At 35.5% G+C, this 138,710-nt stretch overlaps 1 protein-coding gene and 1 pseudogene across 1 annotated transcript; both read left to right on the top strand.

Annotated features, from left to right (window-relative positions):
• The first annotated feature begins 41,788 nt into the window (after positions 1–41,788).
• Positions 41,789–64,342, top strand: LOC109446440 (epidermal growth factor receptor substrate 15-like; annotated as a pseudogene).
• Positions 64,343–76,948: 12,606 nt separating this feature from the next.
• CASD1 (CAS1 domain sialic acid O acetyltransferase 1) lies at positions 76,949–125,207 on the top strand. The gene is made up of 18 exons (XM_019729718.3): positions 76,949–77,623; positions 84,607–84,703; positions 85,249–85,369; positions 93,132–93,176; positions 94,004–94,066; positions 98,384–98,428; positions 98,860–98,983; positions 100,178–100,392; positions 102,013–102,435; positions 103,474–103,563; positions 108,782–108,901; positions 109,912–110,068; positions 111,487–111,566; positions 113,841–113,942; positions 115,454–115,594; positions 118,225–118,302; positions 122,092–122,184; positions 123,748–125,207. Exons 1-18 carry the CDS (start codon positions 77,053–77,055, stop codon positions 124,012–124,014), a joined length of 2,832 nt encoding a protein of 943 aa, XP_019585277.3. The 5' UTR covers positions 76,949–77,052; the 3' UTR covers positions 124,015–125,207.
• The last annotated feature ends 13,503 nt before the right edge of the window (positions 125,208–138,710 follow it).

The following is a 138,710-nucleotide window of genomic DNA, read 5'->3' as shown; positions in this document are numbered from 1 at the left end:
GCTTGTCCATTGTATGGCCCGCCCTCTCTTTAGAGGCTAGTCACCAGGCCCCAGGGACCCTCCTCACAACACCTCCTGACCCTTGCGCATGTGAAGGTCAGCCACCTCTAACTCGTGCCCATGTGAGAGGCAAAAAGACCACACATAAGAGAGGGAAGGAGCGAGGTAGCCAAGATGAAGGGGGGGAGATATTAATCAAGTCTCAAAAAAGAGTCATTTAAAATTCGAGAATCAATACAGCCAACGCACTGGCAAACAGCACCAACACCTGGACAACGCTGAACACATTTATTGTCTTTAATGCCAGAAGTCTTTTTTATGCTGTTCCACTTAATAGCACCGAAAAGGAAGTTCCGAAATTGGATTATATATAAGCAAAGTTGGAAATGTCGTTTGGGGTCCGAGCAACAATCCATCTAGATGAGTACTTTACCTTTGACAGTGGCACCAGGGGAAATTTGGGAGAAAGAGAGTGGTTGGCACTTCCCATGAAGCCAGCCTCAAAACTCTCACTTAATAACCCATTATAAATCTTTTTTTTGTACATAGATATATCTAAAGCCTTCCAGAGCCCTCTATATGTTTTGAAATATGTTGGTATTACAGTACCAACAGGAGAGAGCTAATGCTAGATTGTTAGCTTAGCTTCCTGGCCCTCTGATCAGGTAGATAAGATACGTTTTCTATCCTTGTGCCTGGATCAGCCGAAGATTTGGCAACTCAGTGTCCTCACAGAGCACCAGGAACTGCAGCAAAGTGGCCCATCATGATTGACTTATCTCTGTGGTTCAGTGAAGCGAGCACATTAATTTGTGGTCAGCAGCCAAGGTTCTGAGCAGCAGCTCCACCCCTGACCAGGGGCCTTGGGAAAGTCTCTGAAGTTATCTGAGAACTCGACATACCTGCTCTCAGGGATTGCCATTGGCTACCTACTCTGTCTGTCTCACAGTGGGAGGATTACATGTTAGATGGGGCCGGTGGGAAACCGCTTAGTGAGGCGTGAACACATGTTACTTGTCATCATTAGGTCAGAAACGTCCAGTCACTGGTAGTCACCTCTTGATTTACTCTCCTATCCCTGACCCTCCAATTTAGGAAGAGGAGAGACTGTGATTTAAATTGAATTAGCATCACTCTCTAAATTGGTAGTCTATCAATTTTGAGTCATGCCTCCCTATCAGGAAAAATGTGAACTCTTACAACTCATTCTGTTAATTGATTTATATATAAGTATTATAGGTGGACTGTGGTACTAATATAGAGTGTGCAATATAAAACCTACATGGAAAAACACTTTAAAAGACAGAAAGGAAATTCCATACTCCAGTGGATCGGTTGGCGCACACGCTGGGGTGCCCGTACCTCTTCCCACCCCCCATTTTAGAGACTACTGCTCGAAACAAGGCTTCATGAGGGGACTCGGGGAAGAGCACATCAGTGAAGTCCTGAAACAGTGACAAATTTTGTGTACATGTGCATTTTTCTTGGACAAGGGTCCACAACTTTCTTCAGCTACTCCAAGGGGTCCATGACCAAAATATATGTTATTAACTACTAATTGAGGGAAGTAGTACTCACTTCATTAGACCTTGGACTTTTCTGAACTATGACTGTCATATCTCATCTTGAGTCTTGTACTCAGAACATGCTGTCTCTCCTAAGACCTGAGAGAACCAACCAGCACTGGCCCAAAATAAAATAAAGGTTTGTGTTTCGTTCTTCCATTTCCCTGCTGTGAGCCCTCTGTCCTGCGCTTTAACAAGGCTTGGCAAATGTTTTGTGAGGCAGCCTTGTACTTTGCAAAATCAAAATGCGCTTGTCCACAGAATCTTTCCAAGTAAGAACAAATTCGATAACGGAGATCGATTAATGAGTTGTTCCTTTTAGGTAAAATATGCATATGTTCGTTACATGTTTTTTAGAAAGAAGCTTTAACCGAAAATGATTGTAATTCTTGCCACCATAAACGGTTGTAAGGACAAAAATTGGAACATGTTTTTCAGGGACCCACAAATCACCCCGTAGAACAAAATGTCTCCTCCTCATCTGACTGCTCCCAAGCAGAGCTGTTATTCTGAGCCCAAGGTATAAGAGTAATTTTGGCCAGAATTAACAATCCTAGTGGATTCTAGAAAGGTGTTCCTTAAAACTGCAATTCATCACATGTTTAAAAAAAAAATTCAAACCGGAGTGGTGGGGGGAGGCAGAAGAAGTGGGGAAAAAAAATTCATAAACACAAAAAGTGCTTCACCACTAAAATGAATATTTTTTCCTAGTGCAGCATTGCTCTTCGTGTCCCATGACTTAATTAACCATAAACAGCAAGGCGGGGAGGGGAACCAGAAACTTTTTTTTTAATGAAATCTATCACTGCCAGGCAGGATAAGAACACCTACTCATAAACCACTGTGCTGAGTGGAGGCATTTCTCTTCCTACAGGATGCCACTTCAAATTCACTGCTCCCCCTGCTGCCTGGATAATAGAACACCCCGGTCTTTTAACATACTACTTCATGCACACCATCAGAGAATGAAAACTCAGTTATAGGAGGAGAAAATACAACTTCCTCTGCTTATTTCCTGTTTGTTCCAGACACACAGCCTTCTCTTCAGCTTCTGTCATGGTCTGCTGTCAGGTCCTCAATGTTCCCTTTTTCTTTTCTTACCTTCTCTAATCTTTCCTTAATATCTCCCCCATGGAGCTAATAAGCAGACGTCACAAGGAGGCAAACATGAGCTCAAAAGGAGAATGGGATTTTGGGTGAGTAGAGCTGTCCAATGCGATAAATGTTGCCCCAAAGTGCAGTGAGTAAACCTTGAGGATTTAAGCAAGGAGTTTTAGGGATTATATGAAACAGAGACAAGAGGATGTGACAGAAAGAGCAAAGACTTAGGAAGCACAGCTATCTGGATTTGAATCCAGTCTCCATCATTTGCTCATTACAAAATGGGATAATGACGACACCACCCACAGGACTGTCAGTGTTGGGAAAAGGAACGCATAGCAGCTTATAAGGTTGGTAGAAAGTAGGTACTCAGCACGGCTGCTGTCATTATCTCCACAAGGCCGGATCTTCCCTAAAAGCCATTAGCTCCATAGCTAAGAAAAGTTATCACCTTTCCATAACTATCTTCTCCGACAGCAGTGACCTAAAATGATAGCACATCTACAATTCAATTACACTTCAATTTCTCCTACTACAAATAGTTTCCAGTGAACTTCCAAACCCTCATAATTTTGGTAAGTCCTTCTTCGCAATCCAAGAAAACAGTACTGAGCTTTTATTAAAAGTTTGAAAAACTTTTCAATGTTTCACAAAGAAAACCAACAATTCCACCTTAACCGTTGAAAAAAATAAGTCAAGTTTCTGACAAAAAGAACAAATTTGCATTCAACTGGTCTCTGCCCTATGCCATTAGGTGCTTCGGATTTTGGAGCAAAAGCTTTCTGAGCTTAGACAGGCTCTTCTGCTTACTTGGAAGCCAGTTCCACACAAATGGACTGTAACTCATACATGTCGAAGGAGCAAAACTTCTGACACTTAATTTTCACAATTTGATTTTCTAAAACTTTGTCTCTGACAGGGAAAATCCTAACTGAAGAGTTATCAGCACAAGAAATTGATCATAATTATTAAATTGATGTCCTCAGGGAAATTTCTCGGCCTATATAAATTTACTCAAGGGCTTTAAACATCATTAAATCACCTATTATTGCAAGTGCTCTGAATGTCTATATAAGTAATATTATAAGTGGATCCACTTCAAAGAAACATAGAAGAAGCTTTGATTATAGTTATTTCCAACATGGTTTTTCTGTCACTGATTATAGGTCTTCTTTTCCTTATAACATGGAAATCTAAAATAATTTCCAAAACTTTCATCAATGTAACAAACTTCAAGTTTCCATCTACTGTTTTGCTCATCATGCTATGTTCCTAGTCAAAAAAATTAAAAAAGACCTTCCTCAAATAACATCTACAAAATGGCCCATTTAACCATTTCTCTGGGTTACTCATAATGAATATCTACTTTTAGTTATTGCTGGGCATGCTGTTAAAATATAGCGAACTTATGGTCAGTTTGAAGCTCCACGTGTTTTCTTAGATTTTTTTTCAACTAAAATGCCACAATAAACAATCACTTTGCCACCATAAATTATTAAAAGAGCCTTGCTTTTCTTCTCTTAAGCTTGGGAGGACTATCTATCAAACAGAGTATAACGTCCACTAAATCCTTTGAACCTTTGAAGAGAAAAAGACAAATCAATGCCAAAAATGATGTGCCTTCTCACCAATAAACACACACACACACACACACACAAACACACACAAACAACTGTGTATTTTGTAAGATTTATAGGGTAACTGGGCTTCTTTTTATTATCACTTTTGTGAGGTATTTGTCAAGTGAGTCTAATTCAGGAAAATTGATTGCTACATTGGGAAATATCTCTAGTCACCATTCTGGGTTGGGTGGAATAAACCATGCAGACAGTTTAGTCACACTGAACCACTCATATTATGATTTAATTGGTCTGAAATATTGTTTTAAGTCTGTTGGTGATTGTAATATGCAGTCAGTTGAGAAAAATTGTACTAGACTAAAGCCATAGGGTTCTGAAACCCTCCCTTAAAGTCACTGGTAAAGTTGCAAGTATGTGCATATGTGCCTTTTTCAAGGAAGACAGTGCGCAATACTTCTCAAAGATTTTCAAGACCCTACACAATATCTACCTAACCAGAATTGCTGGGGCTGGAGCTGAGGTATCTGTATTTTTAATGCGTACACTGGGGTGATTCTCGTGTACTCCCAAAGATTGGGAGCCACTAGTTTATTGCTGTGATCATCTTATTGACATATTCTTGGATGATTCTGTGCTCCTCTCTCCAAAAGGGTTAGGACCACAACTCTAAAATCATGGGCTCTCTAAGCTGCTTAAATGAGAACATGTAATGGCTCATTGAACATGTGAGCAATTAATTTGGGAACAGTTGCAGTATTATAAATGTGATTACTTATTGCAAACCCAATTAATCCAGTCAGGAGGAATGTTAATTATAAACGAGTATGAAAATTAGCATGAGTGCATGACTAAATGCCTAAATTCTGACCTATTATATTACTTTTCTGGTGATTTACTTTAGAAATACTTCCATAGGAAATCTCGTGTATATATGTGCATGTGGGTAATAAGGTAACACTAGTCCACACTCCAGGGCTGATTAAGTAACCTTGGAAATACCCTAATCAGGAAAATCTACAGCTCTAGAGGTGGCTACTCTGGTATTTCGAATAGCATTATTGAAATCTACACCAGAGGTTATACTAATTAGCATAAAAAATGTTAAAAATAAATCTTCATTGTTGAAATCATGGTATTAACGATATATGACTACTAGTTAATAAAGATTTACTATTAACAAAACTTGGGCTAAGCCTTGCTCTATTTATACCATACCACTTAACAGCCAGATTGGCAAGAAAAAACATATAGTCCAATCTATTTTCAGCCACCAGAGGCTAGCTATATTTACCCAAAACTCTTGAATCACTGAATTGGCATAGGTCAGTTCACAAAATGACTCAAAAAAAACCCCCAAAGAAACAAAAAACTGAGAAATGGCAGAAGATGGCCAGGTAAATGACCTACAAAGCAAAACTATATTTAATTGATTTTTTAAAAAAAAAAGAAATGCAATAATGCTCAAAATAATAACTGCATTTGTTTTATGAGCAATGAGATTTCAATCAAAACAAATCCAGATATAGGAGAAAGCAATTGGGAAGGTTTCCAATGCTCCCAAGAAACTCTCCTAATTTGGAAACAGCCAAGATTTACTAGATCCTTCTAGGTACATTTCTGGCCCTTCTTCCTGGGGCATAACTGATAACATAGAGGTAGAGCCTTAGCCACACGGGGCCATTCGTCTCCTCTCTTCAGAAAATTTAAAAACTTGGAGTGGAGAATGACAGAGATTGAGAGCCAGGGGAGTTGAGGCCTGCTAATGACGACACTCTAGAGACAACTCTCAAATTCTGCTGATAAGTTTCCAGAATAGTACTAGGTTTCTGAATGTTCTTTGTATTATGAAATAATCCAGTATCCTTCCACTAATGTTCTTTTTTTGCTACCGTTAGAGAAAGTTGGTTTCTTACCTTGAAAAAAAAGTTTTAACTAATACACCTATAAACAGAAGAGGGCAAAAACAGGAATATAGGACAATCTTACAGGAAGTAGATACTTAGGGTTAGTAGAAATAAGAATCAAAAGTCTGAGTGGTTTTAAAAAGTATCCAGAGAAAGGAAATGCTGGGAGACAATTCTCCATGGGTCTTTGGCGTTTCCGCAAAATGTCTTACAAGCAAAGGCACTGATGATTTTTGTTGGACTATCTTTTCAAGAATGTTGGTACAGTGCTAGTGAACAGCCTCGGAAGAGAGAAATAGTGTCTCCCTGCAGAGTGGATGGCAGGTTACTGTCCAGTATAATAAAGGGAATATTTCTGTACAGGGCAAATATCAGGCAGGTTTGCCTGCAGCGTATTGTAAAGGACTTGGGCTCCCTTTGCTTGGTTTTCCTCAGTTGTGACACATCCACCTGGGTCGCTCTGCATTGCCCCCATGGGCAAGGACGCCAGAAGCAAATGTAAAACTTACATTGCCTGCCTTGCTGTGAGAAATAAAGTCCTTTGTCTCCAACTCAAAAATCACGTCTTCTGCCAGCATCTATTAAATTGTGGCAGTCTAACATCTTAGCTTTAAAGCAGAGAAAATTTCAGACCCTTCACAGTTCTTGACAAACATTTCAAAGAATTCACATCAGAATGAAGCTACATCCGTTCTGTATTCCTGTCTTTCAAGTTGCCTAGCAACTAGTTGGTCACCATTGATCTGACAATCTGCAGTAATGAAAGACCATGTTATGTAGGAAAGTGTGATTGAAGTATATTCTTCTAAATAACAGAGATTGTCTGATTCATCACTGTATTTCCTTTACCATCTAGCACAATTCCTAATATAGACTGTATACTCAATGATTTTATGTTGAAGAAATTGTGAAATGAAATAATTAACTATAAAAATAACTGCTGGAATGCGCATAGAGTTGTAGTAACTAAGATGGTTTTAAATCGGTATCATAGGTACCTTTCCTCAGAATCATTCTGTTTCTTCAAGTTCACTTAAATGTAAATAATAGCGATCCATTCAAGGAAGCTCAAGAAACTGGGACATACATTGAGGAACAGAGCAGGAAAGGTAAACAGCCTTGATGAAATGGGAGCTGGAATGTGGCTCTCTATTGAAGGTGGTTTGAGAATTCTCAGGAGCAGGAATTTGTGTCTTTTCTCTACCACTCTACCACTAATCTGGTTCATTCATATTCTGCATGTTTGTCTGTTCAGATCTGCTATTAATTGGCAATCTTTTTTTTTTCTACTTGCTATTCTAATTCCTTAGGGAGAGATTCCAGTGCAGTTCATAAATCCCTTGGCAGCCTATTAACTGGTGACCTTTGAGTAGACATCCCATCAACTATGATCATTAAAGTCATGTGGTGTAACGTGTAGCCACCTAGGCGGCAGAAGCCATGGGTGGGGTGAGTTTTAAAGGAGGAGAGGACGTGAAAGGCCATAAGGAACATCTCTAGTTGAATATCTACTGCCTATCTATCCTTTTTACACTCTTCCTATCACTACTTTCTTCTGAAAAATGTGTAGCTTGTTTCATGTGGTTTGGGTATTTTGTCTTTAGATAAGGTCACAAAATACAAAGAGTTTTCAGACTTGAATTTTAAAAAATGCTTGCACCAAAACTTGTGGGGGTGGGGAACAAAGAACACGAATAAAAGAAGTAAAAGGCAAAAGGTCATTAAATATGCAAAAAAAAATGTTTAGTTCCTCTAGTAATTAAAGAAACACAAAGTAAAATTTCACCTAGTCTATGGTTATGCTTCCTTTTAAAACAATAAGTATTTTAGCCAAAAGACCAGTCTCATATACAGTTGGCATGAGTATAAATTGGTATAAAATTTCTGGAGAGTAATTTATCAATATTATCAAAAGCCTTAAAAATGTTCACACTGTTGACCAGTTGTTATTCCACAGCTGGGAATGTACCCTAGGAAATGAATCCTTGATTTTTCTAAAGAGTTCGGAACAAAGAGAGTCCATATGAGGAGTTTCTCCTAAAGCTGTGAGACCCTGGTTTTCTTTCCACTGCCCAAGTCAGAACAACATATAGTTATCCTCCAGTGCAGCTGTTCAGAACACCCTAAGCGTGGAGGGAGAGAGATGCCGGTGTGAAGGACAAGCCCATGAATCACAGAAGTCTTCTAACGTCAAGAAATGCCATGGCTCTGCAGCATGAACCCGACAGAAGGACCCAGAACACTGTACCTCTCAAAACAGCCACAACAATTATACTCTGATCTGGATCACTTGACTAAGTGCCAATCCAACCCTCTGAACAGAAAATGTCATGTTAAGAAGTCTCCACAAAACACCAAAAGGTTGTATTAAAGATGTATGTTTTAGGAGCAGCGGGATGGCTCGGTTGGTTAGAGCGCGAGCTCTCAACAACAAGGTTGTCGGTTTAATTCCCACATGGGATGGTGGGCTGCAACTGGACTTGGAGCTGAGCTGCGCCCTCCACAACTAGATTGAAGGACAACGACTTGACTTGGAGCTGATGGGCCCTGGACAAACACACTGTTCCCCAATATTCCCCAATTTAAATAAAAGGAATATTTTAATACATTGAGATAGTATTTATTAATATTTAGCTCCTGGGAACACAAATTGAGAAATAGTATGCTAGAGAATGTATATAAACTAAGATGGAAGAATCTAGCTCAAGATTCATGCACTTATTTCTGTTAGTAAGTTTTTCTTTATTTTGTGCAGAGTTCCTTTTATAATGTAAGTTTCTCAAGTATATTAAAATAGTGTTTTAAGTGATTTTTAAAACATTATTTTTGAAAAGATGATAAACGTGTTTTTTTAATGTATGTTTTATTGCCTCTTCTTCCATTGAAGGCAACCCTCAATTGATTACTGTGCAGTCACATTCCCCTCCCTCTTATATTTTATTAGCATGAAAGTAGTAAAAACACCTGAAGGAAAGACACAACAACAGCAGTAAGCACATGTGCACATGTGCAAAAATAATGGCTGACCATCATATCTCGGGCGCGGCAGTTGTTCCGAGCCTTATTTCTAGCAAAACATTCAAAATTAACTAAATGTCTAAAAATAGTGGGATGGTTCAAGTAGATACGACACATCCATCTGATAGACTGCCGTACAGTTATTACAAATGTTCTCAAAGAATACTTAACATCGGAAAGATTCATGACTATATACTAAAACTAGTAAATTACAATGAAGTTGCATCTCCTGCAGGAAATACGTTTTAAAATCAGCACATGATAAAAAAAAAAAATCTCATACAATTAACATTACCCTTGAAAATCTCCAGGTTGGACGCCAAATACCATAACTTCAACACAATTTTTCTTTTTAGTATTAGAATAGATAACGGTTTCTGTGATTGAGCATTAAACTTGTTGACTTGAGTTTTAGAAAAAAATATGTGTTTTTGCCATTAGAATCAGTCATGGCAGCAAGATGCATGTACTATAAGACACAAACAGAAATTAAGGAAACAGCAAATTCCTATGCCCCATCTCATGTGTATTACAGGGCATACATACTCATGAACAAATTTAAGGGCAAATTTAAAAAATCTATTTAAATTGTTGTCTCTAACACATGCAGAGTAAAATTAACAAGTTAAATGTGTGTAGTGATTATTTGTATAAGTCATAATATACTATGTAAGTCTAAGTTTCCTTAAAATTTTCCATTTATGCAGAGATGCATAAAAAAATCCAGAAAGATTGTACGCAAAAATTTTCATAGCCATCATCTCTAATGAGGTTATGGGTGCTGTCGAATTTTTTCTTTTATCTTTCTGTACTTTACAAAAAATTTTAAATGAATATTTATTACTTTCAGTATCAGGAAAAAAGTGATTATTTTTAAATGGCATTCACGAAACAAAAGATATCTTTAAAACAAAGCCATATTTGATTACAAGTGCTTAATAATATGTAGTTTTTCGTGTGCACATTCTGTATCAAAAGAATAAGCATTTGGTTAAACTACTGCTAAACAACAGAAACATGAAAGTACATTGCAGGAAGTTACGATCAACAGAATTCTATTAGTCTACCTTGGTAAAGCACTACTGTTAGGGACTATTGAATAAGACCTGGAAACAGGCCCTTCTATTGAACTGAACATTAAAATGTACTTGTCAAAAAAAAAAAAAAGGTTCTATATAGATGTGTGTTCTATGTACATGCTGAGTCTATAGTAAATTACCTTAGGAGGTGCTTTCTGAGCTTCCATGAATTCCTACCCTGTATGCACTTCCCTAAGATATCATTAAAATACCTATTACAGCAATACTTTCTCTGCTTTATTCATAAAAGATGCATAGACGCATTTATGTAATTCAGGCAATTTCTCACCGAAACACATATATCACTCTAGTAAGTCTGTTTTAGTCTCATACGAGAAGGATTTAAAAGACAGGTCAGTTAAAATAGTTCTTTGATTATATAAAATTACTGCTGGTTGATCCATTGTGTCAGATGTGAAATGAGATCAAACTGTCATAGTAAGTTTTAAATTCTCAGCCTTACACTGAATTAATAAATTGAGCAAAGACGTGGTTCAAGTAGGATTGAAAGGTTCTGCTAAAACCAGACTGTTTAGATCCATTAGCAACACAGCTACAAAGAAAGACTATCTTATCAGAAAGCAGTGTAAGCTGTGGAAAATTAATAGAGAGTGCTAGACCCAATCTTGGTGTAGAATTACATGGAAGGGATTAGGAAGTGAGGGGAAGGTAATTAAGTAGAAAGAACAGCCGGAAAGAACTGAAAAGCAAAAGATCAGATGGTCTGAGGTTGAGCCCCTCACCATCTGTTGGCAATCATCAAAATTTATTTGATCTTATTGTGTATTTACTTTGTAAAAGGGAAAAAAAAACCCCACCTCATTCTAATGAATGAATAGGTGAGCTACAAGGCGAATGCCCATTATAACACAGCTCATTATTACCGCAAGTAAAATCATTCCCTTTGCAACATAACAAATACAATTAATGCAATCTAATTGTTACATCTTTGTAAAAAGGTTCTTCTGTTTTTCTGGCCTTTTGTGATTTAGTTGGAGGGCTTTGTCTGTAATTTTCCTGTCATTGTTTATGTATGTCTGTCCATACAATTTGCTCTTCTAAAATTTCTGAGTGACTGCATGTATCCATTAGGAAAGTAGGTCAGCCAGCCACTTATGTTTCCCCTTCTAATTGCCATCAGCACCTGTGATTTCAATATTAGTTAAGGATGCTACTATCTACCCAGTTATATAAAGAAAAAAAAGAAAAAAACCTCAGTTATTTCCTCTGTTTTACCTCTGGCACCCATATTCATTCAAATATCAAATCCTTCTAAATGGTTTACTTTTGAAATATTTAGGTGCTTCCTCTCTTCTTTTTAACCTGTGCTGCAAATTTTCACTTCAGGCTTTCATGGTCTTTCACTGTAACTACTACCTGCCTCTCTTCCCGCCTCCCTCAAATCCATCTTCCATCAAACAGAGAAAATACAAATCTGACCTTTCAATCTCCTGTTAAAAGATTTCTGTTTCCACAGCACTTACAGGATAAAGTCAAAGGCATCTGTGTGGTATGTGAAACCCTTAACCACAACGTCCCCTGACAATTTCACCACTCTAGTTCTTCTCTCCCATCTCACAGTATACATCCTTTAGCAAAACCAGAGTGAGTAATTTCGAAAGCAACTACAAATAAAACAATTAAGCAATATTTGTTATAATCAACTCAAGACATGCCTTGGGGGTATTTTCATTCATTCTTTAGGCCTGTGCCATGCATTACTATTTAAAATTAGCTGCTTGGGTTTTAGAGTTTGAGTCTTGCAAATAAGGCAGAATGGACTACACAGCCAGCTGTCACACAGGAGCATCTGTACAAAATGTCTCCCCACAGCTAACTCAGTGAGACTAGCAGATACATCATCTTATCTCGGGATACATATTAGCATTGCCTGCCAGTCAGGCAGTGTGCAGCTACACTGGAGAAGTGTATATTTTCCTTTATTAAAAAATGATTGAGACAGTGTCGTTCTTTGTCTAGTATCATCTTTCACATTGCTAGCAATACACTTTTAACATGCCGGATATTTGAAAGCTTTATCAGGAAAGGCTGGCTGCCTCAAATCAAGGGTTTTATTTAATTTAGTTCTAAAGTTGCTTGAGGAAAATAAAATTGATGTCAGGTTTTTCATTTTAAAGTTGCATTTGTGTTGCAGATGGACTATTTAACAGTTCACATAATCAATAAATTTATTGCTGAAGCCAAGGATGGGTTAATGAGAGACTCTAATATCTGAGTAAGTGGTTTCCTCCCAAAAAGTTGGATCATGTTTGCTTGCTTCAGTTTGTTATCATAAGAAACCTTTTTTTGATGAAAAAAGTAGCAGAATATTTCCACAAGATTTTTGGCTCTTTGCTCATGAAGTTAATTTCCTTTTAGGGACTAACATATCTTGATAAGTGGAAATATTCTATACCACACCCTCCACCCTCCCACCCTAAAAAAGAATGTGTAAATTCAAATTTGTGTGAACTGGTTTAAAGCACTGATTCATTACTGTGCTAAATGCCAATGAAGAAATATTTTTAAATGTCTTGTGTATTCTACATACCTACAAATAGGGTGAAATAACATTGAGCTAGTAAGAAGTTAACACTCTGCATTTTTAAATATTTATTTTTCTTTTTAGAAAGATGAGAGTTGTTTTTATTTTTTACTGGACAGCAAAGTTTTGTACTCTATATTTTAACAATTTTATTGAGGTATAATCAACACACAATAAGCTGCACATATTTAAAACATACAATTTAATGTATTAGGTTGATGCAAAAGTAATTGAGGTTTTGCAATTATTTTTAACCTTTTAAACCACAATTACTTTTGCACCAACCTAATATATATTTGATATATAAGGATTTTATTGTTTCTTGTTAAAAAGTTAGAAATAAATAAAGAAGAAAAATATCAACTATATCCATAGTACTATAGATAATCACAATTAAATCTTTAAAACATGCCCTTCCAAGTTTTTCAAAACCTATTCATATACATGTATGAATAAAATATACACATTCATTTCTATCAAATTGTGCACAAACTGCATATATTGCACGTACTTTCCCCCCTTTAACTAAACTTTTCATGAATATTTTTCCACATCATTATCTTCCTAAAGATGATTTTTAGTATAGAATGAACGTTTGCTTATCAATAATAAAATAATTACAAAAAGCATGATGAATAAACACCTATAATCATAGAAATATAACCACGGAAATAACCATACAAAATCACTATTTAAATTCTAAAATGATTTTAATCTAAACATGTAAATTATATAGATAACTGTATATACATATATGCTTTTATTTTTATTAAAATGGTAATCAAACTACATGTATTATTTTATACCCTAGTTTTAAAGGAATTTTAATGGGCATTTTCTATATTTGCAATTTTTTTTTTGCTTTCCAAAAGCTAAAAAAAATACAGAAATGAATGAAGAAGGAAATTATCATTAGTAACTCTAGTTATACAGATAATCACTATTAAAGTTTTGGAATAACAACCTGCTGGAGAGATGGGTATAGATAAAACTACATTATTATTTAAACTGCACTTGTGATCTAAATTTGATATGACCATTTTCCATGTCATTAAATATCTTTTTTAAGGAATAATTTTAAATAACAGAACAGGTCTATAATATTGAGTACTTTTGACAACATCAAGTATAAAATTTTATAAATCTTGGCCAATTTAATACCTAAATTTTTCAGTTTTTAAAAATGCATAATTCTTTGCTTAGCAATGAGGTTAAACTTTTTTTCCAAATGTTCATAGGCCCCTTTTTAAAAATGTCTATTTTGTCAGTGCCATATGCTATATTTTCCCCAGTTTATCATTTGCTTTTATGCTGATATTCATACACAGTTTTCAATATGTTACTTTATAATTTTTCCTTTGCATTTTTGCTTACCTTAAATATTCATTTATATATTTTCAATTTCTTTCATTTTATATTTTTAATTTTTCACATCTGGAATTTATTTGGTGAATGATGTGAGGTAACCAAGCATCCTTGCACATGACTTTGAAATGGCATCTTTATCACATAATAAATTCTTATGTATGCATTTGAATTTAAAATTTGTGCTCATGGAGTGATGAAAGCTGCAGTTCAATCTCTGGGCTTTTGTTCCTTTTGTATCAGTTTAGTTAAATATGGCATTGATTTAGGATGGTGCCTTTTATTTAACACTCCGCAAAATGCCGTTATTGAAGACTTACATTTCAATTTATACACACACATATAGTTATTTTTCCTCTTCAGATTTATACATATTTTTAAAGCAATGCAAGCTTTCTATAGAAAAAATAATGTAACTAAATAAAAGTATAATGAAGCAACAAAAATTATTTTAATCCCTCTTACTCTTAGTACTCAGCAGCAACCACTGATGACACTGTGGCATATTAAGTTCCTAAATTTGTTTTTTCACTTCTCCCCTTTGTAGAGTCAACAAGAGATGTAAATAAAGATTTTTCAATGCTTTCATAGTGATGACTTTTTAATCTTTTCAATAGAGCTTTGTTTCCTAATAATGAAATTCTTTATTCTGCTAATGAAGTTTAAAATATACATAACTATTTTTAAAATTAAATGTATAAATTCATACTCTGAAATAGAAAACAAGTATTTTTCTTCAAGTACTCATTAAAATGGAAATTCTCTATTTCACCAGCGGGTGGCAATCTCAACATATACACAGCTTGGTATTTTCAGCAGACCCGGTTCATGCAAAGAGGAGAAAACTACCTAAAATGTCTGACAACCGTAACTCCAGCAGCTGTTCGTTGCCCTTTAGTTGTTATGACTTAAAAAAAGAAAACAAGAAACCTGCAGGAATAATCACAAGTGAGAACATTGCACACCATGAAACAAAATTACCTTGACTTAAGGTGGGCACGGTGAAAATCAAAGCTATGTTGTAAAATATTATTCCCCATATGCTCCCAAAGAACACAGTGTTTTGAATATTTCCAGATAGGACGAAGAGTTTACCTTAAACAAATGTCCTACAATTGCATGAATTACAACTATTACAAAATAAAAGAAAAAAAAGTAATGCAGAATATAATTGTGATGGGAAAAGTGCAAATTTGAATTGTTAGCAAAACACAAGAGCTGAGCCACCACTCTGGAGAAAGGCAGTCAGGCTAGAAGTCTGCAAGGGGAGGAGAGTCATGTGGGGAAGTACTTGCAAATACCAGTCTGAACTTGCTCTTATCTCCAATTTTCGAAACAAAAATGAACATAAAATCAAAGCAACTGGTTTTTTAGTGTAAACTTCAGTCATTTGAAACAGGATCATGAAAGAAAGCAGCTCTTGGTGCTTTCACTAATCGTTTGATCTATGGATTTATATACTCAGTCTCCAAACCAAATACAGTATAACTATGATAATTTTTTTTTTTTTTTTACAGAAAAAACACACTTTTTTTTTTTTGCACTGGTAATTGAAAATAAACTAAATAGCAAAATCTCTTGAGAGAGAGAGAGTGAGTCCTCAAAGTACAGGGCAGTCTAAAATTAAGGGTAGGAGTTAGAAGCAAAGTTGTAAGATTTATCTTTGAACCAAGTGCATGCTCTGAGACAAAGAGAGCTTTGAATCCACTCTGTCCAACCCACTTCTCTCTTAGTGACCATGATTCCTGGCCCCTTGACTATCTACAATTTGTTAGTTCCAATTTCCCACCTATTTCTATTCCTCTTTTCTAGAACCTATTGAACCAGGGGGAGCAGAACACAGGATTCAGCAATGCTGTGGACCTCTGGCAAACCGGTAGGCACTCCCTCAAGAAGCTCATAAAGACTGAGGAGGCTCTAGGGAGAAATGCTTGGGCAAGAATGAATGAATGAATGAATGAATGAATGAATGAATGAATGAATGAATGAACAAATGAATGCAAGGACCATAAAGCTTATTTAGAAACAAAATCATTGTAGCTGCAAAAGTAAGGGTTTCCAAAGTATAGTGACTCTTGATGGTAGCTATTCCCAGTGTAGCTTCAGGGACTCCTATTAAAGCTTGACTACAAACAGAAACCTAAAAACTGCAAACCTTTCCAGCAGCACCTAACACCAAAGGAAGAGACATTCTCATCCACTGCATTATCCATCCAGTCCTTTCAGCCACTTGTCCTGCAACGTAAGGTTTCTAGACCCTCTTCTATTTGCTTCTTTTTATCAGTGTCACTCTCAGGATTTAGATTCTCATAATTAAACCCAGTATTGTAGGAATGAGAAATAAAGCAGCTCCTTTAAGCTGGACCCTTTTTGTCCATTAATAGAACACAATATCCTTTTGCTTTTTTAGTATTGAACCAGTGCTTTGAGTAAATATTGATCAGAGGTCAGTTTAATATGAACAGCACTAAAATAGGCAATTTGCTACCTTAAACACTATGTGAGCCGTATTCAGCAGTCTAAGAGGGATTAAAATCACCGCAATAGATGGTAATAGATGAATTAATGCATGATCAAGTGCCAAAATGAGCACTGCAGATTCCAAGAGCTTTAGTAGTTCAGAGTCAAGGAGAAGTTATGGCAGACGGTTCTTAACAGCTAACATTCATTGAATGTTTATTTGGTGCCAGGTTCTGTCCTGTGTTCCCTTAGTAGCATGATCTCATTTAATCCTCACATCAACTCTGCCAGTTAGATACTATTATCATCTCCATTTTATGAGGGAGGAAACTGAGGCTTAGTGATGTTAAATAATTTATCCAAAACACACGTTAGTAATTGCAAAGACCTGGTTCACGAACCCAGACAGCCTGACTCCGTTCTGCTCTGCATTCTCCCCACACAGCTGTGGCACCATCGGTTTCTCAGTCATGCCCGAAAAATCAGAGGTGTCTCATTTAGCTTAGTTCATGGTGGCTGCTTTCTAATCTTCAGGGACTGACACTTCTAGGTTCCCTTTTTCATGTGAAACCAGGCAAACTGGTCATAATGAAACAGTCTGAAGCTTTGTCACATGTGAATCCACTGCATTGATGAGGATCCAGCCCACGCTGGCAGGTTAGGACTCCGTGAAAATGAGCAGCATAAACATCAAAATAACCCACAACAGACGCCTTAAGCAAAGAGTTTGCATTATGATTACAAAACATACATATTGATTTGGGGGTAGTAACACAGATCATTCAAAAACTATTTACATCTTTTTCATTCAAATAACAAGCACGACAGAATGCAGATTGTGTGCAAGGTGCTGCAATAGATGCTGTGGATATTGTGTGCCAGGCTTTGTGGATCTTTAGAAGCAGATGCACTTCTTAAGATTTTTTATTGTTACTTATGTTTTTCATTCGAAGCATACCAAGTTATAGTGACAGAGGAAAGTGCTACATAACACCAAAGGGAAATACACCAAAAGAAAAAAAGCCTCTCCCTAAAATTAGTTGATAATACAAAGGGTGCCAAAAAAATGTATACACATTTTAAGAAAGGAAAAAAAACTATTAAAATTGTAATACTCAATATATACCGATAACAAAAGATGAGTACAAGTCACATTTGATTTCTGCAATGACAAGAGGGGTTCAAAGTTGTTACCATCAGCATCCAGACACTTCTGATTACGGCAAACAACTGCTTGAGCAACGTTGACCAAAGTGTCCACTTGTATACATTTTTTTGGCACCCCCAGCATTTATATTAATTGAATGACAATAACACTAGACCTACTACGATCATATGCACAGCCTCAAGAGAATAGTGTTATGAATAATGATAAAGTAGAAAGAATGCTTTCTACAGTAATAAAATATTTGATCTTTCTGTACTCTGTGCTGGGGGAAGCAAAACAAAAAAATTGTAACAAACATATGAAGAATCCTCATTAGACTAAGAAAAAAACTACCAAGAAAAAGTGATTTTATGTCCTTTGTTAAACAACTTAAACATTTATCTAAACAAGCATTATTATATTTAAGGAGCCAAATTCTGCCTCAAAGGGAACCAGCTGGCCATGAAATATAATCTCTTTAGCTGGATGGAGGATAAACAAAGTTTAGTCCTTCGTGCAGAACATGCAATGAAGATAGAAAGCACATTGCCCTGGGATTTGTCAGAGCAGGTGTCAGCAGCCTCTGTGATGGTTGCCAAGTCTTTATTTATTCACTTTCTCAGTAACTGGAAGACAGAAGCGTTCTAGTATCTTTAGATATTCACACACACATGCCCAGAATGGATGCACTTTGAGGCAGCTAGGTTAAATCTATAAGCAGAAACATTGCGAAAAATACCTGGTTCATGTTTGCTACTCTACTGAAAATGTGGGGGTAGGGCATCCCCCCAAAGAACCTCTCTTCCCACAATTCCAGTGACTGTTCCTAGGGCCTCTTTACAGTTCCCAAGAATTTCCTCTTATAATGCAAATATTCTTTAGACAGACCACACCTTACATTCATCATTGCAAAAGCTTTAGTGAAGCCGGAAGACAGATAACACCAGAGCATAGTTATGATCTTATGATCTGAGGGGAGGACAATCAGTTCTATGTGTTTATCTGGTCTCATGGGTGTGGGTATCTGGGCCAACGTGACAGAGACAGGCAAAGAGTGTTGTTGGTGAAGAAAGGGAGTAGCTGCTTCTTTTCTTGCTGTTCTCCTTTCATCTGTGTTGACCTCTCAGAGGACGGTACACCAGATCAGCTTTGAGGCAGAATACCATACCACAATCATATTGTATGCATATTTATGCTATTGGCTAGATCAGTAAACAACAATAATGGAGTTCTGACTAGAAGCGGCACACTGTATTTGGAATAACAAACAATATAGTTTGGTTTACCCCTAGTTTGCTAGCAAACAGAAGTTTTTACTGCTCTTTACCTAGTGACCAGAGCCAGGTGGAGCAATGTAATTAAAATTTTCCAGGTCACCACAAAAAAATTTAAAAAGGCTTAAGTGCACTTGGATCAATAAGGAAACATATTTTCTGTTTTCCTCCTATATTTTTCTTTTCTTTTCCTTTTCTTTTTAAGTTGATCCTAAATAAAGTTTCTTTAGTCTATACATAAGAACAGAAATATTATGTAAGATTGATGACAGAATACTAAGTGGAGATCTTTAAAAATCTTTATAATTTGATAAATTCTATAACCAAATAAAAACTCACAGCCACCTTTAGGCTTTCTACAATAGGGGGTTTTTAGCCTATTCGCTCTGTGTTTTCCATACACAACCATATCTGTAAGACATTTTGTTGTGTCTTCTTGACTACCCAATATCCATCTCCTGCTTCTTTAAGATGAATTGTAGTTTTCCTTGACAAACTATTTATCCACACATACACACCCCACCTCTCAATCTGTGCATTTTGGGTGGCATAGCATCCTGGTCTCTGGCCAGTCAGAGCAACAGACCCAGGAGCATGGCTTAGGGACCACATGACCCAAGTTGGTCCCATTACAATGGCTGCCAGGATTTGTGTGGAAACTACCAGAGAGACACTTTCTCCCTTTTCCTCTGGACTTGAAACTTGGAGAAGTCAGGCCGAGAGCTAGCCTGAGAACAAAGCTAACACAGGAGATGGCAGAATAAGGAGAAATGGCAAAACTAGGTCCTGATGATATTATTTGAGTCCTGTATCAAGCCCTTAGATATTCTTCTACATAAGCCAATATATTCTTTCTATTAAGCTATTTAGAGTTAACTTTCCTCTCCCATGCAATCGGAGGAGACCTATCTGATACAGAGACCAATTTGGTTGTTTCTTCTTAATCTATGACAATTATGTCCTTTCTGTTTTTATTCCCTAATTCATTATATTAGATATTTAACAAAATTACTATATGTCCTTAAAAAAGTATACTTTCTTTCACACTTCATGTCCAAAGAAACTTTGAGGAATAAGCTGTGACATAGCTGGCATTTCCTACAATAGACAAACTATTTAGGAGGAATCTTGTCATTGAGTTGTAATCCTGTTTCTTTGCATTGGTGTCATACGCTACACAGTTTCATGTTGACTTAAACTTAAAGTCCAAATTTTCACTTAAAATGCTTTCAGAATGATTACATTATGAAACGGCACTGACATGAAACATGACAACAGAAGTAAAGATTACCTGGTAGAAGTCAGGCAGTGCAATTAAAGACAATAGAAATTGCCAAATCTTTTTAATAGATCATCGAATTATAAAAGCTAGGAGCGATTAATACAAACAATACATGCTATAAAGAACCATAGTCAGACCCCCAAATAACTATCTGTCAAAAACCTTTGGCTGACTTTCAAGAGAAGCTATTTAACTTCCAGAAACACTTAATTCAATTAAAGATAAAGTATGAGTTTAATCAAATTGGAAATGCAGACAAAATCCCAGTGCTCACCCATGTTATGCTCGTATAATATCAATGTATTAATCCTAAATGTGTTAAAGAAGTTAGCCTCCTAGGAAATGTGTTTTCCACGTGGTGCTATACATGACTGCCCATGGATGAGAATGATATAGAACAGCCTATAGATTCCAGATATAAAGAAGAGTTAGAGTCAATCTTTATAAAGCTAAAGACATAAAATGTCATTATTTACATAAATTTATTAACACACAGGTACTAAATTTTATTTATAGATTCTGGTTCTAAGAGGCAGACTGGCATATGCTGATCTCTTCCACATAAAACCAAAAACTAAGAGAAGAGAGGGAGAAAAGGAAGGAGGAAGGAAAGAGGAAGGGAGGGAGGGGAAGAGAAAGAGAAGGAAAGGGAGGGGCAAGGAAAGGAAGGGAGAAGGGAAGGTGGTGGGAGGAAGTCTTAAGAAAGGCAACTCAGGGTGGGCATGATACTGTGAAGTGTCACTGAAAGAAAGACTGGCAGCCGTAATCACAGCCATAAGTTTAAGAGGCATCCATTGAATGGGAAGCCATCATAATTGGAAGTCATTATAGGCAGGAAACCTTTGGGGCCTTTACAACTGGAGCACGTCACAGCTGCTATGCTAAGAAAAGTCAAGACAGCCATCCTGAATGAAAACACCGCCTTTGCTATGGACGCGTGGTCTGGTATCAGAACTACATCATCCCCACTGGGAGTCAATTTGGATACTATGGAGGAGACTGCCATAGCCCAGCATATACGCAGGGTAATTCTATCATAGAAGGTAAATGTCTAAATAAGGTTTACTAATTACATGGCAACACCAAGAAAGACTGTCAACAAACTCAGCCCTTCAACTCACAAGAAAGAACTTAACACCTGATGAAATGAGTTAATAGAAAGGTCTTCAATTAATATTTAATACTATAGGAGAAATAAAGCAGGGAATTTAATCAAGAACAAGTGGTTATGACACAAGAATAAATAGTAATAAAAATAATCAGTTAAAGGTCTTAAAAATGAAAAAATATACTCATCAAAATATAATAAATAGACTGAACAACATATTGGATGTACTGCAAAGAAAATTGGTGAGCTGGAGTATATTGCTGAGGAATTCTTCCAGAACATAAACAGGTAAAGAGATATAAACTCTTGAGAAAATTCTAAGAGACACAGCAAACAGGTTCAGAAGTGCTAATATCTGACTTAAAGAATTCCTGTAAGAGGAGAAGAAAGACAAAAAGTAATAGCTATGGTTGGAGGAATAGAGGCGAAGAATTTCTAAACTAAGTGACAGGATTCCTTTGTCAAAAGAGCTCACCAAGTGCTACAGAAAAATAATTCTGTAAGAACAAAATCCAAGTCTAGAAACATCAGAATAAAACTACAGACCATAAAGGACGAGGAAAAAATGTTTCTATTTCTCCTCTTCCTTCTCTACCGAGGAAAGATTTCCTTCCTTCCACCTCTTTCTTCGGAGGTGGCAGCAAGGCCAAAGGCACAGGAGGCAGTCATGAGCCTGGCGCTGAAGGGGTGGTTGGGCCATGGGGCCTGCAACGGATTCAAAGCGGCGGCAGTGCATCCAGAAGAGGAACACCCCACAAAGCAAATGGCCTATATTCTTTAAAACCATCAAGATCATTAAAAAAAGGGGGGACAGGCTGAGGAACTCCTCCAGGAAGAAGGAGAATAAAGTCACATAACAACTAAATACATCTAATCCTGGACAAGAAAGGGAAAAATATGCACACACATTGTTGGCACATTTGAAAAAATTTGAATGGAGTCTGTGGAGAGGATTGTGATCTTGCCTCTGTGCCAATTCCTGCTTTGGATGATTGTATTGTCATTATGTAAAAGAGTATCTTCGTTTTGGATAAATATACATTTACATATTTAGGTGTGCTGGAGCATCATGTGTATCACTTGTTTTCAAATTATATAGAAAAATAATAATGACGGCTATATGATAAAAAGGTAAAGAGAAAACAAATGTTGACAATTGGGGAATCTCGGGAAAGAAGCTATGGCACTTCTTTGTACTGTTTTTACAATGCCTCTGTAACTTGAAAAGTAATACAAAGTAAATTTTTAAAAATAGAAAAAATATCTAAAAGCCACAAGTGCAAAAGAGAGGGAAAAAGGTAACTCACAAAGGAAGAATCACATTAATATTAGGCTTCTCATCAACAATGTAAGAAGATAAAGAATTAACATGATCAGAACGTTAAAGGAATATAATTTTGAGAATAGAAGTCTATAGGTAGCCAAATCTTCACCAAAAAGTAAAATAAGACACTTTTATACAAAGAATTCAGTTTATCTTCTATTGACCTTCCTTGAAATAATTGCTAATAGCAAAATACCAAACAAACAAATAGATGAGACAGAATTAGTGGTATTCAAGAAGCGCAAGAGGGCTAGTAAATCGTCATGGTTATAGCCACATTAGTAATGGTTATTTTTAAAACTGACTTCATTTACAAACGAGAACTGCAATTCCAAATGCGAAAAATTAGATTCATTGAGGTGGTAGTTAGGGACTACAGGTGAACAGGAGAAAATAGAGATACTTATTAACTATATATGTATATGATAAAAATGTGAAGGCAACAGAAAAATGAAAGCATCAAAGTATAATTTCCAAAAAGTTAAAAACATGATTTCAACTCATTGAAATAAAGAACACATGTCAAAGGTTTATAAACAGTTTACTTGTAAGCATTTAAAAATGCTAGAATAAAATTGCTAGGTTAGATACCATTTTTTTTTTAAGTCTCCGAAGCACATCCTTTCAATGTCATTAAAGAGCAAAGATCTACCCAAGGATTGTTTAAGGCAGGGTTCTGCATCCTTTTCTGTAAAGGACCAGAGAGTATATATTCTTGATGTTTCAGGCCACAGGGTCTCTATCACAACTATTAAACCCTGTTGTCACCCCAAAGTAGCCATAGACAATATGTATATAAACTAATGGGCATGGTTGAATTTAGCTCCTGTTGGGCCGGATTTGCCCTACGGGCTGTAGTTTATAAAACCCTGATCTAGAGATATATACTGTGTTTGACTAACTGTTTATTGTTGATTAAAGTTCCCAGATTTAGTGTATTTACATATTAACTTACACTTTTTTTTCCAGTGGGAATGTAAATTTTTTCCTTTGTTAGAAAACATAACCTCAAAGGTTATGGCTTGTTGCCTGGGAGAAAATCACCAGTTTTATATTTAACCCAGAAATTTTATTCTAATAACACTTTATTAAATAGATATAAATACATAGCTCCTTAAATGTTATTTGAATTTGCTGGAGTATCTTACCAGTTTCCTTATTAATCAAATAAATAAAATATTTGACATGAGAGTCATGCTGTTACCTTTTTAAAAATTATACGTTGGCAATACAAAGTGCCCAAAAGGGCAAGTGTGTGTGTGTGTGTGTGTGTGTGTGTGTGTGTATTTATCATTTCTAATATGGACAGAAAGCTACAAATTATCATGTATTTGGTGCAAAAGTACTTGCGGTTCTTGCAATTATTTTTAACTTTTTAAACCTCATTTACTTTTGTGCCAACCTCATAACTTCAAAGTTCAGCACTGGTAGAGTCCCTAGATTATTAAATAATCTATGGATGGTCCTTAGTATCTCCTAATATGATATGAAAGGATATACTTTATTCCCTTCTGCCTTATTTCCAAGTTCTCAGAAAAAAAATTAACAGGGAGAAAAAAAAGGGAAAATACTTTATTTAATGTAATATAACAGGAAATGAGAGAAAATAATAATCATTATAAGTTGAAAATTCAAGACAGGAGAGCAGAAATACTCTAAACATATCAGTAATTACAATATATATGAATGGATTCCATTCTCAAAATAGATTTAAACTAATCAAGCTCTATTAACAAAAAAATGAGTATTGTATACATAAGAAACACCTTTAGCAAAATGACACGGGGCAGGTTTTAAAAAGTAGGGAAAAACATAGCAGGCAAATTCTAGTTAAAAGAAAAAAGATAATGTCAGATAAACAAATAATTTAAAGCAAAAGTCATTCAGAAATGAAGGAATGACTTATTCATATAAAAGCCATAAAATGTTAAGCACCAAGCAATATAATATTTATCAAAAAAAAATTGGAACTCCAAAGAGAAACTAACAACTTCACAATTACAGTAGGAATCTTTAAGATGCCTGTCTCAAGATATTAACAGATCAAACAGATTCAAAATAAGTATGGGCAATGTCTGAACAACATACCTTAATATTTCCTAATATATACAAGTATATATATGCGTATCTATGTATATACTCACATATACACATACATATACATACAGAGGGTGCCAAAAATGTATATACAATTAAGAAAGGAAAAAACTGTATTAAAATTGTAATAATATAGACCAATAACAAAAGATGAATACAAGTCACGTTTGACTTCTGCAATTACAAGAGGTGCTCACAGTGGTTACCATCAGCGTCCAGACACTTCTGATTACGGCGAACTTGAGCAATGTTGACCAAAGTGTCCACTTGTATACATCTTTTTGGCCCCCCGATACATAAATTTATGTTACCATTCCACAATCTAAAAAATTTTGGACTCTGAAACACACATCATATCTCAAGTGGTTTCTATAGGAATTGTAGACTGGTGCAGTATTTCTTCTGCACTCTGAATCTCAGATAAAAAGGGCAATGAGGGTAGCTTTTCCACTCCGATATCTATTTTCCAATCCTAAAGCTTCCCAATCAAGTATGTTTCTGTGGCAAGTCTCCAGTTTTATGACTATTATAATATGTTAACTTAAACTGTTTAATTTTTTCTTCCTTTTCTTTCATGCAGAGAATAATGGAATGCAAATATTTTCCCTTGCCTAGAGGCAGGGTTTGAATATTAAGGAAAAAACTAATATTTTGATTGCTAATGATTCAGCCTGTGAGGGTAATGAACCATCAAAGGTTTATTGTGGAAAAAAAACACACAAAAAAACAGGAGAATTAAACTTGAGGGAAGAAAAAGTACCTGTGAGGAAAGTCTGAATAGAAAGGAATGGATTTCCCACTACCTTTCTCATCCCTGGCTGAAAGGAAGTTGGAAGGAGGTGAGTAAATGAAAGGGGGTACCAGAAGGAGCCCCAGGAGCTTTGGAGCCCAAGGAGAGAGCTTACTGTGTGGGAAGAAACAAGTAGGTAGACCTAACTGAGGACCACCGCCACGAGCACCCTTCCAGTGCCCAGACAGTGAATGCAGGTTAAGTAAGCAGGAGCTTTCACTTGAGTGAGAATGTCACTACTCCAGTTGATCCTCTCTATATCAACAAGAATGCATTTAATTAAAACCCAGTTTTTCACCTGTTCATTTTGAGCAGGGATGATGCCTTTTGAGTTACAGGATTTTACTAAGCCCTGTCTGAATAACCCACAGAAAAAATTTCCCTCCCGATTATACTTTGGGACCTCTCTAAACCCAAAATAGGGGAGATAGAATCCTGAACAACTAGTGTAGTAGTGATGATGGGGAAATCACTCCTTGCATTGCTGTGGCAGGGGGGAGTGGTGCAGAACTAAACAAGATTTTGTTTTGTAAGTGGCCTATGAGACTGTCCTATATGTAAATGACTTGTAAATATAGACTAGTTCAAGCCCCTAGCTATTCGAACAGCTCTTTATCAATAATGTGGGCAGTTTTAATTACTGAACAAATCTATAGACTTTGAAAAAGAGTACAAGGAATCATATTACAAATAATTGCAGCGAATGGAACAGATTTAACACAAAAATGGATTTTGTATGGGCACTACTAAAACAAACTACAATAACAGCAAAACCCTGAGCAACCTCTGTAATCTTACAGACCTATTTCTTATGTTGAGTAGGTCTATATGTTAAGCCTGGAGAAGGAAGCAAGCTCATGGCTTTCACATTTTCATAGACCATCATTCCGCCCATTCCAATATGCCTGAATTCCATTCATACCTGAATTCCACTCTTCCTTAAGAGTTTCTATAAATAACCAAACCAAAGGGAGCATTATGTTAATCATCTTCAAAAAAAGATAAAATCATGACTCTCACACAAATATATTAACACGTCAAAGATAGTTAGCCTATTAATTGAGGAACCCATTACAATGGGTTCCAAAGGAGACCTCAAATAAGACACATTTATGAATCTGCAATATTGAGATGAATTTGCAAAACTGGCTTTTCCACAGGAGGAAAACATGTTTTCCCTCCATTAGACAGAATTTCTTGGCGCATCTATAGACAAGAATTATTTGCATTGTTACTATTTTCTACAATTTAACTCTACTCTGCACAGAGTTGTAAAATAGCTTCCTTAGAGACAAAGTTGCATATCCCTGTAGGATCAGATAATCCCCAAAGGCTTTAGTATTGTATAGAATATACAGACAGTCATCTCCTTTGCTTCTTCCAATGCATTATATTTCCCCTTACAAATATTACTTGAATACAATTTTTAAATTGTCACAACTATTTCTGCAACTCTATACGTCAAGCTGAAGGTTCTGATTTAAAGGAAATGCTCATCATTAATGTGGATTATAATAAAATGTCAAGGTTTTTGATAATTGTCAAAGTATCAATGACAGTGAGTAGGCAGAAATGATTAGTTCTTGTTCTGAGACTTAGTAGATATACTTACCGTTTGCAAAAACTTAGGCAAGGGTAAAGAGAGAGAAAAATATTTTGTCAATCATTACTTTAAAAATAACACTGCGTAGAAGAAACATCTTGATAATCATCAACAGCATGTCAATAAATACTTTTATATGTGCTGCAATATTTCTAAGATCAGTAGAAGGGCTCTCTTAATTCTCAAGAAAGATTACTGAGGGGAGAAGTGGCAGTAGTTCAGACTTTCTTAGAGACATTTTAAAGAGACCGGGGCCACCCAAATTGTCATCCTTGAAATATTCTTTACATTCCAAGACAAATTAAAATATGGTGAATTAAGTGCTAATGGTAGTTGACATATTAACTATGGATCCAAATACTGGTACAATATAGTTTTTCTTTAATATATTGCATATCACATATGCACACACCAAATATGTACATTATATATAGCAAAAAGTCTGCTTTTACAATTTTGAATTATCATATCTTTGTATAAATGTTATAGCATTGACATATAATTTTTAGGGGCTCTCCTCCAAGTCTTTTGGTTACAAATAAAACCCTATATTGTAACACCAGAAAAGGATCTAAATTGTTTTTAATATTACTTGTTGATATGACAGAATTATATTGCAACAAAATGTAAGGACTCCCTCTTATATTTTTCCAAAGAAAGCTGGGGAAATTCTGCTATTACAGAAAAGCATACATAGAAAAGCTATTATAGAAAAGCATATACAGAATAACCTTCTTGCCAAAATCAACTAGAAAATGCATGAAACAACAGTTTGACATCAGGCTCCAGACAGCAGGCAGAACTGGAAAGCCGGAGTCCTGCAGTGAAGGTGAGCACACTGAGGTGAGCCTCTGCACTGTTTTTCCTCAAGGCACCTGCATATCTGCAGCAGAGAGAAACAGAGGCTAAACAGAAAGACAAACTTGGCCTGCAGCACTCTCACTGGGAGGAAGAGACAGAATTTGAGTTGAAGGCAGCCAGTGGGGTTAAGACGTGAAGAAGAGAAAACACGTAAAAGTGATCCTGAAAGGCTGCATGCAATTTCCCTGCAAAGAGTCTGTCACCTTCAAAACTGTACATACACAAAGCACGACTCCCAGAAACAAAGCCATAAGTAGCGCTATGCTAAAGAGCTAGGCAAAGATTTTAGCAGTGCAGTAGTACTGAGGATGTGTAGATTATAATTCAGGGCTCACAGAGGTAGAGAGGACATAGGAAACGTCCCCATGACAACACTTGAGACCACAGAAAGACAATAGCGTAGAAATAAGGGCTACATTAAAGGAATGAAGGCAAATTAGAACTGCCCCAGTCCGATGAGTGTTAAGAATCCACTCTCAGCTACATCAAGGTGATCTGCCATAACTCTATCTTCCTATCAAAATGAAATTAAATTATCTTTGGGAAAAGACATTATCATCAAGGACCTCTATAGTTCTTCATTCAGACGTCCAATAGTCTACCAAATTTTACTAGAGAACACTAGAAATTGGATATTATAAGAAATCAGGAAAAAATTGAGAATAGAAATAGAACTAAAGATGGCCCAGATACTGGAGTTATCATTAGAGACTTTAAAATAACAATGTTTTATATATTTATGAAAATAGAGAAAATAATGAAGAATTTATAAGAAAATAGGAATCCACTAAAAAGGATTAACTGGAAATTGTACAACTGAAAATATAATAATTGAAATTAAGAATCCAATAGCAGAATTTAATAGCAGATAAGGCAAAAGTGAAGATTAATAAACTGGAAGATAGTAACTAGAAAACATCCACATGGAAAGTCAGAAAGAAAATTCAATGGGGACAATTCAATGGGGGAAAGAATAGTCTTTTTAAAAGTGGCCCTGGGACCACTTCATATCTACATGCAAAATAATAAAGTTGAACCTGTAACTCAAAATTAACTCAAAATGGATTGTAGCCCTAAATGTAAAGCTAAAGCCATAAAACTTTTGGAAGAAAACAGGTATATTTACAAGACCTTACTCTTCAAGACCTTAGATTTGGCAGTAGTTTCTTCAATATTCCACCAAAAGCACAGCTACAAAAGGAAATAAATTGGATTTCATCAAATTAAAACGTTTGCACTTCAAAGGACATCATCAAGAAAAAAAATACAACTCACAAAATGTAAGAAAATATTAGCAAATCATATATATGATAAAGGACGCATCTAGTATAAAGAACTCTTACAACTCAACAATAAAAAGACAACCAAATTTAAACATGAGCAAAGGATTTCTATAGATATTTCTCATTATTTAAAGGCAAATCAAAACTACAATGAGAAATCATCTCCCAACCGTTAAGATCACTAAAATAAAAAGACAGACAATAAAAGGTATTGGTCAGTATGTGGAGAAATTGGAAATCTCATACATTTCTGGTGGGATTATAACATTTTGCAACCACTTTGGGGAAAAAGTTTGGCAGTTCCTCAAAAAGTTAGACATGGTGTTAATATGAGTATATTCAAGAGAACTAAAAGCATATGTCCACACCAAAATGTGTACATGAATGTTCGTAGCAGTATTCATAATAGTCAAAGAAGTAGAAACAATCCAAATGTCACTGATAAGTAATATAAAATGTGGTAGATCCATACAATAGAATAGTATTTGGTCATAAAAAGAAACGAAGTACTTATACATGTTATATACCTTGAAAATATTACGTTAAGTGAAAGAAGTCACACAAAAGCCATATTTTGTGATTCCATTATATGAAATGTCCATAATAGGCAAATTTATAATGACAGAAAGTGATTATCAGCTTCCAGGGGCTGGGAAGAAGATGGAATATGGACTGACTGATAATAGGTACAAAGTTTCCTGTACAAAGTTTCTGTTCAGGAGTGCTAAAAATATTCTAAAATTAGTATTTACAACTCTGTAAATATAATAAAATTAGATAATATATTTACAACTCTGTAAATATAATAAAAACCACCAGGTTTTTATTATATTTACATTTAAACCACCGAGGTTTTACTATATTTACATTTGTCATACTTTAAAGGGGTAAATTTTATGGCATGTGAATTATATCCCAATAAAGCTGTTATAAATTTAATCACATTAAGAAACAAAACTGAAAAAATCCATCGTAGATATATGTTAAAAGAAATACTACAAGAGTTCTTCAGTTAAAAGGAAAATGATCCAGCTGAAAGTTTTGTGATACAGGAATTAAGGAAAAGCACCAAAAATTCAGAATGTAAGTAATTCTTAATCAATGTTAGTTGATTTTTTTAAAAAGTATCTTTAAAAATGGATCACAAAACAAGGTCTTATTTAACTTAAAATATATGGAAACTAACATATCACAACAATAGCACAAAAGGTGAGAAAGTTAATGGAATCAGAATGTTTGAAAGATCCTTACATCATCCAGAAAACAATAAAAACACTTATTTCAGGTAGATTACAACTTAATGTAGACAGTAATAGTTCTAGGATGTATGTTGTAATCTCTACATTAACTAACTACAAAAGAATATTTTTAATGCATTACTACAAAGCTAATAGAAGTAGAAAAAGAACAAAATATACTTACTAATTCAAATAAAGTTAGGAAAGGAAGAAAAAGAGACAAAGGCAAGAAGAAGTAAATTTAAATCAAGCCTAATGTAGTAAATTTAAACATAAATCTATTTTAGCTTTTACTTCCCTTGACTTTGAAGTCAAATTCATAAAATCCTCTTTGAACCCGAGGCCCATAAGTTTAGTACCTATGTTTTCTTCTATGCAGTTTACTGTTTCAGGTCTTATGTTTAGGTCTTTGATCCATTTTGAATTAATTTTGATACACAGTGACAGATAGGAGTCTAATTTCATTCTTTTGCATGTGGCTTTCCAATTCTCCCAGCACCATTTATTGAAGAGGCTGTCTTTTCTCCACTGCATGTTTTTGGCTTCTTTGTCGAAAATTATCTGTCCATGTTTATGTGAATTTATTTCTGGGTTCTCAATTCTATTCCATTGACCTGTAACTATATCAAACTAAAAAGCTTCTGCACAGCAAAAGAAACCATTGGCAAAATAAAGAGGCAACCAACCAAGTGGGAGAAGATTTTTGCAAACAACACCTCCGATAAGGGGCTAATATCCAAAATATATAAGGAACTCATACAACTCAACAACAAAAACAAACAATCCAATTAAAAAATGGGCAGAGGACCTGAAGAGACATTTCTCCAAAGAGGACATACAAATGGCCAAGAGATATATGAAAAAATGCTCAACATCACCAATCATCAGAGAAATGCAAATAAAAACCACAAGGAGATACCACCTCACACCAATTAGAATGGTTAGCAATCAATAAGACAAATAATAATAAGTGCTGGAGAGGCTGCAGAGAAAAAGGAACTGTCTTATACACTGTTGGTGAGAATGCAGATTAGTGCAACCACTATGGAACGCAGTGTGAAGGTTCCTCAAAAAATTAAGCATAGAATTACCATATGATCCAGCAATCCTTCGCCTGGGTATCTACCCAAACAATCTGAAAACATTTATCCATAAACATATATGTGCTCCGATGTCCACTGCAGCTTTATTCACAGTGGCCAAGATGTGAAAACAACCAAAGTGTCCTTCGATAGATGATTGGATAAAGAAGTTGTGGTATATATACACAATAGAATACTATTCGGCCATAAGAAAGATGAAACAGTGCAATTTGCGACAACGTGGATGGATCTTGAGATTATAATGCTAAGCGAAGTAAGTCAGACAGAAAAAGTAGAGAACCATATGATTTCATTGATATGTGGTATATAAAACTGAAAACAACAAAAGAACAACAAAAAGAAATGAAGAAACAAAACTCATAAACATAGACAATAGTTTAGTGGTTACCAGAGTGTAAGGGGGTGGGAGAGTGGTAGAAGAGGGTAAAGGGGATCAAATATATGGTGATGAAAAGAGAAATGACTCTGGGTGGTGAACACACAATGTGGTATATAGATGACGTATTACAGAATTGTACACCTGAAATCTATGTAACTTTACTAACACTTGTCACCCCAATAAACTTTAATTAAAAAAATTTTAAACACAAATATAATGGTAATTAAATTAAATATAAATTGACTATATACTACAATTAAAATAAAATTATTCAAAATACATTTTTTTAAAATCTGCATCTGCTTACAAGGCACCCACGTTGAATGTAAGAAAACAAATTTGAAAGAAATATATGGAAAAAAAGGTGATATGCAAACACTAACTAAAAGAGAGGTGTTTACTAAGATCATATAAAATAAACTTTAAGGCAAACAATAGTAATAACTAGAAATAGAGACATAAAAATGTAATTTTTTAAAACAGTCAATTCAAAAGTATACCACTATATATATAAAAGTATACTACATATATATCATATACTATATATATATAATATCACACACACACACACACACACACACACACACACACACACAGGGTGCCAAAAAAGTGTATATACATTTTAAGAAAGGAAAAATATGTATTAAAATTATGCCGATGGCAACCACTTTGACCACCTCTTGCAATTGCAGAAATCAAACATGACTTGTATTCATCTTTTGTTATTGGTATATATTGAGTGTTACAATTTTAATACAGTTTTTGCCTTTCTTACAATATGAATACATTTTTGGGGCACCCTCTGTGTGTGTGTGTGTGTGTGTGTGTGTGTGTGTGTGTGTGTGTGTGTATATATATATATACCTATTAACAGAGTGTCAAAGTATGATAAGCAATAACTTGACAGAGCTCAAAGGAGAAATAGATAATCCACAATCCTGGTTGGAGAGGTTAACAAAATTTAGTAATAATCAAAGAAGACAAAGATATAAATCAGAATGTAGAAAAACACAGCTCATTGACCTATATAAAACTCTATCCAATACGACGGAATTCACATTCTTTTAAGGTGTGTATGAATCACTTATTAAAGTAGACCATCTAATCTCAAATAAACTTGAAAAAAATTGAGTCAAACAATAAATTCTTTCACCAGTAGTAATTAAGCTAGAAATTAATATATCAAGAGATATCTAGAAAACCCTCCACGAGTTTAGAAATTAAACAATACAATTCTAGGTAATTCATAAGTCAAAGAAACAGTGATTGAAAATAGGAAATATTTTTAATTGAATGATAATGAAAATACAAAATATATCAAAACTTATGTGAAAAGGTAAAGGCTTAATTGCAATTATTAGAAAATAAGAAAAGTTAAAAACCAGTTACCTATGTTTCTATCTCAAAAGTAGGAAGCAAAAGAAAGAAAATAATAAGGATAAGAACAGAATCAGTAAAACATAAACAAACATGCAAAAAACATTTTTAAAGCCAATATCTGAAAATAAATGATAAAATGGATTAACTTTTAGAGAGGCTAAACCAGAAAAAAACATAAAAGAAAATACAAATTACCATTATAAGAAATTTAAGAAGTGAACATTATTAAAGATTTTACAGTCATTCAAAGTATAATAAAAGGGTATTATGAACAATTTTATGTCACAGCATTCAAGAATTAGGATGAAATAAAAAATTATTGAAAACCACACCTTCTCATAACATATTAATATGATATAGAAAATTAAAATAGTCCCATACCTGTTAAAGAAATTGAATCTGTAATGAAAAATCTTCCCAAAAATAAAAATCCAGGTCCAGATAGATCCATGGTGAACTATTGAAAACATTAAAAAAAAAAAAAAAAAAATCACTTTTCTAATGAAGAGAGGGAACACTTCTATCTTGTTTTATGTGGCCAACATAATCTGATACTAAACTCTGTCAAGGATATTACAAGGAAGAAAAATTATAAGCCAGTATTCTTAGAAACATAGGTATAAAGACCTTACATGTAAAAATAAATTGAATTCAGGAAAGTATAAAATCGTAAAGATAAAAACATCAAAAAGATTTCCTAATCTTGACTTAAACAACCTGTATTAAATACTACTTCCAACACAACAGAATACATATTCTTTTAAAGGACATATGAAACATTTAGAAAAATAGATTATTATTATGGTCAACAGACCAAGTGGGATATAGTCAAAGTATGCAAACTTGGTTTAATATACAAAATTCAATCAATGAGAGATGTACTTTCAATCTGGTGGAGTAAACTCCTACCAGATAAATCCACTCAGAGATAACAACTATAATTACTGAACAAAATACAACTAACTAGAGGTACTGGAAAATGAACAAAAGTTAGCCAATTCTGGAGGCAATTAAACTTGGAAGAAGGATAGCATGGGGTGAATTTCTCTTTTTCATAACATGTAGAGTAAGGGGCTGTATTCATGCCATATTTAGATTAGTTAAAACTCCAGTACAAACCATTAAGATTTTTAGGCAATAGAACCAGAGGACAAGTTCAAAGTGGTCATAGCTGTTGAATCTCAGAAAGAAGAGAAACAGGAAGCCATAAATTTTCTATATAAACTCTGATCAAATCTCTAGTTGAATTTGATAAAATCCAACATCTGTTTATGATAAAAATTCTCAAAAATAGCAACAGAAAGACATTTATTCATTTTAATAAAGGGAATCTACCAAAAAATCTACAATTAACATTATACTTAATAGTGACAGTCTGAAATCTTTCCTCCTAATTGAAAAAAAAAATTCCAATCACAATAATATTAAAAATAATAGAATACTGATGAATAAGTGTAATAAAAGTAGTTCAAAAACTACATACCGAAAACTTTAAAATACTGCTGAAAGAAATGAAAAAAGACTTAAACAAAAGGAAAATAAGCCATATTCATGCACTGAAAGATTCAACATTTTTGAAAAAGCCATGCTCCATAAATTGAGCTACACATTCAAGTTTGAGCTATACTCAAGTTTGAGTCATAGACTCAACACAATAAACATCAAAACCCAGTAGTTTTATTTTGCAGAAATTAAAAAGTAGATCTTAAAATTTATATAGAGATGCAAATCACCTAGAATAGCCAAAATGATTTTGAAAAAGAGGAAAAAGTTAGGAGAGTTATACTGTCTGATTTCAAAACATACTGTAAAGTTATAGTAATCTGAACAATGTGGTTCAGGCATAAGGATAGTCACATAGACCAATAGAACAGAAAAGACAGTCCAGAAATAAACTCACATTTACATCCAATTGACCTTTGACAAAAGCAAAAGATAATTTGATGGGAAAAGAATCTAAAAAAAATAGAAAAAATGTCCAGACACTAAAAATAAATTTAGACATACCTCACATCATATGTAAACATTAACTGGAAATGGATCACAGTCCTACATATATAAAAATATAACTTTTATAGAAGAATATATAGGAGAAAATCTTTGTGACTTTGAATTAAGTAGCAAAATTAAAACCACCAAACCAATAAATAGTATTTAATAAGAGTTTATTGTGCATATAAAATAGTTCACAAACTGGGAGCTTTCAAATTTAAAATTGATATGAAGCTCCGGGGCATGACATTATAGGATGGCTTATAAAGTGAAAAGGTGAAAATTGTTTGACCTTTAAAATGACTGGTTAATACAATGGGGTTTCCAGATGGGAAGGGATTGGTTAAAAGTGATTATCTTGTGCCATTTTTAGGAATATGACTTACGTTTCTCGTATGATTATCAGAAGCATTTATGTAAGAAGCAGCCCAAATTATTTCACTTGTTTTACTAAATTAAGTTAAATTCAGTTTTACTTGTTTGAGTTGAATGATTTTGTCTGCTCAGGGAATTTTCAAGACTGGTCTCTATTTTGTATTTAATTTTAACACAGGCAAGAATTTTAGAGCAGCTATTATAATCATAGTCAGTGACATAAACAAAAATATTCTGGTAATAAATGAAATATTAAGAAATCTTAGTAAATATACAGGAACTATGTGGAAGAAACTAATGAATCCTAAAAGTGAAAAATGAAATCTCTGCAAAACAAAACGAAATGAAAAAAACAAACCTTGGAAAGGCTTAGCAAAAAAAAAAAAAAAAAACATAGAGAAAACAGAGGAAACAGTGAAATTGATGATACAAGAATAGAAATTATTTCACTGGAAAAAAAAAGCACCCTACCCCCAAGAAAAATTAGAAGAAAATGAGCCAAGACTCAGAGAAGCCTGGGACAATATCAAAAAAATCTAACACATGTAGAATTGGAGTCCCAGAATGAAAGAATGTGGCAGAAAAAAAAAACTACGAGGTGTGATCCAAAAACACGGTGAATGTTTAAATTTAAAAAAAAAAAAAAAAAAATTAGGGCAACCATTTGGCTCATTTGGTTAAAGCGCAGTGCTCATAACACCAAGGTCACTGGTTCAATTCCCACATGTGCCAGTGAGCTGCGCCCTCCACAACTAGATTGAAAACAAGGACTTGATTTGGAGGTGATGAGTCCTGGAAAAACACACTATTCCCCAATATTCCCCAATAAAAAAATTAAAACAAAAAAAATTTATCTGTTATCTCTACTTTTTTGCTAAGCCTATCCAAAGCTTTTTTTTTTTTTAATTGCAGATTTCATTTTTCAGTTTTAGAATTAATTTGTTTCTTTCACATAGTTCCTGTATCTTTACTATGATTTTCTAATATTTCATTACAGTAAAAGACACATTGCCATGAATCCCCCTCAAAATACTCCCCCTCACTTCGAACACACTTATCCCATCGTTCTTTCCACTTTCTGAAGCAGTTCTGGAAGTCCTCTTTTGTGAGTGTCTTTAATTGTGCTGTCATGGCTGCCTTGATGTCCTGAATCAATTCAAAATGTTTTCCTTTCATGGTCATTTTGACTTTGGGGAAGAGCCAGAAATAACAGGGTGCCAGATCAGGTGAACAAGGTGGATAAGGATACTTCGTAATGTTTTTATTTGACAGAAATTGCCGTACCAGAAACAATATGTAACACAGAGCATTGTCATGAGAGGATGAAGGCACTCATGAAAGAGGACTTCCAGAACTGCTTCAGAAAGTGGCAAAAATGATGGGAAAGTGTGGTTGAAGCAAGGGGGTGTATTTTGAGGGGGATAAATGGCAATGTGTCTTTTACTGTAATAAAATTTTTTTAGTTAAATATTCACCGTATTTTTTTATCACACCTTGTATTTTAAGAAACAACAGTCAAAAATTTCCAAAATTTGATTAAAGGCATAAACATAGATACTGAAGAAGCTTGGTGAACCATGAACATGATAAATGTGAAGTAGCTATGTGTAGGCATCTCACAGTCTATTTGCAAAAAACAAAGAAAAAGAGAAAATCTTGAAAGCAGTCAGAAAAAATGACATAATTACACAGGGAACAATAATTCAAATGCTCACAGACTTTTCATCTAAAACTATGGAGACCAGAATTTCATGAAACAATTATTTCCAAGATGGTGAAAGAAAAAAAAATGTCAACCCAGAATTCCATACACAGCAAGAATGAAGATGAAATAATAAAATTTTCAAATAAAACTAAGAAAATTTGTCACCCAGTATATCTGCTGAAATGCTAAATAAAATTCTTCTGAGTGAAGGGAAATGATAACCAATGAAACTTCAGATCTTCAGGAAGGAATAAAAATATTTGGCAATGTAAATATCTTCCCACTTAATATCTTTAAAATACTCCTAGGCGTTTAAGCCAAAAATTATAAAATGTTCTTGTGGTATTTATAATTTATGTAGATGCAACACATATGAAAATTATCACATAAAGTATTGGTTGGGAATAAAAGACATATATACTTAAATGGCTTCTATATTATGTGAACTATTAATAGTATATTATTAACTCTAAATTGAGGTAAAAAGTTAAGGATACATATATATATATATTAAGGATATATATATATATATGAAAGGCTATATATAGGATATATATTAAGGATTAAGGATATATATACCCCCAGAGCAACCACTTTACCTGGGATTATAGTCTTCTAAAAAGCAAAATCTGTGTTTTAGTCACCTTTCATCCTGAATCATTCGCCACAGAATAATGAATCTAATGAAACTGAATATAATGAAACAACGTTTGTTAAGATGTTTTGAATCAATTCCTTTTAACTAGCTCACACTTGCTCACAGCTGAGGTATGACTCTACTCTTAGTACAATGACATATAGTAAAGGCATCATAAATTCTTTGTTACTACTACTGTTATTATTATTATCATTATTATTATTTTCTTAATGTCTTTGGAAAATAATACCCTAGGTTACAATTTCTGAATTATCAAAGAATAATAAATTATCATTTAAGGGCACAGGTATAGAGTACCCAGACAGGTTTTTGAGTTTCACTGACTACGCGGCCTCTCAATTTATTTGTGTGTAAAGTGAGATCATGATAAAACTCACTTTACTGGGCTTTTGAGAAGACTAAATAAAAATTCATGTAAATTGTTTAGCATAGTATTTGGCACACACACAAAAAAATCAAACAAAAAAAACACACATTCAAAAAATATAGGGTGCACTTATTAAAGGGAGTTTTGGGGTTGATGGTACTCAGCACAACTCTTCAAAATTTTGTAATCCATGGATAATTACATATATCAACTCTGTACTAATCAGAACATCCATTCCCCAGCCTTGGTGGATCACAGTGGTGTCATATAACTCCACCGTGTTATGAGAGCTTCCATATTTTCAAACTACTTGTGTCCACAATTAAACAGCAAGATTGGCTCTACCACCCTATGAAATGATTAAAACACTGATCAACAATCTTTTTGCAAAATCCTTGGGACCTGATGTCTTTTGGAACTCAGAACTTCTTAGATTTAAGAAAGTTGCAGATATCTCATGTAACAACCCCAGGGGGATCTGGCAGTAGCTCTTAATCATTCACATCAATAATTCTTCAATCATACATATGACTATTCACACAAGGTGAGATAGATAAAGTCTATAACTTGCCATAGATCAGTTCATGTCAGATCTTACCACTTAATGAGTTTGCTACAAAATGTGCCATTTTTTCCAGCTTTTCAACTTTAGAATTACAAATAAGGGATTGTGAACCTATGATAGCAAACACTTAAATTGCATTTACCGTGAGCTAGGCATGTTCTAAATGCTTTACATATCAACATATTAATATGTGAGCCACAACAAGGCTAGCAGGTACACACTATGGTTAGCTTCATTTTACAAATGAGGAAACTGAGGTACAAAGAGGTTAAGTAATTTACCCAAAATTATACACCGAATAGAATGTGGGATTGGAGTTTTCTTCCAGAGTTTATTCCTTAATCACTTTGCAATGCTGGCTCTCTGAAATCTAATTTAAATCCTAATTATCTATAAACTAACACATTTAAAGGTCATCCTAAGAAAAACAATTTCTAAATTCAGCTGGGTATCAGTCAGTTTCTGGCCAATGTGACCAATAGAGCTATAGAAAAATTCCCCTGCTCTATGTGCATTCTTACACTGTGAACAGAAATAGAAAACTTTACTCATAAAGTACCAATACGTACAATATTCACCAATTTGTACCAATAACCACATTTATTTTTTCTCTGCTATGCTGGCAGGAAAAGAAATAGCAGGGAGTGAGAAATTGGTGGGGGAGGCAAGCAGAAGGGAAAATAACATGTGAAAATCAATAGAATCCCAGTGGGTAGTCTTTTGTCATCCCCATGTGCTCATCCTTTCCCTTGAGAGAAGAGGGTGGCAAGTTGTCTGGGCTTGACTAGAAGTCATACTGCTTCAGGTCTCCCAGATCTCCTTTGGGGAATTATATAACAGTCACATTAGAAGGCTGGTTATTGATTTAGAACATTTCTCATCTCTGATTCACTCAATGTATTAAATGCAACTTGAAAAGCTTTAGCAGAATTTTCTGTAACTTAAATTCAACTACAAACATACAATGGTTTCTTTGAGGCCCCTAGTAACTGTAGCAAATTATTATACCTTTTCTTTGAAAATCAAGTGATGAGCATTTTCCAAATTAGATTTCCTTATAGGAATATAGTAACCATAATCTGTCCAAGTATCTTCTGTTTAGGTGATTGGCTTTGCAATCTAGGACGCTAGCGTTGAAAATGCAGTGGTGTTTTTTTTAATGAGAGTTTTGATTGTTAACCAAAGAAACAGGTATTCATTTTGTCCTTTGCCATCCTGGATATAGTCAAATCTAGGCTGTGTCTGAAGGTTGAAGATTATCTTAATTATATGTATATATTCCTGTTGAAAAACAATCTGCCTTATTTTATATTCTTGCTTTCCTAGTCTCATTTCATGCCCTGGACCCCTAGGTAATCACAATGTTGGCTCTTACATTTGAAAAACAAGTTTAGTGAGATGAGATTTGATTCTCCTTGTAAAAATGTTGGTCCACTGTAATGTTGTATTTATGGCATTCAGAGCACATACAGAAAGTAAAGAAATCTAGGAATCAAAGGGTCCAAGAACTTACTTAGTTATAAAAAAAATGAAAAAGCTTAGTTAGCCGGACCCATCTCAAAAGATCTGAAAAACTAATGAGAATGTAACAATAAATGAATGACCATCAGACCCCAGCCTTGGACGCCACCAAGGAGTATTTAAAAACAAACAAAAACTTATGATAAAATGGGCAAAAGTGGAAAAGGACCAGACTATACAGATGAAACTTTCAAGTAACTCAGTAGCCCTATTATCTCTCTCCCGAAGGGCAGAAAGACCATCACCGCCGCTGTGGGACAGTGAAATATTCTCCTCATTGCCTAACGGAACCAATCTCCTCTCTTATGGGTGATCACAGCAAGGGTAAGTGCACTAAGTGAATCAGGGAAAGAGATTGCCAGCAGGGATGTCTGCACACAAGGCGTAAAAGAGCTCTTCTCGGGGTTTTACCAGGACAATCACATTAAGGGAAGAGAAATTTTCAATCAACTAGGAAGAAAAGGTTATTATCCCGGAAGTCCTCTTTTTTTTTCACCTGGATACAAGTAAACATCATGCGTTAAGAAGAAGGAAACGAGCATTTGCATATCCCAGTGGCCTAGGCAACTTGATGGGGACTTTGGTCATGTGATCTCATTTGACAGTGTAATCAATAGTGTGATTTTGATTTCTTCTTCCCTCATTTTACTGAGGAGCATAAAGGAGAGAAGCTTAGTGACTCGTTCACCGTCATTCTATTAGTAAATGATAAAATGGGATTCAAACACAGGTCTGTGTGACTTCAAAGCATATGCTCTTGCCACTGCATTTGGAAAACTTTGCCTCCCAACAAACAGATTCCCTTCTTGCCTCACCTCTCAGAAACGCAAGCTCATTCCTTTAGTTCTTAATTGAGGCAGGAATTCTCCTTCAAAGTGGACCGCCCTTGCTTCCCCTCAAGCAGAAACTCCCCTTTCGTCCATTGTTTTCCTTTGAACATCTCCAGGGAATCCCATCTGCAAAAACACTTGGGGTTGGAGACCAGCAAAGTCAGGACAAAAGGACAAAATCCTTCTAAAATGTGCTTTTTGAAATAGAGGGAATGGACATTGTTTTTGTAACACAAATGAGTCCTGGCAGTTTGGGTTTAGGTCTAGTCTACGAAGACGACTCCTCAAAATGACATCTGTGTCCCCAGGGACCAGGTTTGTCCTGGAATGCCTAGACTACAGGCCTCGTCAGTGGACACTGCTCCACAAGGATCTCTGCGTCCGGGGATGGAGAATGTGGAAATGGACACTGAGCCCCGTCCTCAGGTCCTCGACTGTCTTCATTTGCCTTCACACCAGCCTTGACAGCACAGGTGAGGGAAAATTAAAGTGAGTGTGGGGAAAGAAATGTGACACTACAGATTAAATACAAGTTTTCTAACAGTCCAGAGGCCAACCAGACACAACCTACAGCAGAGCTTAATTGTACCTACACAGTAGTTCCACCATTGTTTGCACAATTCAGGATACCTCCTTTGCTGCTACTAAGGTATGTGAGGGGCTAGATTTCAGGATCACATGGACCGTGTTTACAGGTAGCTTGCTCAGGTTATAAAGAGACATGATGAATTCTTCTCACCACAGAACACTTCTGCAGAGACCAGAATTGTACTGCTCTTCAGATGTGCTGTCTCTCTTCTTGTCCAACAATCCTTCCTAGCTTTCTTAGTAGTGGATAACAGCCACCTCATTTTTTCAGAAATTCGGTATTACTCAACTTTATTAAACTCTCAACCTTCTGAGAATACTTGACTTCTATGTGTTGCCTATATACACATTTTTAAAACTGCGCATGTCATCTTAATTTATACTTTATGATACTCTGTGAGAATGAGAGTCAAAAGTAAAAGTCTCCTGAAGTCAGTATATGAAAGATTAAAGTTCTTCCTAAGACTGGGAAATTCGGGAAGATGGACTTTAAATGAGTAAGCTTAGCACGCAATGACTAATAACAAGAGATAGAAAAGAGAGAAGAAAACCCCTCAGGCCAGTCCTCGATGCACTAACTGTTAAAGAATGTTTACTTAACCAATTCTCTTTGTGCTGATTTCATGTTCATCAAGTAAGCTTCGGGCTATAATCTGACATCTCATATTCAATTATCTACAGGAAGAGAATGGATTGGTCACAGAGTATAGTTCTCTGGTTAGTGTAACAACTGCATTTCCCAATAAAAATTAATAAACTGGTGCTCAGTTTTGGGTATGAACCTTGTGAGCTTGGTTTACATGAAACTGTCACTGAGAAATGCATCCATTCATATGAGTTGACTAAAACTTCAAGCTCAGACAAGCTCAGCCCGGATCATGTGCTGTGATAAATTCACCAAAATAAAGTCCCCTCACAGGGATCTGTGCGGCATCTAGAAAGCCAGCTGCTGGCGTGGCTCTGACAACACATCTCTCACAAACTGGGTCTCTCGACACATTTCTATTACTCTGTGCACCAGTGTTAACCGCTGCAGCCCATTAATTGTTGGCATCCTAGTCCTCCCTCTGCACAGGAATTTACCACAAACAGAACATACTCTTCACATCTAATTGGGGGAAAATGCACTTTTGTTGTTTCCTCATGCCACTTATGTCAATTATCAATTGTCACTTTTAGCAAGAAAAATGAAATTCAAGATGAGAAAGCCAATAATCACTGCCTTCCTCTTACCACCAAGAACAGCAAGCTAATACATAAAAGATAACACTATCAAAAAATATTCTAGACTTACAGGCTTTTTCCAATTTATTATACATGTTTACTTTCACCAGTTTCGATTAAAAAAAAAACACCAAGGTTATTTTCCTGTGCAATTTTTCTGTGTCTTGAACATCTAAAAGCAGACAGATTTGCAAATCCATCATCAAGGTAGGATATTGTAAATCTATTTTATTTATGTTTACCCATGTTATCTGGAGAGTTGTTTGCTTTTCCCACTGTTTCTGGGGGGAAATGAGAGCTCTCCTTTACAGGACCACCACAGACAATACTAATGTAATTTCATGACAGACAACATGAAGAAGCACTTTTCTATCAATTTCCAGGTGTATTTTGAATTAAATTAACCGGTATTTATTGAGTCCCTAATATGCGAGTCCAGCATGGAGGAATAGTTTATATTCATGAAAATGTTATATTTGAAGTAGGTTTTATGAGTTTGTTTGAAACTGTCTTGAGACAAAGACAGGTAGGGGGTGAGTAGTCATTTGTTCTCATGTTGCCACCATAGAAAGTTTCTTTTTTCTGGGAAAAATGAAATAAGATCGATAAGCGTCAGTACTAACTGTATTATGGGCAAAGGAGAAAGAAAGTTTACCTTGAACATCTCAGCCATGGAGTCTTAGGAGTAGTCCTGGTGATCGGTAATAGCCCTTGAGACTGACTCATCAAGGATGGCTACTGCCACCACAGTCCTGTGGAAAGAGAGTACGCCTCCGTGGCTACAAATTACAAGCAATATCACACTTTAAACCCACCTATTCCAATTCCTCAATAAAATTGTGGTGAAAAGGAAGAAGAAAAAAATGTTACATTGATGATAAATGATATCCATAACAAAAGTATACAATTTCTTACCTCTTGTATTAGGTCTTTTTAAATATATTCTGTGCTTATTGTTTTTATAATGTAGGGGATGATGTATCTTCTGACCGGGAGGAGAGGCTGAGGAACCATAAATTCCTCACAGTCCTGGGGAATGGGACTGCATTTTCAGGCTGCCTTTGAAAAAGGAATGAGTGATCTTTGATAAGGATACAACTTGCTAGGTTTAGAAAATCGACTATGCCAAGAGTTACACTGTTCTCTTTCCCATGAGGAACCACAAAGCCCCTCTGAGAACTAAAAGATGCAATGTAGCTTATTAGAAACAATATTGAAAGTCCCACAGACTGAAGTTTGGTAGCTTAGATATATTTTTCTTGGTTTATTTTGGTTTTCCTCTTTCTGTGGTGTTTCATTTTTAATCTCCCTTCATCCATGTCATCTCAACTTCTATTTATTCAGCCTTTTTCATTAAGTTTCAATAATTCCAGCTTCTCTAGTATCTGTGATTTAATATACAGTGGGCACTAGCCATTAGCCATTCTGCATCTTAATAGAGCTCTAATGTCTTTTTCTTTTTAAGTGTATTTTTCCAGGACCCATCAGCTCCAAGTGAAGTAGTTGTTTGAATCTAGTTGTGGAGGTCACAGCTCACAGTGGCCCATGCGGGGATCGAACCAGCAACCTTATTGTTAAGAGCACTGCACTCTAACCAACTGAGCTAACGGCTGCCCCTCTAATGTCTTTTTAGGAAATGATTTACCCTCTTTGGGTATGATCGTAGCTCAAGAGTAACTGTAGGTACCCACCTGATCAGGCTCCCATCTCTAAGTACAGCCAAAGGATGCACATGTGACCTAACATCAGCCTATTGAATGCTTTCATCCTCCACCATCAAAGTGAAGCAAGAACAAAAACATGATTGACAGTCAGATACCAGACTGCTCCAGCCATGCTATGGTATTTGTAATTCCTGCTTCTCTGTTCTTCTGAGCTACCTGGAATCCTCCCCATTCTCAAGTCTGGCCTCCTACCTAGCATCCAACTGATTTTGGATGCTCTCATCAGGAACTGAGAGCTCCTGACAACTTTTGAAACAACTTCAGTTTTTGCCTCATTGCACCAGTGTACTTCTGTTGCTTGAGACCAATATCCCTCACTAACATACTACATATATCAGTACAGATGCTTCTGCACTTATCATCGGGTGACATCCTGATAAACCTATCATCAATTGAAAATATCATAAGTTGAAAATATATGTAATACATCTAACTTATGGAACATCATGGCTTAGCTTAATTGACCCTAAACTTGCTCAGAACACTTACATTCGCTTACAGGTGGGTAAAATCATCTAACACAAAGTCTATTATACAAGAAAGTGCTGAATAGCTCATGTAACTTATTGAAAGCTATATTGAATGTGAAAAACAGAATGGTTGTGTGAATACTCACCATTAACGTACACAGCTAAAAGTACGTGGGGCCTGAAGAATATTTGAGGCATGGAACTAAAATTAATTGCTGGATTATGGGGATGTGACAGCAACAGGATCACCAATATCTCTTCTGATGAGGCTTGAGAATAGCTGGTAGAAAGCACTGGGGCATCAATGCATATTGATGGTTTAGCAGGCATAGTATTCATCAGCATATCGCTTTTACACTGTCATTAAGTAAAAAAAAATCATTAAGTCAAACCATCGTAAGTCAGGGACCATCTGTACCTGCTTACATACTTTACCATAATTTTTGTAGCTCTATTTTGTCTCCCCTATAGGACTTTACATTACAGAGTTAATATTTACTAAATGCTGAAAATCTTAGGATAATAGAAAACATAACCTGAAAGGGATTTTAAAAATAAGTTAGCGATGAAGAAACAGACACGACAGCTCACGTAACTTGCCACAGTTCACATACTTAGCAGTGGAATCAGGACCGGAACAAAGATTCCCTGCTTTGCTGTTTATTACTTTTTCCACTACAACAAGCTTCCTTCTTATTCATTAAGTGATTTTTTTTGAAAACACTAAGACTAAACTATGAATCATTTCTCAGATAATATTCAAAGAGAATATAATATGCATTCAAATAAGGAGACTAAGAGCAGTTACAGAGCACTCTAACAAAACAATAGACCTACATCTTCATTTTAGGATGTCATCCTGCAGAGCTAATGGGACACAGGAACTAATTCCCAAGAAAGTGCCAAAGAAAGTAATTTCCCATAAGAACCCAAGGAAATATACTGCTCCAATGATGACTGCAATAACTGATATACTATTCAAAAGCCCTCATTTATCATGAACTTTATAGAGTTATTTCCATACTGAATAGAATTTTTTTCTCTCAGTTTCTTCCACGAGTTAGCTGCAATACTTAATGTCCCAGGGTTAACTCCAAGGTATCACGTTGGATTCAGAATGACTATTTGCATAAGTGTAGCTGGAAGAAGTTTAAGAATTGTGCTGAGAGGTCTGTAATTCGTATTAGAGAAGAAGCCGGGAACATTGCTACAAGAGAGCTGAGCACACGTCCCTTGCAGTCCGTGCATTCTTTAACGTGGTTATGAAAGAACTACTCTAATGAGAGACATCCTGTATTGCTCCTGCCAGAGATTTCCATCTCTGGGGTTTAAATCTAAGTCCAAAAGGAAATGTTTCCTGTTCTGGGGTTTAAATCATCAATGTCAAAGAGCAGAACTTTTAGCTGCAATGTTTTCATTATCTTCCACACAGTTTCTATATTTTCCACACAACTTCTGTGGCAAATTAATAGTTTGTTCTTCTTTCTTTCGGCATGATAAATATGAACTATTTACAACAACATGTGAATCCATCATGTCAATCTCCTGGCAAACAGATATATCATCGAGAATCGAGATGTCAATTATAACTACTTAAGTATGTGCACCCCTATGATGGCCAAGGAGTTAATCCTCAGGTATGAAGAGTATGAAGTTCAGTGAAATGAAAAATGGAATAGCATAAGAGAATTTTTTATAATTATCCTGATATAGTAGGAGCATTGAGGTCCATAAAAGAACAGCTGTATGTTGTTTTAGTAGTTTACCTCTGAGGCCAGAATTATTTAGAATTATATGCTAAGTGTGAAATATGAAATATAATTAGATTAACAAATCAGAGTCTTTGACAAGGAGGCTAGGGCCAAGAAAATGCTTGAGAAATTTTTAAGGAAAACAAAGTTGCCGTCAATGTATTTTACCACGGTCTACAAGGCCTTCTGAAACTTGGGGTCTGCCCACTCTGCCAGAGTATCTTCCATCACCACCTGCCTGACTTTCTCGATCTTACCTTGGGGCATTTTACCATTTTGCCCCAGAGAATGGAATGAGTGGCTCTTTCTCATCATGGAAGTTCTCAACTCAACAAGGCTTCCTAGAGCACCATAGCTAAAGTAGCTCCCTACCCATTCCCATCTTCACAGTTACTTTCTACTCATTACTCTATTTGATTCATAGCATTAACATCAAACAAAATTATCCCACTTACCTGTAATTAATTTACTTATAACTTGAACTCTATGGAGGAACAAACATGAAACTTTCGTTTATTTCCAATCATTGCCTTCAACCTTACAATGTTGAATTTTCCTTTCCTGCTTCTTAACAATAACCCAGGTAGCTCTCAAATCTGTTGGGGTTGTTTTCAGATATTAAAAATCGAGTCTGGTTGACTTTTAAGCCTTAGTCTTATTCTCTTTCTCAGGATGTTTCTTTGCAGTAGCCTCCTTCACAACTTGTCTCCATTCCTTCCATTATTAGGGCTTCTGGAATAGGGGATAAAAAGGAAAACAATGCGAAAGATAGCCAAGAGCTTTATGTAACTGGCTGCCTGTCGGTGGTTCTCGCATGGTCACAGAGCCTTCTCTGGGTAACACTACATGTCCTTTGATGCTCTCCTTGCAGGAAGCCTCCAACAGCTGGTACTTCAGAAAACCCTGAGGGATCCCTGACATAGTCAATCCCACTCAATCTTGCTCCTTCCAGCCTTCCCATAGCAGCGGCCCAAGGGGTACACCACAAAGCTCTTGGCGTCAAGACCTTCTCATGAGGTGGGATACCAGGAGGTCAGCTCAAGTCCACCTACAGTTTATAGTGTCTATTGGAACTGGGGGATTCTCATTTCTGTTGCACGCAAAGGTTTGAGGACAGGCCCCTTCCTCTCTTTGTTCTGCCATTTGTTTCTGATTCTTTTCCTCTGTGTTAAAATGGCAGACGGACAAGTACACACATAAGCAAATGATCCAATAGAAAATGCGATGCAGTCTCACTTACTTGCAGATACCCCCAATCTCTATGGGTGGCATTCTTGCATCTCCTGTCATTTGGCTTTTGGGGTTAACAAACACTCACTTGACTTTCAGGGGACACCTCACCAATCCCACCAAGTAGAGGAGAAGAAAATGCCAAGAACTCTCACTTTAAGCAGTGGATTCTTTCTCTCTCTCTATCCCCTCTCTAATCACCTCTAAGAGAGACTACATGAGAATGCAGTAAGGGGAGACGGCCTGAAGTTTGGTAGAATCAGTTAAAAAAAAAAAAAAAACCCACAAGCCTCGAGGGTATATCTGTCTCCAATGCTTTACTGCTGTCTTTAGAATCTGGAGCACTCCACACATTTTTAACCTCAGATTTGGCTTTTAGCCATCAATTTAGGAGTAACAACAACAAAAAAATCTCTTTTACTCAGCATTTTGTATTAAATTTTATTTTACTTATGTGTGCTTGCTTTTTAGCGTCTACCGCCAAAATAAAAGTTTAAAGAGGGCAAGGATGCTTTAATTCACTACCATATCCCCAGCCTCCAGTGTAGGGCTTGGCACATATGAGGCGCTGGATAATATTGATTGATTGATGGTATCCATGAAAGAATATAGAGTTTAAGGAAAGTTATAGTTTGAGGGTTTTACCACTACCCAGTGTTCAGAATAAGAAAAGGGGATCTCAGGTCTATAGTAGTGACCAGACTAAGTTTTCAGTAAAAAGTTAGTGACCAAACTGTAATGAGAATCAGGGTTACCCCTCCCCCCTTCCCTTTTCTTTCCCTCTGTCTTCCCTTCTTCCTGTATTCAACACTGATGTCCCTGTGTCCTCTCTCCTTTCTTCTCTCCCCTCCCCCTTCCTTTCTTTCTTTCCTCCCTTCCTCCCTCCTTTTCTTTCTTAAACAAGGAACAACAACAAAAAATGTAGTACCTCATATCCATCTATGGGACAGAGGAGATTATACTAATTTAAGGTGAAATTGTGAAATTTTGGGAAACCATAACAAGGTGAGTAGTTTAGAGAAGATCTTTGATATAAAAGTGAGTTTCAAAGGACCTTAAGCAAACCAAACAGTAATACAGCCATAAACAAAGAACTTAGCATTCTTCATATCTTTAATATGAAAAAGATCCCTGTCATATAATTGCTTTTTCACCCAAACTTTTAGGAGAATAATATTTCTTTAGTTCCTCCTCCTCCTTTTCTTTTTTCTTTTTTCTTAACTCAGAATATTCTCTTATCAAATTCACACTGGGGAAAGAAAAGTACTGTTCAATGTCTCCCTTGGTTCACTGCTGAATTCCCTCCTGATTTTTTTCTGTAGGCCCACAAATGATTCCTGATCAAGTGCATCAAAGACAGAGATATATTCTGAGTCAATTCCAAAAAGGAAAGCCAAAGGACTACCCAGGAGCTGCCAAGAGCAAGCACACTATTTTCACTTAGAGTGCATAATTATTTGGGATGGCCTTAAAAAGGAGTGTCTAATGATAATGGAGTGGATGGCCATCCTCCCCCTACCCCACCCTAAAGGACCTCTTTTTACTGCCGTGGAGTTTGGGTTTCTAAAATGGTCCCTTCTGAAAATACTTCCTCCTTTTCCCTTCATTGCTTTCCCTTCATGTAGGTCATTCTCCTAGGCCACGTGAAGCAGCCACTCAACACTTTGGCAACTGCCACACTTGTAATGAATGATCTTTGAATCCTCCTTCCCACTTACTACATCTAAGCAATCGCCAAATTGTGAAGTTCTACCCCAGAAGCAATTCTCAGCTCTGTCCCACCACTTCTCCATCATCAAGTCAGTCAAGCACATTGTAGGAAAAAGAAAACACTACGCATCAATGTAAAAGAGTATGTATCATTTAGCGCATAACCTTCCAGGTATCTGATTCTAGTCTTTCATTGTCCTTGAGTTATTTTACAACTCTGTAAATTTTAGATAACTGATAACAAGGCACAATTATTGTCTATAATTATGTAAATTATGTCCAGTGGAAAATCAGTTAACTTTCCTCCCTTCCTATCCACTCCAATGAGGCCAATTTTACCTCTATTTGCAGATTTATTTCAATATTCCTTATTTACAAATGTGTCTTTTAAAATTCTCCCTTGAACTTGTAATACCTCACCAGTTTCCTTATTAATGAGTTAAAATCTTTAACCTCTACTCATTTTTATATCTGCATAAAAGTTATGATTTTACCTTTCTAAAAATAAGCATATTTAACATATTCAACGATGATACACTGTCACTTCTTAACATTCAAGGTCATCAGTATTTCCCCTTTGGCCATCCTACTCCCCATGTACACTTTTTGATATTAAAACAGTGTAAGTCTTTATTCTCTGAGTACACAAAGGGAGCTTTTGTTTCTTTTATCTGGTTCTTGGCCCAGACTATGTATCTGTTCATGTCTTGTTTAACTCCACAGCTGAACCCATGGACCAGTGGGTACACTGTACCACTGGGGCAGCCCAGATTTTATAGTCAAGAAAGCACCCTGTGTATATGGAAGTCTGGTTGTGTACTGCCAAAAAAGTTATTCCTCATTGGTGGCAGCAGTGTTTGGGAATCTGATTTTATGATCTAACTATTAGCTGGTCTCTGTCAGGATATAATAGGGATCTCTAAGGTGAGAGAAGATGAAGAATCAGGTTAGCTTTTTTTTATTTGTCTTTTTGACATATGTGAACTCAACTCAGTCGAGAAAACATTTTATGCTCATGGAAAGTAGAACATCCCTTTGAAATCTGCTCTACTGAGTTTTTATGGTTCTGCGTTTACTGTTAACCTATGATTAAGGTTATAGAACTAAAGCTGCAAGCTCTCAGCAAGTCTGTATATCTGTAACTGCAAAAAACCTTTACCTCTCAATGTGTTTGACATTTTCCTACGTCCAGAGTACATAAATTATGAAGTCTCTCAAATCCAAATAGCTCCCTTCTAATTGGTTCTTAAAGAAAAATGGTACTTACGTAACTCGAATATTCCCAAATTGCTCAAGAAATAAAGAAATTGGACATGTAAAAAAGTCTTACAAAAACCTCAAGATCAGAAGTAGGTTTGTATAAAAACACAAGTTCACGTTAATAAAGTTGAATCTTTTACAAATTAGGCTGGTTTGATCTTTTTTGGGTTAACAACATCTATATGATTCTTCCCTGTTTTTATCAATGTGGTTGTATGTTTGCTCATGCTGCGTAACAATATTACCACAAACTTCTCAGCTTAAAGCAATACACATTTATTAACTCATAGTTTCTGTTGATCAACCAATGCTAAGTTTATTAGGCCTACTGCAGTAAGGGAGAATACCACCTTACGAGATCTTACTAACGTCTCAAAATGGGGAGAGTAAGGGAGGTTAATTATAGGGCTTGAGGATCAGGGATTAAATGATTGAAAGCAGGTTTGTCAAGACAGAAAACGAATTGAGACAGGAGACAGTCCTTGACATAATAATTTAGGATTGAGGGACACAGCAAGGTCAGCTTCACATGAGTCTTTATAAGTAAATGTTTTTTGTTTGTTTGTTTTTTATAAGCTATGTATTTAGCCAAGTGAGCAATCTATTATTTTGATAGGAGATAGAGCTGTTTGGCCGGATGAATAAACTATATGGATAAATTGCTTTGTAGGAATTTCCTAAAGCAAACAGTGAAATTGTTTATTGGTTTATAGCTTTATATTCCTGGGCAAGAATTTCCTGGAACAAATATTAAGTCAAATTGATAGAGGGGAACTTAGCTCTCAGTCCCAATCATGAAGCTATGTGAATACAAATGGTCTAAATTCTTTTTCTTTCTTTTTTTTTTTTGTACAGCCAAACTACCTTCTCTTACTGGATTTTCAGTAAAAATACTAATCGTGTCAAAGTTTCCATGCAGACTCCTAAAGAGCACAGCAGATCTGGACCCAGACATGGTGGCTGTAGAGACCTCCTTCTGTAAGGTTTAGAGGCAGGTTGAGCGCTGGGGTGGTGGGGCCTGGGGGGTGGGGCTGTCACTTTGCTGGGTGTTTGTCTGTGTTCTAGATGCTGGGCTGGGTATACAGGTGGCCACTGGAAATGAACAGAGCAGTCAAGGCGTCCCAGATGGTGATCGCACACTGGTGGCTCATGGGCCTTGTGGTGGGGCTGGGTCCTCAGCCTTCATGTATTTCTGCAGGTTCTCAAATGGCCAAGGACTTGAAGTGGGAGCAAATGGTCTAAGTCCTTAAGTTAGAATTCTGATAAATGATTTTCTAAGTTAATTTAACCAAGATTCTTATTTAACTTTAAAACCTTAGACTATACTTAAAAGTTATTTAATTCTATTAAATAGACACCTAGATAATTAGACACCTAGATAATTCCTAAGCAAAATATAACACTGAAATGTGGTCACACAACATATTTTTAATCTATATTCTTTGTCTCGTATAGTGGATATATGTGTTGGTCATGTTAATGATTGTGTTCCTTTTGCTAATTTAAAAGATGAAAAATGGATTGTGTGACTCTAGAGGGTTTTATGTGTGTATTCATGAATTTTGCTAATTTGTTAAACTCTGCATGATAGATACTTCTACATCCCAGTTTTCTCTATGAAATAGAAATTAATTTGATTAGAAGTTATAATTCACATAGATAATAAAACTACACTAAAGCAATAGTAGCAGAAAAGTCTGACTGGGAATACAAGGTAATGGAATGTGTTTTTGTTTTCATGGAAAGGAGAGTAGTTTTGCCCTCAAATAAAAAGTCTGGTTCTTCCAGAATGTGAAAAAGGATTGCATCACTCAAATCTTGAATACATACAGAAACTCATCTATTGGCAGAAAAAAATAATTGTTTATTTCATTTGCATCAAACTGCAAGTAATGAGTTTGAAAAGAAGTAATAAAATGTATTCAAATTTTGACGAAGTTCACTCAGTTTTGATGGGTATATTGGTAAGATAATTTAAAAACGGAGGGAGCTCATGAATCCTTTATCGCTAAATAGAATATTAACGCAAAACTAGAATTTAGTTTTCTATATATTAAAATGACAATTTATCTTGAACCATTTGGCTTTCTCTTAACAAGAGGTATTGAATGGGAGCAAAATATGCCACCCAAAAATATACCACTTTGACATACTGGTTATTTTTAATTAAAGTTACTTGAGAAACAGCCAGTGCAAGAAAGACACGCTGACCCCCACTTTGTTGCCCTGCAGCAGGGATTAAATCTCCCATGTGAAAGGTACCTTCCCTGCACCAGGAGGGTAGAAGGCATCCTTATCATCAGAGACAGGGAATTCATGGCCAAGAAGTCTGTATAAACAAACCTTGTTACTAACTTACCACCCTCAACCCAAACTTTGTCTTGTCAAATCTTCACAAATTTATTGATTTTTTGGTCTACAAGGCGTAAAAGTTGCCTCCTTTGGTCACTTCTTTGAGACTCATATTTTTATGGGTTCCCATATGTATGAAATCAAACTTGTTTTTCTTCTGTTAATCTGTGTTATGTCAATTCTATCATTAGACTAGCCGAAAACCTAGAAGGTTTGAAGGGAAAAGGTTTTTTTTTCCCTATAGAAGTAAATGGTTATTCTTTTACATTCTGTGTGATCTGTTTGCATGGCAGAAATTCTATATCCCATCAAAATAGGTTTCTGTGTTTTATGTTGACTTTGTCAAGTCCTTGATTAAGTGTTAACATATGAAACCCCCAAACCTGTAGAGAATTTTTATAAGAGTTTATTTGAGCCCAAACTGATGACAATTGCCAGGTAGCAAGATCTCAAATGTTTGGGAGAATAGTTTTGCAGCTCCTTTTATGCATTCGAAATTAAGGAGGGGACATAATGTAGATTAGTTAACAAGATTATGTGCTCCCTTGAGGGTAGTTGTGCTTCTGAAAAGAGGCATTTCAAAGGTGTGTTAACCTAGATGCACAGAAGCAATGGATGGGGCTTAATTAAGGCAAAGATAAAACTTTCACTAAAAGAATGATATGCCTGGGGTGTGACTATCCACCATGACCTGTCCATTTAGGAATTTACAATCAGATCACCCTGAAAGGTTACTTTCCAAAGAACACCTTTTTCATCCACATAAGCAACAAAAATATAGAGTTCCTTATTTCTAAAATAGCGAAGATTCCTTTCAATTGTGTTACCTTCTTTTTGTTATTTATAATATTGTGTCATCACTTTGATTAGTAGGTAGCCAATTTATTGCTGCTCAGGCAGACCTGATCTGTTTTAATAGGTGATTTAAAATACTCTGATAACTCTTTTGATTTTGCTTTCCCACAATCATATCCTAAAGTTAGAAAAATTAAATTCTCAGGTTTGTTTTTTTACACATAAAACTTCTTTGAAATTTCCCTTAAGGCCCCTAAAACTTCATAAAAATTTGCTCTTTTGCTTTATAATAGAAGTGATGACCAAAATAATTGTTTCTTGACATAGTCTATAACTCCTGATTAGTTCAACACTACTGTAAGAACTGATCAAAGGAGTTGTCAAAGGGCACATTTTATAGATAAAGTACTACTTGTATATATGTTTCTGAGATTGTACACATTACAGAATGAATTAGAAGGCCTTAGAGATTTATCAGTGCTTTCACTGTCCATAAACAGTAGTCTCCCCCTATCCATGGGGGATACATTCTAACACCCCTGCCCCCGCCAGTGGATCCCTGAAACTGCAGATAGTACTTAACCCTATATATACTATGTTTTTTCTTATACATACATACATATGATAAAATTTAGTTTATAAATTAGGCACAATAAGAGATTAACAACAACAACAATAATAAAATAGAACAATTATAACAATATATTGCAATAAAAGATATGTGAATGGCTTTGGGCCACTTTTAAGTACAATAAGGGTTACGTGAACACAAGAATTGTGATAGCACAACAGTGAATTTGATAACAGAGATGGCTACTAAGTGATTAACAGGCAGGTGGAGTACATGGCATGGATATGCTGGACAAAGGGATGATTCATGCCCTGGGTGGGACAGCACAAGATTGCATCACTCAGAAAGGTGGGCAATTTAAAACTTATGAATTATTTCTAGAATTTTCCATTTAATATTTTCAGATTGCAGTTGACCGTGGGTAACAGAAACCATGGAAAGCAAAACCTCAAACAAGGGGGGACTACTCTATGTTCTTACTCCCAGGAAAAACATTGATTAAATTCTTACCAAAAAATTATGTACTGCAGTCAATAGAAAATTGTACTGGATTCAGCTTTGACATTATTGGTTACCACCATAAATTAATCATAATCATTAGTCTCACTGACAGATGATTTCTGTTATCTTTTGATACTGCCAAAAGGCTCACAAGTTAAAATTTTTATCTTCAAAAAACGACAATCTCACAATTTCATGGAAAGAACTACACCATGCACTGAACGCTGAATATCTGAGCCTTCTTCCCCAATCAGTCCCCACAACACTGGTTGTCAGACTTACACCCCACAGATGAGGAAATGAACAATTCTGCTTTGGAGAAAATAATAGGCCCAACAACCTGCAGACACTGACATTTAGATGTTCCTCTAAGAATGCTGCCAGGTCTCCACTCATCATCTACTAAAAGGCCCACCGATCAACAAGCTCCAGGCACTTGCACAGAACTTTCAATTTTTTCAGGTCTTCTTCTTGAATATACATAAACAGATACTCAAAAATCACAAGACATTTGACATGACAGTGATTAAAGCAAAAAGGGTAAAGTGGGACTGAAAATAAACAACGCAAGTTTAAATTAAAATTAAAGATATTAATATCCTTAGAAATAAAAATATGTTATACATCCATGACACAAGAATGCTATGAAGATGGACCATTCAAAGAAAAAGTCTTAAAAATTAAAAAAATAATAGTTGATACAAAAATTTCAACAGAAGAGTTAAAAGAGAAAATTAAGAGAAAAATAAAAAATATAGTATAAAATAAATGGGAAAAGGAGACAAGGAAATTAAAGAATCATTCAGAGAAATCAAACACCTCACTAACAAGAGTTTTGAAAAAGAAAACAGAGAATCTTACCAAAGAGACAATATAAAACTTGTGGACAAAAATAGCAGATTGAGCATACCCACTTACTTTTGATCTCTCCCTAACCCACACCAAAATAACTATAAAGGAATTTGTTTTTAAGTACATAAATATAGTGAATGAAAAGAGAAAAAGCAGTAAAATTTTGGAAGCTAGAAAGCAGACAAATAAGTGGTAAATGACTAAACAGAATGAGGGAACTCAGTCAGAAAGCCAAGATGCAATCTGATTTTATTGCAGAGCTCCCAAAAAGGATAAGGAACTGGTCAGATGCCACGTAATTCTCTACATTGGGTGAATATGTGTGTTGGCAGCGATGAGAGGTATTAGGAAAAAAGCACTACTAAAAATAAGTACTTTAAAAAAAAAAAAGTAAAAACTTTCCCCAACTGAAAGAAGTCTGGAGGTTTATGCTTTGCAGAGGGTAGAAAAGATGATCTCTGGCATATCCAGATGATTCAACAACTTGCCTCACCATGTGCTCAGATCTTCCATTCAGCCTTTTAGTGCCTCACACTTAAATATGAACAGGCAAATATCACCAGACCTCTCTAAGAAAAGTCTTTAGCATGAAAGACCAAAACAAACCAAACAAAATCAACTCAGTAAAAAGATATTTGTTACAAAGAAAACCTTCACAAAATCTATCAATATCTCAAATGGACACAAGATATGTAATCATAAAACAAATAGGATTCCATGAAGGTGAGGGAGAGGAGAAACAGAAAAAAAAAAAAGAGCTTTTGAAAGTTAAAAATTATAGCAGAAATTAAAAACAAAAACTCAACTAAAGAATTGGGAACATTGAGAAAATCTCCTAGAAAATTAAAAAATATAAAAATGTAAACATAAACATACATATGAGAGAAAGAAGAGTCTTAGAGAACCAGTCTAGGAGATCCAATAGCTGAACAATAAGCATTCCAGAAACAGAGAAAATGGAGAAAAGGAAATCACAAATGAAATAATTCCAGAACATTTTCTAGAAGTCAAGATCATGAGTTTCCAGATTGGCAAAGTCCCAGCACAATGGATGAAAACAGATCCTCAACGAGGCATCATAATAAATTTCAACACACTAGCTGGCTAAAGAAAAGGTGGTTAATATTCAACAGAGGGAAAATACAAGACACACAAAAAATTCAGAAATCAGAATGGCAACTGGAATTCTTAAAGAGCAAGAATGGAACTTCAAAGACAATAAAATAATGCCTTAAAAATTAACAAGAGAATGATTTTAAACCTGGAATTCCATTCTCAATCAAAGGATCAATTGATATTCAGGTAAAATTAAAATATATTCAGGTATTCAAAGTCACAAAAAATGTACTTCCCCTGTAACCTTTCTGAAGATAATAATGGAGGATATGCGCCACCAAAATGAAAAGTAAACCGAGCAAGAGGCAGACATGGAATGTAAGAAAAAGAACACCAATTCAAGAAATGCAAAATGAATACCTAAGAAGTAACTGGTGCTTCCAGGGGGATAGTTATAGATCAGTTAGGAAGGTTAACCAGTCCAGGTGAGGGCTCCAGAAGAACTCTCTCTCAAAGATGAAAGTGATCTACCACCTGATGCTTCGGAATATACTGAGAGATTTACACGCCCAAAAGACTTTGAGTCTGAATTAATATGTACAAAGAAAACAATGCAAATGAAAAATTAAGACAAGTATTTATTTGTGAATAGTATTAACATGATCATAATGTAAACACTGAATATTCTTCTTAAAAACATTACTATACTTGGAAGATGAGGTGAATAAGAAATGATTGGATTTTCTAGTCAAGATGGAGAAGTAGGTAAATGCTGTACTCACTTCCTCTTAGGACTACATCAATTACAACTAAACTACAGACCAACCATCATAGAGACTCACCGGAAGTCTAGCTGAACAGAAGTCCTACAATTAAGGACATATAGAAGAAGCCACCTTGAGACTGGTAGGTGGGGCAGAGACAAGGAACAGGCTGGTCCCACACCACCTGTGATCATTAAAAATTGGGAGGGAGGGCTGGCCTGGTGGCTCAGGTGGTTAGAGCTCCATGCTCTTAACTCCAAAGGCTGCTGGTTCGATTCCCACATGGGCCAGTGGGCTCTCAACCACAAGGTTGCCAGTTCAATTCCTCGCATCCCGCAAGGGATGGTGGGCAGCGCCCCCTGGAACTAAGATTGAACACGGCATCTTGAGCTGAGCTGCCGCTGAGCTCCTGGATGGCTCAGTTGGTTGGAGCACGTCCTCTCAACCACAAGGTTGCTGGTTTGACTCCTGCAAGGGATGGTGGGCTGAGCCCCCTGCAACTAGCAACGGCAACTGGACCTGGAGCTGAGCTGCGCCCTCCACAACTAAGACTGAAAGGACAACAAGTTGAAGCTGAACAGCACACTCCACAGCTAAGATTGAAAGGACAACTTGACTTGGAAAAAAATAAAAAGTCCTGGAAGTACACACTGTTCCCCAATAAAGTCCTGTTCTCCTTCCCCAATAAAATCTTTAAAAAAAAAATTTGGGAGGGATATCTTGGCTGCAGAGATCCTCCCTGAGGAGAGAGGGGTCCCAGCCTTACACCAGGTTCCCCTGCCCAGGGTTTCAGTGCCGGGAGAGAATTACCCATAACTTCTAGCTATAAAAACCAAGGAGATGGTGGCTGAGTGGGATGAAGGGCGGTTGCAGGACCAGGTGCTCCCTTTGGAGGGCCCACACCAGACTTACTTGCTGATGGGCTCACTTGCTCTGAGCTCCAACACTGAGGTAGCAGCTCAAAAGGCACCAGGGCATACGGGAAAGAACTGAATTGTCTAGCTTCAAGGTGAGGGCTGGAGAGACAGCTTTCTCCTGGATAGAGGAGCTGGCAAAAGCCTCTGTTTCTCTACTGAGCCCTCGCCCTCCCTGCATGCAGACACATGCAGATGCCATATCTGACTCTACATCAAACTAGCTATCCCCTCTCATCTTCCGTCCTAGTTATTCCCTCAGATCCCACCCTACCTAACTTTAGGGCACACCAAAGCTGCTTCCAGTCACTTTTCCACACAAACCATCTACCTTGGCTCATGTTGCAAACTTTCCTAAAATCTGTCAAAGGTTCACAAAACTCAAACAAGCAGATTCTGGCTTTGGCATGTCCTATACTTCTGGCTGAGCTGCCCTAAGTCTGGCACTACTGACAGCCAGCCTTAGTTCACGGCTTGGCCTCTCAAGGCACCTCCAAGCACAGTGCAGGCAGTGGCCATCTCTGGATTGCTTTGTGGCTCATTCCAGGTGGCCCCAGGCAGGGGACAGACTGTGGCTGACCTTGGCCTGCAGAGGGTCACCTCTCAGGAGGCCCCAGGGCTGGTAGGCCCAACGGCCAGCTTTGGACTGGGCCGGAGCATCACCTGACTACCCCCAAGGATAACACACCCCAAGGTCACACTGGGCAGGCACTAGAGCCCCATTAAAGTGAACCCTGCTCCATAGGGTCAGCCCCTGTATAACAGGTCCTCCACTGTAGTCACAGCCAGTCCTCACAACCAATCAGCTGATGGTCAATCCTTCCCAAACATCAATCAAAGCTCAATTACAACAGGAGAGCACAAAGAACCCACACAACGGACACCTATGGAGCACTCAGCTCTGGTGACCAGGGAGATTGTGCCACTGGGCCCCATAGGACACCTACTATTAATACATAAGTCACATTGCTAAGACCAGGAGGCATAGCAGCTCTACCTAATACATAGGAACAAACACAGGGAGGCAGCCAAAATGGAGAGACAAAGAAACATGTCCCAGCTAAAAGAACAAAACAAAGCTCCTGAAAAAGAACTAAACAAAATGGAGACTAGCAATCTACCAGATGCAGAATTCCGAACAGTGGTTATAAGGATGCTCAGTGATTTCATGGAGAACTTCAGCAAAGAGATAGGAAACATACAAATGGAGATAGAAAACACAAAAAAAGAACCAGTCAGAGCTACAATACAAAAATGACTACAATAACAAAAATGAAGAAAACATGAGAGGGAATCAACAGTAGATGAGATGAAGCAGAGGATTGAATCAGTGATTTGGAAGATAGGGTAGCAGAAAACACCCAATCAGAACAGCAAAAAGAAAAAAGAATCCAAAAAAAAAAAAAAAATGAGAAGAGTTTCAGGGTCCTCTGGGACAACATCAAGTGTACCAACGTTGTCATCATAGGGGTACCAGAAGAAGAGAGAGAGCAAGGAACTGAAAACCTATTTGAAGAAATAATGACTGAAAATTTCCCTAACCTGGTGAAGGAAATAGATATACAAGCCCAAGAAACACAGTCCCAACAAGATGAACCAAAACAGGCCGACACTAAGACACATCATAATTAAAATGCCAAAGGTTAAAGACAAAGAGAGAATCTTAAAAGCAGCAAGAGAAAAGCCATCAGTTATCTACAAGGAAGGTACCCTAAGACTACCAGCTGATTTCTCAACAGAACTTTGCAGGCCAGGGGGACTGGCAGGAAAAATTCAAAGTGATGAAAAGCAAGGAACTACAACCAAGATTATTTTACTCAGTAAGGCTATCTATCATGCAGGGAGTCATCAGGTGGGGTCTCTGGTCCAGCTCCCCACATAACAACGCAGGACATGGTGAGGCCAAAAAGGAACACCCACGGAGCCACAGATACGGGAGTCATGTCACTATATTCTCACTGGCGGCTGGGTTGGAGACACAGGAAGCAGGAGCCACACTCTCCGCAACCCGCCGTCCTAACTGCAATCTGCTCTTGCTAGCTCAGCCACCATCTTCTTGCTAGCCCCCATTTGCTGCTAGCATAGCCACAGCAGTTATATTAGTGCCCAATGGCTCACTGGTTACAGCTGACGGCCAACTAGCCACAGCTGATGGCCATCCAATCACAGTTGATGGCCATTTACTATCTGAGCCAGCACCTTTCTATGTGAGGCCGAGAGCCTGGAAACTGCTCTCTGGGGCTCTGTCCCCACACTATCATTTAGAGTCGAAGGACAGGTAAAGAGCTTCCCAGACAAGAAAAAGTTAAAGGAGTTCATCACCATCAAACCAGTATTATAAGGAATGATAGAGGGTCTTCTTTAAGACCAAATAATAATAATAATAATAAGGCAATAACTACATATTTATCAACAATTACTTTCAATGTAAATGGATTAAATGTCCCAATCAAAAGACAGCCTACTTGAATGGGTAAGCAAACAAGACCCTTACATATGCTGCCTACAAGGGACTTACTTCAGATCAAAAGACACACATAGACTGAAAGTAACACCGTGGCTGTGGTGGCCCACTCTCCCTGACACTGGGGACCTCATTCTTTTCTCTTGAGGCCTGATCAGATGAGGCCCAACCACATTATGGAGGTTATCAAGTGGGAATCCTGTATGAAAAATACTATAGACAGGTTGATACAGGCATTACTGGAAGGGTATTGGCTTCTGATGTTGCTGCTTTCCTGAAAATATCAGGGATTCCAGACTTGATAGTTGGGAAGATTTGAGATTTAGCTGACACAGATGGCAAAGGTATCCTGAACAAACAAGAATTCTTTGTTGCTTTTCTTCTTGTGGCATGTGCCCAGAATGGATTCGAGGTTTCACTGAGTAACTTGAACCTGGCTGTTCCTCCACGAAGATTTCATGATACCAGTAGTCCCTTGTTAATCAGTGGAACCCCTGAAACTGAGCTTCCACAGGCTATAAAATCTGAAGATAAGGCCAAATACGATGCAATTGTTGATAGTTTAAGCCCAGTGAATGGATTTCTGCCTGGTGATAAAGTGAAACCAGTGTTGTTCAACTCTAAATTACCTGTGGATATCCTTGGAAGAGTTTGGGAGTTGAGTGACATTGATCATGAGGGAATGCTCGACAGAGATGAGTTTGCAATTGCCATGTTTGTGGTATACAGCAAGGTGGAGAAAGAACCTGTACCAATGTCCTGGCCTCCAGCCTTGATGCCACCTTCTAAGAGGAAAACTTGGGTTGAATCGCCTGCAGAAAAAGCTAAATATGATGAAATCTTCCTGAAAACTGACAATGATATGGGTGGATTTGTGTCTTGATCGGAAGTCCATGAAATCTTCCTGAAGACAGGTTTACCTTCTAACTTACTAGCCCATATTTGGGCATTATGTGACACAAAGGACTGTGGGATCAGTGTGCCTTGGCTTTTCACTTAATCAATCAAAAGTTAATAAAGGACATTGACCCTCCTCACATTCTTACACCTGAGATGATTCCACCACCAGACAGGGCCAGTTTATAAAAGAATATCATAGGATCAAGTCTTGTTGCAGATTTCTCTGCTATTAAGGAGCTAGATACCCTTAACAATGAAATAGTTGACCTATAGAGGGAAAAGAATAATGTGGAACAGAATCTTAAGGAGAAAGAAGATACTGTTAAACAGGGGACATGCAAGGTTCAGGAGCTTCAAGATGAAGTTCAGAGGGAGAATACTAATCTGCAAAAACTGCAGGCTCAGAAACAGCAAGCACAAGAGCTCCCTGATGGACTGGATGAGCAGAAAGCCCAGCTGGAGGAGCAGCTCAAGAAAGTCAGGAAGAAATGTGCTGAGGAGGCCCAGCTAATCTCATCCTTGAAAGTTGAATTAACATGTCAAGAATCACAGATTCCACTTATGAAGAAGAGCTGGCCAAAGCTAGGGAAGAGCTGAGTTGCCTATAGCAAGAGACAGCAGAACTGGAGGAGAGTGTTAAGTCATGGAAGGCCCAGCTGGGACCTCTTCAGAAGCACCTGCAGGATTCTCAGCAGGAAGACAGTTCAGTGCAAATGAAACTGATGGAAATGAAAGAGCTGGAAAATCATAACAAGCAATTAAATTGGTGCAGTAGCCCACACTGCATTCTTGTAAATGGCGATACAGATTATTGTATCCTGAGCACCAGCAGCAGTGAAATAGCCAACCTGAAGGAGAACGCTGAAGGCCAGAGCAACCGTAAGTCCATACACCATGAGTCTCCAGCAAGAAGCAGTCCTGAGTACTGCTTTCTGGTGTGACTGATGAAAACAAAGTGGTGACCGCAGCTGTTAATGAAAATGTTTGTCCTGAATTTACCAGTGACAGACATTCAAAAGAGGAAGATCCATTCATTGTAGAATCAAGGTCACTGACAGACCAATTGCAGATACAGACTTGGATGTTTTTCCAGTCTGATCCTTTTGTTGGTCGTGATCTTTTCAAGGATGATCCTTTTGGGAAAACTTGGGAGGTGATCCTTTCAAAGGTTCAGATCCATTTGCATCTGATTGTTTCTTCAAGCCATCTTCTACTGATCCCTTTGTCACTTCAAGTACTGACCCTTTCAATGCACCCAGCAATAACAGGAATACATCGGTAGAAACATTGACGCACAATGATCCTTTTGCTCCTGGTGGAACAGTTGTTGTTGCAGCTACTGATGTGGCTACAGACCCCTTTGCTTCTGTTTTTGGACATGAATCATTGGAAGGTAGATTTGCTGACTTCAGCACATTGTCAAAGGCGAACAATGAAGATCCTTTTAGTTCAGCCACACTGAGCTCTGTCAGCAGTGTGGTCATTACAAAATATGTGCTTAAGGAAGCATCAGTCAAAAGTGTAGGTGAACCCCCAGCACTGCCACCAAAGAGCGGACCTCCAACAAAACCCTGCCTAGCACCACCTATATCCCTCTGAAGACGTGACTGAATGGGCCAGACAGGAAGAGCAGAGGCTTGCCTGACTCAGTCAGCAATAGCAGGAAGACTTAGAACTGGCTGTTGCACTCAGCAAATCTGAGATTTCAGAAGCATGAAGAGTTCTCCAGTCCTCTGTCAACCATACAACACTCTTCTGCCTGAATACTGAAGCTATTTACAGTGTGTATCAAAACTACCTATGAGCATGGGAATACAAAAGGTTTGAGACTGCTGTAAATATGGGGGGGGGGGAGATATTTCATGAAAACGGAAACAAACTAACAAAAAAAGTTGTGGTAGCAATGCTTATACCAGACAAAATAGACTTTAAAACAAAAGCTATAACAAGTGACAATTAAGGACCCAGTAATCCCACTTCTGGATATTTATCCGAAGAAACCCAAAATGCTACTTTGAGGGGATGTGTGTATCCATATGTTCATTACAGCATTGCTTACAATGGCCAAGGTGTGGAGGCAGCCTCGGTGCGTGTCAATGGATGAATGGATAAAAAGGAGGCGGTACATACAGACAAAGGAATATTGCTTGGCCAGGGAAAGGAATGGGTTCTCACCATCTGCGGTGCCATGGATGGACGTAGAGGGTGTTGTGCTGAGTGAAGTATGTCACACCGCAAAAGGCAGATGCAATGTGATTTCACTTACGTGTGCAATCTAAAGAACAAAATAAATGAACAAACAAAACAGAAACAAACTCATAGATAGAGGACATTTTGATGGCTGCCAGATGGGAGGGGGGTTCGGAATGGGTGAGAAAGGTGAAGGGATGAGAAAGTACAAATTGGTTGTTACAAAGTAATCACGGGGATGTAGGGTATAGCATAAGGAATATGGTCAATAATATTGAAACAACTATGTATGGATCAGATGGGTACTAGATTCATTGGGGTGATAGACGGGAGGGCAGTCAGGTGGGCAGGGTGAAAAAGGTAAAGGCATTAAGAAGTACAAATTGGTAGTTAAAAAATAGTCATGGTAATGTACAGTAAAGCAGAGGGAATATAGTCAATGATATGGTAATACCTATGTATAGTACCAGGCAGGTTCTACACTAGTCAGGTAGATCACTTCTTAAATTATATAAATGTCTAACCATTATGCTGTACACCTGAGATCAGTATAAAATAATATTGAATGTCAACTATAATTGAAAAATTTTAAAGGGGGGACAAGGCAAAGGGGAATAAGAGGTTCAAACCTCCAGGTACAAATAAGTCATGGGGATGTAATGTACAGCACGGGGAATATAGTCAATAATACTGTGATAGCGTGGGACGGTGTCAGATGGTTGCTGGACTTATGGTGATCACTTCTCTAGGTATATAAATGTTGAATACTATGGTGTACACTTGAAACTAATATAATACTGTATATTAGTTATATTTTAATAAAAATCTTAAGAAAATTAAAGAATAAAATAGGTAGGCTAAAAAAAGAGAAAGAAATGATCGGTGGTAGATGACAATCTAGGAAGATGTACAACGTCCTCATTTCCAGGGTGAAATGACAATAGTTAGAGCCTAACACTAAAATCCAGCAGTGGTCTTGAACATATGGAAATATGGATATAAACATCAAACAGAAAGGGGCTGGGAGAAGTTGCCTCTGAAGAGGTGAAAATGGAGGAATGTTTAATTTTAATACAAATAAGAAAAAAGAAAACAAAAAGATTAACCCCGTAGTGAAGGAAATGTGTTTCTAGATTTAAAAGCTAAACCTAGAACTAAGCACAATTAATGATGAAACTTCAGAACAACATATGTAAGACAGGGTGGGGAAAGGGACGCATATGTTAAGTGCAAGAGAGTACCCAATTTCTCAAGAGTTTTCAAAACTCTGAGGCAAAATTATTTCTTTCTCACAATTTGCGCTGAACGAAACTATCAATTGAGTATGGGGAGAAAAATAAAGATAATTTCAGGCACGCAAGATTTAAAAAAAAAAAAAAAAAAGTACCACTCTTTCTAAGGACACTACAGAAGAATGCACTTTCCAAAAGGAGACTAAACCAAGGAGGAAGAGGCATAGGGAATTCTTAGGAAGACAGTGAAGGAAATCCCAGGGTTAACAGCTATGTAGGAAGCTTGGAGAACTGAGGGCTCCAGGAGGATATTTCCATGGGAAAACAAAATAGAAATGATGGACCTGAACTACTGAGGTTTAGAAATCTACAGAAGAGCTTAGCTTTTACATAACAAGAATAAAAAAATTGTTCAAGGAAGGTAACAGGACACTATAATGCTTAGTTATAAATATTTTCAGAGTCGTAACTAAAATCGACTACTGATTTAATTTTTTTTTAAGTTGTCTCCTTACTTTTTTGAAAGAATAGAAGAAGGGGAAGAAAATGGAGAAAAGTGCACTAATATCTAAAATTAAAGGAATACCATTATCACATAATATTTAAGCAGATGGAAGAAAATCCTAAAAGACGTGAAAGTGGCTCCTCTGTGACATGAGACTCAGATAGAAAAGGAAAGGTAGGGAACTGGCATCTGTCCTTGTATTTCAGTTTTTAAACTATTTACTTCTACTTTGAAATTTTTTTCAATTATATAAAGAGGATTTCAACAAAGAAAAGTCCTCTAATGTTCTAAAATCTTTTTCAAATCAGAGATGAGATCTAATGGTGTTACCTGCAAGAGGCAAATAAATGTGTAAAATAATACGGATGTTTTGAAGACGTTGCAGAAGAAAGAACAAGCAGGCACCAGACTAAATGATATTCATTTTCTTTGTGGGCTTCATAAAATTGTGGTAGACTTCAGTTACTAGACACACAACTGCAGCAGCCACTGTGAAATCCACCGGCCACTGGTATTCTGGAAAGCAATGCAAGGCTCAAGTATCCACTTCTGTAACTGACTTTGTTTCTAGGTGGAGCTCCATATCCTTGGAATGGTTAGTGGCTTACTTTCAATGTGACCATTATATTTCCTATCTTTTTTGCTTTTCCCTTTTAGCTGCTTCCTTGAAAGAATTATCAATTCTTCTGTAGGATGTTGATACCATCTTAAATTACAGAGTGGCCATCAAGCAAGAGAGAAGTGATGTATAATCTTCTGCATGACACTAGTCATCGTCATCATAACGTCCAGCTGTATACTTATTACATCCAGCAAATTCACGTTCTTTGCTTTATAAATGACTAGCTGAACTGCTTGTTCCCATAGATCAACTGGAACAAAATGTTTGTTATCCAAATTCTCTCAAATTCTTATAAAATAATTATGTATTGCACCCCAACAGAGAATTTTACTGTATTCAATTTTGACATTGATATACAAGGCTATACACTGATGTAGGTGATGTTGGATCTGCCGGCAGTTTCTGAGTGTGGGCCAGGATCGTGTCTCGTGAAGCCGAAGAATGGAAACACGGACCAGGGAGAGGCAAAAAGTTTTAAAAAGAGGATAGTTTATTAGAAGCAGGGGAAGAGGTTGCAGCTACCGAACGGGAGGGGGTCCCGAATGGGGGGGTGCCTGTGACTGAGGCAAAAGCTCTTTTATACCTTCCCTTGCCTGCTTGGGGAAGGGGAGCTGTTTGGAGAAGGGAACTTGTTTGAAGACTGGAACTGGCACCTTCTAATGAAATTCGTCTACCAGGTTTGTTCTGCTTGTCCATCCTAAAGGAATTAGCAAAGTAACCCACTCTTTATCTATCAGATCTGCTCCATTTGTCAGGCCAAAAGGAATTTTATGATTAACCTCAAGGCCTTGTTACATTATGTCCTGGAGCGAAGCAGTGATTTCAAAACCTGAAGTTTTAGGATATGACTGTCTTTTGTTTATTCCACCAGGGCCCTCCCTGTCTATCTAGGGACATGCGAACTCTCCTGTATCAATACCTGAGTGTCATATTTGAAAATAAATGACAATTAATTAGATATGGAAATCCCATCATTAAAGAGCATATGTTGTATTTTGTGTGAAAGCAATGCCTACAAATCCCACCCAAGAAAACTGGCCGGATACCTGTTTTATGGTTGAAGCTTCACAGGTCACAAGCAACATCACTTACTGGTTAGCCAGGAATCTCAGCATATTTGGGACTTCAAGTAGAAATGAATTTACCAGAATCTATAAGCAATGAAGGTGAAATCTTGGCGGGTGGGTGTTCTTGGGCTTAGTTTACTAGTCTCAGGATAGAAAACAAATTATTGAATCTTTTAAATTGATGCTTTTAAATTATTTAATCCTATACTACTTAATGAAATTACTCAGCAGAATGTAATCAGTTGGCCTCTATAGTTGCTCCATACTGAATGCTCAAAGAGGCACATATGGTCAGTTAATAGCTCTTGCTAAACTAGGCCAAAACATAATGAAACCAGCCTTTTGCATGTATGTGATCAACAACAATCTCTAGAGGTGTTTTTTTTAATAATCAAAAGATTCGACTATTAAGCTAAATTATTTAAAACTTGAAATAAGGTAAAAAGGTGAGCAGCAGGACCTTTCAATATTACCATGAGATATTGTTTAACAGACTAAACCAAAGATTATTTAATTATCTAAAGGAATGTATCTGTGCTTAGCTTGGCTATTTTCTATTAAATACCAGTCTCTACAACATATATGTTAACTTGTAGATATTGACTGGTAGATAGCAAGTTTAAGAACTGCTGGTGAATTTAGCGACAATGAACTTTGAAGGAAGAAAGAATCTTTTATTGAGCATCACCCAAGTGTCAAAAACTATACATTACTCACATAGTCATAAAAACAACCTTGAGTGATAGGTGTTATATCTTCATTTTACAAGTTAGAAAGTTGAAGTTGAAAAGATAAAATGATTTGCCACATTATTTAGCTAGTAAATGGTGGAGACAGGTGTCAAACCCTGAATGTTCTTTTCAAAACCTACACTCTTTTATGGTACTACATCATTCTACCCCCGTAGTATAAACTTTTTTCTGATGGCCGCGAAGTTTTACCTGCCATTTCAGCAAACTGAGTATGATATCTAAATGGCACCCCGCCCCCCCCCAAAAAAAAATGCTGCTTAGAAAGGCAGAATTTCATGGTGAGAAATGTAAGTATATATTCCGTGTACATAGAAGAAAAGATCTATGAGTCATCTCCTGCAACCCACTAAGTGTTTAGTTGAAAATTGCTCTTTATCATCTAGCTAGATGGCAATTAGAAGGTGTGAGACAAAGTATCCCTTAGGAAAAACTGGCTAAAAAATAAATCATTTAAAGGGTTTTACAGACATTATCTAACACATTTTCACACATCCCTCTGAGCTACACAGCCCTACACAAAGAGCGATCCTAATTTGTTTATAGACTATTCAAAGGTGATACAGTATAAAATGGAAGGCCAAGATGCTGCTAACCAGATTAGACTTACCTAAAGCCTAGAGCAGTTTTGGCCATTTTAGCTGAAACACCACTAAGTTAATTAACCTCTATTGTTTTCCTTAACCTACTTAATGAAAATGTCAGTACCATTTGGACTAGAAGGCTGTGAAACCAAGCAGGTCATTTAGAATTTTTTTCTCCCCTTCAAGTTGCCCCACTCTTATCTGATCAATGGTTAACATCCTTCACTTTAGAAACAATGGGAGCTATTTATATTCGCCTTCCCTAAGGGAAATGGTACCTTTTAAAAAGCTGTGAACTGTGAATTTCCAGCTAATTTAAGACAACTATTCCACAGAAAGGAGAATTTGTCTTAGCCTGTGAGGAAGACTCAGGGCAAAATAATAGTTACACTACCATCCCTCTCCCTTTACTCATTTAATGGATAGGAAATGTTGATTTCACCTGAAAAAAAGTGTGCAATTTGGGAATGGAGTGGGAGATGCAATTTCTGTCCTAGAGAAAAGGTATTGAGGGTGGTGAGGTGAGGCCAAGTTTCACATGTGAAAATTTAACATGTATTGTGTTTTCTGGGTTTTCTTTTTTAAACATACTTCAATGTAAACAAGAAGAAACTGTAGTAATATTATGATAATCTTTCCCAAGCTTGTCCCCACTCGTCTTCCCTTGTCAGTAAATAGTCCTTGAGGACAGAACAGAAGTCATCCTTGATTCTCCCTCTCCCTTATCTCCCACATGCAATCCATCAACAAGTTCTATCGATTTGACTTCTGAAATCTGTCTCCAAACTGGCCACTTCTTTCTTATCTCCTCAGCTTTCACCTTTGTCCAAACCAGTAAAGTGAATGAGGCTACCAGGGTAGAGAATAAAGACCTTTCTCAAAAGCACAGGCGTTTGGGAAATGCTACAACTGGTAAAAGAGGAGCTGAAAATGGGGGGAGAAACAATATGAGATAAAAGGAGAATTTAGATAGAAAGGATCAGAGACCCAAGGTTGACCCTCAAGCATTTTCCAGTCTCAAGAAAGACATGTGTGAAATATAAGGTGAATTCAGAATGTGTTTCTTATATTTAAGACAAGTATAAAAGAAACATTTACTTTATACAAACTTCCAAATGATTACTAAGATTTCTGCATAATTTTTTTCCAAGTGAATTCCTCCGTATTAAAAAACAAAACAAAACAAAACAAACATGTAATAAAATAATTGAGTACTACTTTAGAATTTCTTATTCTTTTGATTCACTTTTTGGATAGTTGACAAAATACAAATCAGGCATTTGGTTTTTGTTTTATTTTGTGTACAATCAACTGGATCAAAAATCCAAAGGCCAATCAATGTTCAAATTCATTCTGATCAAAATGAGTTTTCAGTCTTCTACAGGAAATTGTTTACTTGTTCAGACAAGCCAAAATTTAATTTGGAAAATACTTCTCTACTCCATAATCTTAAAAATTCTAAGAAGAGAAGTGTCTCAATTTCTTCCAGTGTTCTTCATTAAAAGATATTTAATCTTAATTTAAGAAATATTAATATTTATTAAGTTCAAGGTATGTTCAGATATTAAAAGATAAGTTTTAGAAGACGATATAGTATGACTTTCATACAAATATAAAATGAACATGTGTCAAAGCTTTCATTTAATTCACTAATTAATGAGGGAACCAGTTAGATATCACAATTGGGTCAAAGGAGAATTCAAAGAACCACACATATATGGACATTCAGAATTGTGAAATAAATTTGCTAAACAAATATAAAACTTCAAAACTGCTCAATATCTGCAGAGTAATAATCAACTGAATCCCAATAAGATACAATTTGCATTTCTGTATACAAGAATCATTTGCATTAATATAAGTACTATATAACTTACAGGAATGTAAAATAATTTAAAGTCAATAAAAGATTCAGAGACCCTATAAAATCAGATAATCTGGACAATGCCCAGTTTTCCATTGAAGACAACCGTAATATCTTATTCTATTTCTGTCTTTCACAAACTTTCCCTACAAATAATACAAAAAGTACTAACTCCCTGTGCCCCAATGCACAAAACCTGGAGGGAGGAGAATGAAGAGGAAGATAAACATAATAACTGAATAAATTATAAGGAACAGTGGGTATATCCCAAAAGACAGAATTTGTGTGTATTGTGTGCATCCAATACACACAAGACGCACAAGTAAGGAAGACCTCTGTTCTGATTGGATGGTGCCTGTGCTGAATGCATACTTAAGCATAGACAGAAATAAAGAACTATGGGAAATCAGAAGAGGGAAAGAGTTATATTTCGATAAGGAGCCATAGGGCTTACTTCATGGAAGAGGAATGCAGCAAGTCTTTAAAGGAGAGAGTTTTTCTGATTGTAGTAACCATTTCACAAAGCATGCACATACCAAGTCATCACATTACACACTAGATATATAAACAAATTTTATTTGTCAGTTATACCTCAATAAAGCTGGAGGGGAAAAAGAAAGAAGAACGATTTTAAGTAAGTAGAATATGAGGTACAGGGAAAAAATATATTTCAAGTTAAGGGAATAGTAAGAGAAAAGCAACAGACATATAATGTTCCTAGCTTGTAGTTTAACAAGGTTGGGTGAAATGAGAGCTAAACAGAAGATATTGAGATTTAGGCCGAATCATAGAAAATCTTAAACATGTTAAGAGGCTGATATTTCATTTTGTTCCAATAGGGAGCCACCAAAGCTTTTAAGAAAGGAAATGACAAGATCAAATATAAGCCTGACAAAAATAATTCTAGCATCAGTTGAGATAAAAACTGAGATTGAAAAGTGAGAAATTAGAGGCATAGAGGCCAGAAGAAACTTGTTGCAATGGGCAGGTCAGAGCCTAAACCAGAGCATTGTGGGGAGAAGAAAAGAGCTTTGAGGAAGGCAGAATGAACAGGATATTGTGATTCACTAAATAAGTGAGTCTAGGTTTTTGTACACGCATATCAGTTAAAAATTCGAGCATGCACCCCTCTAACTCATGCATATATTTATTTGGCTATAAAGTATGTATTGATCTACTAATGAACTAATATATATAATTTGAAACATTCATACATGCTCACAAACTTTTTTTGCTCTCAAAGAGAGAGGTTTAATTCATGTTTGGATGCTTAATTTCTAAACGTCTTGCTAATTTTGATGGCTTCATATCAGTAGTAACTCTCATCTCAATGTACTTGGAGCAAGATCCAGGGTTTACAATGAGTGGATGTAAATTCTCATTTCAAACAATCTTGATAATTTCAATTTTTTTTCTGATTTCGTACAGATTTAGGTTGTCCATATATGTTCGTGATGTATATAATCTGTGTTTATATATAATAGATATGATATATACGTATGTGTATATATATACATATATATGTGTATATATATGCACACATACTTTTTTTTAACTATGTAATGTAGCTTATGAAGAGCTTGTATTAAGAGTAGGCGATCCCATTCTGAATATTCTTCTTTTTTGCTAGTGTTTGTATGATTAGAATTATCTTCAATTCACATTCCCCACTGGGATTTTTAGTCACTTTCCATTTTGTGAGTTCAAGTGAAAAGAGGTAATATAATCTGTGAATCCCTAGACTCACAGGCACAATGTGCTTTCTCCTCAGGATTCCTCTCCAAGCGTACTTGACACAACTCTACATGTAGACCAAATCAGAGTACCAGGGGAAGTCCTTATATTAAATATTAATGAAGCCCTTGTTTGATTGTAGTTAGGGCTGTTGGAATAACTTTCTAGGCCCAAGATGAAGCAACTCCTGCCCCAGGGTGCCACATCAGCAAACTGAAATTTAGATAATTTTCCTGTCCCTGTAAATGCTCCACTTTACCAAAAATGCAATATATCCAGTCAGTCAATCCCCAAACACCAAGCCAACTCTGGGCTCTATACTTGCACCCTTGTTTCTTTTTATCGCAAACAAGGTAGACTGTGTGGCCCCAGTCGATCAGATAGTTGCTATTTTTTTCTTCCTTGTTCTTGGTTCTTTATTCTTCCATCTATCTTGCAGTTCTCCAAAAGGAGACTATCCACTTCATACAGTATTAAATAAAGTTTGTTTGTATCACCTAAATTGTTTTCTTTAATCATTTTTTAATAGAGATTAACTATAAATAGAAGTTTCAGTACTTTGTTCTGACTATCCAACAGCTCATCTTGTACACACACTCCCCATTGAAAACCCATATTTTAGATAAGGCAGAAAGAAAATGAGTCAAAAATTAGCAGGAATGACTGGAAGGATAGTAGTATCAATGAAGTAAATGGTAAACATAACAGGATAATGTGTCTGGAAGGAAACTAAAACCGGTTCCCGACATATTGAGTCGGAGGTACCAAGAAATACATACTCAGTGGAGCTGTCCCTGAGCTACGTGAAAGAGGTCTGGAGCACGTGAGAGGAATCCAGGTTACATGCATGGATCCAGTGTATAGTTGAAGCCAACTCATAATGTAGTTTTCCCAAGAAGAAAAGCAGGCAAACAAGAGAATTCTAAAAGGCACTTTCATGTAGGGGGTTTTAAAGCAAGAGAACTCTCTTCTTAGAGATGCATGGGAAAGGAGAGAAGAGAGCCAGAAGAATGTAGTGGCATGGAAGCCATAAAAAGAAGATTTTAAGAAAGCAAATATTTCAACTATGCTGCACAGCCAAGAAGGATGAAGCTAAGACAAAGACATTGAACTTGGTCGACATTTGAAAGACTGGTTTCAGTAATTAAGTCAGTTTTCAAGTGTTTAAAGAACCAATGAGTAGTTGGGGAAAAAGTGGGAACAGTAACCATAGACTGTTCCTTCAGGAAGTTTGACGGTTAAGGGAGAAGAGAGATTATGTAGAGAATTAAGGAAGGTGCTTTGAAGAGGAGGTGTTTTGATTTTATATGTAGAGCAAATAGTGAAAAGGGATAAACCGAAGGTAAAGGTAAAGAAGAAACCTTATGAGACCAGGTTCTCAAATAAAATGAAGGTATTGCTATAATCAAGGAAGTAGATAAAAGAGATAGATTTGGGAAGGGAGAGGAAGAATTTTTCAAGTCAGAAGGGAACTATGGTTAATACTGTATTGCATATTTCAAAGTTACTAAGAGAGTAGGTCTTAAAAGTCCTAATCACAAGGGGAAAAAATTGTAACTATATATATGGTAATGGTTGTTAACTACACTTATGGTGGTGATCATTTTGCAATATATACCATTACATTATACACCTGAAATTAATATGTTATATGTTAATTATACTTCATTGAACAAAATCATATCAGTATAAGCAGTAATGAATGGACACAGTGGAGCAGAAACAGTTTGTATTAAAGATTCTCACCTCGAAACTGTGCTCCTCCTATTGCGCTGGCTGCTCCATTTTGGTCTCCTTTTCCTGTCCTTTTTATCCCTATGACCTCCTGTGGTACAATGGGAAATAATTATTTGTGTTTTTTTACAAAAAAAAAAAAAATGAAGGGAAAGGATAAAGTGTGATAGTTTTTTGTTTTGATTTTATGCACCTTGAACGTGGTCCTATCAGACGGTTTATCTTTTTATCAGCCCATTAGGAGGGTGAGGAAAATTTATGAGCATTAGTTAACATTCTGGACAGGTTAGGGGTGGGCAAATAAACTTGGAGCTCCTAACTAGTTGTTAGCATCATCCAGATTTGAGCTGAAGAAAGTTCAGTCTGATCAGAAGTATGTCTGATCAGAGGAAGTAAGACTAGATTTTTGGGCCAGCACTGAGGAAGATGAGTTAAAAGGATGAGAAATGCAGGCAAGAAAACATGACTTAACCAAGGCAACAGCAAGGGGATGGAAAGAAGGCAACATATTTGAGTTATTTAGAAGGGAGAATGGGAGTGGAGCAAGTGGATATGACAAAGTCAATACCACTCTTTCTAGAAACTTGTCAGAAAAGGAAAGAGAGACAGCGAGGTAAACACACAGGAACACAGAGTTCATGGATGTGTTTCACTAAAAAGAGAAACTTACTGGTAGGAAAGAAACAGCCAAGAGAGAGGGAGAGGTTCAAGACGACACAGAGGGAGGATGATTGACAACTGATGGAGTTTTCAACACCTCCAAGAAAGCGGGACAATAAGAGATTCACAGCAGAGGCGAGGAATTAGCTTTAAACTAGACGGAAGAAAGGAAGAGCTCCACAAAGCATTTACAGTATTTCAGAAAGCCTTCTGGAAATTGCAATTAAATAAAATGTCAAGTTTCTTTACTTTTGGCAGGCATTAAATCAACTCTGGTTATTGCACACTGATCAGAAATTCTAATTTGCTGTTGATGACATCATAGAAATTTCTAGGTTGGGATTGGCGGAGCATATATTGTTAGCAGAGTTATTTATCTGGTTTTTACAATGTCTTATTTAATTCTTCTAGCAAGCATGTGATCAACCTTGGATTAGAAGAATGACAGCTGAAATTAAGCGAGCATTTCCAGGGAACAGTGAGTGCCTAGTGTTTGTACACTTATTTAACTTTATTGCTTATTAGCATTACATCCATGACAGTGATGTATGTGATTTCATTTAAGTGACAAAATCTTTCAAGATATGGGATCTGTGGATGAAAACATAATAAAAAGAGTCCTTGGATGAAAAGAATTGAGATCACTCGATCTCTATTGTCCCTTCACATCTAACATTCTATAATTTGAAGAGAGGCCTATACACACAAGTTGGGGAATGGCTAAATGGGAAAGTTGTAAAGAATACTCGAAAACACCCCAACTAACCAATGACTCACTCTAAACAAGGCAAGGAGAAAGGGAAGCAATGTAAATAACCATTCCCACCTGGAAGGCAGCACAGGCCAGACCAAAAATTTAAATTTAAATTAAATAACAGAAGGGCGAAGGATAGATAGCAAGGGCTTAATAAAGGAGGAGTGCTGGCTTTATTGACAACTACAGAACAGAAATGATTGTCCTGAGCAAACTTTTTTATGTTTGGCACATCCACCTAGCCAATCCTTGTGTACACACAAATAGTGAGATTCTTTTCTCACCACCATTTACACTAAGTTAGGCTCATTCTGGACCTTCTACTCTGTGGTGTATCTTCGCTCACAGGAACTGGGCAAACGGAGGGCTTTAAAAAAAGTTACAAGAGAAATGGGCCCAGAAGATGAGTTAAGAGTTAAGACTGGTCTTATCCGTGGGTTGGGTGCTTGGGCTACCAGCAGTCTCAATACCTGGCAAACCTGGGGACAGCCAGGCAGACCAGACAACCTTAAGATAAACACTGGTGACGCCGGGGTGGCCTTCGCACCCTACTAAACAGGTTCAGGGCGTAGAAAGCGCAGAAAAAGAGGAAGTGGAACTATGTGTACTTTTCTTCCGGAACTGTAGTTCTGTTGCCCCAAACTCGGCTCAGGTACCGGCCAGTAATCCAGATAAAGCCCCAAGGCTCGCTTTCGGACCAGGTTGGATCCCTAGCCCTCTCCTCACAGCCCCATGTCTCTGCGGCAGCCACTGCCGCCCGCAGGCGCCCGTGACCCGGTGACTCCGGAGGGCCATGTGCGGCCCGTGACCCCGGAGCACTGGGCATCCGGACCCCCCTCGGAGGCGCAGCCTCTATTAAGGCAGGAGGCTAAAGGGGAGGAGGAGGAAGGGGAGGAGACAGGCGTCCAGGGCGCCTCTGGAACCGGCACGGCGGAGCAGCGGCGGAGGGGCTGGGGGGAGGCCGCTGAGGCCGCTGGAGCCGAGGAGGGGCAGGTGGAGGCCGGGGGCACCGCAGCGGCGGGGTCAGGTTCCCCGGCGGGAAGCGCGAGTGGCGACCGCGGGGACTGGCGGCGGCTCCTCGCCTGGCTGCGGCGGCGGCAGCCCCAGTGCTGCCCCTGTGCGGCGCCCCTTCCCCGCTCCGCCGCGCACTGTTGTCATGGAGGAACCAAGATGGCGGCTCTGGCCTACAACCTGGGCAAGCGGGAGATCAACCACTACTTCAGCGTGAGGAGCGCCAAGGTGCTGGCGCTGGTGGCCGTGCTGCTGCTCGCAGTGTGCCACCTCGCCTCCCGCCGCTACCGAGGTGAGCGGGCCCTCCCCCTGCCCCGGCTGGGGGAGGAGGCGACGCGGCGGCTGGAGGCCGCCCCCCGCGCCCAACACACGCCCACGCTCACGCGGCCGCCCGCCAGCCCGCGCGCCGTGCTCGCGGGGGAGGCGGTGCCCCCACGTGCCCCCAGGTGTCCCCAGCGGCGGGCCAGGCGCTCCCGGCCGTCTGAGCGGACCCCAGTGCGGGCCGCCACAGTCCGAGGCCCCGTGATTCTGGGCCCCCCGAGCGCCTGCGCTGGGGTCGGAGGCGACAATCCGGGCCTGGCCAGAGGGGCTGCCGGGGTCCGGGTTCCAGCGAGAGCTGGCTGGGGGGAGATGCGCCAGGCCCGGGGCTCGCGTGCAGGAGGTCGGACAGGTGGCCCTTGGGGACCAGCCCGGGACGCACGAAGGCAAAGGCCGCCCTGCAGTGGGGCACCTTCGTCAGGAGTGGGGTCGCCGATTCTGCGCCCTAGGGGTCCTGCGCCTTAGCTTTTGTTTAATCCGTCCTCTGCCCTGTAACTACAGCCGGGCCAGCTGTTGTTGGACAGCGGCAGGAGCCGCCCCATTTTCTTTTGCCACCGGGGGCTACAGCTGGCAAAAGATGCCCTTGGCCAAATGGAGGAGGTGTCACCCAGCCTTTGTGAAACGTTTGAAGGGTTCTGGTTGCACACTTTTTACAAAGTCAAGGCACTGGGGCAGATAATGTGAAAAGAAGTTAGGGGTTGACAGGAGTCGAGGTGGGCAATGAAAGCAAGTTGGAAGCAGTTTGAAAAGAGGCCTTCGCTGTGTGTTTTGAAATTGGTATAAAGGGGAAAAGGAAATATGACCTTATTTCAGAACGAATTACTCAGTAATCAAGGATATATTTACTTGTCCTTGTTGATTGATTTTTAAAAATTCTGTGTAAAAATGTCACTAGGAGAGAGAGTGACAGGCTGAGGGAAATTAATGATATCATCTTTTATTTTTGGCTCTTAGTAATATCGAAACCATTATCCGTGACTGTGAGATTAATTGGTCAAGATGTAATGTGTAATAAATTGACAGGTGGGCATTTAACGCTACTTTCATTTAACTTCACACCCACTTTGGCAAAATATCCAGTAAACGAGGTATTGGAATATGAGCTCTCTTCTCATCCCAGGAAGTCTTTCAAAGTGTAGAACATTTTGATCAATTTTGCTGCTTTGTTTTCACCAATACTTGAGGATTAAAAATCTTGTACTCTAGTGCCATACTGGATGAATAGCTCTTTATATAAACACACTAAACCGATTTAAAAAAATAAATACTTTTATGTCCTTTAGGCCTTTCTCCTCCAGCCTCCTATGGATCACAGCCATAGGGTCATAGGGTCTAGCAGGGCACTGCTTCATCTGCAGTTGCTTTAACAAATCATATGCAAAATAAACGAGCAAGGTTGATGGCATTAGTTGGTGATTTTTAAGAAAATTTTGTAACTACTATTAATCACACGCTAGTTTGGTATAAAAAGACAGTAATCTAACTCAATTTTGTGAAACTTTGGTGCCATATTCCTAAAAGTAAACATCTAATTTCCACCTTTTATTAGGTTGGTGCAAAAGTCATTGCGGTTTAAAAGGTTAAAAATAATTGCAAAAACTGCAATTACTTTTGCACCAACCTAATAATTATGCTTTTATCTTTTGATAAGCTTGGGTACTAATTATTATATTTAGATTATTTCATCCTTTCAAGATCTGTCATCAGCAGGGAAAGGAGAATGTCAGATGGAACCTTATGAGTCAGTGTAGCAATCTGGGGTTGTTTATAAAGCCTCCTCCAGAAGCTAGTTATCAGCTTCCCTAGGTGCTTCAGTGCCTTGAGTGTGAAGCAGTACACCTGGTGTGTGTACTTGCCCAGACTGAATGTCAAGAATTTGAGCAAGAGACTGTTTGGGAAAAATAGTCTTACTAGGAACTTTTTAGGCCATCCTTACGCTTTGGCAGTGTCAAACTGAGTCAGAGGCAAAATACACTTGATAACCATATACTTGAATCACAATATAGATCTTTAGAATAAGAAAGGATCTTCTTATATTAGATATAAAGGTTTGGGCAGTATATTAAAATCCCCAATCTGTGGATATGAATATGCCTCAAGCAAGGTATAGTGAATGCAATTTGAATACATATGTTCAGTATCTCTTGCTTTATTTACAAACCACAGAAAGTAAGAGAATTACACACAGCAGAAAACAAAGCTTGGTAAACAGGACATGCTAACATTGAACATTTATTACATGCCAGATACTGTTCTAAAGGTTTTACACACTTTAATTCATTTTGTATTTACAACAATTCTATGAGGTAGATACAATTAATTATATTCCAGCCGCTGCCCCTGCCCCATTTTTAACATGTCTGTAATCAGGATGAGTTTTTAAAACTTCGATTGCATGTCAAAGTTTAATTGATGACATTTTTCCTCCTGTTACATAAAATAGTGATGTGTTATAATTAATGCTTTTAGATTCATCAAGTTACAGTATTATTTACATTTTAAAGATGACTCATGAGAGGTTAAGTTGCCTAAGGATACAAAATTAGTCAGTGACTGAGGTAGGATGTAGAACCCAGTCAGCCTCACACCATTATTTCGTAGTCTGCCTTTCTCAGAGCGTCTCACATGGTGCTGATGTATAGAAGATGGAGTGAGAAAGCATTTTCCAGAGGGACATGTATTAAACCATTTAGAAACATTAATTCAACCTCACAGTACCAGCCAAGAGTTTTCCTATTTTTCCAGAAAAGTGATTTTCTAAAAGTTACACGTGTAGAACTTCAAAATCTGACTATTTAGTTTTTTATTACCTATGTTTTTGGGGTTTTTTCCTTCATAAACTCCAGGCTCACAGTCTAAATATGCTTTGCCCTTTTACATATCTCACAAATACCTGATTTTCTATGCCTGCAATGTCCTTTCTCTCCTGGAAACAAAGTACAGATTTTTACTTTAAGGCCTGGTTCAAGTGTCACCACCGCAGAAGTAGAAATTAGGAATTAAGTATTTCTACGGCAATTAGTACATACTTACCATGTTGTATCATAATAATTTTTATCCTTCTCCCCCAGACAAACTGAGAGCTTCCAAGGGTATTTTATTTATCTTTAAATCATCACAGCTTAACACACAGTAGGAACTCCATATACAAGTATTGGATAGATTTTTAAAGTCCTTATTTTCTTCAGTGTTCCTCTTAGCATTTGGTTCTTTTGCTGTTAATTGAATTTCATGTCCTAATAGCATGTTCTGATCTGGAGTTTAAAAAGTAGAGTTTATTTTTTTGTGTGTTTTTGTTTTGTTTTGTTTTGCATTATATTTCCACATAATATAGTAGAATGACATTTAAAAAGTAATTATTCTTTTAACTATATATTTTTCAAGCTTTATCAGCCTCTAATTACTGAATTACAAAATGTCCATTAATATTGTGATTACAGATTGGAAACATTTCTGTGAAAAGAGGCCAGTATCTGTCACCCTAAGGGTAGTTCCAATCTGGATATATTTTTATTTTTTAATTGACAAAGTTAACTTGCTTCAAATGCCTTAATTTTGTTGAAATCTAATTCCTTTCTATCATTAGGCATATTAAATACAAATGTTAAACATTGCATGTTTTGGAGAAAAGTAGTTCAAAGCCTCAAAAATTAAAGCAAGAAAGTAGCTGTAGTTCTCTTAGGCTTTTCTTTCTTTGCTAGAAAAATCCTAATCTATATGACACTACTTGTAATGAGGCACTCCTAGCTTGTCTTAAGAGAAATGTAAATGGTGATTTTTTTCAACACAGACTAAAATATAACTTGCTGAATTTTAGGCAAACAAAATATGCTGTAGATTATATTGTAAACTGTATGATCTGGTATTTTCGTGGTTGGTAGTAAAAAACACACAGCTTTGGTAAGATAATTCAGTCTAAAGGTACAGTGTACCAGAGGTATTCTATTCAAAGGAAAATAAAAGCTATGCTTTATGTAGCACATCAGATGTTTTCTTTAGTTGTTACATTTTGTTTTTCAGCTTTTTTTCCTCCTGTTTGTCTTTTTACTTATTTTGCTTGCTTTTTAGTATCTCTCTATTATAGAAAAATCATGCATAAACACCTAAAACTAGATTGACAAACCAGAATGCTTATGCTTAAGATAACAGAATGAAGAGGAAGACAGCCATTCATCTAGATAATCTTAGTATTGGAGATAGCTGAAGTAAATTCTATCCCTTTAGTTACTGTGTGTGTGTGTGTGTGTGTGTGTGTGTGTGTGTGTGTGGTGTGTTTTCATGGCTTGATTTATCTGAGCACTTGGCAGCGTTCATCTCACGTTGGTTGTATTAAAGTAGCTATCAAAATTATATGAGGCAATTGAATGTAATGACTGGAGATTTTCTTCTGTTTGGGGTTTTTCTGGGTAAATTTTGAAAGTAAAATATGTGCCTGCATATTGTTAGTATACATAATAAAAATGTGGCATATTCACTTATTTTAACATCTAGATTTACATTTAGTGATTTGATCCAAAATATATTTCTTTCCCAGAAAAAGAAAACTTCTTTTAGAATTTGGAATTTTGTGTAGTTTTCTTTTCTGGATTAGGTTAACTTATTTTTAATCAGATTATAATAGTATTTATTATTACTACTATTTTTATGACAAATACAAATATAAAAAAGCCAATCTCTTCTCGTATTTTCAGTTGTCTAGTTAGCAATTCTTTTACTTTTCTAATGATTCTTTATATGAGATTCTGTCTATTAAAATAGTTAGTGGTTTGTCTTCTAATAGGACCTTAACTAATATACAGAGACTATTAAATTCAGATAAGGGATTATTAAAAAAAAAAACAACCTTTGCATCATAAAATATTTTAAGAAGAATCATCGTCAACAAGCATTCATGAGCAAATTAAGAATTTCTTCCCTGGAAAGACTAGTAGTCTCAAAATACGTCCTGTGTTTACAGTGTTTTTTTGCTTAGTAAGAACTTCAGATGTTTTGCTACAGGTTTTTTATTTTCAATATGGGCTCATCAGATTAGAGCTGTTTTCCACGAGCTGAACTACTGAAAAATAGTTTGTGAGTAGTAGTATTGAGAAGGAAACAAAGAACTTTGCATTTTTAAATACATTTTCTGGTGGAGAAAAGACTGATTATTTTAAGATGTTGGCATGGTATGTCCATTTCCAGAAAATCATATTGAGAACCCATATAGATGATTAATAAAGAATATAACCCCACATACTGAAGATTGATCAAGATGTGTTTCTATTTAGGCTTCTATTAAAAAACAAAACACAAATAACTTTTTTTTAAAAAGGGAGGAAGAAAGAAAAGAAGAAAAGGAAGAACAAAGACTACCTAGTTATTTGCAACTTCTTATAACTTTTTTAGAATATAAATGTATTACTAATTGTTATGCTCCTGTAGTTATTCTTTCTTACTCCTTGATTATTTATGTAGCTTAATTTTGTTTTTTAGAACTGGAACTAGTTTTTAATAATTAGAAAGAATTAAGAACTGATTATTTATAGTTTCCTTAGAGAGATGTTATTAAAAATTCTTTGAAATACAAAAAGCTTGCATAGGCTACATATATAATCGCAAAAATTTAATTGATATTCTGCTTTCCTTATCAGTTCTCCACCAACACAGTAATACAGTATTTGTACTTTTCTGTTCTAGTTTAGAATTTATGACACTGAAGTACCATTTTCACTATTTATACATAACTGTTTTGCTTGTATCTGTATCACCTTTGATATGTATGTTGGCCAGATAAATAGATAACTGGATTGAGAAAAGAGATGTGTTCTACTTTAAATATCTTCAGGTCTCCCCTATCCCCACTCTGAATGGTTCAGTACAATATTTGTTCTGTAATATTTCTCTTACCAGATTCCCTGTCCTGACTTTAACAATTTTAAAACAAATAGAGTGTGCTGTTGACTGTTAATAAAGAACTTGAGAATAAATTAAATAATACATATATTATAACCCCATGGTTAATCTAAACATCTCATTTATCCCTCACCATTTGACATATTTGAACTTTTTAAAGAACTCCAACACCCTCTTTAACTTCACTCATTTAAGCAAATGTACAGAAAATGGCCAAAGGAAGAACGGTGACCACCTGTCCCAGTTTACACAGAACTGGCATGTTTCCCAAATGTGGGACTTTCTGTGTAAACCTGTGACAGCCCCAGCCAAACTGGGAGCTGTTGGTTGGCCATCCTAAAAGAAGGCAAGAGCTGTCAAGGGAAGTAGAGAGGCTGAATATTAATAACTGAAATCTACAGTTTATTACTGATACTGACCATGTGTATCTTCGGCCACTTTGCGGCTGACAGTTTTAAGTCTTATCTTTGCAAGACTGTAAAAGGATGCAATTTTATTAAGCTTTTTAAGAGGGTCTCTCGAGTAAGTCTTTTTCTCTATTCACACATTTGTAGAATAGAGATGACATACTTCCTCTTAGGGTAGTTGTGAAAATCAAGGAGTAAGCATAGAAAATACTTCAATATTAACTAGGTTTCCAGACACGCTAAAACACTGTGTATTGGAATAGTTGAATTCATTTCCAAAGTTTTCTCTTTTATCTCTTAAAGTTTTCTTTCCCAACTAGAAGTAGGAATGATAAACAGATATAAAGGCTAGTTTGAGATTGAGATGATGTCCCCAGAAAAAAACCCTAAAACAGAAGGAATGGCCAGAGCAGTGAATGTACCATTTAGGAGTTAGGAGCCTCTTCTAGGGTGAGGGAACTGTCATTAGTGGCTATTATCTTCCTGAATAGTAATGAAGTGATATTTATAGAGTTTCTCATGGATGAGTAATATGCACCTAACAGGTATAGCGCAGGATTGAAAACTTTGTTGTCTCACAGAGTTTACATGGGATCAGATAACCAACATATGAAAATTTAACTATTGTTTACAACACTGTTGTGTTTAACTGTTATAGGCAATGATTCATGTGAATACCTTCTATCAAGTGGCAGATTCCTTGGAGAGAAAGTTTGGCAACCTCATAGTTGTATGATGCATAAATACAAAATCAGGTGAGCTTTCTTCATTGTGTTGTTTGTTTTTTCTAGGATGGATTGTAATATCTAGTGGAGAGGGCTTGATGAAGCAAAGAAAGTGCTGTATGGTACTTCTTTATATGATTGTAGAGAATTGGTGAAGGAGGGTGGGGTAAAAGTGAATCCAAAGTATGATTGATGCCAAAAACATTAGGGAAAGAGCTTTGGCCAAGCTGCTTTCTCTCCGGTGAGATATAAGCACGCGAAAGACAGTATTGCCCTTGAGTGAAAGACTCCTGCTGTGGGTCTTGGAGAGCTACCTCATGGACTAATTCTGAAATAATGGCTATAAAGCAAATATGGTTAGAGTACATCTTAAACACTTAATAAATGGGGGCTCTTCTTATTGAGAGTTTGTTGGATCATATAGGGACTGGTAGGTTAAACAAATATGACCACCTGTTTTTAAAGCAGTGTAACTATGTATAACAATGCTGTACTAATTTCTTCACAAACTATGTCGTTGAAATGTCAATGTACTGATTTTATTTATTTTAATTAATGTTTCTCTGTGATTTCAGTGAGGCAAAGAACTGCCTTGTGGATAAACACATTGCATTTATTGGAGATTCCAGGATCCGTCAATTGTTTTATTCTTTTGTAAAACTAATTAATCCTCAATTCAAAGAAGAAGGAAATAAGGTAAAACATGTCTATTTTCGTCATGAGGGTATTGTTTTAAAAATTAACTGACTGAATATTGTTAGGAGGAATGTGCCTCTTCGCATTAAGACAAGAAACTATGAAAAGTTTTACTCTGGTTTTGAGAAAAGTGGAGGGAAAAAAGGGATGATTTGCGATAATGGGGAACATAAAAACAAGATGTGGGGAAAAGTATTGACTGGCAAGCCTTTTATTAACTTAAATTTTTAGTTTTCAGAAATAATAAATTATTTCCATGGAAAATCTTCTAAAAATTCCCTAGAAAGAAAATAAAGAGAAAGTATTCCTTATCCTCCTTTCAATATTTGCCATATTTGTTTTCAGTCTCTTTTTTTAAAAATATATTTGTAATGTTTTAGCATGTACAATGTAATGTCTTGCTTCTTTCCCTATCACTTATCATAATTCACCATATTATTTTTTTAATTTTTTGTATTGGGGAATATTGGGGAACAGTGTGTTTTTTCCAGGGCCCATCAGCTCCAAGTCATTGTCCTTCAATCTAGTTGTGGAGGGCGCAGCTCAGCTCCAAGTCCAGTTGCCTTGTTTTCAACTTTAGTTGCAGGGGGTGCAGCCCGCCATCCCATGCGGGAATTGAACCAGCAACCCTGTTGTTCACAGCTCGTGCTCTAACCAACTGAGTCATCCGGCTGCCCCTCCGGCAGCTCAGCAGCAGCTTGTTGTCTTCAATCTAGTTGTGGAGGGCGCAGCTCACTGGCCCATGTGGGAATCGAGCTGGCAACCCTGTTGTTCAGAACTAACCAACTGAGCCATTGGCCGTCCCATCACCATATTATTATATAATCAACATATGGATCTTCATTAATGGCAGCATATTGAATGGATATAATGTAATTTTATATAACTTTCCCTTTTCTCAACTTTTGGTATTTTTCTAATTTTTTTATTTTGCAGTTTAAAAGAGGACGTTTTTATTTACATTTTTGTGTGAAAACTTTGCTTTTTCAATTTATACTCTAATCAAGGTACATCAGGGCCTAAATTTCTTCAGCATTATTGGTACTGGGCAGTCAAGCTATATAGTTAAAACAATGCAACAACAAATATATGTTCTTTTTACAGACAAGTTCTTACTTTAAAAATATATCTTCTAGATAAGCATTCTTCTAGGAGAATGAACAAAACTATATGTTATATAATATGTGCAAAAACTAAAAATATATATATAAAATATATATCTTTGAAAACGTTAACAAGCATGAACATATCTCCATGTTTGTTAAAAATTATTTTTTGTGTGAATTATCTCATCATCTCCTCCTGTTTATCCATTTTTTAAGTGATCCAAGGTGCTAATCCCTGTCTTCAATTGCATATGATTGGGAGTGAGAAATGGCAAAGAGAGAAAAGTGAAGTACAAGAAAGTTCAGAATTGTAGGGGAAATAGCTCATCAATTTGTGATTAAAATCTGCCTGTCCACATCAGCTTGCCCTGTGGTGAGGAGCTGGAAAATTAGGGATTTCACAACTAAGTACCTAGGCACATAGTGAAGATGATGGTAGTGGAGACTAAATTCTTAGGAACTATTCCTTGCAAGAAGAGTCCGTAGGCTATTAGAAGTTTTATCCATTGGAAAAGGCTACTATTGATTTTAAAGCTGAATAATGGAAAATAATACAGTCAACTTTTCATTTTATTTGGTTTCTACAAATGTAGTTTCTGTTTGTATTTATACACAAAATTATACAGACGAGTTGGAACTATTTAATGACATTATTACAGTTCAAAGAAAAAAACTTTAGTAAACTTTTAAAAAGTCGATTTCTGATTTCAAAGAAACAGTTTTAATATTTCTAGACTTAGAATAATGTGACTTCCTGAAAATTGGAATAATGGATTTGGCAACAGTTAGTTGAAAAAGGTATAATGGTTTAGTCTACAGCCAAAAGTAGGTACAATATGGTACATTGCTTCTGAGGCTACTTATAACACCTAGGTTTCCTTTTTTTTTTTTTTTTTTTATTCTACAGGTGCACAGTTATCCCACAATTATCAAATACGATACATTTAAATTTATATGCATTTAAAAAAGAAACAAAGACAGTTTGTCACAGTCTTAAAGAAATAGTTGTTGAGAAGCTATTTAGTTCAAACTGCTAGTGGAGCAGTTGCCAAATTGTGTTTTAGTTAGTGCTCTTATCTCTAAACAACTTGAGGACAGAGATTGTGTATTATTATTGTTTTTTAAAAATACATTTCTTGTGCCTAGTGCAGCTTGGCATATTATAAAAGCCGATACACACACACACACACACACACACACACATACACACATATTTAGCCTTGGATGGGTGGAACAGGAATATTGAAATAATTCTTTGAATTTGTTTCTTTTCTGTATTGAGGCAGTCTTTTTTTAAAAAAGAAGCTTTAGAGTAGGACTTTTTTCAAACTATGATTTGTGGAAGACTAATTCTGTGAGAAGTTCTGGTCAAGTAAGTTTGGGCAGAGCTGGATATCATATCCCCTTCTTAGATGGTTTTAATTTAGGCTAGGATATTAAAAACTTGAGAAATCTTGCAGCAAAGAAACCTGTTTGTTTTGATTCCAGCTGGAGGGCAAACTAGACACTCTGGGGGCCCCTTCTACCTCAAACCAACTAAATCCTAGATTTAAAAAAAAATACTTATTGGTGTATTTCTAGAACTTAAGGAAATGGGAAACACTCCCCGAAAACGAACAAACTGTGAGTCAAAACCAGAGATGGGAACAATAGCAGTAGGCATGCAGTAGAGATTCAGGTTGCCCTGAAGACAGGTGCCAATAACGGTAATGCCCTATATGTAGAAAACTAGGTGTTGGACCAGCACATTTCTTAGTAGTAATATTGGAAGCCAGGACATAGTAAAATAATAGCTTTAACATTCTGGAAAAAGTAAATTTCAACCTAGAATTGTATACTTAGCATAGAAATTTCTCTATTCTTGAAATATAGGACATTTTCAGATAAACAAAAACTGGAAGGGTTTATTGCCAGATAGACTTATACTAAAGGATTTTTCTAAAGGATAAACTTCAGGAAGGAGGGATATAAGTCAGAAAAAAATTATCTGAAATATAAGAAGGAATGGTTACAGAAAATAGTAAACGTGTCTGTAAATCTAAACAAATAGTGCCTGTCTAAATAATTTTTTTTATACTTCATAAAAAGAATATACTAAAGAACCGGCAAATAATAACATAAGTCAGAGGGAAATGATCATAGTTAAAATGTTCCAATATCCTCTTTACTCTTGAAGGTATTATTTTATACCGTAAAACATAAGTTAAAGATGCCTAGTAAAACTTCAAGGGCAAGGATTAAAAGGATAGAATTAGGAATTATAAATTCCAAACCTGAAGAAGAAAAAAATGAAACAAAACTAAACTCATCTAATGCCAAATGTGTTTTATACATACAAACACACATACATACCCATACGTACACATGCACACACATATATAGAAAAAGCCATTTACATGTACATGTAAGAATTGGTGTTTACATGCATGTATGAAAAATCTGCATATGTGAAGGAGCTAGAAATCAAAAAGTAATATAGTGGAAACATAAGCAAAATAAGTGCAAGTAGTCTAAACTTGTCAGCTAAACACAGACTATCAGATTGATTTTAAAAGAACATTCTGCTACTTAAAAAGATAACTTAAAGTAAATTTTAAGGCATCAAGTCTTATCAGGGATACAGATACTTTTTAATGTTGAAAAGTTCAAATCACTAAGATTTTAAACTTATAGGTATTTAATAAATTAGCCTTAAAATACATACAGCAAAAACTAATATGAACATAGTGAGAAGTTGACAAGTTCTCCATCATAGTGGAGAACTGTGCACTGCTCATGCAATTAATGATAGGATAAGGAAATCAAATTAGTAAACACATAGTAGACTATTAACATACTGATTTTACAAACTTATAGCTCAATACTTAATACACTAAAAATTGAGAGGATATGTATTTTCAAAGCACGCATGGAACGTTTTTTGACCATATATTGGGCCATTAGGCAAGTTCTGAAAATATCAGAGAATTGGTATCCTTGTTTCTCTATTAGGTAAGTTCCTTTATATTCTAATTTAACCTGATAAAAATTCTAGCAGCCTACAGTAAATGTTCTTCATGGTGAAATGTTAGACACATTTTCATTAAAGTCAGGAAGAAAACAAAAATTTTCATATTTTCTGTTTCTATTCAACATTGTATTAGAGGTCCTTAGCCAAAGAAAGTTAATTTAGAGATGTAAGGATTGCAAAGAAGTAAACTCAGAATTTCATACGATATAATTATCCATATAGAAAACCCCAAAGAATCTATAGAAAATTTACTAGATGTAATACAAATTTTAATAGCTGGTTATAAGATGAACACACAAAAATTCATTATAGTAACTCAATAAATCTGTTAAAATTAGTCTCATAACAACATCCCAGGAATATGGAGTTTAAAAAACACTATTTAAAATATACTGTATGCAACAGTAACAAAAACAATATAATATATAGTAATAAAAGTAGCAAATATGGAAGATCTATATGCAGAAAAAAATCATAAAATTTTTTCAAAGGTAATTTAAAATATATTAATAATTAAATGGAGGATATATACTATATTCTGGAATGGGAAGACTCAGTATTGTAAAGATGTTAGTGATTTCCAAATTGATCTATAGGTTCAATATAATTAGCATAAAATCCTAATATAGTTTGTTGTGGAACTTTACCGGTTGATTCTGAATTTTATATATAAGAGCAGTGGACCAGGAATAACCATGACAGATCTGAAGAACCAGGTGGAAAGGACTTTTTCCTCAATATCAAGACTTATTTTAACTCTGTATTAATTAAGACAGTGTGGTATTGGTAGAGCTAAATGAAGAAACCAGAACAGAATATAGAACTCTAAAATAGACACATGCATGTACAAAGACTTCATAAGTAATAGATATGTCACTGAAGATCCCTGGGGAAAGGAAGGTCTAGTCAATTAATGATGGTGAGGCAACTGGTTATGTATATGGAAAAAAGTGAAATTGGACCCCTACCTTATACCACCAAGTAAAATCATTTCTAGATGAATTTAGACTTAAATGTGGAAGCCAAAACTTTGAAACCTTTAGAAAACAAATGTAGGAGAATATCTTCATTACTTCAAGTATGGAAAAGTTTCTTACATAAGAAACAAAAAATACCATAAAATAAAAAATAAATTTATGTATTTAAGATTAAGAGTATCTGCTCATCAAAAGATACCTTAAAGCAAAAAGACTAGCTATAAAATGGAAGAAGATATTTGTAACATATACCCAGGAGATAAAAGGAACTACAAATTAATAAAAATGATGACCCAACAGAAAACAGGAAAGGCATGACCAGGTATTTCACAGAAGAGGAAACATAAATCCTGGTGTAAATATGAACGATATTTAATCTCATTAGTAATTAGGGAAATCTAACCTTATTAGTAATTAGCAAATTAAGACCATACCTACTTGACTGACAGAAATTAAAACTTGACAATGGCAAAAATATGAAGTCTGACAGGATGTATTAGAGAGACTGTGTCTCATAAACTGTTAATGAGTATTAATTGTTACAAACTCTTCAGAAGATAATTTGCATTATCATGTCAGGGTGAACATTTGTGTAGATAACCTTTAGAACTATTTGGAGAAACTCTTACACATATATTAAGAGACATATCCAAGAAGGTAACTACATATCAGTGCTGTTTATAATCTAGATTTGGAGCATTGTATCAAATGACCTAGACTCAACAAAAATAGTAAATATAATATTTAATGATATTGATATAACAAATTGACATATATATAAATTTGATATGTATACATTAAAAAGTCAGGGAATGTTCTAGATTAAATGAGACTAAAGAGATAACAATTAAATGCAATGCCTGATTTTAGTTGAATTCTAGATTAAAATATAAGAACTATAGAGAAGACATCAGGAAATTAGGGAAATCTGAACATGGGCTGTATATTAGATTAGATAATATTTTATCACTGTCAAATTTCTTAGGCGGGATTCTACTATTACAGTATGTAAGAGAATGTCCATGTTCTTAGGAGATATATGCTTAAGAATTTAGTGAAGAAATGTTATATCTGCAATTTACTTTCATATGGGTCAGCAAAAGGGTGTTTGAGTGGTCATTATAATTTCTTCAACTTTACAAACTTTGCTGTAAGTTTGAAATTTTTCAGAATTAAAAGTTGGAAAGAAAGTTAACTAAACAATATATTATTTGAGGATGCATATACATGTGATAAAACTATATAATAAAAAATATATAAACAAAATTCAAAATAGTAGTTTCCTTTAGGTAAAGCAAGGAATTAAGAGAGGGAGAGGTCCACATAGGACATTCATTGTGTTGGTAATGCGCTGACGTGTGCCATGGATTCATGAGTTGTAATATACTTTTACTGTGCTTTGTGACTTACATATATGTGGCGTATTCTTTTGTATATATCAAATGTCCCATTAAAATAATAAAGGAAAAGAAGAAAGAGGTTGAATCAACTGAGCTATGCAAAAACTAGGAAAAAGGAAATTCATCACATATTATTCCTTTGAGGAAGAATTTTAACAAAGTTGGGATGGGGTAGGAAGAGAACACTTGTGTGATTTTGTCTGACCCAGTATTTCCCAGACTTATTTCACCAAGGATAGTCTTTTCATATAACATGCCATTGAATTAGTGGTCCCAAGAGCCCTTTCAGGAAATGATACTTAAGCATCATTTAAAAAGTTAGGTTGTTGGTAAAAGCAAATTTCACAGAGATACAAAAATAAATATTGTATGTCTAGTTAAATTAATGAAAACATTTCAACCTTGGCTTTAGAAACAGAATTAGCTTCTTATTGACAACTTCCGTCCCTACCCTACTCTGGGTTTTTAACTCTGAAAGAATTTCTGTTCTTTATATGGAACCCTTGGTACAAGGACTTGTCTCCAGATTTTAATTTTTTCTCCAACTGGACTGTTGATCTATAATAGTCAAAGTGAAACCTATAATAACCTAGAGTCATATACGTCTATTCCTGTTCAGACAGGACCTATACCCTTATATTGGTGAGAATGGATTAGATATTGCCGCAGCAACAAAGCACTCTAGAATCTTAGCAAAACAGAAGTTCATTTGCTCCACACAGTCATTCAGGGATTCCTGCTATTGGAATTTCTACCATTTTCTAGTCGTACCATTGGAACATTTCATCCTTCAGTCTCTGCACCAGGTTAAATCAGAGACTAGAGGATTGCCTCGGGAAATTCAGCCCGGAAGTGCCCCACATGACACCTAGCCATTATGTCAGCCAGAACTAGTCATGTTGTCCTGCCTGTCTAATGGGAATGAACTCAGGAAATGTAGTGGAGCAATCCATCTCTGCCATACATAATACTGGGACTAAATTAAAATTATGGCAATCTTGGCAAAAAGATAATTTATATAGTTCACATATCTGCTTGTTTGTAATTGAGGTTTTATCTTTGAGCTACACCTTAGATGTTGAAAATCACATATAAACAATTTCACTAGTGTCATTTTCTGATATTCTACGCAGGTCTTTTCCCCTTCAAGTTGAATATAGATAATTGAGATATGATGCATAAATAAACCAACAAAAGCAGCTAAAGGAAGAATTATTTACGTAAAATGTATTCATTAATATTTCTTTGTTGTCTCCTTTTTTATGGCAGCATGAAAACATTCCTTTTGAAGACAAGATTGCTTCAGTTAAAGTGGTAAGTTCATATAAAATAAGAAGCGAAATGTTATAATGTCGAAACTATATTTATTGGCTAATTTATTTGCAGATCGGCTAATGCTTTGTACATGCTAAATATATTTCAGTGTATTGATAGTGGATAAGAATAGTAAAATAATTGAATAAATGTTTGTGTACACCATTTTGTGGAATAAAACAGAAAATTTGGTCTCGACTTTTATCCAGGAAAAAATAATCCTGTACATTAATTTGAAACCAGTATGTGTTCAGGATTAATGTCCATAAAAGAATATATGTGAATTTTCTGAATTCCCAGTCAACAGTGACTTCTCCTAGATATTGCGAATACAGTGGGAATCAAGACAGAAATATCCCACCCCTAATGGAGCTTGCAAGTCATTCTAGTTTTCTACATACAAATAAATGCATGTGTGGTAAGGATGGCAAAAAGGAATGGGGCATTAGGAAGTTCCAGATCAAGAAACTAAAAGTAGATTTCCTCATTGAGGAAATGATGTTTTAATTGAAGCCTCAGAGATTAGTAAGAGCAGTGGAAGAGTTTATGAACATTTTTGGTAGAAGGAAGAGTATGTGCAAAGTGCTGGAGAAAAAGGAGCACGTGGTACATTCCCGGAGCTACAGGAGAACCCAAAGGGTACTTAGAGCAAGGGGGGAGGTGGCAGGAGAAAAGGCAGAATGTCTTGCCAAATTGAGATGGTAGATGACGATGTTATAGACAGGTGGTGTTTTACTTTTAAGTACAGTAAGAGATATATTAATGTTTACTTTGAAAGGTAGGTTTAACAGTTTCTTTGACTTTTTCTTTTCTTACATTTCTCTTAGGATTTTCTGTGGCATCCAGAAGTTAATGGTTCTATGAAACAGTGTATCAAGGTGTGGACTGAGGTCTGTATTTGAAAATATAGGCCTTTCTGGTTTTATGCAACCAAATTGTAGAAGCTCTTCAACATCCATTGTTTTTCTCCCCTTCCTCACCTGTCCCACTTCTGTATTTCATACCTTTTTGATAGCAACTAAGCTGTGCTGAATTGATTCTATCACTTTACTGAGAAGTGAAAGTATTCTGATCCAGTATCTCTGCTATCACCCTTCTAACCCTAAGGCGATTGTGCTTATCCCACACTTTCCAGACTTAAAATTTTCTGTTACTGCTGTAGCTCAGTTAATTCAAGCCCAAGTAATCTTTCTAGCACAACACACATTCTCTTGAGCGTTTTGTCACTTTGTGCTTGACACTCATGCCCAGCTACTTAAGGAAACTTTTTTTTAATAGCCTGTTTTCTTTCCCTTTTATCATTATATTTGTGACCCAAAAGTTGAGACTGGTATGTTTTGGCTCATAACGTTCAGAGATAAATCACATATAAAGGCAAGCATGCTATTAAGATCAGAAAACCCCTAAGTTTCCACAAGACCACTTTAGAATTTCCGTGGTAGTCTCCATAGTGCCTCATCTGTCCTTTAATTAAATGTGTATTGTTTTCCAGAAGGATTTACATTTGGGATGGATAAGACAATATTCAATTCTTTTGACCTTGTTTTGCTTGATTACTTGTGCTACAGTGGTATTTTTCTTTGCATCTTTTTACAGTAAATGTTTAGTACTGCAACCACTTCATACACCAAATAAGCTTTTGTAAGATCTGGTGGGAACCTGGTCAACATTTCTAACTTTGTTTCCTTGAGAAAATTTATTTAAGTTTTCAAAGAAAATAGACATACAATTTCTAGAACTCAATTTTCTGGTAAATTGGAGTCTTACATAATTGTGTTTTGTTTTTTATTTATATATTTTTAAATGTCTGGAAATATACACTAATGTTATATGTACTTTCAAGTAATTTAAACATAGGTTTTGTATTTGTGCTAGACCTGAATTTATATCCATTCATGTAGTAGAAATTGATAAACATCAGTACAGTATAATTTATAAGTCCTGCAAGTTTAAAGAAAACCTTTGTTATTTACTACCCTGGAGATATGTTTTATATCCAGGTTTTCAGTTCTTATAATTTGCTGAGCTAGTTTTTGGAGCATTAGATTCTGTTGTAAAACTCCTTAAGGTTATTGGGAGAAAGGAAAGATTTAACTTATTTAGGTAGATGGTCATGTAATTACCTAAGATTGATTAGTTGATTGGTTTTATTTATTCAAAGAGTATATATGTATTGATTATTTTTTTTTTACTGTTTCCATAGTAAGCTGCTAGCCTGAGAATACAAAGATCCATATTTTTATTTATGTACTATTGCTAGCTTTGTGCTTGATATTATGAATGTGGCTGGGAATTAGCCCCATCCTCAGCCCTTGTAGAATTTCCACACTAAGTGACAGTGATTTTCTGATGAATGATGATATGCTGAGATGAAGGGTAACAATAGATTGAGCACAAAGGACTATGAAAGCACCATGGATAGAGGCACTTAGGATGGGAGTTGGTTGGAATGTAGGTGATAATCTAAGAAAGCTTTAGAGAGCAGATATTTCCAAAGAACTATAGGTCAAAAAGATGACTCGTATAATCATATAACCTATAGAAATCTAAAGGCATACAAGCAGAGTTGAATTTAGCCGACTCAACTGTTATTCAACAGATATTTACAAATCTAGACACTGTTAACTGTTAATATCCACGTTAACTAAAATAGAATTCCTCTCCTCAAAGAGCTTCTGGATGAGTGGCAGATATAGGTAATTAAGGTAGCAATGTAGTGCCAAAAATAAGGGAATTATAAGGTACAACAGCATTACAGAGGATAGGCACGAAATGTAATTTTTAAAGTTTTCAAAACTAATTTTCAGATAATGTGACCTTAAAGGTGAGGGTTTGGAGTAAGAAAGAAGGGTTTTCCCGTGCACAGGAAATAACATATGCAAAGATGCCAAAGATAAAAGTATATAGCCTATTCAGGGAATCACCAGAGGTTTTAATGTTACTGGAGCTAGAATTCAAAGTGCTCCTTTATTTCTGTTAGTTTTGATTTTTAATATTGTGTGCTTTATTTTGGGAGAGCGTTGAATAGAGATGAGGTAAGCAGACACTAGTTTATGAATAATGTCCTAAGCTATATTTGATGGGGTGTAGATTTACTTTATCCATTTTCTGATTACTTCTTAATATTCAGGATGTGTTTTCTAAAAGTAAGGATATTGGGTTGAATTTATCTTGAGGGTAGTGGAGAACCATTGAAAGTTTTAAACCGGAGAATGATGTGATATAGTGCGGTAGTAGTAGGAAATGAGACTAAATTGTGAAGAAACCAACAATTTAGATTTAAATCCGTAGGTGAATGGTAGTCATTAAGAAGTCTGAGCTACTTAGATGGATTTGGGGAGTCTTGGTATGGAGTGCGGTCATATTTGAAGTTGCTTGAGTGGAAAAATGGAATAGGCAGAGAGTTTAGAGAATAAAGAAGAGAGTTGAGGAATGGAACTATCCAAAAGATTCTAAGAAGGGGCGGTAAAAGTGGTAAGAGGAAAAACTAGGAGAAGAATAGCTGTCAGGTAACACAGGGAAGGAAAGAGTTTTAAAAAGTGAATAGTCAGTAGTGTCACTGTAGGACCTAGATAGGGTAGAATGAAGCTATACGACTTGGCAATCCAGAGTTCATTCTAAGAGCAGTTTTAATGGACTGAAGCCCAAAATCAGAATGTGATAAATTGAGGCATAAATGAGAGAGAAAGAAACTAGCATAGTGAAGGCAGAATGCTCTTCCAAGTAACCTGTTGGCTAAAGGTGTGAGGGGGAAGAATTTGAGAGTGAGACAAGGTTAAAGGAATATTTTTGAGGATAAAAATGATTTAACACTTTGTAGATTGTGGGAAGAAGAGTGGAGAAGGCAGTTGACACTGATAATATGAGAGTTTAAGGAGCTAATGGATATAACCCCTGGAAGTAAAATACGGAGGGGATATAGACATAAAGGGTTAGCCATTAAGAGGAATAGGGACATATTTTCTTTATTCACTTGTCAGAGGAAGATAGTCTGGGAGAACATATGGATGAAGTTGTAAGAATGGAGGAAGGAAGGGAAGGCAAGAGCACACAAGCCAGATGAATTCTATTTTCTCTTTGAAATTTGAGAAGAATTAGACTTGCTGTGGCGAGGGAGGAGGCAGCCAAGAGGGACCTCTATAATGAAACTATTTGGGATAAGCACTGTGAAGAAGGAAGAGACGGAGCCACCTAGGGATGAGGAAAAACTTTCACTAAAATAACAGTGTCAAATGAAGCACTTTGTACTTTCTCTTAAATTAGCTCATTTTAATATAGATTCTTGCTACCCGTGAGATAGGCAGGAAGATATTATATATATCTTATAAAACAAGGGTACAGACTCAGAAAGGTTGGTTAAGGGTGCTATACTGGAAATGGGAATATCTCTGAAGGGAAATAGGTTAATTTTGTTATTTTTCTCTGCTTTTATAGCTTTCTGTAAAAGTACTGATGACTTTTATAATAAGATAATAACTCATTTTAATTTTACATATGGGTCTAATGTTTTTCTAATTTCTTAGTTTTAATTGTTTCTTGTGCACATGATTGTAATGTCAAGTCTTCTATGTTGTGGAAGGTACATTGAACTCAGGAGTGAGAAAACTTAACTTGTAGCTTTGTCTCTGTCAAGCTTCAGCTATAAACCATTCTGAGTACAATTGGCATTTGAGGAGGATTTCGACCAAGTTGCTTCTTATTTTCCCCCACATTGTAGTCTATAATAACTATCAGTTTATTTTGTTCAATACATACTGGACTTAGCTTTCCCAAAAGATTATGTTTCTTTAGGGCACTGACCTTACATTTTATTTAATATAAACTGTATATTTTATGAATACTTTTAAATTGGCCGACATAATATACTAGTGTTTTACTCTTAGGCAGTTTACTCAGAATTCAGAATAATATTAGGCCATATTAGATTTCCATAGTGGTTTTTGGTTTTTGCAGTTTTTGTAAAGAACACCAAAGAATTAACCATATGAGCCTCATGCCATCGTGACTAACCATATAACCATGTAAGGTTTTTTTAGGCATTGGTTGTCCATCTTGTTATAATAAGAATCCAGTAAGGAACTCTAGAAAATTAAAACACATTTAGAAGGAAGAAGACCTGAAATTTAAGGGAAAAAATTAAGTGATGTTACTTATATTAATTCCCTCAACTGGATAAAACACTATTATAAAGATTTTTCTTTCTTTAGGATTCTGTTGCAAAGCCCCATGTGATTGTAGCAGGAGCTGCCACAGTAAGTTATTATCTGTATTCTTACATAATGACTTTTGTTTCATATTTAAAGACATGCTAAGCAAAAATTAACTTACGTTAAATAGAATTCTTGATTGTACTTATATTTCAATTCCTATTTCTATTATAATTAATGAGACTGATGGATTTTAATAAAAAGTTCTGAATGATCTTAGGAAATTAGTTGTTAAATGTCAATATTATTTTATATCTAAAATTATATTCTTCTTGAACATTATATATTGAAACTCTAATTTTTTATCAGCTGTTTCTAACTGCCTTTGTATATTTCATGAAATAATTTGACCATAATTCTAGCATTGAATAAAAATGGGAATTATCTTAAATAATAATCTTTGTTACAATAAATTACATACTTTAAGTTTTCTGTGATAGATGCTGAATTAATGCGTAATTTTTACTTCGTCTTAGTGGTCTATCAAGATTCATAATGGCAGCAACGAAGCGCTTTCCCAGTATAAAACGAACATTACCTCCATAGCACCACTTTTAGAAAAATTGGCGAAGACTAGTGATGTTTATTGGGTCTTACAAGGTAAGGAATGAGTAATGAAAAAATGTCATTTTGTATTTATTTTGAGGCATGGATTTTTATTATCTTCTATTTCAAGAAGCAAAATTACCGCTTTATGAGAATAAATTTTGAAATAAGGTTTGCAAAATTAGAATAAATTTGAGTTATTTTCTTTCCCTTTTTGAACTTAAGGAACAGATTAATATATATAATATGTAAAAAATAAATAATAAATAAATAAAAATATCCTCCGAGGAACCCCAGCAGACAGAATGGCTGCAGAATACATTCTTAAAACAAATGAGATACTTCCTTCTGATTATTTGTTTTTTACAAAGTATATTTATTGTGATTGGGAAATATAGGAAAAAATTATTAAGTCTATTTCATAATGTTAGATTCATTTGAAAGTAAATATTCTTTGGAATTGACAGAATATATTTAAATTCATACCATCAAGGTTATGCCTGGTAATGAAATTCTTAAAGAGAAAGTTGACATTAGATCGACTCATTTCAGGAGTTTATTGAATGTCTATTACTTAATGCCTAGCACAATATGAAATGCCTTGGATTCTTTAGCAATTCAAGTTATTTGTCAGCAATTCATGATTATTTCCAAGTTGAATGTCAAGTTGAGAGAAATAAAAGCGCTGGTGATAATTTGTTCCACAATCTCTATTTACAGACTCATTGTTAACCTTTCTCTTACTAAAATGAGAAAAAGTTAAATTTAAATTGTTTATGATAAATGATAAGAGACCTTGATCCTCAATATCACCTCTTAATTGTGTGAACAAAGTTTGCAAAATTAAACAGTGACAGGAGGAAAAAAAGATTGGCTGCTATTCTTAATCAGGCAGTCTCCTACAATCCAGTTTTAAATTGCCTTACCCAGTATAAGCCAACATCCAAAAATTTTAAACTTTGAAGGCATACTGGAACATAAAAATGTTTCCTGAAAGTTGTGTACGTAAGAGAGGTGGGATACAAGTTAAGTCTACGGGAGATATTGATTGATTCAAAAATTGAATATAAGATAGGAAATCTATTGCAAATCTTGGCCAGCTTTATTTAAAAGTGAATTATTAGGTGGTTGGAATCCTCTGAACTTTAACAACAAAAGATGAAATGCAGTCAACTAAGTTGTATGACCACAATTTCTACCAATAGGGATTTTTTTTAATGTGTTTTTACTAATGTGTTTCATGTGCAGATCCTGTTTATGAAGATCTATTAAGTGAAAACAGGAAAATGATCACGAATGAGAAGATAGATGCCTACAACGAAGCTGCAGTCAGTATTTTGAATAGTAGCACGAGAAATTCTAAATCAAATGTTAAGATGTTCAGTGTTTCCAAATTAATTGCTCAAGAAACCATCATGGAATCTTTGGATGGCTTACATCTTCCAGAATCAAGCAGAGAAACTGTAAGAATTCTTGTGTCTGTCAGTAGAGACTAGAGTATCTATGACAATGGTCATAGCTGTAACTCACTATAAATGTTAATTTATTTCATTGCAATCCTGATTACTTGTAATTATTCTACCTAAACATACATCTAGAAATAAGTTTGCTTTCATTACTGAGCTGAATATATGTGAGAGTTTTAATATACTCTAAGAGAGAAAGAAGTTATGGAAAGGAGGAAATGAAACTTCATTTATTGAGTGCTAGTTCTTAATATGCCTTGTCTCATAAGAAGTTTATAAGTTTTCATGTTTGAAAACAACTGTTTTATGTTCTTACCTTTAACCTTAAAATTTAAGCTTCTGTGAAGAGCACATTTTTTAATATGTAGAATAATTTTGATTATTTCCTTATAGTTCTTATACCCTAAACATTATTCAAGATACATAATAAATACTGAAAAAAAAAATCCATATTAACAGATGGAAAGGGATGTTAGTTTAAGTATGAAAGAGAGCTGCATAATTATGAATTTTCACACATAGTACAAATAGATATTATTTAGAATTGTTGTTTTCTTATAAAGCAGTGATTTCTTAACTTTTTTTGAGGATTGCATAACCTTAAGTGTTTGATATGAAGCAGTGGTTTTGTTCCTCTCATACAGAAAAATGCATGTTTGTGGATCTACACACATGGTTCTTGAACTACTTTAAGAACCTCCCGGAACTAGTAGTTAAGAACCTCCCGGAACTAGTAGTTAAGAACCTTGGGAGGCAGTTTGTAGCAGTATCTGCAAGAGTGCCAGGCACAGAACCTCCTGAAGTCTCAGGGCTAAAAGGATGAGGTTTTCTAAAAGGTTGAGCACTTTGAATGTTTATGCTTAAATAATACAATCATCTTAGAGTTCCAAAGATGCCCAGACTACAAAGTTTTTATAAAAGTCGATTTGACTGAACCTTCAACTAGATAGAATCTTGACAGTTTGCCTAGAATATTTTTATTATAATGAAACCATGTTGAAAATTCCACATTTTACTTAACATCAGAAATCTTAAAACTGTAGAATCCTAAATAGTTCATAAACTGTACACCAAATAAAAGGCATATTACAAATATTATTAGCTAAGTGTTATTTTTTGTGGCAGTTATTTTACATTTGTTTTCTTTTTTCACATCTAAGGACTGGGACTCTAAAGTATCCTGGTATCTTCTGTATTAAAAGTCTGCTAATTAAAATTCTTTGGTCTTTGACATCTCTCAGTATTTTTTTAACTGAAGGCCACGAACCACTAGAAGCCATGAAATGAATATTTAAAAATATATAGGGAATAGAACAGAAAAATGTGAGCGTGTATTTCAGGTAGTAGGATAGGCATTGTTTCCTATATATGTGTCTGGGTTATATTATAAAATGAATTTTTCACTATAGATCATAGCCCAAGAAGTTCGAAAAGCCCCAAACTAGCTATTACAGATTGAAGGAATACCATTATTTGCATGAGCGTTTGGGAAATGTAGCAAAAAATAAAAAGCATTTTGGTTTCAGTGCTGAAAAGTCGGTAGTATTCACAGGAGAAAATCTAATGCAAAATGCATTCCTGACAAGATAATAACCAAATAACTTGATTTGTTCACAGAGTGCAATGATTCTCATGAACGTGTATTGCAATAAGATTTTGAAGCCTGTAGATGGTTCCTGTTGTCAACCTCGGCCTCCTCTTACTCTCATACAGAAGCTTGCTGCTTGCTTTTTCACTATATCTATTATTGGATATTTAATTTTTTATGTAATACATCGTAACACTCATCGGAAGAATAAGTCATGTACTGATTTGGAAAGTGGAGAGGGAAAGAAAAATATTATCAATATCCCTGTGTCTCAATTAGAAATACTTTTACAGTCTTTTTGCAAACTTGGCCTGATTATGGCTTATTTCTATATGTGTGACCGTGCAAATCTGTTTATGAAGGAAAACAAATTTTATACACATTCAACTTTCTTTATTCCAATTATCTACATCTTGGTTTTGGGAGTATTTTACAATGAAAATACTAAAGAGGTAAGAGTCATTTTCTTTTTAGCTCATTTTATCTTTCTTATCTCATTACAAACTCTAGATTTAAAAAAATATCATGCCAGAATATACATGCATGTATATAGAAGAGGACAAAGGAATATTGTGGTTGTACTTTACTAAGTGGACTCTGTTGCTTTTTTGAAACAATTTTGAGGAAGTTCAAAGAGTCTGGTGAAGATTGTTGAAAAGTTGGAAAATAATGACCTATGAAAAGATGTCATGGCTTAGTGTTATTGTGCCTGCACGGGGATGGAGAAAGTAGAGGGGCTCCCAATTTTATAATAGTCTTCCAACATGAGTTACTATTATCTTTTATAAAGTAAAAAAGTATAATTACGTTAATAAATGCTTATGTGCACCAACATTTTATATTTATATATTTATCCGTCCGACATATATACACACAAATTAGAACTTACATAATGTGGTCACTATTTACAATATTCTGAATTTCCTATTTTAGCATTGCTGTAATTGCTCAGAATATTAGTGTAACTCCTTTATAAGGAATGATTTATTTGCATTAATAAATTCTATTGTAAGAAATAACTCATATGAGGATGATTAATCAGTTCTTCATCTCCAGTGAGAATATCCTAGGGAAAATAAACTATAATAATAGAGCTTTCTTTTCTTTTCTTTTTTTTTAGCAATAGAGTATAAGAGACCTGTAAGATCTTTCCTAACTGAAATCCTGATTTTCTTAATGAAAATTATAAAATGTCATTTTTTTCATTTATAAACATGTCATAGTTTAAATGTAATCTTAATATAACATAAAACATAAAATCTTTTAGTTTATATTAGTTTTCAAATTTATGTTATATTTTAAATAGTTTTATTATATCTTTTATCAAGAAATAAAATGACAACAGTCTTTCACTGGTTTTACCCCTAAGGATCTTTTGACAAAAGCATTAACTTTACATCCCATAAGAACAATTTTAACATACTTAATATATACTGTCCAAATAATAGCTTCATGGAGAATTTTAAAATAGATTTTGGTTCTTTACACAGACTAAGGTATTAAATAGAGAACAAACAGATGAATGGAAAGGATGGATGCAACTTGTGATTTTGATTTATCATATCTCTGGAGCAAGTACAGTAAGTATTTTGAAGTTAAGATTATATAGGAAATAACATCACTTTAATATTACTTTAAGGACACCAACTTTTTTGTGTTTTATAACCTCTACCATTTAGAGACACCTCTTATTTCTAGCCCAATGTTTTTGCTTTCCCATTCTTCTCCTACCACCTGACTCTTTGAGAATGCATAGTTTTAAAAACAAAATAAATCTTTTTTTAAAGCTAAGGCAATAATTTATTTGTATTTACTTGTCCTTAATTTTAATATAGTACAAACAGCTGGTAATCTAAGGATATTATTTCATATAATCCTGTTGAACAACTAATTTAAAGTTACTAAGAATCTTTGTAGATGACACTTAATTGCAAAGGATTTAGAATAGGCAAGTTACTATGAAAAGAAATCAAATTAGATGATTATTTTACATTCTACCCTTCACCATATTTTAGGAAGTTTGACCAAATATTTTTAAACTTTTAACGTTTAAAAAGCTTAGAACTCTCTTGCCCCAGTGTTCAGAGAACTCAAATACTGATGGACTGCCATTGTAGACCAGGTAGGATGTGCCATATTTTCAAAGTATTACCTTCTCCATAAGTTGGAGGACCCTTCCTTTGCTCACCCAGTGCCTTCTGTACCTGAAAAAAATCATTTTTTCCTTCTCCCTGTGTGTCTTAAAAGACTTAGGATCCTCATGGTCTGGGAACACCTTGTCTTTAGCAAGGGTAGAAGCAATGTAGTCAGAGTTGTAACACTTCAGCCACATTACAATTAAAACAGCTTTTGAGGGTGAACCTAGGTATCTGATAACCACTTTACACATAAGCTTTTATAGTGATGATACAAACTGATTTCCATCAAATACATCGTAAAAATTTAAGAAACTCATTTATAATTTGGGAACTACTGAACTGTTTTATTTGCTTATATAAAGCACATGACTTTAAACAGTATTCAAACAGAATCAATGATAAATTGAGATGACAGAGAAGTGTTGCCCAGAAAGAAGAGTTTTTAAATTTTCATAGCAGCAGTTAAGAAGGCAAATAATACTGGGATTTTCCGATATCTCTAACAATTTGAAAGTAATGTTAATCTTCATTAAGCCTCTATTATTTTGAAAAATTGTTGGTGATTTTATGGATTGTTTGAAAGGCAAAAAGCAAAGGAATTAAGTATATTTTTTACTGAAATTATATGACTATGATATGTGTATTTGTGGCAGCAGTGAAATTTCCTGTGACTGAAAGGGACCTAATGAATTCAAGTAGCTTTGGAAGAGCAAAGACAGTAAAAGAGATCCGAGTCAAGGAGAGATGAAGATAGTAAAATTTAGTTTATAAAGCCCAGTTCAGAGTTTGTAGAATAAATGTGGCAGATTCTCCCAAAAGTGAGTAGAGATGCATATTGAATCCTAGAAATATCTCTGACGTATGAATAAAGATTAAATTAATTTGGGGGGGTTGTTTTAAGAAAATACCACTTAGAGACATAATTAATTGCTGACATATTAAAGGGTAATGCTACTGTAAAAAAAAATCAGACAGAAAGAATTAATGGCAGATTAAGTTCTCAATTCAGTGATTTCAGAAAGGATTTGGATCATAAAAGGATGCAGGCAATTTGGCATTCTAGTATAATCATTTGCTAAGCTAGCATTCTAATACATCTTAGACTACACCCAATATATCCTCAATTACAATTTAAAAAAATCCCTGTTCTGGAAGGACATACTTTTCATTAACAGATCATTTGTTATGATTAATTAACATATCCTTGTTCTTTTATACTACCGGATTTTGTGGTTAAAAGTTACTTGTATCTACATCAGCAAAGCATTGTTAGCATGGGCTCTAACGTATTTTGGGACTTGATTCTTGGATATTTGAGAGATCATCTTCATTAAAATGTCTTTTTAACTGTCACGATTATTTTAATTACCTAATCTTAATGTTTTTTATTTTGAGTAAAATACGTCAAACTTTAGTTGTGCCGTGTTTTTATACTAAAATAGAAACTGTGTCAAAAATCACAGAGAATTATTAAAATAGTACAGATGGTCTGGCAGATTGCAATTGCTGGTATACACATTCTTTTAAAACATAATTTATATCTAATATGACTGAAATACTATGGATTTAACATGGAAAGTATAGCAAAGTAGTTATATATAGTAGATGGTTTCATGTTCCATTGTGGGTTTTTCCTTTGAGAGTTTGTAAATTAGTTTTATAAAGGGACCTGAATGAAAGGTCTTGATGGAATAATTTGTGAGACTAGAAAAAGAACAGAACCAGAAGTCAGCCTAGCTACTAATTCTACTGAAGTTGGAATTTAAATATATTTTTAATACTGAATTTTTCATGTAAATAGCACTTAGCTCATGAAAGACAAAAAGAAAAACAGTTTAAATTAAAAGATTAAAGAGGAATGACAGCTAAATGCAATGTGTGGTCATTGATTCAATTTCCTAAATAAAAACAAAAAAACATTTTCTTAAACCATAAAGGACATTACTGGGACAATCAGGGAAATTTGAATATGGATTGTATGGTAGATACTGTTACATAAATTCCTTGGGTATGATAATGATAATATGGTCAGGTAAGAAACTATTTTCTCTTCTTAGGAAATACTTGCTAAAATCTTTAGGGATGATGTCATGTAGTCTGAAACATACTTTTAAATGGTTCAGCATAATATATATAGGTGTCCATTATACTATTCTTGCAACTTTTTGTTGGTTTAAGCTATCTTAAAATAAAAATTTGGGAGAATTATTGAAATCATCCAACATTGGCACGAACTTGGCAATTCACTGTGATAGTGTTTAATTCAATTTAAATAAATTGTTTTTCCAGTTTAAAGGTAATAACCAAATGCCAATTTTGTAGGCCCAGCCTCAGTTTTGAAGGGACTTGAAAGCATGTTTTATGGACAGTGGTTAAAGTAATTGGGAATGGTTAGCCTAGATTTAAAACCTGTTTCTAAATAATTGTAGCACTCTTAGATGTAAAAGTGATTAAGCCTGTGCATACGGCTCTCAGTTATGGTAGCCAGTAGCCACAGGTGGTTATTGAGCACTTCCAACAGAGCTTTATCAGAATTGAGATGTGCTGTACTACATAAAGTGAAATACAAACCAGATTAAGTATGAGTAATTACAGTAAACATACTAAGTTGAAAAACTTAGTATTTAAAAAAGACAATAAAACACCTCATTACATGTTCGAATGATAATATATTAGCTATATTGAGTTAAGTAAAATATATTTATTAAAATTAGTTTCACTTATTTCTTTTAACTTTTTAAATGTTCTGGTAGCCATATTAAAAATTTACTGTGTGGCTCGCATTTTATTTCTATTGCATAGTACTGTCCTAGAGGGCTGAAGTTGGTAGTTTTATAGAGTTAGATTTCAACTTTTCATGAAAAGTAAATTTATAGCAGTCAATGACCTTCTGAAAATGGAATGCATTGTCTTGGGAATTTGTTTTCTTATACTATTAGTGTTCACATCCTCAAAGGGAGCATATTAGAGTACATTTAAGAATGAAGTAAGGGCACAAGTTTAGATAAATTCGATAACTCCTGAGGTTATTTCAGTAGTACATTTCCCACCTTCATTGCTGTATTCTAATATGTTATACCCTCATTGAAAATTTCTGATCTAATGATGAGATAAACATTTAAAAACTAATGATGAGGAACAATAAATAAAAACTCTGATATATAGATAGTTGGTACTGTAATAACTCAGAGGAAGGAGAAATGACTTTCATCTGAGAGTAAAGACTGGAAATTTTGAACAGGGCTCTAAAGAAGAATAGGATTTGAATAAACAAAATGTGGTTGGGAGAAGAACATTTCAGGGTATAGTAAACAGGTAAACAAGGGAGAGGTGACAGGGAAGCACAGGAGGACCAGTTTAGGAGACAGAGAATCTAACAGTTTGACTAGAGTGGAGGCTGTGTTAAAGAATTTATGAATTATTATAAATTCAGGGTTTTCTTCCTTCCAAGAAAAACTATTATTAACCCTGAGAAAAGGAAAACGTTCAAGGATGCATTTAAGAATATATGCAAAAAAATGCATACATTCAAGGCCTTAGAAAGTCTAGTTAAGGTGTCTGCTTAATTATTGTATTTTATCTTACAGAGCATCACTTGGGGAAGCACATTAACTAAAGAGGCCATAAGCAGTGTTAATGCTGGATAATTACAAAGGTGGTCAGATTAGTCCATAAAATAGAAGCCAAAACAATTTTTACATCAACTTAGTAATTATCCTTAAAAGAATGGCCTTATCATTGCAAGAGTTGAATGTTACTTAACAAGACTTTTAAAGATCATTTTTAAAAACAGTGCGCTAGTTATGTTGTGTAGATCATGAATTTGCACCAAAAGGACCATTGCTTGGTGGACAAGTGAAATGACAGTGTTCTAAGGTTATGATACTTAGGACTTGTAAATGAGATAATATTTCCAGTGACTCCATAAAATACATACTAGAAATGTTGTATTTAATTCAACTTAGAAGTGAAGATGTGATGCTCTGAAAAACTATGGTAAGTGATTCTAAGGGTCTTGGTCATAAGGAAACATTTATGTAGGAATGTAAAATAAAATTGTTTTATAAAATCAGAGTGAGAAGGAAATAATATTTCTAAATTATCTTTGCATATGCTTTTTAAATATGTATTTTTTGCTAAACAATTAAATGTAATTAGTCATGTGACAATTTTATTTACAAGTCTAAAGTCGACTTAAAGGGGCCAAAAGTGTAGGATTTTTGTTTCGTTTTTTTTTTTTTCTCACTGGGAAAATGTGAAATCCAGAGTAAACTTGGTATTCAGCGTATATGGTGATTAATTATTATAGATATCACAGGTTTAATTCTAACTGAATGAAATGTACAAAGTGCTTTATATTTATTAACTCATTCATTCCTCACTTGAGGAAAGAAGTGATAGTATCGTTTTGCAGTTTAGAAAACTCAGACAAAGTCACATAGCTAATAAGTGACAGAACCAGAATTTGAATCTAGGTCTATCTGATTTCTACATTTTTTTAACCCCTGCTATGATGCCTAACTTTTGAGAATAAATCTTTTTATTGAGCTAATGCCAAATGGCAATGTGATCCATTATCTTGGTTAAATGTACTGGTTATGAGAATTCAAGGTATGGTTAGTGCCGGTGTGTATTTTACAAACATATATTTTGTCAACAGTTTTTGCCCGTGTACATGCACATTCGGGTTCTGGTCGCTGCATATCTGTTTCAGACGGGGTATGGACATTTCTCATACTTTTGGATCAAAGGAGACTTTGGAATCCATAGAGTATGTCAGGTAGGAATGCATTCATTTATTTTCTTTTTCTGTTTTTCATTTCAGCATGCGTTTGTGCCTAATTGTTGAGAAAAAAATATATGTACATATATATAGTTATTTTAATGAATAATTTGAATTTATGAGATAGCACTTTAAAGTTGTGTTATTTCTGTGTTCTATGGTTAATAATTCGAGATAAATAATTTACTACTGAGGGAAGAGAAAATGTAAGTGAGATTAATGTATAATAAAAGCACTAGTACGTAGGGGACAACATTGCTGATTCACTTTAGTTTCGTAGACATGTACAGTTGCCTGGGATGGTTATAATATGCTGTTTTCTCTCTCTAAGAAGAGGATTAATATTTATTAAATTTCTACCTTGTGCTGGGCAATTCCTGAACATTATTTTATTTACCTCTCATTACAATCCTGATTTGTGATCTTCATGTGTACAGAGGAGGTCACTGAGGCCCAGAGAGGTTAAATAATTTGCCTATGGTTGCATAGCAAGTGGTGCAGCTCTAATATCTATCTGCTCACGTTTTTTAGTCTTTGAATGACATCACACAGTCGGAGTAACTTACAAAAGTCCCCAAGATACTTTCTAATTTGCGTAATATTATTTTGTATCTATGAGAACTCTCAATTTCATCCCAAATGGGGTAAATCAACATCAAATAGAGATGAAATAGACACCTTTTCTTGAGATAATCTAATCTCAGCTTATAAACTGTAGCCCTAAGAAAGAGGTTTATGATTCTTTCCCTATATTTAACAAGATGGCAGTTGTAGCCAGAGGACAGCGCAGGCTGGTGCTTTGCTGGGATTTCGTTAATATAATCATGTTTAAATATTTTATATTCAACTCTTTACAGTGATTGTAGAACAAATATAATTTTAGGAATTAGTAAGATATACTCGTAGTTATTATTTTAGTTTTAAATGTTTATACACTGTCAGAAAGAATCTGCCTTTACTCTTCATGAATATCTGGAATGAAAACCATTTTCTTCTCTTTTTAATAGGTGTTATTTCGTCTCAATTTCCTGGTAGTGGTGTTATGTATAGTAATGGATCGGCCTTATCAATTCTATTACTTTGTTCCCTTGGTCACTGTATGGTTCATGGTCATATATGTTACTTTAGCACTGTGGCCTCAAATAATCCAAAAAAAAGCAAATGGTAAATATACTCTCTTACTAATGTTAATATATTCTTTCAATGTGCTAATTTTTTTTTTTTTTTTAGTTGCTAAAGGCTATTGTTTTTTTTGAGACATGTAGACAGTTTAAATTTATGTGTAGTATTGACATTTTGAAAGTTTGTTCTTCTATTTCTAAAATGTTACAGCTAGTAGCATTTAACAGTGCAGAATAATAGTTTGTATCTATATTATGTGTTTTCCATGTTTTTTAAATTAAATTTTTCAAAGCCATTTTACCTATTAGCTAATGCAACTGTTTCGAACTGTCTTGTCCAGAGCCGGATGGAGAGAGCTAGAAGAGAGAAGGGAAAGCCAAATAGGACTCAGTTCCCTACATCCCACTTTAATCTTGACAACTTGGCTTTATTTGATTTCTTATATATATATTGAGATTTTGAATACACATTCATTTGCAAAAGGTTCTTTATGTCAAACAAGTTTAAAAAGCACTAATATAATTTATCTTCTAGACAACTCTTTAAACCGTTATTATTAACCTTGTTTTACCAAGAAAGAAACCTAAGAGTCCAAAAGGTTGTCATCTTCAAATCTCACTTAAACAGTTACTGGTGATGTTCAAAGTGAGGCCAAAGTCATTTGTCTTAACGCTTTTCCCCCTTAAGATCATGTCATTAAAATAAAAACTTGCCCTTTCTGGAACAATAAAAATTTTTATTTTTAATAATATATTTAACTTAACTCTTTCAATTAAATATTGTATATCAAAAAATATTTTCTGTTCACTTCCATTATGATATCAAATAATTTTTCAGGAAGGAGTTGAGTTGCAGCCTTTAATAAAGTCCACTAGTGTCCTTTGGACAGCTTCTGTAGTTTAATTCTTTGACACAAACCCACCACATTAATCAAATGAATAATCAATATGTATAAACTGTGAACAAATTACTTAAAACATACATATGTGAAAACTATATCTTATGGTTCAATCCTAGTCCATTAGGGAGTTCTTAAGCTCTCTCTTTAGAACTTCAGTATTTAAGCTGTTTTACCAAAGTTATATTCAACATGAGTGTTTATTAAAATTACATTGAACAAATTGTTCCAAATTTTGTTATAACTTTCAATAATGAATAGGTATAATTGAATCCAGGAGATATTTTCAAATATATTTATAGTGGATGAACAGCAGGTATATAAGGTATCAGGTGTGTGTTGTAGCTTCATTCCTAGCAAGGACCCTCCATCTTTTTCAACTTTTTTTCCTTTTTATCCTACTTGTAATTTATACTACTTAGATATATTTTTTTTGTATCCTCTAAGCAGCTGTAAATTATTTTAAGAACTATGCAGGGTCTTAATATGTTAAATAGAGATTATTTAATGTTTTCGTATGTAAATGTACATTTCTTAGTAAATTAAATGTTTTCTCTCTTAGGAAATTGTTTCTGGCATTTTGGCTTACTGTTGAAACTAGCCTTCTTGCTGTTATGTATATGTTTTTTGGCATATTCTCAGGTTTGTACAGTCTTTTTAGTTTATATTTTGTTCTATTTTATTTTAAAGTTCAAGTCTATTAAAGTATGTGAGAAGCGTCAGAGCTTTTTTTTTAGCTTCATTTTTTAATGACTGTAATAAAAGTGTCACTCTGTAGTTGAGTACACAGTGTAGTTCCTTTGAGACCTATCTACTTTTGTTACCACTGTATTTGTTGTAAGAGCAATTTAAAGCTCTTCCTCTGGCACTTGTTCGGAATCCATTTTCTTGAGTTTGATCAATCAAACGTTTATTGAATGCCTCTTATAAGACACTATTCTGAGTGGAAATCAAAATTCTCTTGACAGAATTTGCAACTTGGTTTGTGCATTATTCATTGCATCAAAGTGTTACTTGATTTTTCCTTGACTGCATAGAGTGAAATTTTGGCAGTTAATAAAACCAACTTAGGAGCAAAAAGGTTTATATATATGTAGTATGTTTAATTTAATAAAAATGTTGATCATTTTCTTATCTCTAACCTTTTATCCTCCTATTATGATGGTTGAGATTTCTCAGCTAGGTTAGCAGGATGGCAGACTGCTACCTGCTGGTCAGCCCATCAGGCAGACGTATCATTTGGGCAGTATGATATTTATAACAAAGTATTTTAATTTGAATGCCTATAGTTGTGGTATGTTAGGTTGCTCTTGTCTCTAACACTCTCTGTCTTGTACCTGCTGATTCACGTGCAGATGTTATATAAGCAGTTGGCGTGCGTGTGTGTGTGTGTGTGTGTGTGTGTGTGTAATTCTATAAAGCTGGGGTTTGGGGTTTTTATTGCTTATTTTGTAGGCTTTCATACTTATTTTCATACTAAGAAATAAAGCATTTATATTTCTGCCTGACCTCCAAGGGTTTTTGCAGGAGATATATAAAATAATAAGGAAACAATAGGCAAATATATGAAGAAGTGCCAGGTAATTACAACAGCTACTTAACAGTCATTCGTTAAAGTTCCCAACACTCTGGTACAACTGAGAGAGAGAAAGGAAATTGGATCAGAGGTTCAAGAGTGGGACCAAGAAGGTTTCCGCTGTTTTGGATGAGTGTTGACCACTGGGAAAGAGAAAATGTACATAGCCCAGTATAGCCAGTGTCTTTCACAAAATGGGTGCTCAGTAAATACTTATTTAATGATCACATTAGAAACAAATTTTTAATCAGAAATAGTTGTAAATTATAAATACATCATATATATGTGATATATAAGGTCTTGTGTCTTATATATATATAATCAAATATTTCTATATTTTGTGTGTGTGTATATATATATGATATGTAAGTACTTTATATTGCAAATCTTGTCAAAAATCATCCTTAATATTCTGGAGCATAGATAGAACCTATTTTTAATAAGCTATAAGCATTTTAAATTCTGTCATTAAAAGGAGAATATTACATTTCATTAAAATAATAAAGTTCTTCTGACATAAGGATTCAGCATTACTTAAAATATAATACTGCTTTCATATTTTTTCTTTGATTTTTATTAGCCTTTTTAAAAATTGTGATGTTACATTTTTTTATGTTGTAACGTTAGGTCTAACAATGGAGCTGTTCTTAATAGAGTTTGTCGCATTCTTTAGTCTGGAAATTGAGGTTTTTGTTCTATTCTTTGAAAGACTTCATTAATGTGCAGGCATGTACCCAAGACTTCTGCCTCTTCATTTTCAGATTTTTCAGGCTGTCAGGTTACAATTCACTAATTTGACCAGAATAAAACTGTAAACTTTGTTGCAAAAGCTAGTAATGGCATTTGAGTGTGGTTGAGTAAGGTGACTAAATTCAGAGAATTCTTTTAACTCAAATAGTTAATTATAGAATATTAAGGACGTTTAGAGAAAGAAAAGCTATATTTTAACCATCACCATCATTCTGTAGGTTATTGATACCATATTGGCTGAAGCCTTTTTGTATTTTTGTGTTTCATCAGTAAATAGCTGTTTTGTATACTAGATTTAAAAATTTTAATGGAATAATTGTCCAATTACCAGCTTTTGAAAGATTTTTCAGTCTCAGTAGCCTTTCGTGTGCAGTGAAAGTTTAAGTTAACAAAAAAGTTTTAAGTCGTCTTTATTAGCCATTAGTAAAATAATTTTTTCCAAATGAAGTGATAAATGAAATAAATAGAATCTGAAAATTGTGAGTGATGCTTATATAATCGTAACTTTAGAAAACTACAATGTATAATGAATTGCAAAGCAAGTCTTGACTAGTACTATCATAATTTATTTTCTGGATTCCTTTTCTCAGGGTGCATTTGAGAAGATCTTTTCTCTTTGGCCATTGTCCAAATGTTTTGAACTGAAAGGGAATGTATATGAATGGTGGTTCAGATGGAGGTTAGACCGTTACGTATGTATTTACCTTGTGATCTTTTGCCATTTCTAATTATACTTTTTAAAATTATTTGGAAATCTTAAATCTATTTTCATTTAGTTTTAGAATAAGGAAACATGTTGATTTCATAAACCAGAACAGTCCTGCCTCCCTCCTATTTTTATAGCAGAGAAAGGGTATGCAATATATGTATATCAGCAGGAAAGTACTGTAAAAATGTTGTCTATAAAGTGGCCTTTGTGTGAGTCATAATTTTGACTTATAGGTGATTCTTCATGTATATGCTTCAACCATTCAACACAATATTTATTGAGACCCAATATATGCTCTAGTGTTGGTGTTGTGAGGGGTATATTAGGGAAAGCCAACTTACCTCCAGGCTTCTAAGCCTTATAATCTAGCTTAAAACCAAGATTACGATTTACAATCGGGTGCTGAACTTTGCACTATGCATTTGGAGGTAGAAGTGTGCAGAGAAGAGAGAGCAGTGTCATGGATGATGCCATGAATTTAATCTTGAAGGATAGTTAAGATTCAGTTGGCCAACATATATAAAACATCTAGCCTTTGGAAAATAATAGACAATAAATGTATTACCCGCCCCCCCTTTCCCTTTTCCTTCCATCTTTCACTTAACAAAATGTTTTCTTTATTTTTTTTTAATAGTAATACGTTCCCATTTACTTCTTTAAAAAAGATGTTTTTCTTTTATTAAAACACAGCTGACATACAATATTATATTAGTTTCAGGTGTACATCATAGTTATTCAGCCGTACCCACCTAGCTCTATACAGTGTTATTACCACGTTATTGATTTTATTCCCTATGCTACAAATATTTCCTTAATGCCTATTCTGCGCCATTTCTGGCTTCCAATGCCTATGCACTTTCCACTGAACTGTATTGTGTTTCAAAGCCACATATGAATAAAAAGCTTCGTTGAAGTCTTGACATCAAATAATTTTAAATTTTCAACTTTCTCATTAGAGCAGTCTACTATGACATGGTAGTGCACGTTAAGTCTTTATTTAAAAAAGAAAGCTTCTGTGCGTTCTGATCTGCCATGTTTTTTTCACTCTTATTATGTGCATATCCTCTTTTTAAAAGTGTGATCTTGGTGGTGTTACTGTTGTTTGATTTGATTGAAAGTACCAATATAAAATGTTTTGTCTTGGTTGAGTACATTTAAATGTTATTATGTGTCTTCAGAATAGTTTTTTTTATTACTTTTAAATTGTCTTTATTTCTTCACTTGCTGCTGAAACTGCTCAAATGAACCAGCTTATCTCATATTGTTAGGAGAGATGTTTGCTCATCTATTGCTGATAGTTTGTAACAATCATGGGCTTTGTTTCATCACTTGAAATTTTACTCTTGAAGTTTAAGCCCTAGAAACTCTGAATCTTTAACCTCCTAACCGACTCACTTTTATACATATTTTTCTCATTTACCAGTTGTTGGGTTTTTTTTTTGCTATTTATTGGATAGTAGCTGTTTAAAACAAATTTTCTCTCTTATTTTTCAGGTAGTCTTTCATGGAATGTTATTTGCTTTCATTTATCTGGCTTTACAGAAGCGTCAAGTACTTTCTGAAGGAAAGGGTGAACCTCTTTTTTCAAACAAAATTTCAAATGTTCTGTTGTTTATTTCAGTAGTTTCTTTCTTGGTAAGTTTCAAAATGTAATCTTCTAATTTTCCAACATCCTAAATTGCATAGAAAATTAACTTTAAGAGATAGGAATTTAATCATTTATTTTTTTAATAATATTTTATTTTTCAATTACAGTTGGCCTACAATATTATATTAGTTTCAGGTGTACAATATAGTGATTATACATTTATGTAACTTATGATCACCCTGATAAATCCAGTACGCATCTGGCACCATATATAGTTATTACAGTATTATTGACTATGTTCCCTATACTGTGTTTCACATCCCCATTAACTATTTTGTAACTACCCATTTATACTTCTTAATTCCCTCCCCTTTTTCACCTATCCCCCAATGCTTCTCCCTTCTGGCAATCATCAGACTATCCTCTGTATCTATGGGTTTGTTCCTCTTTTGTTTGTTTGTTTATTTTGTTTTTTCGATTCCACATATAAGTAAAATCATATGGTATTTGTTTTCTTTTCCCTCAGCACATTTGCCTCTACATCCATCCATGTTGCAGAAGGCAAAGTTTCATTCTTCTTTTATCGCTGAGTAATAGTCCATTGAAAATATATACCATCTCTTCTTTATCCAGTCGTCTATTGATGGATAATTAGGTTGCTTCTATATCTTGGCTGTTGTAAATAATACTGCAGTGAACAGATGGATGCATATGTCTTTTCAAAGTATTGTTTTGGGTTTCTTCAGCTAAATACCCAGAAGTGGAATTACTGGGTCTTTCTTTGTCTCTTGTTACAGCCTTTGTTTTAAAGTCTGTTTTGTCTGGTATAAATATGGCTACCCCAACTTTTTTTTCTGTTTCCATTTTCATGAAGTATCTTTTTCCATCCCTTTACTTTCAGTCCATGTGTGTCTTTCAATCTGAAGTCTCTTGTAGGCGGCATATGTAAGGGTCTTGTTTTCTTACCTAGTCTCCCTGTTGACTTGAGCTGTTGCTCCAGGTGTGTCCCTTGTATGCATTGTGTGTGACCTCGTGTTATAGTTGAGACTTGATGCTTTTGGCACAGCAGTGGGCAGGATTAACCCTCAGGATGACTGATTGTGAGGACTGGCTGTGACTGCAGTGGAGGACGTGCTGTGCAGGGCCTGACCCTATAGAGAAGGATTTGTTTTAGCGGGACTCTGGTGCCTGCTGAGTCTGCCCACTGGGTGTGTTAGTTCTAGGGCCTCTGGGAGTGGCTCTGGTGCAGGCCAAGGTCAGCCGCTGCCTGTGCCCTGCCTTGGGCCACTTGGTATGAGCTACAAAGTGATGTGTAGATGGCTGCCATTTGTGCTGGGCTTGGAGGTACCTGGGAGAGGCTAAGCTGTGAACTGAGGCTGGCTGCTGCTAGTGCCAGGCTTGAGGCTGCTTTGCAAGAGGTACAGGACAACCCGAGGCCAGATACTGCTTGTTTGGGGTTTGTGAATCTTTGAGAGATTTTAGAAAAGTCCACAGCATGAGCCAAGGCAGGTTGTTTGTATGGTAAAAACACTGGAAGCAGTTTGGGTGGGCCCACAGATTGGGTGGGATGAGGAGAACAGTGTTAGCTAGGTTGACGGAAATCAGATATGGCGCCCACCTGTGCGTGCAGCTGGGTGGGGGAAGAGCTGAACAAAGGAACAGTGGCTTCTGCCATCACTTCTGACTGGAAGAAAACTGCCCCTCCAGCCCTTTTCCTGAAGCCAGACAATTCAGTTCCTCCCTGTATGTCCCTGGTGCTTTTCAAGCTGCTACCCCAGTGCTGAGCTCAGAGTAAGAGAGTCCATTAGTGAGTAAATCTGTGCGTGGGCCCTGTAGGAGGACCTTCTGGGACTCCAGCTGCCCTCCCTCTCATTCAGCTACAATCCTTATTGGTTTTCACAACCGGAAGTTATGGGGACTTCTTTTCCCTGCACTGGAACCCTGGGCTGGGGAACCTGGTGTGGGGCTGGGACCCCTCGCTTCTTAGGGGCAACTGCTGCAGCCAAGATATCCCTCTGGATTTTTAGTAGTCAGACATGGGTGTGGGACCAGCCTGTTTCGCATCTCTGCCCCTCCTACCAGTCTTAACATGGCTTCTTCTGTATGTCCTTAGTTGTAGGGCTTCTGTTTAGCTAGACTTCAGGGGATTCTCAATGATGCTTATTCTGTAGTTCAGTTGTAATTTTGAAGTGGTTGTCAGAGGAGGTGAGCACAGCATTTACTTACTCTGCCATCTTGACCAGAAACTAATCAATTATTTTTAATAAATAAAATCTTTAAAAATTATTTTTCTCTATATTTTCTAAATTGAACATAAATCTGAACTGAATACATATACAAGTTATTAGAAGTATGGAAAAGAACTAAAAGCTTAGTGAAATAGGAATTTTAAAAGTTATAACAAGGTGTTCGGCATGTAGAGCTATCCCTGCCTTATGGTCACTATGTCCAGGAAAGCAAAGACCTATGCCCCTTCTGCTGCTTTCTTATGTTTGGGCAGTTGAAACACCAAAACAAGTAATGAGCCAACCTTGGGGAAGTTTTGGCTAAAGTTTTTTAAATATGATGAAGTATAATGTTATTAATTAATAAAACTGTTTAAAATTTTCTGAGAATGCTACCTCTTTAAGGCATAATTGTTTTTGTGAACTGATTCATATATTTATTTTTGTTTTAGACCTATTCCATCTGGGCTAGCAGTTGTAAAAACAAAGCAGAGTGCAACGAACTCCACCCATCTGTTTCTGTGGTACAGGTAATTATCTTGACTTAGAGAAATGTTTTCTTCTTAATTCTTGATAGAATGCAATCTCTGGTGGAACAGAAATTTGAAATCAAATTTTATAAAATGTAAGTATATTAATTAATGTTTCTAAGCCCTACCTTCCTCTGTTGTAACAGGGATATTAAAATCTTTTTTTAAGGATTGTGATATTAAATGTATGGAAATCATCAGTATCTGTCACTTATTAGGCATTTAGAAAATGTTAATTCTACTTTCATATTTGCTTTTCTTCATGTATTTATTCAAATTTATTTATTTATTTAATTGATCATAGTCATCAATGATCTATGTGTTAAGTACCATGCTACATGGAAGAGGTTCAATGTTAAACAAGATAGAGCTCCTGCCCTCACAGAACTTATAGTCTAATATAAAATATGGATCAATAAACATTCATTCATTTAACATTGATGAATTTTTTTACATTTTTTTATTCATTTACCAAATATTTGAGACCTGGTATGCACTAGATGATATGCTGAAGGATACAGTGGTAACCAAATCAGTCATAGTTCCTACCCTTTTTGCGCCTACATTCTTATATTACAGATAATAATCATAAAATTGCCTTGTAATTATAAATACAAGTACGTGATGCCATAAGAGAATATCATGAGGGGATTTGACCTAGTTGGAGTTCGGAGTGAGGGTGGTTGGGGTCAGGGATGATTTCCCTGAGAAAATTAATCTGAGAATGGAGGGATGGAGGCATAGCAGGCAGCAAGAACATAAGTCCTGTGGTGTAAAGGAGCACGCACATTCAGAGAGCTTATCTGTGGCCATTGGGGCTGGAACTCAGAGAGCCTGTGTCTAGAGACGTGTGTGGTAGTGACTGGAAGGTGGGCGGAGGCTAGAGGATTATGTTTTGCAGAGATACTTATGGTTGCAGGCAATCACAGTGCATCCTGGTTAGTGCAGTGATGGTGAAGTACAGGGCTCTCTGGAAACACATGGGACTTCTTCCTAACCCATCTTGATATCACAGCAAGGTTGTTGGAGAACCGAGTGTCTAAGCCGAAGCCTGAAGAATGAGTAGCCCAACAAAGAGGAGAAGGGAGAATTTCTAGAGGCTCTTCGCTTACGAAGAGAGGTCTTACGTTCTCTTCAATGCAGGACTATTTTATTCCTCTTAAATCTCTGTATAATCAGTAGCAACAAGCCTGTGTTAGACTCTGCAAATACAGTCGGTAATGAAATTTTAAAGAGACTGTATTCATATAACATTTTCATGACTTTTACAGACAATACTAGTGCTTACCCATAACTCTTTCCATATTGTATCTGATACCATTTCTGTAACTCACATGATGGGAGATGTTACCCCTCTCAGTGTACCAATACAGAGCAATGTCAGGAGAGCTAAGGGAGAGAGTGGCTGCACACAGAATTATAGTAACATTCCCTCCCAATCACTGCCCTCCACATACTCATATTTCCTTAGTTACTTTTTGTGTGTGAGGGCCTCAGCTGTTCCACTGCAGAGTAAAATAGTGGACTGGGAACACAAACTTGAGCAAATACTAATTGTATTGGCTTGCTGTTTTTTGCAAGGGTACTTGTCCCCCATTGTAAAAGTTGGAGAGCAACCAGGTAGCCCCAAATATTATAGGTTACAACCCTATTACCTTTCATTCTTATTTTCAGATGTCAACAGAAGATCTAGGTGTGGGGTATGTGTGTGTGTGTGAATAAGACATTATGATTATATAAATATATGTATATATGATTATGTATTCTTAGAGTACTTATCTGAGTGGACTTATTTAAGATTTTAAATACGTACAAGATTCCTAAGGTCCTGTTAGAAAGTATTTTCCCAGCCTGACCCAGCAGTCTTAGGCATTAATCCCTGAATCCTAATTTTTTGGTTTGACTATCAATTTTGATAGAAATTTCCAGAAGGGATTAACTGTAGAACAGCATACAGGTGATTAACCATAAATGATATATATTAAGTGCTTAGCTCAGTACTCAGCAAGTTACAAATGCTGAACAAATTTTAAGCGTTATTATTATTTCTATATCAAGCTAATAAGAATGATTCACCAAACCTCAGTTGTGTTCTCCTTGGTTATTATTTCTTTGGTTTTCTATTTCCCTAATCATATTGTTCACTAAGTGTATGACAAAACACAAGACTTGAATATGCTAACGAAATAAATACACATTGGGACTTGGTAGACAACAGAAAGAAAGAAGGAATGTGATATGCTTAGGACTATTCTCGGCTTTCCTGATGCTCAGACTGGTGGTTTGTACATATATGTATCTTTCTAGCATTTTCTTTCTAGCATTTACAGTTTAAACAACATTTTAATTATAATAACTCATTAAATGGTTTTATGTGTAAGGACTCTATTTAAGTTTCACCTTTATGATTTTTGCCATTTATGTTATATCACTTATACTATTAATTACCTGATATGTTTCTTTAAATGACTCACAACATATGCTATAAAAAGTACCTCAGGGGGGTGGCTGGTTAGCTCAGTTGCTTAGAGCGTGGTGCTAATGACACCAAGTTTGCCGGTTTAATCCCTGCATGGGCCACTGTGAGCTGCGCCCTCCTTAAAAAAAAAAAAAGTGCCTCATATATGTTTTAACTTTCACATTAACCTTTCAAAATAAATTTTATCCCCGTTTGTATAGATGAGGAAACACACTTAAAGTAGTAAAGTACCTTACTGTAAGTCCCACAACTAATGAAAGGCAAAGGCTAAATTAAAATCAAACTTGGGTCTCTTTGATACTATTGCTCATGAGAATCACTCAACTAAATTATACCTAAATACCTGAATTCATGTGGGGTCCTTTTTCCCAGTGACAGAATTCTCCACATATTTCCTATTTCTTCATTTTTTGTGTGTTTCAAAGACCTCTTCCTAGATCCTTTGACAAAATGCCTACAGTGATCAACGTTCAACATGTGGTTTTTCTCTGAAGTGTAAATAAATTTTCAATTTCTTTTATGAGAGAAGGTTTTTGAAAGGTGTTTATGAAAATGGAAACTTTTTTTCTTTACAATTTCTTTCTTCTTTATGAAGAGAATGGATTCTCAAGAGAGTTCTTTCCTTGATAGACTGGTTACTGGATGTGTCACTGAATTGGAAGTTCAGGGAATTCAAGATTGTCCCACCTGGTGCAAAACTACTGGGGAGAGGGATGAAGGCCAGGAGCCCAAAGGGTGGAGATTCTCTCTGGGGAGAAAAGAGCCAGAGGGAAAATATATTACATGTGAATGTAGTTTAAAACATCATTGGGCTGACAATGCAGAGCAAGCATGAAGACATCTTAAAAGTCATGCCATTTCCTTTATTTACATGGCTGTCAGTGGAAGAAAGATTTTAGAGAGAGTAATGGGGGTGGGGGGCTGCAAACCACACAGATACTTTTTGTAAGAAGCAAAATTGTATCATGGGATTTTATAAATTGACCTAATAAATAGGCCATATCACATAAATATGATATCTCCTTCTATACAAAGGGCCTCAAAGTGGCTTTATATTTTTTCCAATATACATAAAACTGTTCAGCTATGTACTATATAGTATCTGCACTGTTACGCAGTATATAGAGCACAGGTTCAGAAACACGGTTTGGATAGCCTCTAGAAAAAATGACTTGCTAATACTTTATCATTGAAAAAAATTACATATGTATCAAGCTCAAGAACATAAAGAATAAAGTTATGACTTGACAGAAAGTAAAATGCTCTTAATAAACAGATTATTGATATTTGCCTTTGTGTTTTTTCTTTAGATTTTAGCTTTTATCCTAATAAGGAATATTCCTGGATATGCCCGTTCAGTTTACAGTTCATTTTTTGCTTGGTTTGGAAAAATTTCATTAGAGGTTGGTGCATTAATATTTTGCTCTATTTACACAGCCAAGTGTTACATGCATGTTTGCGTGTGTGTGTGTGTGTGTGTGAGTGTGAATCTAACATACTTTTTAAAATCAGAGCTGTATTATTTATGGAATTATAGGGAAAAAAACTTAGTACTTTACAAAAGCAGTATTGTAGAATGTTTTTAAAGTCTTATTTAAATGACTATACATAGATGACTTTCACAGTATCCTTTATATTGTCTTAGGCTTATAAGCACAACCAAGGTGCTGATATTAGGAGAGAAAAAAATGAAATAGATATAAATGAAATCAAGCTGAGAGGATTTTGATTTGTTTTCATCTCCATAATATTACATTACTGGAATTTAGGTTATTTATTGATGCTTAACTTATCATAATAAAAATTCACCCTTATGATTAGAAATTTGGGGGAAAATTTAAAACTTATCACATTTTTAATGTAATACCTAATATGAAATTATCTACAAAATCCGTTTAAAGTAGGTTTTGAAATGCATTCTGAATATGCTGAGCTTTATTTGAAATAGACTATTTTAAAACAGTAGAATTCATGTTGTAGTCATAAAAGATATATTTTAGAACATAAGCTTTATTTAAAAGATGCATTTTAGAGTATAAGACTTAAGTTGTCTTTAAAACAGGGAAAGTAAATTTCTGAGTTCTTGAAAAAATGTTCTGTTTTTTTAAGGATCATTTATATAGAGAGATTGTATAGAATTTTAAATTCTTGATCATGAATGACTTACCACGTTTTTGTGTGTACAAAAGAATATTTATTTTGCCAGTCCCTTAATATTTGAAGCATGAGAGGTTTTTATCAACTTTAATTGAATGAATTTAGTATATCTATTACAAATATATAAGTGTCATAATCCTCATATTTGTTGAAGTAGCTTTAAGCATATTTCTACTCTGATATTTTGAAGCAATGTGATGAAAGAATCATGTTTGGAATCACAATAAAAAGAAATAGTTGTGTCATCTAATATGTAATTCACATAAAACTTGAAATACACTTTAGAAACATGCACATATATTTCAAGACATTTGTCTGGCCATGCATAGCACACATGAGGACGTCTTAAACTCCATGCCATTTCCCACTCATATATATGCATACATAAATATATTTAAAATATATACATATTTGTAGTTACATATAGTATACACATACGTGTACTAGATACACACACACACAGACATACACACACACACACACAATCATTCTTTATTTGGTGTCTGAATACTAGAGTCCAGATAACATTCTATCAGCTGTCTTCTACGTTGTGCAAAGAAATGTTTGTAAAATTAGAAGGTCCCTATGGTTCATCTCTTGAGGACTTTGAAGCAGTGCTTCAGCAAGGTGGAGTTCTGGAGAGCAGGGTGCAGTAGACTATTCAGGGCCAGGCATATAATAAGAATTTAATGGTTTGGGAAAAGCCTGCTAATGTACTTAATGCTACCAAATGTTTAGAGTAGGAAAAACTGTTATATATTCATGAACCCTCTGTACATACATCTAACTTTGAATATTTTTCCTCCTAGCTCTTCATTTGCCAATACCACATATGGCTGGCAGCAGACACGAGGGGGGTCTTGGTGCTCATACCTGGAAACCCTATGCTTAACATCATTGTCAGCACTTTCATATTTGTTTGTGTGGCACATGAAATTTCTCAGATCACTAATGATCTTGCACAGATTTTTATTCCTAAAGATAACTCATCTCTGTTGAAAAGGTTGGCATGTATAGCTGCATTTTTTTGTGGACTCCTCATTTTATCATCCATTCAAGATAAATCAAGACATTAAGTTCTAAAAAACTTAAACTCTTCAAGCTAACTTTGTATCTGCCTGGAGGAGAAAAACATCTACCTGAAGATACAACTCAATGTGTAAATAAAAATTTGTGGTGAGAGGACAGCTCAGTGACGTTGGTTGAACATTTGTGGTTGTATATATTGGAAATGTACATATCCAATGTGAAATACTGAAAACAGTTGATGAAGCAGAGTGCATTGTATAGGACTGCATGTGAAACGTCTTTTCTACTGGATCTGCATTTCCATTTATAAATGACTTTAAGTTAACATATGAAAGCAGGGAAATAATTACCTTTCCAATAAAAATTATAGATAATTTAATTAGCTTAGTGTCACACTGTTTTGATATTTACTAAATTTGTGGTAATAAGATTGTCTACACCTATATTCATCATGGAACTTCCTACTTCACTGAAAACTTTCTTACTGAAGAATGACTGCAGTATTGTTTTCTTATTATATGTGCAATGATGCGGAATGATAAACAGTATGCCTTTAATTTATGTGTTCTTGTTCTGATGTTATATGTGTTCTGCCATGATTGTTTTTCTAACTGTGGTGTTCAGGTATGCAAGCCTAAATCTTTGTACACTTTGTCTCACAAAGTTGTTCTAGGCTCCATGACAGGGTTTTGTCATTGTCATGTTGTTGTTGCTTCTCTTTATAAAAAGGTCAAATTTTCTTTTCAATTCCAACATTCACCTGTTTTCTTTCCTTGAGCTATACCAGTGTAATACCAGTTACCCTGTGGATCCATTTAATATGTTTTCCCCTGACCAATTAATTTTTGTATATTATTTCCAATGTTTGGAAAGCTCTTTATAACCATTTTGGTATTTCTTATTATTTCCCCCTAGTTTTTTGCATATTTATCAATCTAAACTTGTGCAGTCTAGTAATGATTCAAGTTGTTGTGATTGAGATGTATGACCATCAGTAGAATTTTAAGTAAACCGGTGACTTTGGGCAATATATGTTTTGGGTTTGGTTTGGTTTTGTACAAGCTAACTGTTAGAGGTATAAATTTATTTATCTGTTGTACAGATTTGTTTATGACTTTTAATGTTTGAAAGATTGCACTTGTTTGCTCTTACTATGTGTGGGATAAAATATATTTTCTGTTCATGGTATATGAAAATATGGAGTAATTTAAACAGTGAATAAACATTCTGTGGATTCTTATTTTTGTATTGGCAAACTATCAATTAAACTATATGTGTTCTTTTTTTAAACGAACTGAATCCTTTAGTGATTGGTTCAAAAGTCTTAATTCATTTCTTCAGCTTAAATTTGCTTTTCCAACCTCTCAGTAGATAGAGGTAGATGACCGTGATAGTTGAAGAGGGATAATTAAGTTATCAGAGCTTTGGAGGATAATCTGCCTTTCTGCCCAGGAAGTTTAAGCATTATGGTTTATTAGTAGTCTTACGTGAAGATTTTAAAATTTAACTATTATTACTTGAGCACTGGATTTATGTGCTAGCTTATCTTCCCATTAATTGAGGAATATTTCTCAGACAGAAATGTGTTCTTTCCTTTTCTCTCTTCTTCTGCCCTTACTTAATCTTTTGACATTTCCCAGATAGACAATTGTAATGATTCATTGCTCTGCCTCCTAGACTGCAGCCTTATAAGTAGAGAATGGTATAGTTATAAATCAAAAACTTCCAAGTACTGTGATCACATTATTCTTGTGGTGTGGCTTGCCAATGAGTAGAGTGCATTTTAATTTAGCTTGTAAGTTTTATCACCTGAAGAAGATTCTTCCCGATGAAACAGTTGAAAAAGAAAGATGACCAGTATTTGTTTTTGGGAAGCACTTATGTCTCCAATAGCAATACTCAAGTAAATATAAGTTTTCTCTCCTAATGAACTCGAGCCTAAAACTTAACTGTTAAATCCTGTTTTTTCATCACGTGCTCTTAATATGTCCCACTACTTTATATAAAATAGTTAAGATATAATGCATTTGTAATTAAAATTATGTTTATATTTGATTTTCTTAATGAGTTTTTATGGATAAGAGGTTATTATGGTAGAAGTTACCACCATGATAGCACCTATATATGGTATGTTTTAATTTTTTACTGCATATACTCAGACACTGACTAGTTACTGAGTCAGTAACTAGTCAGTCAGTTAACTAGTCAGTTCTGAGTCAGTAACTACATTACTCAAAAAGATGTTTAACAAAATATTTACATATGCTAAAATTAAGATAAAAACCACAGAGGTGTTCTAAACTCCGATTTTCTGTAATATAGGTCACGTTGAGAAATGTACTATATGGCTCCAAACAGTACTTGCTTGCCTCAGGTCTACCCCAATCCTTTCCTGTTTCTTTTGCCAAACTTTGCCATTTTTATGGATAACCAATATAGCATTAAAAAGTCAGAGCCGTCACCTAAAACCACTGTATTTATATGCTAGATCCTATTATTTGCTTTAGGTGCTAGTATAACGTAACATTCACACCCTACCATTCCATTATAAGATAAGTTGACCAGTTAAAATTTTAAAGATGGGTGAGTTTTTTCCTCCACAAATGCTTTATTATTTCAGATGTTAGTATAGGAAGCAATTAACTTAAATGATAAACATGTCTGGGTTTTTTTGTGTTTTTTTGTGTGTTTTTTTTAGTAAATTGTAAACCATTAAGGCTAAATAAATAAACCATACAACCTAGGGCAGAACCTTCATACAACAGACAACAAAAGCCAGTTTGTCGAAAAGTGTGCAGTTTTTAGGAGAATGCTCCTCCTTTAGATTTGGACTTTTACCAATCTAGGAAACCTTGGGAGAACCAAGTTGGAAATTTTATGTTGAACAGTATTAAATCCCTGATATGCTCTCATTTTTGACCTACAAAAATGGCAATTTCGTATCATTCAATCTAACAACTTCCCTTATTGAAAAAAAATAATTAACTTGGTTAATTACCTGCAGAATTGATCTTGATTATTTCAAAAATTCTAAATATTAAGTTTGGTTATATTTAGGGTTATTGTGAAGATTGGTGAAAACTTCTTAAGACACTCATATTTGGAAAGCTTTAAATCCATATTTTTCTTTTAATGAAATCTCTTCTGGTTCTTATATGAATTAGAAATATTAAAAGAAACTTACTTAAAAGTTACGTCCATAAAGTAGTATAAAAAACTATTTTCAAAAAACAGTTGATATTATGAGCTATAAAATATCTAATAGATTAGTTAGAAATACTTTATTTAAATCTTATTTCTTATTTATAAAATACCATTCCAGAGCATAAAAATGGGATATAATCTACATTATAAAAGGAAATTTGTGGTTGTCTAGAAGTGCTTCATGTGTAGGGCAAATTTTTCATGCATGAAAGTTATTGTAATATTTTAAAATCCAGCTAGTTGTATTAGCTTTAACTTCACTAATACCTAATGTCTTTATTTAGACAACATGTGAACAAATTTTCTAGTAATGAAAATTGCTAAAAATAATCAATCGCAAACTATTAACAAGAATTTATTTTTGAATTCTAGAGCTACTACCAATGGATTATTTAACCCTTTTTAATCTTCATTGCCAAAGTATTATAATACAGCCAGAATTTAGCTGAGGGTAAAAGCTCTCTACAAGATTGGCCTGAATTCCAGCCAGGCCAATCTTGGTGTTCCTCAAATATCATATACTGTTCTTTCCCTTTGTTCCCACTCTTTCATCTACGTAAATTCAACTTACTTTTTCAGTACAATTTAAACTCCACCTTCTCTGTGAAACCAATACTTTAATTATCCTCTTTTATTAAACTATTCTAGCATTAATTACCTAGTATTCCTTCAGTAAGATTGCAACCCAGGGTCAAGATGGCATTTCTCATGGATAAAGTGCTGTGCACAAAGTAGATATAGAGAGGCTTGATCGTCAGCTGAGAAGTTCTGGCTTTGTTTCTCCCATCTTAAAAACAAAATTCTTTATCTCTTGCCTTTCCAAAGCTACTGCCTCATTTATCTTCTTATATGGACCTGAACTACTCTTGTTAAGATCAACAAGCACCTCCATATTGCTAATCCAATGATCAGTTCTCAGTCTTCACCTTACCTGACATAAGCAATATTTGACACAGTTGATTGACTGCCTCCGTTTCCAACCACCCTCCTTCACTCTGCTTCGTGGCCTTGACCATTTCCTGTTTTCCTCCTACCTCTCAGTAGCCATTTCTTCACAGTCTTGTTTCCTGGGTCTTTCGTATCCTCAACCTTTAAACTGCAATTCCACAAAACTTACTCCTGAGACCTTTATTTACACTATACTTTAGGTAATATCACCTAGTCACATGACTATGCTGATCACTACCAAATGTGTATCTTCAGTCTGAACCTCTTCTCTGAAATGCACACTCAGATAACCACCTGGCTGTTTCACATCTCCATTTGAATATCTAAGACAACACGTCTAAAACAAAACTAAGCTTCTTCACTACTGGCCAAAAACAACTAAGAACACCCACAATCTTTCTCTTCACAGTGGCAACTACATCCTTCAAGTTGCTCAGATAAAAAAGAAAATTTGATTCTTTTTCTCTTACGACTGGTACGTCTTTATTTTATTTTGCTATATTTTACTGTTTTTAGTAAGTCTTGTCAGCTTCATCTTCAAAATATAATTCAATAACTCAACCACTTTTCATCAGTTCCAACGTGATTACCCTGTTCCAAAACACCAGCTCTTTCCTTATTATAATAGATTTATTTTTCTCCATAATTCTGACCTACGAGTACTTATACTTACCTTTTTTTTTTCCATTCTCCTCCCCATCCTCCGCGATTAGAACATAATATTTCTAAGGACAGGGATTTTTTCTGTTTTATTCACGATGGTATCCCCAGCTTCTAGAATAATGCCTGTCAGTCATTTGCGGTGAATAAATGAATTAATGAATGCTGAAAAAAAAAAAAAAAAGCTGTGTCAAGTATGAACCCCATTCAAGACAGGTGGGCAGCCCTTCAAATGATAAAGCAGTTGGGAAAATACTTTTCCTTGCCAGTCTGGATAAGAGGCTAAAGATATGCTTTACTTGGGTTTTAGGATGTTGATTTGCTAATGTAAAAAAATTTTAACCCACTTATGTAGCCAGGTAAATAGTGACTGCTGTAGGGCGACGATCTTTCTGTCTTGGATGACAACTATCTGCAGAGCTGAGCCCCTATCACACCAGGCAGAGCATAAGTCTTTTACTCACTATGGGTTCTAGCATTCCTTATTTTCTTGCTTTATGCTGGGGCCACAATTTGTCATTGAACTTACGCTATTATTTTTCATATAGTAGAGAATTATTTCTTTAGACTCATGTCTCTATCAAAAGTAGGAATGTGAAAAGATAAACCAAGAAAATCATGTATTTTAAAAAGAGAGAGGGATTGTGTTTTTTAGTGGAAGTCAAAAATACTCTGCGTTCAACAGGCAAAATATGACTATGTCAAAGAACACCACTTTAAAAAACATTATGAAATAAACTCCACTAAAAACAATTGCCAGTACACAGAAATGTATATGTGAATGTCAGTATAAGTAATTCATATTGATGAATTAAATGAAAGCCTGAAATTTCAACAAGACAATTTTAAATGAAAAATTTAAAAATGATAATGCTGTGAAATTCAGATATATATTAAGTGAAAAATATGGCATACTAACATTTAACAAACGGAACGCTTTTAATATCTATTGAATGTAGCAGAAATTACATGCCAAAAGTAAATAAGCTTTTGAAAATAGAAGCATAACTGGGAAAACTATTATCTCCCTCAGTATATCGAGATATAGCTGAGAACTTACAGAAAAAGTTTAAGAAAAGTTTAATTTATGAGAGCCCAGATATCAACAATACCACCTACTTAATTAATTGTGCTTTCAGTGAGAATTCTAATGTAACCAAATGACTTCTTAAATTATATAAATGTCTAACCACTATGCTGTACACCTGAAATTAATAGAAAATAATATTGAATGTCAAGTGTAATTGAAAAAATGGGGGAAAGGTGACAGGCAAGAGGTTCAAATTTCTAAGTATAAAACAAATAAGTCATGGAAATGTAATATACAGCATGGGGAATATAGTCACTAATATTGTGATAGCGTGGTACGGTGTCAGATGGTTGCTGGACTTATGGTGATCACTCTTTAGGTATATTAATGTTGAACAACTGTGGTGTACCCCTGAAACCAATATAATATTGTATATTAGCTATATTTTTAATAAAAATCTTTTGAAAAAAGAAAACCTATGTCAGGTTCATTATAAGGAAATGGCTTATTGATTGATTGGATTGAGAAAATCTTAAAATTTGATATAGGCTAATAGTAATAAAGTTAATAATTGGTAAGTATGAAGTATGGTAAAAGAATGTGGTATTATGGTGATCCCAGGTTTTGCAAAATGAAACAAATTAGTGATTTTTCACAAGGACATGGAACTTAAGTCCACTCATTATTTCATTCCCTGGGAATGACTTTATGCTAAAACATTAAAAATAGAATGCTTTCTGGATATACTCATTGATATAAACTGAATGTGCTCCGTGGCTTGTATTACAGACAGGTCAGTGTTTTGCTGGATGAATTGGATATACCACATGGGGACCCTGCTGTATAGTAGGAGATTAAGTGGCATTGTACCTAGAGATTTTTGGAACTATTCAGAGAGATTGAATTCTTCACATCATTCAAGAGAAAATGACCTTGTTAGCATAATTGCAAAGACTGAAATAAACATGCTCTATTTTGACTGGAAATTCACCCATGTTACTAGTTGGAACATTTCTCTACAAAGCCATTCAAATTGATTGCATAAATATACAACTTAATTTGTTCTTCATTCATAAGATAATTGTGATTTAGGGAAACTTATTTGGCAAGATGTATTCTCATGCAAATAATGGTTTCCAGAGAAGAAAGTAATGGCAACTACATTCCCAAAATTGTGGAGCTGAGGACTGAATTCTAGAAAAGTTTTTCTGATTTTAAATCTCACCAAAAAAATGAATAACACAGTTTTTCCTTTTCTTATTACTAGGGATAGTAAAAATTAGGAGACTCGGTGGCAGTTATATAACTGCCATCGATAACGGTTCCAGAACCTGAATATGACAAAATTGGAATACCCGAATTCTACATACACATTAGAAATAGTTGCCTTAAAATATAAAAAAAGATTATGCAGAAGTTTTATCCATGTTCAAAAGTGATAATTATGAAGAATTTGGGGGAACTATGAAGCTGAATAAAATCAAATAACCCTTGTCTTTGGTAAATACCCTTGTCAAAGATAAAACTGTACTGAACAATGAAAAATCTGACATTTTACATCTTAGCAAAAAAACGGTATCAAGATTCTTATTCCAAATTTAAGGTAAACCGAGAAGAAAAATGTTGTAACTAAATTTATTTTCCCTGTATTGTTCATTTCCTATTTTAAAATATCTCCAATAGTATAAATGTTTCTGTTACATTTAAAGGCTTATGCCATCATACAATAAAAATGAAGAAACCTTGGTTCTATATCTGGAATTTTTATTTTAATTCTTAGCCCTCTTCGTTCTACTTTCTGTTTAGTCACAGTAAGTGCTTGATTTTTTACTATAGCGTTTTTCATAACTAGGCCAGTATGTTTGTTTGTTTTGTTTGACAAGTCATAGGGTGAAAGTCCTGCTAATAAAAGAAATAGATTCTCTGTGAGACTAGACTAACCAGCTTTTGGACAATAATGCTTGGAGTGGCAAGATTTGGTTTTCCTAGGTTATTCAGAGGGAAAATCGTGATAGCATCTCTGGTACAGAGAGACAAGACTAGAATGAAGAACCCAAATTTTTCTTACCTCACCTCCTTCCATGTCATCCTCACCTCAGGACACTATCACTGGAAAAGAAAAAGTGATGGAAAAATATTTAGTTGAAGTCTTAGCGGCCCAGCACTTTCAAAACACATAAGCATGCAAGGGATACGAAGCTGGCACACTTTCTCAGAGACTACAAAATTAAAAATGGAACCTATAGAGAAGTAAAACATGGGCAAGAATATCCAAGAAAAAACTTAAAGAGTAATGGAAGGGGTAGGACTTGCACAATTGGATATTTAGACACATAATTACGTTCCAGTTATATCAGTGTGGAATAATAGATGCAAGAATATATAGATTAATGGACAGATTAGGAAACAAACATTTTTATTCTGAAGATATTAAAATAAGGTAATAGTTTGATTTCACATTACTAGGGAAAGGTAGAAATATTCTTTAGTCCCAAAACATTTGCTTAACAGTGAGGTGGGGGCCTGTCAATTCCCTTTCTTACTCTATATGCCAAAAGACATTTCAGATGATTAATGGATTAAAAAGAAAAAAAGTAGAAAATGTATGTGACTATCTCAAGATGAGAAAAGACCCACTAAGGATAAAGCAAAAGGTAAAGCCAGAATTGCTACATTCCATTACATAAAAATTTAAACCAATATGCCAAAAGATATCAATAGAAAACATACAAACCGGAAAAGTTTACATCATGAGTATTTGACAAAAATTTAATATTCTGAGTATATATAGAGCTCTTAAAGTTTAGAAAAACCAAGGTACTTTCCAAATTTCAGTTGGTTCTTGATTAATTCTATACAGAAAGTCACTTCATTCAGATACCGTGATGTACTTTACATGAATAATTTAACTTGGAAAAACATCAGAACATCACAGTACTCAGAGCTAGGCTTTCTATGGATGCTTTTCAGGAGTTGGCGGGAGGGGATTTTTTTTAAATGGCCTCTATGTTTAGTTACGCCTTCCTTACATATTTTCCAGACTAATATTAATTAAGATTCGGTTATACTGAGCAGAAATTTGGAACCTCAATAGCCCATCTGTCTGTGTGAGAGTACATATTCAATTTTTTTTTTTACCTAGAGAGAATCTTGGCCAAGCTCTAGAGTATTACCTCAGAAAATACTGATTATTTTACTCAAACTTCCCCAAAAGATGTCGCTCCTACACTATTATAATTCAATGTCCTATTAAGACTACTTTTTTCCTAAATCTCTTGAATAGCAGAACTCCAGGTATAAGATATCCAGTATTTAACTGCCAGCTACCTAATATCTATCACCTATGGGATTGGCTGTGGCTAACAGTATCTATAAAGGAACATTAAGGATTTGCTTATCATTTCTTCAGATCCTTTAAAAAGTACTCCAGAATTAAGTCAGGCAAGCACCTAACAAAGTCACCTGTACAATATCTTCTTTATGTACCCCTAGAATTTCTCTTTGGTTTGAAGCCATGGGTCAGCATTTGCAAGACACTCTACAAAGCATTATATGAAATTCATCATTGTGTCAACTGTAAGAATGTTGTTGATTATGTTACACAATGGCCTCTTTATGTGACTCTCAAGGGTTATTTCATTCTGGACTTTGTATTGGAATATATATCTTATGGACACTGTGAGTTGGCTTTTCACATTTGCTGATAAAAAACTAGAGCTAAATTTGTTCTCCATTCCAGAGAACAGGGCACTTTGGTCTTCAATGTTTTTATTAGCCTCATTCTTGGCCCCGTTTTCCTCTTCATCTACTTCAAATGATGTTATCTGGCCATATGTTGTCTAGCCCTGTGAGCCACCTTGCGCTCTTTTTTGGAACAAGGCAGTGTGGTGGTCCTAAGTGTTTCTTCAGGCCACACCAGTCAGCATGAGCAATAGAGACATACCCACGTAGCTCATAAAACGTCCCAATAGCATATGTTCACGGTTCTCCACAACTCTCCCTAAGAACAAGGCTGAGAGTTCTCCTTCGGTTCCCTCCATGTTGTTTTCTGTCGTCTCAGCCAATGCTGTTTCCAATTGTATATATTTTAAGCATGACCAAAAATTCCAGTGGTAGCTGTGCTGGTTCCTTCCCTAACTGCCATTTCTGTTTCCATTTTGAAGCTAACTGCTCTGAGGACCCAATGCCAGGCCACAGCCTCGAGATGTTGGTACACATTTGCCCTCAGGACAGGGCAGTGACCTCTTCTGTGGATACTTGCTTCTTACTGCCACATTGTCATGCTATTGCTCTGAGAGCATCTGCTCTCGTGGTGAGTAGCTTCATCTTGGACCATGAAAAAGATGTTCCCTCCGCACTAGAATGTAGTCTCAACTGTCCCTTTTCCTGGAGGGTGCTGGAGGATACGGGAAAATTTCTGTTTCTTGTGGCTTTAGTTTTCCTAGCCCTTCAGGGAAATTTAAGACACCGTAAAAACCTGACATAATAGTGCTTAGGAGAGTAACAGCTGCCCCTTGCTTAACCCCCACTCTACACATAGCCGCCTTGGGAGAAACAGCAGTATTACCTTTAGGGGGCTCTTATCCATGAATTTCCACTGTGACCTATGGCAAAGGGAGCAGTGACCCTTGGCAGATGAGAGTGGCAAGAAGGAAAGTGAAACTTGGAGGAGACATTGAGTAGGTCACAGGAGGTTATACTACTTAGCCCCTTTTCCATATACCTTAAAAGAAGGCAACGTTAAAGAGGCCTATTCCATGCAAGGGCCAGGAGGCCTCCTGAGGAGACGATATTTAAACCTTGGGAAATTCTCATACAGAGCTAAGGAATTCTTCAAGGGAGAGTAATTTTTCAGTAGTTGGGTCAATAGGAGAATCATGCCATAATTAGTTATTTTTAATTGTTTCTTAATAAAATGCCTATTGATTTCCTTTATCCATATGTAACTTAAAGCTTGTCTTTTTCTAGGTAATCTGTAAGTGTTCTCTGTATAATAAGGATGATAACCCTCCTTCCCTCCCCTCCCCTCCCCTCCCCTCCCCTCCCCTCCCCTCCCCTCCCCTCCCCTCCCCTCCCCTCCCCTCCCCTCCCCTCCCCTCCCCTCCCCTCCCCTCCCCTCCCCTCCCCTCCCCTCCCCTTCCTTTTAAATGTGCCACCATGGGCTTTTGGTTAAACCTTCCTTAGACCTTTTATGGAATAAAATGACTGAGTCTGTGCTGTGTGGAGCAGAAATTTCAGCCCTCAGTGGCCCATCTGCCTGTGATTAAGACCAAATTCCAAGTGTTTTTCTGATCGGCGTCTTGGCCAGTTCTTTCCTACTTTCACAGCTCATCATGATGTAGCAGTATGATGGTTCTTCTGGTTCCCACAGGCAGAGAAAGTGTTTCCCCTATCCCTAGGTCTCTTAATGTTTAAATTTGCACACTCAATCAACCAGAGTAGTTGTACTCCACATATCACCGGAGAGGTTTTACATTTTTATGTTTGTTTTGCTAACTATAATATTTAGTCTTACTAAGTCCATCCTATTTTACACTATTTTGTTGATTACTCTTTATCGTTGTGGTTAATTTTTCTCATTTCTAACATGTTGCAATCATTCAGGTTTTATTTCTTTACTACTGATTTAAACCTTTAATACCCTGCTTCTACGATTCAAGTGGTTATCTTTAATTCTTTCCTCAGAGTCCTAATATTATCAAAGGTGAAATACGTAAAAGTAACAGCCATATTATTGGAACAAAAATTAAACTTGCCCATCACTTCCCACATGAAGCCTGTGTACACTTCATTTTTGGCAAGGTGCTATCCTTGAAAATACCAGTGGAGATATAAGGGGATATCAGAAAGAAGACACCAGAGGATTGGTAAGCCTCTCTCTCAGCATTCTGGTCATCTTTAAAATACCAGGGGAAATATGTGGAGATATCAGAAATAGGAATGTGTACAGCCTGTGTCCTCCAGCTTCCTCTTTCAAGGTCAACTTCCTTCATTATTTCTTAGTATGGATTTCTTTTTGAATAGGGAATATATTTCGATGATTCAAAAAACAAAACATATTAAAGGCAGGTAGTGAAAAGTTTTGTTTTCCTCCACAGCCCCTCCTCTGTCTAATTCTCATGACACATCCTCCCCCATAACATGTAGCCACTTTTACTAGCTTTTTATGTATTTTTACAAAGTTCCTTTATACAGTGTAAGAAAATAACATTCTTATTTCTCCTCTCAATACAACATATATCATATTACCCAGGTTTCTGTACTTTTTTTTCCACATAGCAATATCCCTTGGAGCTCTTTCCCTATCAACCTATACTTTCCCCATTCTTTGTTACCATAGCATAATGTTATATGGCATGAGTGTCATGTAATCAATCCACCGTTTCCTTATGGATGCCTGTTTTGATCCACCATTCCCTTATTAATAAGAAAAACCATTTCCTTATTGAATAATTCTAAATAATTAGTATCACAAATAATACTATAATGAATAGCCTTCTTTATATGTCATTTTCCACCAATATGATTATATGTGTAAGATAAGTTCCCAGATATGGGACTACTGGGTCATATAGTAGATGCATTGTTAATTTTGATATTTACAGCACGTGTGCCCTCCTTAGGGACACTGGTGATTTACACTTCCAACCAGCACTGCACCCGTGCTTGTGTCCTACAGCCTCATACCCTACCACAGTGTGTCATCAAATTGATCATGTCATATACTTCAAAGCAATTAATATTTCCATTTCTGTGAACATTTTGCTTAGAGTGCTTGCCATTTATCTATTATTGGTCCTTTTCTTATCAACGTAGAGGAATTCTTTACATGTTTGGGAGATTAGCCCTCTTTCTATGATATAATAGAAATACTTTTCCTCAGTTTGTCTTTTGCTTTGCTTATGGTGCTTTTTCTTTATAGAAATTTTTAAAAAGTATATATAGAGAAGAATTTTTCAATATTTTATGACTTCTGGATTTTGAATGGTGTGTACCTAATGAAAGATTTCCCCACTGCACAGTGATAAAAGAAATCACTTTAATTTTTTTCTATACCTTATTATGTGAGGTAGGGAACCAACTTAGTTTTGTTTCAGATGACTACCTACTTGCCAATGCTATTTATTAAATAGTCAATTTTTTTTCATCACTGTTTTCGGATGCCACATATAACATATACTAAGCTCATTCCTGTGTATGGGGCAATTTATGTACTTTTTACTCTGTATCACTAGCTATTCATGCAACAGCCCCACAGTTTACGTTATAGAAGCTTTATAATATGTTACAGATGCTCATCAACTTACCATGGGGTTACATCCTGAAAACCCATGATAAATTGAAAATATTATAAGTCAAAAATGTGTTTAATGCACCTAACCTACAGAGCATCACAGCTTAGCCTAACCTACCTCTTTAGTTTCACAGCTACACAGGTGGAGGGGAATCATGCTTCAAGACCTGCACTTAATATATCACATCCAGGAGTCTCATTTTCATCGGATTTAAATAATGTTGGTAATGAGATTTTGAAGTTTGAGCTGATAAGATTGTGAAATTTAGATTCAGTTGATGAGATTTTATTTATTTATTTATTTTTTACTTTGAGCAGATGCCGCAACAGGGTGAGACTCTTGAGAAGATTGGGAAAGAAGCAAATGTTTGGGAAGGACATGAATCTTTGGTGACAAAAGGGAGGACTGTGATAGGCAGAACTGTAAGATCGCTCCCAATATTTTACCCTTATGATGTGATTATATCCTGTATAACTCCCTCTCATTCATTACAGAAGGGATTAACCATATGGTGCAATTGAGTAACTAATCAGTTGACTTTGAAGTAATTAAAAAAGAGATTATCCTGCATAAGCTTGACCTACTCAAGTGAGCCCTCAATAGAACAACTGAGCTTTTTCTGAAGGGAGAGGGTCAACATGAGAGATATTCTCCGGCTGGCCTTAAGGAAGGAAATACAGTAATCTCCTCTCACCCACAGGGGATGCATTCCAAGACCCCATGGATGCCTGAAGCCACTGCTAGTATTGAACCCTATATATACTATTTTTTCCACATTTATATATATATATGTATATATATATATGTATATATATATATATACACATATACATATATATATATATGTGTGTGTATATATATATATATATATATATATATATATACACACACATACCTACAATAAACTTTAATTTATAGGTTAGGCACAATAAGGGATGAACAACAACTAATAATAAAACAGAACAATTATCACAATATATTGCAAGAAAAGTTATGTGAACGTGGTCTTTCTCTCTCTTCAAATATTGAACTGTGCTCACCTTTTCACTTAAAGGAAGCACTTTACAGCTTCTCTTTGGTGTATTGGAATTGCCAGCATCACTACTCTTATACTTTGGGAACATTAAGTAAAATCAGGGTTACTTGAACACAAGCATTGTGATACCATGACAGTCGATCTGATAACCCAGATGGCTACTAAGTGACTACCAGGAAGATAGTGTATAGAGTGTGGTGATGTTGGACAAAGAGAGGATTCACATCCTGGGCAGGATGGAGCAAGACGGTGCAAGATTTCATCACACTACTCAGAATGATTTCATTCAATTTCAATGTGCAATTGAAAACATCTGAATTGTTTATTTCTGCAATTTTCCTTTCAATATTTTTGGACTACGGTTGACCCTGGGTAACTGAAACCACAAAAAGCAAAACCACGGATATGGGGGACTACTGTACTATATTGTGAACAACTACATAAGGGGCTACATGGTAAGGGACTGAGAGCAACCTCTAGGAGCTAATACAATCCCCACCTATAGCAACCAAGAGAGCAGGGGCTTCAGTACTACAACCACAGGGAATTGAATTCTTCCAACTATCAGGG

Source organism: Rhinolophus sinicus, chromosome 4, assembly GCF_057876585.1.
Source record: "Rhinolophus sinicus isolate RSI-liver-muscle chromosome 4, RSI-T2T, whole genome shotgun sequence".
NCBI classification, from domain to species: domain Eukaryota; kingdom Metazoa; phylum Chordata; class Mammalia; order Chiroptera; family Rhinolophidae; genus Rhinolophus; species Rhinolophus sinicus.
The sequence above is the reverse complement of the archived record's forward strand: the minus strand, read 5'-3'. Positions and strand labels throughout refer to the sequence as shown.

Excerpts from the sequence above, each read along its gene's own strand:
- CASD1 (XM_019729718.3), top strand. The coding sequence starts at position 77,053 with ATGTCTCTGCGGCAGCCACTGCCGCCCGCAGGCGCCCGTGACCCGGTG. Across the intron at positions 100,393-102,012 it reads CAGAATCAAGCAGAGAAACT|AGTGCAATGATTCTCATGAA; the intron begins GTAAGAATTCTT and ends ATTTGTTCACAG. Across the intron at positions 115,595-118,224 it reads TTTCAGTAGTTTCTTTCTTG|ACCTATTCCATCTGGGCTAG; the intron begins GTAAGTTTCAAA and ends TTTTTGTTTTAG.